General features: G+C 38.8%; 6 protein-coding genes and 1 long non-coding RNA gene across 17 annotated transcripts in view; 3 read left to right on the plus strand and 4 right to left on the minus strand.

Moving 5' to 3' along the window:
- Nucleotides 1-6,921: 6,921 nt before the first annotated feature.
- pid1 (phosphotyrosine interaction domain containing 1) lies at nt 6,922-37,076 on the minus strand. The gene is made up of 3 exons (XM_005803357.3): nt 36,904-37,076; nt 26,290-26,436; nt 6,922-10,290 (listed from the first exon to the last, which is right to left on the minus strand). The coding sequence occupies exons 1-3, from the start codon at nt 36,931-36,933 to the stop codon at nt 9,790-9,792; spliced, it is 678 nt and encodes a 225-aa protein (XP_005803414.1). The 5' UTR covers nt 36,934-37,076; the 3' UTR covers nt 6,922-9,789.
- A 1,540-nt stretch (nt 37,077-38,616) lies between these two features.
- On the minus strand, nt 38,617-85,971 carry dner (delta/notch like EGF repeat containing). Its single transcript, XM_005803358.2, has 13 exons — nt 85,437-85,971; nt 62,062-62,409; nt 60,788-60,885; nt 57,973-58,136; nt 56,395-56,543; nt 54,023-54,176; nt 52,776-52,889; nt 49,167-49,400; nt 45,468-45,590; nt 45,269-45,382; nt 42,147-42,278; nt 41,814-42,060; nt 38,617-41,043 (listed from the first exon to the last, which is right to left on the minus strand). The coding sequence occupies exons 1-13, from the start codon at nt 85,758-85,760 to the stop codon at nt 40,932-40,934; spliced, it is 2,313 nt and encodes a 770-aa protein (XP_005803415.1). The 5' UTR covers nt 85,761-85,971; the 3' UTR covers nt 38,617-40,931.
- A 3,076-nt stretch (nt 85,972-89,047) lies between these two features.
- On the minus strand, nt 89,048-114,633 carry trip12 (thyroid hormone receptor interactor 12). Of its 8 annotated transcripts, none has more exons than XM_023350851.1 (43): nt 114,548-114,633; nt 111,628-111,774; nt 111,074-111,199; nt 110,117-110,904; nt 106,005-106,110; nt 104,940-105,076; nt 104,689-104,772; nt 104,500-104,595; nt 104,281-104,432; nt 104,077-104,112; nt 103,892-103,987; nt 103,711-103,803; nt 103,450-103,611; nt 102,704-102,772; nt 102,445-102,610; nt 102,084-102,201; nt 101,599-101,755; nt 101,326-101,479; nt 100,442-100,670; nt 99,946-100,064; nt 99,514-99,721; nt 99,242-99,342; nt 98,965-99,139; nt 98,713-98,854; nt 97,321-97,512; nt 96,972-97,123; nt 96,729-96,886; nt 96,505-96,578; nt 96,194-96,393; nt 95,610-95,737; nt 95,350-95,397; nt 94,690-94,841; nt 94,399-94,541; nt 94,153-94,309; nt 93,359-93,457; nt 93,154-93,268; nt 92,794-92,948; nt 92,473-92,637; nt 92,101-92,265; nt 91,896-92,009; nt 91,406-91,500; nt 90,664-90,767; nt 89,048-90,568 (listed from the first exon to the last, which is right to left on the minus strand). In XM_023350851.1, the coding sequence occupies exons 2-43, from the start codon at nt 111,723-111,725 to the stop codon at nt 90,372-90,374; spliced, it is 6,225 nt and encodes a 2,074-aa protein (XP_023206619.1). In that variant the 5' UTR covers nt 111,726-111,774; nt 114,548-114,633; the 3' UTR covers nt 89,048-90,371. The 8 variants fall into 8 exon arrangements, with proteins under 8 accessions (XP_023206619.1, XP_023206616.1, XP_023206618.1 ...); XM_023350848.1 differs by having other exon boundaries at nt 98,965-99,151; XM_023350850.1 differs by lacking the exon at nt 114,548-114,633 and adding an exon at nt 114,085-114,363 and having other exon boundaries at nt 98,965-99,151.
- Nucleotides 113,239-117,695, plus strand: fbxo36 (F-box protein 36). Of its 2 annotated transcripts, none has more exons than XM_023350854.1 (5): nt 113,239-113,602; nt 115,203-115,311; nt 115,435-115,543; nt 117,052-117,224; nt 117,378-117,695. In XM_023350854.1, exons 2-5 carry the CDS (start codon nt 115,216-115,218, stop codon nt 117,588-117,590), a joined length of 591 nt encoding a protein of 196 aa, XP_023206622.1. In that variant the 5' UTR covers nt 113,239-113,602; nt 115,203-115,215; the 3' UTR covers nt 117,591-117,695. The 2 variants fall into 2 exon arrangements, with proteins under 2 accessions (XP_023206622.1, XP_023206623.1); XM_023350855.1 differs by lacking the exon at nt 113,239-113,602 and adding an exon at nt 114,730-114,834.
- A 145-nt stretch (nt 117,696-117,840) lies between these two features.
- zbtb38 (zinc finger and BTB domain containing 38) lies at nt 117,841-134,892 on the plus strand. Of its 3 annotated transcripts, XM_023350935.1 has the most exons (4): nt 117,841-118,251; nt 118,734-119,027; nt 119,107-119,199; nt 130,621-134,891. In XM_023350935.1, exon 4 carries the CDS (start codon nt 130,638-130,640, stop codon nt 134,283-134,285), a length of 3,648 nt encoding a protein of 1,215 aa, XP_023206703.1. In that variant the 5' UTR covers nt 117,841-118,251; nt 118,734-119,027; nt 119,107-119,199; nt 130,621-130,637; the 3' UTR covers nt 134,286-134,891. The 3 variants fall into 3 exon arrangements, with proteins under 3 accessions (XP_023206703.1, XP_023206704.1, XP_005803448.1); XM_023350936.1 differs by lacking the exons at nt 117,841-118,251; nt 118,734-119,027; nt 119,107-119,199 and adding an exon at nt 125,650-126,834 and having other exon boundaries at nt 130,621-134,892; XM_005803391.3 differs by lacking the exons at nt 117,841-118,251; nt 118,734-119,027; nt 119,107-119,199 and adding an exon at nt 125,651-127,805.
- Nucleotides 119,528-137,513, minus strand: LOC111611926. The gene is made up of 3 exons (XR_002754305.1): nt 137,424-137,513; nt 120,334-120,446; nt 119,528-120,246 (listed from the first exon to the last, which is right to left on the minus strand). It is a non-coding gene; the product is annotated as an uncharacterized LOC111611926 (long non-coding RNA).
- rasa2 (RAS p21 protein activator 2) overlaps nt 137,454-144,179 on the plus strand; it is a 29,955-nt gene continuing 23,229 nt past the window's right edge. The window contains exons 1-2 of the mRNA XM_005803361.2: nt 137,454-137,974; nt 140,549-140,672. Of these exons, the coding sequence (XP_005803418.1) occupies nt 137,917-137,974; nt 140,549-140,672 (182 nt within the window). The 5' untranslated portion in view covers nt 137,454-137,916. The remainder of the gene's footprint in view (nt 137,975-140,548; nt 140,673-144,179) is intronic.

The following is a 144,179-nucleotide window of genomic DNA, read 5'->3' on the forward strand; positions in this document are numbered from 1 at the left end:
CTAAATAATTCACACACACACATTATAATTCATGAGAACAGTCCATTTGGATCAAGTGCTACCTCTATGTTTCCTGTTATCGTCTGCTGCCTTAAAGCAACTTTCAAATCTCTCTCAGTCATGCGTGGAGCAAGCTGTGACACAAAGTTGAGTTCAAGGACGATGTCTCATTAAAAAGTCAAATTTGTCTGCAAAAACACGCACAGTCTGAAGATGCTAGTTGAAAACATCAAAACATATGTATCCGTTTATCTGTGGCTTCGGGGCAGGAGGAGAAAAGAGTTTGTTTATGGAGCAGCAAATATCAAGAAAGAACCTCTATTTAAAAAGGATAGTTCAAACATTTTAAAGTAAGGTTCTCTTATTATCAAAAGTAGTTTGGAAAGTGGAACAGATGATAATCTCTTTCGAGATCTCTTTAAATCCCTCACCAAACATTTAAGCTGTTTCCATCTTTTTTTTTTTTTTTCTGAAGGCCTTAAAGGGCTCTTTTGATCTCAACATAGTGTTTACTCTCATTTGATCAGTCAGGTAGCACGCCAAACCGAAACTGAATATCCAAGGAAAGAATGGGACAAATCTTCTTCAAAATGGTGAATATTCTCATCATGTGCAGCGAATGTGACAAGACTTTGTGTGATTTCAGCCATTTTAAGTAAGTATAAATGACGAGGTGTCCTAAGTTATTCATCACCAGATTTTTTTTTTCCACATTTTAAGAAGTCAGGGTTATTTCCATATGTATTTATTTCTAAAATATAAAATTTCAGCCTGGATCTTATTGCTCATTTTAATTGTACGCAGTCTTTTAAATGTCCTGTGAGTAAATATATTTGCCCATTTATCCATAACAACTGGAACGTCAACATCTAGCAAGTTATTTTTGCAGTTTACCGTCTCTTAAAAGAGTGCCCCTCAGATTAATTTCACTCCCTGCAACGGCAGGGTTGAAATTACCGCAATAACCCAAGATTGGCTGGAAAGCACAACGTCCAAACTTGTACATGTAACCCAAATAGTTTTAACTTGGTGGGAATATACAGGAACTTAGAATAAACATATAGCAATACAACTAGCAGGTGTAACCTAATTATAATTTTTCCACATCAATTATTTCTGCGAAGCTATATTGATGCTAAAATAAATAGTCATAACTGTCATCATACATTATGTGAAACAACAAAACACAGGCTTTCTTAGTGTGACATAATTTTTTCATGAGTGTAAGTTAGATTCCTTCTCATCTTTGTTTTTGGTGAGCTGGAGTCTGTTGCTGTAATGTTCCTAAAGGCTGCAGCTCGTCATTTCTCACAATAGCGTCTACATGTGAGGGAAGCTGGTGCTTTGTGTCACTTAAAATATGAGCTCTGACACCGTGTGGAGATTTAACAAGATCACCTGAGAAGAGTTTCAGCCAGGCACAGGACATGAATCAGAGTGAAAGACTGAAACAATATCTAGGGCTGCAGTTTTCTGCTGCTCTGTGATATATTATTATTTAGAGAATTGGTTTTACAGAGAATTTAATTTCCTTTTTTCCAAGGATATTGCAGTAACTGACCATAACTGAGGAAAAAGAGGTCTATAAGAAGACCTCTTTTTATAGACCATAATTTATATTAATTATGTACTCCATAATTAATATAAATTATGGAGCACAAGCCAATAAAACACTGCGAGCGTAATGTATGTATATAAAACAAGAGAAGTTGTACCAGCTAAAGGTGCCTATATGGTAAATGAAAGAGGCAGAAAATCACTGAGTCAGAGTGTAAGCTTACCATACATTACATTGTGCCGTTAATATTTAGAATCACTTTAACCTTATGGACCAAAATTGAAATTAGATCAGATTCAAAAAGTGGCTAAACAAGGCTGTTTATTTTTATCCGAGTCATATTCCACTGTGATCTTTTTCAGTAGATTAGGTGATTATTCTCCATAAGGACCTCTTGATAAGTTATGAACAGAGTTATTCCATCTGGCATTGCTTAGCTGTATGTTCCCAAAGTTGACAGTCTATACTAGCTTAGAAAATGATTTGATTGTGTTTTACACCAACCTGACCTGATGCACTTTGGAGATAAATCAGTGTTTGTTGGTTCAGTGGACCTCTTGGTAAAAAGCCACAGGGTTAAGGGTTACAAACAATTAAAATAGCATGGCCTTCTTTGTGTTACAAACCTTGATTTCTGATAAAACCTTGATAAAACCTTGATAAAAATCTGTGCACATTGTCACTTTGGTCCATGACGATCCATCGCAATTAATATGACTAATAAGGAAGAAATCCATTCAGTTAAAGTGTACAAACACTAGATTTAGTCACTTTTTTTAAAAGTCAAATGTTAATCGAAAACAAAAGCAATGTTTTTTTTTTATGTTACAAAAGCCAACCTGTAGGGTTTTATGGTCTGCGTTTGACTGTAGGTCTTACTGGCACTGGTGATTTATCTTTTTTGTACAAAAATGTTAAACATCTTAAATGCAAGCTAAACCTGACAAAAACTAAAACATCATTATAACAATGTTAACAATAAACGTAGTAACACCTTAGAACCCAAAGGAAATGTTGCTGCAAAGAGCTAAATCAATGCTAAGTGAACATTAGAACCTAACATTGAGAACAAAGGTTCACTCCATCCATTCTCATCCTGGAACGGTTTTCCAGAAAGTTTGCCGCCAAAGTCTGCTGCCAAAGAAGAGCAGGGTGCTGCTTAAGCAAAATCTCTGCAGGAAACAAGTTTAAGTAAATACATTCATGTTATGTTGTTTGAACACGACATCTATTGTCAGCACAGTCTGCTCTGCAAAAATATTGCATTAAATATGTTGAATGTTGAACAATATTTCTTGGATTTTAACTATTTCTATGCATATCCCCATTACAATGGCAGACAAAACAATACTAAGATGGTGTGGCGTTGAGGAAAGATTGGTTCTGTATTTAAGGATGAGCTCAAACTTCAACCTCCTCAACAGCCGATAGCTTACAGCTATCGGTGTGGTTTTTTTCTGGCTGCACTGTGCTTTTCTGCACAGCTGCAGAGGTTGGCACAACTGCCAGTAGCTCATGAAGAAAATATTCCATTAACAATAAGTTAAGATGACTAAATTGAATTAAAATATGAGGTTTCTAACTGTCCTGAAGCCCAAAGATTGTTGACATTGTCAAATATCAGGGAGTGCTGGCTGAACTCTGGATTAAAACAAGATCATGCACAGCAGCATGACCTGCCAGTATGATATGTCTTCAGTGCTCAGTGATCTTATCTGAACATTCCTTTGAAAGACTCTGGCACAAGAGGATGGGACAAATGTGAAGGGGCATCCTTCCATCATCTGTCCATCCATCTATCCATCCAGATGCAAACATGGCACTTGTGATGAAGAAGCCCTGCAGCGGCTGAAATAAGGCAGAGATGTGACAGATTTCTCTGTCACATCTCTGATGTTAATCCCCTGCAGAAGCATCTGAAATGAAAAAATCATGTGACTAATACTAAAATGTTCCTTTAATTTAAAAGTAAAAAAAATAGAGATGGAAATATTGAAATATAAAAAATTCAGCAGTTTTATTAAACTGCAAATACATTGTCTTATAATTTGTGTTCATCTTTAAGCTTTTTTTTGGTTTTGGTTATCACCTCACAACAGATTTGGACAAACTGACAGTTTGTTAATGCAAAGCAAGGCTGGCACCTTCTGGACAACAAAGGTAGCAAGCTCTTGTCTTGAAATGATTTAGTTTGCTTGGATTCAGTCTTTAAAGGTTCGCAAAAACATTCCTCCCTTTTCAGACAGTATTTGAAACCAGACACTTTGCTGTGTTTTTATTTATAGTGGTCTGACTTTGCTGCTGCAATGTGAAAGAGCTGGATAGGCCAACACTTCAGTGAACATCTGGACACAACATGACGACCCAAATGAGTCGTTTCTTCTGACCCGCCACCTACACATTCTTTTTTCTTATATTTCTCTCCACAAGCATTGTTTTCTATTCCTGTCACTATCCTTCGCATCCCCTCGTTGTCCTTTTTCAGAAACTGCACATTTTCAATTGGTCTGGTTGTAACGGCAGAATGCAGCAAAAAATGAGATCACATGTAATAGAAACTTACATTTAGGAAAATGATTTTGTGTTTTTAATGCTTTCAAATGCTCTTAGGTAACATAAAAGAATATTTATAAAGTTTTTCATTAGTACTGCATTTGTGTTCTCTTTTTGCCACTTCACAAAATGACTCAAATAATTTCTCACCAAAAAACCGAGATTACCAAGGATCAAGACAATTTCGTGTACACGGTTACTTTTATGTAAAACTGAAAAAAACCCTCTCTTACTTCAAGCAAAGGAAAGTCTGAACAGGAGAGGAAAGAATTTGAATTATGTAACGACAAACAGGGTTTGCAGACAGATCAACTGACTCTTCTCCAGGTTGTTGTTTTTTTCCCTACTTTTTATTCCTCTTTCAGACTCTCATCTCTTTCTCAGACCTGCTCTTTGTGGATCTCAGTCTAGACATTTCCTGTCCCCAAGGGATTCAGAGCAGCATTTTGTCTCTTGGACTTTTTTGTTGTGCTTTTCCAGCAGCGAGAGCTTTGGGCTGCGGATGACAGAGCGTCTGTCTCAGGTTGTAATAAGTAGGCAATGGCACCTCTCCTGTTAGTTCCAGTGCATATTTCATCATGGCAGGAATCTTAAATCGCACGAAGGCCTCAGGGAGCCATCCAACAGGAGGCAGGAGAGTATGTCTGAGGGAGATCACTTATCCTTTGGTATGGTGGAGATATTACTTTGTAGCATGTTTTTTTACACTAGATTTCTGGTGAATCCTTTTATTTATGTTCTTGGGCTTCAGGCAACAGTGCAATTTTTAATTTAAAGAAACATCAGCCTTAGTCAGAAAAAAAGAAAACTTTCTTAAGTAATTATTATTCTCACACAAATGCGACATTCAGATTACTTACTGACTTCTTGGGGTTTTGCAAGCTGAGCTTGTGTGAAACTATCGTCATCTAGTTGAGGGAAATATTTTTATTGATATAATCAATAAATCTGCTATGTAATTGGCCTGTTTTCTATCTTCAACAAAGCTCTTTAACAATTTGTTCTCTATTAATATCTATTGATTTTTAACGTCAATGACATAAAGTGGCATCTGTGAATGTCTACTGGACAACGGACAAGTCAGCCGTTTTCCCTATGATTATGTAGGTCACAGCATAACATTTCTGCACATAAATATATTGATTTTACTCTGTGTGAAATTACACAATATGAAAGTGTCACTGCTAAATTAGTGACATAAATGACCATTTCCATGATATTTCAATTGATGGAGATGGTTTTCTAATTAAACCAGTTTACAATGTACATTATATACAGTTGAAAAGTTTTTTTCTTGATATCTGAAATATCACCAAGTTGCGTTTTATTGTTTTAATTAAATATTTTTGTCTAATTTGAAAATTGCTCAATATTACAGTCTATCATGTTGTCATTGCTTTCTTTTTAACTAAGATGTGAAAGAATGATTTTTTCCCCCCACCATGTTTAACCACCAAACTTTGTATCTTGCAAAAAAAAAAAAAAAGTAATCTCAATCAAGCCACAGGCAGAAAGAATGTGTAAAGAATGCAGTTCACTTCACACATATGTTTATAGTACTTCACCATGCTTTTACTTCGAGGGGCCCAGCAAAGTGAAAGCGGAGGCTGAGACAGAAACTCAAAGAAGTCTGATCAGAAGCCATATTGGCACCACACGTTTCCCAAACTGACCTCAAGTGTGCAGGGCCTTGGCAGGGGGATAGACAGTCAACTGTGAGACTCAGGAAGAGAGGAGCAGCCAGTTGGAGTGGTAACAGAGCAGCATTGTGAACTGTGGCTGGCTCAGGCCTCCATGGAGCAGAGAGGCAACTGGCCGGGGGTGGCCTCCTTCCTGGGCCCCTGCAGGACCCCTCTGCACTGCAGCTTGGATGGAAGTGGGTCAGCCAAACACGAGGCCACAAATGAGCAAAATGGCAAGACATTTACACTCAGCAGTGACAAAGAGGCATAAACAGTGGAGCTTGTTTACCGTTAGCTGGAAGGACAATAATCACGCTCAAATGAAAAGCCCTCTAAGAGGTTTTTTTAAGAAAATTGTTTAAGTTTTCTAAATAGAAAACTTGAAAAGCAAAGGTAGTATCTGTACTTTCCAGAGGGGGGCAGTGTTCTCTTTCATGGCCCATTAGCATCCTTCTCAGCATCCATTTTGCATCTAATTCTTTGCAGCTCTTAGACTGCAAAATGATTGCCTGCTACACAAGCAGAAGGGAATCGGTTATCTTGTTACTGATGTGGGCACTTTAAGGAGAAAGCAGAGGACGACTACAGCAGCACAAATAAAAAGAACTGTTTGAGAAGGAATGCGAGGAATGGTGGCAGTAAAACTTCCCATCAAAACCGAAACATTTGGAAATGCCATCATGCTTGTGAGTTTGTTCTTGGCAGTGTGTGAACACACGCAGTTAAAACACAATCACAGTACCAGAAGTGGAAGATACTAAATCCATGTCATAGTTTGGTTTTGGAACTGGAGGATATGTCTCATTTACTAGAGCAGACAAAAAACGACTTTACAACCTGACCAAAGCCCAGGAAAATGTGGACAAGCGGACAGTGAGGTTATGCTTTACATCTGTGCTGGCACCTTGTCAGAACATCATGTGTCTGAGCCATTCTGCTCACTCTGAAGCTGAGAACGCCTGGTGTTTATCCTCCCACATGATGCCGCAGCAGGGAATCCATTCAGTTCAAATCCAGCAGAGTTTACAGAATAATAAAAAAAGAACCTCTTTTAGGCCAGATCTGATTTAGCCTGGGGAATAAATGGAGAGAGGACTGTGATGTGGAGACAAAACAGACCACACCATCTTGAGATCTTGGTAAATGCTTTATATGTAACTGTTTTGATCTTTGCACACACACACACCATATAGAAAACAGTTATGGTAACATTTTTTTCTCTTAACATTTGAAGCGAGTCTGAGCTGTAAGGCAGAGATGGCCCAGTAAACTACAGCTTTGCAATCATTCCCCTCACTTTACAACCTCTTCTTACACATTTCCCCATCACATTCAGTTCAAACACACACACACACACTCCCGCCCGCACACTTCCATCCAACACAATCAGTCTCTTCTTCTTCACAGTTCAGCTTAATTACACTATTTCAGCATATAAAGGTTCTCAATATGTGTTTTTTTTATTTAAAATAGCTATCACCATTTATGTTGTAATATTTGGAAAGTGATACATTTGTATTTACATAAGCTTATTAAGCAAGTTTCAAATACATTTTGTGTACATACAGTATGGATTCTTGTATCTAGGATTGCAGTTGAACAGTAACTTCCAAAAGTATTAAAATGCCTTGAATTGTACATTTTGTGAAACACTAATTTCAACATGTTTTTTTACAGTCCAACATAAAGTAGTGCATATTAGTGAAGAGGAGGAAAATTGACAGTTTTCAATTCATTTCTTTTGGAAAGAAAAAAAAGGCATGGCATGTATTTGTTTTGCTCTCTTTAGTTCAACGCCGCCGCTAAATAAAATTCACAATTTGCAAGAAAACCACCTTCAGAAGTCCTCTAATTAGTAGTTTGAGTCCAAGTCCGTGCAGTTAAATCTCAATATAAATACAGCTGTTCTGTGAAGGCCCCAGAGGTTTGTTTGAGAACATCAGTAAACAAACAGCATCATAAAGACAAAGGAAGACGACAGACAAGGCAGGGAGAAAGCTGTAGAGAAGTTTAAGACAGAGTTAATTTGACAATATCTTAATGTCTAAGCACAGCCCCATGGTTATCCACGTAATACATACAGGTCATGCAAGGAGAGCTTTATTCAGAGCCAAAACACCCAATATAACACTGGAAGAGCTGCAGAAAGCAACAGCTCAGGCCTTTCTGCTAACAGAACTATTAGATATCCATGCAACAGATCTGGACTTTAAGGAAGAATGGCAAAACAACTAAATTGTTGATGGACACCCAAACAAAGTCAAATTAGAAAATTACTATAAGTAGAGTGGAGGAAAATTAAAATTAAAACCTCTTTGCCCACATTAAAAAGAGGATATGTTATCGTATGGTTATCCAAAGTATTAACTTATGGGATCTGAATGAAAATGCATGTTTCACTATTTAGATATTTAGGGAAAAAATGCATCCTTTTACTTCACAAATATGCACTACCTTATTAAGGTCCATCATTAATAACACTCCAATGAAATACACAAACATTTCTGTTTAAGTGACAATAGGAGAAAAACTACAAGGGACAATGATACTTTTACAAGGCCCTGCATGTGCTGATTAGAGCCATGCGACTCGAGGCTGTTCAGTCGGTTCAGTGAAGTGCTGTCAGAGAAGAAAGTGCCTCAGTCTTGGAGTGGAGATGCAAAGCAGCAGAGACATACACCCCACTTACTGTCACTCCCTTCAAGATGTCGTGATTACATGAGGCGATTTGTGGAGTCTGAAGTGACTGGGCATGATACGACGTGCTCACAGTACGATGGACTCATACATTCAGCAGCGGCCAGGAGGTGTGAGCTGTTCACTTGGATGGCTGCGGCTTAGGGTCCGACCACGTCAGCGACTGGCCCGCTCTGACTCATGGTTTGCTAGGATAGTGTACGATAAAGAAATGTAGCAAATGGTCACAGTACCATGTCTGATTTTAGAAACTTCTTCAAACATAAAAAAAACATGATCCCCCACCATTTCATACACTTATTCCTCATTTCTGTCTACTCTCTCACACCCAGATGCTTGCATTTTCATGCATATACATACAGAAGAAAAATAAGCATCGACACCTACTGTACATACCAAGAAAAACATGAAAGCACACACGCACTGAGACAAGACAGGAAAGTGAGGCACATAATCTGAAAGGCAAAATGTTGCCTGGATTTTGGTATACATAAAACAAACGTCAGATGTAGACGATTAAGGTGTCTCAGACTGGTCCAGGCTTCTAGTCCAGTGAGAACTTCTAAAATATAATCTATTTCTCATTATGTCTTACAGATACTTTGTATCTGTCAGTACCAATAAAATGAAGACACATGCTGTAGCTCTCTCATTCAAGCTAAGTGACCACTTTTTGGGGATCACAAAAGGTAACCTTAGTGAAAGCTTTCCCCCCTCATCAGCATTTGCTGTTATGAAGGCTAAAATATTTCAAAAGATAATCACTTAACAGCTACAGAATCATCGCCAGCATCTAAACTCTGAGTGTGAACCTAAAATAGACCAACTATCAACTCTGCTTTGGTCCCTACATGGCAAGAAGAACAAAAAGGTTAGTATAGCATCGGGTAAAAAAATTGCTTTGTTGTGGTTAAAAAAAGCACCACAGACAGTCTTTGAGAGGTGCAGAATAACAGAAGCTGAACGAGAAATGATGAGTAGCATTTTTGTGGGTTATTACAGTGGGCCTTCAAACCTTGATGAGGGTCATGGAGGGGTCATATAGGGTCATTTATTGTCTGTAAGGTCTTTATTTAAACCGTTTCATCTACCTTTCCTTCACTCAATTTATAGGCTACTTCATCATCTTGGGCATGTTGGTTCATACAGTGGATATATATAGATATATAATTCTTTTTTTTAACCAAATTTAAAATAAAAAGAGGACAACAGGGGAAACGAATAAGAGTAGTTATTCTGTCCATCCAGTCATCCCTCAATTTGTCAGAACAGAAATCAAGAACATAAGCGCCTTCGACTTCAACCGTCATCTGGGGTTGAGTCGTCAGGCGTGGACGAGTCTTCGGCAAAGTCGTCTGTTGAGCCGCTCTTATGAATGCGCCCGTCGCTGCTCATACTTTGGAAAGTCTTTCGGAAGGCCTCCATCATGGAGTGTGCCAGCTTCTTGGCCTCCAGTTTGCTCTCGCACTCCACGGCGTGACAATCCATCTGGAAGGACAGGTCGTCGTTGATCTCCCGGTAGATCCACGCAAATATGTTGGGTCTTACACTGTGGTCGGCAGTGCAGTAAGCGATGCGCGCCACCTGGTAGGCGTCCACGGTTACAGAGACTTCGCCATGCTCATCCAGGTGGTGGAGGCGCACCTGGAAGGGGCGGATTTCCAGCAGGGAGTTGCTTGAGGGATTGGTGCCCTGCTGTTGGTCCAAGGCACGACGTTCCACCAGACTCACTACCGCTGACTCCGTACAGCCTGACAAGAACTGGGTCCCGGAGATTGTCATCTTGCCCAGGTAGGTCACCTGCAGCAATGAGACAAACAATACTCTTAAATTATTTCGTTCTTTAAAATATTTAATAAAAATGAAAGTATTCTTCAAATGTTCTGTGCCATTTAATTAACAAAAAGGGGGTCAAAGACTGGGCATTTGAGTAACATAACAAAAGAGAGTAAGTGCTTATATTTAATTGTTGGTTTCAATGAGTGCCTCTTGTAGTGAAAAGTGAAGGTTTGCTACTGGGCAAGGACTGGGCCAAGATCAAGACACCTTGAGAGAAACCCCAACAGTGGGTCTTGGAATGATATCTACATGAATCGAAGTTAAAAGTTAGCACAATTTCTACAAAACTCTTCAAGGAGATACAAAATGACAATCATAAACAGATGAAAATTGGACAAGAACTTTTGAAGTTATTGGTGTTGGCACAACTTCCTTATTCTTTTCGTTTGTTTGGCTTTTTAACAGTGCTTCAATACATCACGAGTGACAGGCAAGATCACTAGCACATGTATTTTGTGGGTCAGAAGCTCAATATTTGGAGTATGAATACTGATGATAAATAAGCACCTCCTGTGTCAGTCTGGAGGGAATTCAAATTCAAAGTGAAAAATTGCAGCAATAAAAGAATCTTCGGATCAACTAACTACAAAAACAAATTTCCAAGTATTTACCGTTGAAGGGCTCTACAAGGTCAGGTATTTCTAATAGCAATTGTATGTGTATTATTTGCTTAAATGCTAAGAAAAAAATAGTATGTTAAACAGAACACCATAGTAACACCACCATACAACAGACTGAGAAGATTGAGACGGATAAGAGGAAAGAGGAGGGAAAGAAAAGAACATTGCTGGAGATTTCTTTGGGAGCGAGGCCAATCTGAAGGCTGCAAAGGAATAATGGCTGACTTATGCACTCCTCTACATACTGTTCTTTATGGTTTTATAAAAATATACAGAGGAGGAGCCTCAAAACTCAAACTGTTTTTACCCCCGTCTGTGTTTATTCTAGGCCAGGGAGACACTCCTGAACTCTTTTGGAGTTCATTACAGTTGGCTTCCAGCCCACGTTTGACACATGGCTGCAGACAACATGAGTGCAGTATTAAATGTGAATTGCTAAGAAAAGATGTGTATCATTTTTATAAACATTTACAGAGTAAGTGGCCTGCACGGCTCAATGCACACCTGCAAAATGTAGCGAGTCTGATGTTGATGATAAAACTCTTGAGAGCTTTCTGTAAACCAGTGAAGTCCTTAAAACGTGTATATTGTGTTACTCAGATGATCAAATCTATAAAACAAAGCTCACTGAGAGAGGACAGTTTCAGACTAAAATGGAACCATAGCATGAGTTTGGAAGCCATCCTTCACTTTATTCACAGTCTCTGCTCAGATATTTGACTGAATACGACCTTTCACATTAACATCAAGCAGTCAGTCTTATCATCTCTACTCAAGGTTTGCCGTTGAGTGCAGCACAGTGCAACATTTCCCATCAGCCTCCAAAAATGTGCAAACGGTCAAGTTAAGCAAAATATACTTAGAAATATAATTCCTATGTAAAACAAGCTCTTTGTGATTTCAACAACATACAATATTAGCTAAATTATTGACTCTACCTGAAATTTCTTGCATTTTGTCGTGTTACTACTAAAAACTTTAATGTATATTGCGGGGATTTCATGTGATAGAAGTTAGCACTTAATTATCAAGTGGGAAAAATTAAGATGCATGTGTTGATTTTAATTTATTATTTTTACACGTAAAAGTTTGAAAAGTGTGGTATGCATGACTGTTTACTAGCCCCCTCACTACATTGCCCCAAAATAAAACACAGTGCAATAAGCTGGATAGTAATAAGAGTCCAGCTGCATGTACGTCAGTCCAGCTGCTCTGCAAAGATCTCAGATATTCTTTAAAAAAAATTGGTGGTCATGAATGAAACTGAATGTAAAGTTAGATAATAAAATGCTATCTACACCTGTAATCTTTATATGCTCTCCATGCTCTAAATCATTCTTGATAATTTCCCGTCTAAATGTAATCAGTGCACAAACGAATCCGCAGTCAAGAAGTTTTAACAAGTTCCTATATCTAGGAACCACAGGGAAGTTTCACTTCACTATTTTGCAGATCTGTATTATTTAAAGCATTACCGAGAAACAGGAAATGTGCTTTTGCAGTTTGACGGGGAAAAACATAAAAGAATGTTTCCTAAATGTTATTTTTTATCACGTCTACCAAATATAACAAAGAACAGCCTTATAATCCTTTTAACATGAGTCTCTTGGATTACCAGATTGCAGCACAACATCAGTAATTTCTATTTCACACAACATTGGGAGATCCAGACAGCACAGCTGTCAGTGCCTCATTTTCATTGGAGGCTGACGACTATTCAGTTCAGCCATTACGCCGAGTATCAGCTGTCAACAGCAGTACATTGTACAAAGAAAGTGCATCCCTTTAAATTCAAGGGTTTTAAAGAGATGCTCAACAGTGTAAACTCTTGAGCAAAAAATATACTTTAGTTATATTATTATTAACTTTAAATATCTACGGGTTTTTTAGGCACATTCAGTCTCTTTCACAAGCTTTTCAGTAATAGCCATATAAGGCAAACTTGTAATATTTTATACCTGGTTCAATCTAAGTGTGATTTTCCATTCTTGAGTTTAGAACTAAACAATTTTAGAACCTGTTAAAAACCTTTAGACAATAAAACCAAAGAATAGAAGGTAGATGCAGTTTTCAGTTCAGTTCAGTGTCACTATGTCCCAGAGCAACTGAGGCTACAATGTAGCTTAGCATCACCGGTGTGTGGGGGTGTGTATGAAAGGGTGAAAGACCGACTGCAGATTAAAGCGCTATGCAAGTAGAGGCCATTGCCATTTACCCTGACTGTAGCTTCAGGCTCTGCTGTTTGATATTTTATTGTGGTTAAAAAAATTTCTCCAAGAGAACTGTGGACAAGACAGTAAACATGGATTTGTTTGACCACTTATGGTTTCCAAGTCAAATAAATAGAGCGTTGTTGCTCTTCTAAGATCAGACCAAAGATAAACAGATGATTAATAGTTACTGAATTTTATTGTTTCACACCAAGATTTTTTATCTGACCACCCAAGAAGTGTTGAGAAAGGAGAACATTACAAAGGGGAAAGGAAAGTAGAGAAGTAGTCATGAGGAGGGAAAGAAGGAAGAGACAGATTAGGAAACAACTCATGCTGAGATGGAAAGCAATAAACAGAAATTTTAGTACCATCATTAAGATTCAACAACAAGTGGTCATAAGTCAAGTTAAACAAATCCATTAGCCTGTCTTGCTCTGGTGTGTAGTGTATATGTATAAATATTAATTTAAAGCAGAGCAGAGAGGTTTAACAGAGTTAACTTAAAAAAAATGTTCTAAACTAAAGTGAGAAGGAAAATTATACATGTCAGAAAAACAAAAGCTGAAGAAAACAAGGGGAAAAGCAATGCAATGTTCACAATTAAACATGCACTTGTAAGAGTTTTGTAGTTTACAGGACATGAGAGCAGATAATCAACCCTAAAATTATTTACATAGCATACAAGTATACGCAACACTGTTTGCAAAGTTAGATGTTTGTACGTTTATTTTATTTAAAACAAGAATAAAAAAAATAACACCCTGAATATACTGTAGATGACAATAGTTTACCCAAAAGATGCAAACAGCATAAACCTTCACATAAATTAAAATAACACCTCTTGTGACTAATTCAGGCTTTTAAAACAAGAACTCATCTTGAAACTAAAATTTCCAAACATAAAAAAACAAAAGAATACCCACTGCTTCAGTTTGTGAACATTCAAAAAAAAAAAAAAAAAAAAAACTCAGTTCTGGAAGGAATGCGCATGATCATTTTTCAAATAAAAACACGTTTTTTTCAGCATGTGACATTAGATGCAGAACTGGTGAAACCCTAACAGAGGCACTGAGTGGGTCTGTGCACAATCTGTCTGGAGGCAAGCTGAAGATGTGAATCTGAGACTAATTATGGTTTTGTTAACTCCTGCAGTGAATCTGAGGGAGTGTGTGAGCATCAGGTTGGTTTCTAAGAATCACGCCAAACATAGTAAGAGGCAATTCATTAATTCTTTCCTCTCCTTTTCATTTATGCTTTCATCACCAATGGACATTTACCATTTTGAGCCATGTCAATAGTGTTCGGTGTGAGACTGTCCAGCCAAATATTACATTAGCATAAAAAACACTGAAGTTCATAGGACTTGGGATATTTCGGCCAATAATTATTGCTATATAAATATTGCACACAATGACATTGTGATGACAATATATTCACGACATACTTTACAACCATATTCTTGACAATGAAGAACATTAAATAAGAACTTGTATTCTGATTTCTGCAGAGAGGGAAGAGAGATGATCCCAGTTATAGAGCAGAACTGATCTTATTTAATGATCTCAGGGCCTTAAACCAGATGCTCTGCTGAGAATAACTCATGAAGAAAAGCTGTCCAGCTCTGGCAGGAAATTCATCAGCCTTTAGATAAAAAAAATAAAAATAAAAATAAAAAAAATCCATACATCAATCCATCCATCCATCACCAGCAGGGACACATCTGCTCTCCTTGACTCTGTCAGTCTGTTCACCAGTTGTTTCTGTGCTGACAAGTCAGGCAGGCAGCTTAAATCAACGCACAGGACCGCAGAGCTCTCCCCTTGTTTTAAACTTTCCATCTGTTTCTGTTCCACTCCTGTGTCTCCCCCGTCTTAAAACACTTTCTTTTACTCATCTGTTTCTCTTTCCCCCCCATCACCCCCTCCTTTTTCTTTATATCCTCTGCTGTATTATACTTTTATCAATTACCTGCCTTATATAGCATTCCATCAAAACAAACATGTTGACTCGAAGTGAAACACTACGGGCCGAGAAATAAAGATCAGCGACAGAAGAGGAGCCCCTGAGGCCATCAACAAGAAAGAATGCTATAAAGAAAATTGACAGAAAAATAGACAGGATGAGGGGCAAAGAAAAAAGCAAAACAATGTCCCAGTAAATTTTGAATCATTCAATGGAATGCTGGTTTAGACGTGACACGAAACGGCCATACAGACCTGCTTTGTTGACGAGACACAAAAACAACAGAGAAAAGCAGCGAGAATGTTTGCGAGAGTAACAAAGGAGGAAGAAGAGGAGGAGGAGAGTTAAACATTTGCATGTGTGGTGAAACATGTGGGCACTATTACTGACTCTAGTTTTCCTTTTCTGTTCTCGCAACAGTAGGAAAATCTCAAAAGGCACCTGCAACACAAAACGTAGGTGAACATCAACATTCACAAAAATGTTTGTTGGAGAAAGTTAAGCCGATATTTTATCACACCTCAGAATAACTTGAATTTTACTAAAAGGTTTCTATCTCAAAGTAAAATTAATGTTTTAGAGTGGACCAGCCAGATTCCTGACTTGACTGGCCAAGAATCTGTTAAGGGAACTAAAGATACAAGTGATGGGAAGGCAGCCTTTCAAACATAAATACTATAAACTAATCACCAAGATAAATCATTAAAATATCAGTTCGATAATAAAAGTTTGGTGAAATGTAAAAAAAAAAAAAGAAGAAAAAATTCCAACAATTAATGAGAGGGGTATACACTTTCAACTTTAAATATTTAATTTTAGAATTTTTTTAATCTTTAAATTTGTTGCCTATCACACTTCTTTCAGAAAAAAATTTCTTGTATGAATATAAAATATTTTTTAAAAATTTAATCTGCCAGCTGTATGAATAACTCTGGGCCTATGATTATTTCAGTCATGTATGAATAAATTAAACAACATTTTAACACAATTCTAATGCTAAACAAAGTACACAACATTGTATGCCATTTTTTATATGGCTGGGACAATAATGATGACATTACTTGGGCTAAGTTACCCTATATACTGGATCATGGGAGCATAGAAAATTTATGTGTTTTCCAACAAAACTGTCTTAATAAATCTGGACCTACTTTGTTTGACTGTCACTTTGCTGCTGCTGTACAGGAATTTCCCCATTTTGGTTTAATACAGTGCATTTATCATCTATTCTATTCTAATTTCATAACATTTCTTGCACTATGTACCAAACTACTGAGACCTTTTCAGAAGAATTAGGATATTTTTAGCTATCAATTAGGGATGCATGATATATCTAGATTGACATTGGTATCAGCTGATGTTAGCCATTTTTAACATATGGTCATTGATCCTACAAGTAAAACTGGACTGGTATCAATAATCAATGGTTACTTCCATCTTGTTGTAGTATGTGTCTCAGTTGGGGAGAGGAGTGGGAGTTGGCCATGGGGCATGTGGCTGTGAAACCGATTAATCCCAGGACAGTGAGGCGATGAACTGAAGCGCAGAGGCAATTTCAGTGGTAATTTTTTCATGGTGTCTGAAGGGTGGGGAAATAAATATAATATTTTTCAATATTGGTTATCAGAAATATCATTAATGACATTAATATTGAATATCAATAGCCAAAATTTTTATACTGCCACATCCCAAGTAGCCACTGTGCAGTCATCTACCAAGCTTCAGCTAAAGAGAAAATATGTGGCCAACTGAATATTAATGTGTCATTCATTGCTGATTTGATTTTTGTTGTGAGGGATGGAGAAAGTGAGCACCGCCATAATCATGGAGGCCATCTGGTACAGCACTACATCACCTTGGCAGGGTCACCCATGGCAATTTGACCTCAGTTGTTGGCTCAGATAGTTTGGCCAGTTCTCTTTGTAGGAAGTTGTATTTTGTGAGATTCCAAATGGAAAAACAGCACTCAACAGGAAGAGACAGGAAGACTCTTTCGCATGGCCACCACCACCAGATGTGGGTGGAGGCATCTACATCCAGTGCCACGTGGACAAGGTGGGAGGCATCATAATCTGGTTTAAGGGACATGAAATGACTTCTAATTGCCAGGAAGGAAGGCCAAGCTGCTGTGCAAGTTCACACACAGCTTTGGCTCTGGAAAGTTAGAAGGTTGCCTCTTTGTAGCTTCAAGATGTAGGAGGAAAGGTTCTGACTATCTGTGTTTGGCCACCAAACAACAGTTGTTAGGGTTTCTAGAAAGGAGTGTCATTTGGGGATGCTGTCTTTAGTCTTGGGTACTCTAGTGACTATGGAGCCAATGAAGGAATTTGGACTCAGCAAACATTATTTTTGTAAATAATCAAATGCTGCCAATTACCCTATATTTGGGAGCTGTAATTTCCAAAGCAGCTGACATGCATAGTAACGTTGTGTGGGAAAGTTGTGGCAATATTGCAATATAAATGGAACAAAAGCAGCTATTTGCTTTAAACTGGAACTGCTGGCAGAGCAGGGAAATTTTTCAGTTTGGGGGTGGAGGGTGAGGTTGGGGTCACCCTTATGTTCACCATTAATTGAGTCTACTCTACATTAAACAATCACGTTTGCAGCTGCGCTCAGCCATGGGCGAAATATTTAAGAGTTGGCTCTCTTTGCAAAGTTCGGTTAAAATATAGCAAAAAGCAGTAAAACGAAAGAAGTTGTAGCATCTAAAGGGTGTAACCTCATAAAGCTAAATTAGACATTCTATAAAACTTTAGCAGAGCTGTATGTTCAAAGGACTGAGCAGAGAAACTAGATGTTTCAGACTCATTTGTCTGCATGCTAGATTATGTTGGAGACGGTGAGAGCTAAGCCCATCAGAGTGGTCTTCAAGTGTCAAAAGCAGCAATTTTAGTTAAGATACTAACAGTTTTGTACTTTTCACCATTTGGTGAAATCTACTGTTCAACTAGTCATGGCTTCTGTTTAAAACAGCATTCCTCAATCACAGTAGAGACAGGCAAGTAAGCCCGATATTCATTGATCCCAGGATAAATGCAGCAAATGATTCACTGCTATAATCCCACAATTTTGGTCACAAATCAGAAGAATGTCCTTTAAGTTTTCTGGTAAATGGAACAAGTAAATCTGGAATTTGCCTCTTTTGATGACTCACTGGATTAATATGCAACAATGAATGGAAACCACTACTTTTCCAAGTGGTTTAGGACAAACTGACTTACAAGGAGGTAGGAAGGGAAACTGTTTTGGAAACAGATGGGGAGAAACAAAGTGAGACACATATACAAGGGGAGACAGGATAAACATCCGCACCTTGGCCACTGAGCCGATGGGAAGAGACGGGAACATCCTGGCACACTCAGATATAGAGTGTCTGTCTAAGTTGGAATGAGGGCATACTTGTCTGTACAGAGATGTGCCTGCATGTGCATGAGAGGTGTAGCAGTTGGGCAGCTGCTGCCGCTGGAGCAACAGCTGGATCAGCTATTAACACAGAAAGGAAGCAAACAGACGGGAAGTAAGCAGGCGGTGGAGGAAGAAACACAAAGAGAGCTCAGTGAAAACATACCTGTCCCCATAGAGAGACTTTGGGGATGTGAAAGCAGATGCAGAAGATAAGATGAGGATGTAGCTGTTGAGAAAAGACTTCAGCCAAGCTTGATCTGGTCTGGGAACAGACCTTTGTGATGATTAAAGCAGCAACATGTTTCGGCTTCAGATAGTTTCTGGAGCTCAGGCCAACGGCAAACAGATGGTGGAGACAAAACACAGTCTGCACCCAATCCCACAACCTTCTGTACCATTTTGGCTAAAATGAACTTGGTGGGACGTTGTACAGTAAACAAAAGAACAAAGCAGCACAACTGACAAAAGACAGAAAAGAATGAGCAATTACTTCAGGCAGCAAGAGACCACCACTATAATGTCCAACTAAGTATATGTCTTTAAAAGTGAATTCATGTGTGTAATTTAATGCAACCAAAAAGTGTGAACCAAATTTGAAACACAAAGAGTGATATATTTTTGTCAATGCTGAATATGACTTACAGCTGAGAAAAACCCAAAATTTATTTCTCAAAGTTTGAATATTATATTTCAATTCAAAAAGGTTCCTAAAGACAGAAAGTTTCACATACTGAGCTCCATCTGTAAGTCTGGAGAATATGAACTTGTTTGGTCAGGATTTCTTAACCTTTTGTGTCTTCCTACTGGGGGTAAGACAGTGACGACCTGCTGGAGAACTGTCAAGTCACCAGTCTTCTCCAGGATTGTGTTGGATATATCACATTTTTGTATTTTAAAAAAATCCTTTCTTCATTAGTCTTGGGTCAATTAAAATTTTCAGAGAAACGAACATTTGAAAGCCACCATCAAAATTAGCACAAAAGCTATTGTCATTGTGTGTTAAACATGTATAAAAGTTTGAACACAATTTTAAATCATTCACATGTAACTATAAATATCACGCATATATTTAGTGACTTTGTATAAAACTCCAAATTCCTGTTCATTTTTAAACCTTCCAGCCACAGTTGTACACTAAAATGTAATCCAAGTATAATTTAACTGGGTTTAGACAAACTGGATCACGCATGCAGTCAGAACTGAAGATTACCTTAGCATGCTTCCTGAATTGGCCCCCTGTGCCTGGAACCTCTGACTGAGATTCCAGTGTTTGGAAATGCAACATTCCTCAGGAGCATGCTAACATTCCACTCAGACTTACTGAATCAGCAGACTGCATCTGGCTCTGCTTGTCATGACACGAAGTGATGGATGAGGTTCTCATTTCTTATTTTAAATAGAACAGTGTGCATTAACTGGTTTACTTTGGAACATGATGGCCAAAGTTCAACTTTCTGTGTTAGCACAGAGTTGAAATGTTCCTGTGTCCAAACAGGCTCCTGTTTTAGGTGTACATGAAAGGTGCTTTCACAGACAAACCACCTTCCTTAAAGACCTTTCAACAGCCATAGAAAGATGGTGAACTCTCCTTGAACGCACCACAAAAGAGTACCTTATAATAAGAAATTCGCCGTATTTTTAGATCTATGTAGATTTCAACAAGTACCAGGACAGACAAATGTGTTGGCACAAAGTACTTCTCCAAATATTTAGCACAAATAAGACTTTGCTTTGCTTTCTAATGGCATGGTCAACAAAGATGGCAACAATCAATCTACTTCACAATAAGATATCTGTAAGCAATACCTGGTATTGCTTTTCCCAAAAAGAAAATTGCTAAACTTGTGTAAGCTATAAAGAGTATTTCATGGATTTTCAAAAGACCATTGAAAAGTAGTTCAATTCTTTTCTTTTTCCATGTTAGGATCCAAGACCTGTGGTCAATGACTAATATGCTTTCTGACACTGGACAGCATATTTTATTCCAGTATGCCTCAATAGTCTTGAGAAATAATTGTGTTCTGCAGAGATTCATGACTTGCCACAGCAAAGCAACAAAAGCTAAAATGAATCCTCTACTTTGTTTCACAATATGTAAGGGGTTTCTTTTATTGAAGACCTAATTTTTCTCCTGTACAGATAGAGATGATTTAACTGGCTGGATATCCGGTTTTCTCTAAATAGTCCAAAAATTATTCTTCCAGTTTCTATGGGGGCTGTTAACACACGTTGGTGAATTCCAGACTGGTTTATGTTTGTTGTTTTTGGAGCCCACCTGAAGCCAGTTATATTCAAGAAGTAATAAAAACAAAAACGTTATGACCCTTGAACACGGAGTTTGGTTTGAATGGTTTTGGATGATTTTGTTGGTTCTTCATTTGCATTTCCTCCTGCGTCCATTTTTCTGTTACATGATTTCATAGCCCTTACCACTAGAATTATTTTTTACTTTCTGAGGTCCTCAGACAGCTTTCATTTGCTCTCTCAATCATGATATCAACCTACCCAAAAGCATGTTTGTTGCCTTAAAAGTGCTGACTAAAACCGTAAAGACGCCAACTGTCCTAATTAAATTATTTAACAAGAAGAACTGATGATTACTGGATTTTTGGTACTCTCACAATCTATACCAGGTTTCCAATGGACAAACGATTTTATGTGTAACAAGTTAATTTATTTCAAAATAGTTTCTCCATCCAGGTTGATCATAGCAAAACTTACTTTAAAAACAACATTGATCCTTTTCAATAATGTGGTATTATCCAAAACTTGACTACCTTCCATCCTTAACCAATATTTTTTTATTCATTTTAACAGAACTACTTGCTTGGTAACAATATAAATATTTATATTTTTGATCATCCTTTACATTTGTTCTCTTACTAATACAAATTGATCCTTGTGAGGCCCCATCAGCCTCTCATATCCATCACCACTACTAACTTTAAAAGGTGGAACAAGTGTGATCAAAACATAAACATCGCCAGCAGCCATCGTCTAATATCTAACTGATCTGAGAAATATGATGATCAGCAGGACCTGATGATGGGTATAACATGCACAGCAACTGATTGCATCTGGACAGTGGCATGACGATTGTGACACAGAGCTCAGCCTTGGGGAAATCCCTCAAAGTTGATCGCTGCAAGCTTCAAGCCCAGACTCCTTTTTCCATAATGGGAATCTACAAAAACCTTAAATCTGACGTGATCTACAAGCTCATACAGCTTTTGAGCTTGGTGGACTACCTAGTATTACGTTGAAGGACAAATTGATCTGTAATGAGAGGTTCCTAGTTAAACTCTTAAGGCAGAACCATGAAGTAAAAGGGGGTTTAAGAGTAAAGCAAGGAAGTTATTGAAATTCAAGACTGAATTTGGAAAGCCTCATGCTCTTTGTTTTAAACAGCTCTGTAAGAGAAGCTGTCAGTGAAAACAGTTTGGAAAAGAGCATGCACTTCCATAAAATACTTGGCAGGAACAATCTGTCTGTTAAAGTTTATCATTAGAAAACTTTAACTGACTGAAGTCGTTTTTAAGAAAGACCAACTCTTGGCGACGCAAGTCCATAAGAGAACAAAAATATGTTTCCCACTATGAAAAGCGTGGCATTGTTTTTGCCATTAGTCATCCAACTACTCATAGCTTGCAGGATCAGAACTGACTCATTCGGGACTTGAGAAATATCTGTAGTTGCCAAAATTGGATACTGAATAATCCAAAGTATCTTAGCAGCCACCAACCTATTAACGCCAACTCGGAAAAGGTACAATTTTATGCAGTTGGAATTTCCTGAATTTTACAAGAATTTATCCGTGTCAAAAGCTCAGGATTTGGTGTCATTAACTCAAACATACTGAGGCTGAGCCTCAGATTCAGTGTTTGGATTTCGGTACAGTCCTGAAATCCATCTCAGTCTGGCTCTGCTGCTGACAAGTTGCAGTACCAGCAATGAAAACAGAGTAATTATCGTGAGCAGGAGTCAGGACTCTTTTCTAATCATTTCAACACTCTAGTTTCCATACACACAAAGCGTTTTTGTTCTTTATACATTGCTTACCTTCTCTGTAGTCAAGATCAACTGATTTGGGCTCAGCTTTAAGGTGTGTAAACAAAATGTGTGCCTTCCTACCCACTGACAAAATAATCTGGAGAAGTCTGAACACTGTCAAACTTATAAAAGCCAGCTAACATATTAGTAATCTGTTCCATTTTTATCTTTTAGTAATGGAAAAGACAAGACCATTTGCAAGGAGAAAAGAAACACTCTCAACCTACAGGTCTACAAATCATCTAAATGTTGCAGCTGTGCACCCTGTTCCTCCTCACCGAATGAGAAGAGACAGGGTGTCCAGCATTCATCTGACATCAGAATACAAAGTACAGAAAGACGGAAAGTCTCAACGAATAGACAAAAGTGTGGCATATATTGTTTCTGCAGTATATACTTGGAGAAACAATTACACTTTCTCCCCAGTGGCTATTTAGAGTAAGGGCATAATGCTTGAACCCACATCCTTCATTATTATCTTATACTGGCAACTTTTTAAGCACCCTGACTTAATGTGTCAATTCAAAGTCTATTGGAGTGGAAAAGAAAATAATAAGGAGGTCAAAAATAAGAGGTGATCTTGGTAGGTAGACAGGACAGTAGACTATTCCTGCTATCCTGCCTTCCTGTGAACACAAAATACTAATTGGAGAAACAGGGAAGTGAAAGAAAGAAGATCTGAAACACTATTATGCTATAGCATATAAAAAAGCAACCAGAGAAGGCCAACAAGTATTTCAGAAAGGAACTAAATCTTTTTGTTTGTGCTGGTTTTCTGCCACAAAAGACAACCACGTCTCTTGAGTAGTAAAGCAGAGGAGCAGGTGGGCAGACAGACATTCAAACAGACAGGTAGAAACTCGGATGGGAACTTCCACAATACAACAGATCTAGACAACGAGGCACAAAGGCCGACATGCAAGGTAGTAGCACACAGCAGTCAGAAGAAGACTGTGTGTTTTGTTGTGAGTACGCGTGTGTGTTTGGCTGGTATTACACTGAAAATACGTAGTGGTATCCACAGCAACGTGGCTTTGGCATTTTCAGTGCTGTTGGAAAGAGCCCCGAGTCAGAAGAGGAGCAGCCAACGAGTGAATGCTGGGATTCACACTGTACAGAGAGACACCAAGTCTACCAGGGAATATTCACATGGGTCATAGACATTTTCCTCAGCCATAGAACAACATTTAACTTCTGATTTAAACTGTACATCATCACTCAAGCATTTAGGAGACTTGCGCCCATGTTTTTACTGCCTTATGGCTTTGAACTGAATATTTTATTATGAAAAACAAATCTTTCTTGTTGCACTTTAAAACAAGAATAAAATTTAAATAAAAAAAATTAATAAACAGGGACAAAATAAGATTGTAAAAAGTCATTGTCTATGGCAATTACAGATTTCCTGCAGGTCCTGACTGCAGGTGAGCTGTGTGAAGAGACTAAACTATATCTGCTCAGTTGTCATCCCAATCAGCACATGTAATCTGACAAAGATTCTAGAGTTCAGATTACAGATGAGCTCTAAACTCTGTTTTACTTGGCCAGGAGCTCAATATCACCTCAATCTGCTGTTTAAATGAAAGCATACTTGATTGTCTGTGGGAACACATCCTTACAGTATTCACCTTAAGGTTTTTCAGAGTTTGTCACATTAAAACCACAAACTAAAGTATTTATTGGGATTTTATACCCTAGACCAACTCAAGATTGTTGGTGTAGCAATAAAGATCTATAAAATGTGAGGTGCTTCTGTATTTATTCTCCAGTGATTCAATCCTTTGTAGAAACATACAGCTGCAAGTCATTCCTGCCATTTCTTCACCAGCTTTGCACATCTCATAATGGAACATTTGGACCATTCTTCTCCCGTAGCTCAAGTGTTGTAAGATTAAATGGAGAAACTTTGTGAACAATTGTTTTTATCTTGCCACAGATTCTCAACTGGATTTACGTCTAGACTTGAAATAGTCAATCTTTATCAAATAAATATGCTTTGATCTAAAACATCGGTCTACACCAGTCTGGCTGTAACGTTCAGGCTTATTGTTCGGCCTAAACAATTCCAGCATTCCAAGATAGTACACTGCAAAAGACTTTTGGTAGGTCTGTAGTTTTGCCATTACCTTTCCATTTTCTGGTAATTGACAGGATAATAACATATTCCTCCTATAAACGTCTCCACCGCTTCATTTCTCACATTTCTGCTGTGTTCTTAGGTCTTCATTATGCTTTTTGTTCACCAGTGTTCGCTGACAAATCTCAGAAGGCTCCCACATACTTCATCCGGTTGATACATCTCTGTGTGTTTCCATATTTTAATATGCTTGGACAGCAATGTTGACATTTTGCTTCAACTAGTTCCACTATCTGGTTTTTGTATCCGCAAGAGACGTGAATAGTTTTGAGGGGCGTTTATCTAACATGATGAGGAAATACCTATATTTGTATGACTTTTCATTAAATAACTACTATAATAAAAAGAACAATAAATGGCTAATAACTTATGGATGAAAGCTGGAACGGATGAAGCCTTGAAGGTTTCACAGAAATGCAGAATTTATACTAAGATTAAATTATACACATGTAGACCGACTACAGCTTCTTCAGTCAGTCGTTTAAACAGGCTGTCAAAGGCAGTCAGAGTAAAGGACGTTGAAATGTATCCTCTTCATAATCATTGACTACTTTGTTTTGGTCAGTCACACTAAATACCCAAAAGGTTGTGCTTATATCATAACAAACAGTTAAAAACATCAAGTGGTATTAATACTTTAGCAATGTACTACACACTGTGCATAGGTAATGCATCTGGTCCTGATCATTTCTCACATAAGAACTACAGCAGCAGAGTGAAACAAAAGGGGCCAGAAGGAAATTCTTGCCACTACTACTTGATCTTCAGCAGATAAAAATCCTGAAAACTGCACGCTGCCGGATGTCTCATGTGTCTCTGAGCTAGACTAGACTTCACTGCTCTGCAAACAGAAAGGTCGAGCTAAGGGTTACATTAAAACTTCAGGGTGTTTTTGTAAAGAGTCAAAAAGGCGCTTCTAGTCGTATCTTTTCCTTTTTGTTTCATAGTCATCCGTATGTGCTCAACTTCTTCTCTTGTACAGTGATCCAACAAACACAAACATCAACAAGCATAGGGACTGTGTGTTCCACATTTGTGTTTCCTGGCAATAATACCAGTGGGAGTTTATTTTGTCCTCTTAGAGAAGCTGCCAAATATAAAAAGGTTTATTTTAGTGAGGGGAGAAGTTGGGAAATACCTCCCTTTTCATCACGTTTACTAATGACACACCAGATTTCAATCAAAGAGTCACAGAAAACTAAATTCTCTCACTGAAGGAGCCTCTCAAAGGCAGGCAAGCACACAAAGACATTTGGTAATTTGTTAAGAAGTTTCATTTCAATCTGTACCGGTGTGCTTCCTGTTTTGAACCTGGAGAAAGAGAGGAGTTTAAATTACACAATGTATTAGATCTAACTCTACAGGGAAATTGAGCATCTAAAGGCTCACCCAGACTTCTAGCACACAGAGTCTTACAAAAGAGCACTGCAGAATCAACAATAGGGAAATTATTTAACTTCTGTGAGGAAAAAGGAAAAGAAAAACATTTGGATTATGGCTCTGTATTAATGCTATTATGCATTCTGGATCAGGGTTGGATTTGAGGATTATCAGGCTCATGTGATCCTACCTTGTATCCAGCGTGGGTCCTGCTCTTTGCATGCGGAGTGGCAGAGCACAGCTCAATGGCCTCGGGCTCATGAAAGATCACCGTGGGCAGAGGCTCCTTCCTCAGCGTCAGCACGTTTAGCTTCGTCTTCAGCATTGTCTGAAAGTGCTGATGGAGAGAGGAAGATGAAAGCAGTGAGCTGTAAGCCAACTTTCAGTAAACCTGCTACAAGCTGGATGAACGTCACAATACGGAGATTAAGGATGAATGCTCCTTCAGGCAGGCGAGCAAGTTTTACTAGTTTACTGCATGGCCACCGTCAAATCCAACAATATTCCTGACTTATAAACACTAGGATCTGGTGTTCATTGTAATGTTTGAAATCTACCCCTTACATTTTAATAAGTGAAAACTAAAGATGAAGTCCTGAAGTAGGATGGTGTGAGAAGTTTATTATGCCCCATGTGAAATGTGAGGAACAGATGAAGGGAGCGCTCCCCCCTCCCTTCCTCTCTCCATTAAAATAACAGAGGCTGTATAATCTAATACTGCACTTCAATGCCAATGCCGAGCAGAACCAAATGCTCCATGTAGTTCTGTGCACTGCAACACCGTCCAGTTCTGGGGCCTTCACGGAGCAGTCAAAAGTAAATCAAGTGTTTCCTGAAGGAACCCATGCTGAGACTGCTGGAAGCTGTCGCAGCTTGTCTGTAGCTGTGGAACATGCATGGCGCAGCTCAATCTGGTGGCTCCCCTGATCAACAGCACAAGAGTTATAGCAGCATGAGATTTATCCACAAAGAAACCTGCAGATAATCGTTAGTTACTACAAATGTATGCAACAAGTCAAGCTAACTGTGTGTGTTAAGATGTCCTAATAATTGGGGAGGAGTCACTGCTGTACAGTGCTGTGAAAGACTACTTAGTATTTTTTTTTTATTTAAAATTATACAAAGTAAACCAGAGAAAAAAAAGGAAAAAAAATAATTCTGATTTTTCCTTTATAAATACATAAAATTTATCCATTGATTACTTTTTTAGCTGTCAATTGATAGCTGTATTGATAACTTTGATGATGGCATTTGACAAAATGTAATGTCTATTACCCCCACTGGTACTTGTTTCACAATTGGTGTCTGTAACAGTTTTATGATGTAAAACATTTTGAACTGTCTTATGCTGAAATATGTTATAAAAACAAACTTAATAACTCAACTTTCCCAAGTGTGAAAAAGTATTTTTTTTTATAAAAAGGCAAATATCATGCATATTTAGTGACTCAGATTATAGTAGTCAAGATGTTAAGCTCTTGCAAAATGATAGAAATATGCTAACAGAAAAACAATGAAGGTAATAGGGGTTAACTACAATCTGTATTATTATTGCAATTTCTTTCAGAATGCTTTCCTAATATATTGCAACCCTAAAATAACTTTGTAAATGCTACACTGTTTCCTCATGTTGTCACATAACATCGAATCAGTAAACAAACCTTTTAACACTCATGTGCCTAATTAAAGCGCATCAGATTGTTTCCCCCTCAACTCATATACATTGATAAATTAAAGAGATAAATATTCATATAAAACCCTTAAATCCTAATAATAATAATATTATTATGTTATAATATGTAATTAGTTAATTATATAATTTCATGTACCCACATCTTTTCATTCATTATGGTTCTGATCCTTGTTTCGGACGTCTGTGTGCCACCATAATAAGCAATTAATACCCTTGGTCGCCCAAAAATGACCACACATGATTTATTGGAGTCATATAACATTATTTTACAGTAGAACATAGAAAATTAATGCAATACATCAGCTGACCAAGCAGATATGCAACACCACCAAGGGAGGCTCCAAATAACTCATGTTGAGTACAAAATTACAAAATGCCCAGTTAGAAAAACTCCTTTCCATAAACTGGACAAGAAAAAGAACAAGAGTGAAAAATAAAAAGCCTTAGCAGTAAACTGACTACCACTTCTTTTTTCTCTTCATTACTGATGTCTTTCAAGCCCATCTTTGTTCCTGGTAATGATGGACTTGGATGAGTCTCTGGCTAAAGCTTGAGTGAACCAATTGAAAAAGGGACCTGAGTGCATCACACTGTTATATTATATACCATTTATAAATCACTCCAGTTTGAAGTCATAAATCAAGCTTTATTACCCCTTAAAACTATCCAGAAAACATTAAACTAAGACATTGGGATGAACTTGAACACCTTCCACTGAAAGGCAACTCGCAGAGATAAATTACCTTTCAGCCTAAAGTTAATTTGAGAACAAATGACTCTTCCCAACATTTACTATACAAACAACCTCCATTTTTACAATGCATCCCACTGTATGTACTTTTCAGCAGGAGCAAAGGGGAAAGGGCCTTTCTGTACTAGAGTTGAACTCTAAAAGGAATAGTTTTATCCAACAGATGGTCAACATTCGGTGAAAACAGTCATTGCTGCCAAGGCTTTTATCAGCCCACAGTTTTGCCTTTGAAAGCCAAAAAGAAAACCCTGATCAAGATAAGGAAAAATATTTGATGGCCACTCCCATCAACACCAAAATACCCCCCTGCTTATCAACATCAGTTACAGTAAAAGTACTCAACTTAGAAAATATGGCACTATATTCATCTGCATTGTATTGGCTCTTTAATCAGATTTTAAAGGACAATGGCCTGCAGTGCGTCTCGCTACCTGAAAAGGAGTGAAAGAAAAAGCATGATGGACTTGTGAAAGTAAAGCCATATGTGTGGTAGGGCTCAAAGATCTCCGCGTCAGCACTTTACAGCTGCCCGGCAGTGGCTTGCATTCCTACACTTGGACCCGGTTCGAAGTTGGGGGCTAAAAGGGCAGTTTAGAGGGTGGTGCAGATAAATGGTCCACGTCTAGTGCTCCACTGGAATTCTATTCACAATATTTTCATTATTTAAAATGTTTTCTTAATTTTATTTATTTAGTCCCTGTAGTCTCCTCATCAAGTTACTGTGCAATTAATTGCATTTTTGACTTTTACTTGGCAAGTGCGCTCGTCTCTGACGAAAGACCAGCGAGGGTTAGGTTGGGTTGATTTGAACTGCTGTGGGACGAGACGCATGTTGACACATTAAACCCTCTGCTGTAAAACCACAACACATTTCCAAACAGAAGCCCTCGTTCAAAAATATAAATAAAGTATTGTGTCAATACTGTTACCCGAGCAATGATTAAATGGTAGGTTCAGCACATACCATTTAAATGTTGGGTTTCAGTGAAATCCACATACTTAAATAAAATTGTATAACTACAAATGAGAGCCCATTATATCTCAGTGTAGCTGTCTTAGCTCTTTGCAGAAAGTGACACTGGTTACTGATGGAAATAATATGTCACTGACAAACTTTTTTTTTTTCTCAGTTTAGCCAAAATAGTAAGTGACACAGTGACACAAAGCTTCGACACCTAGTTTCTTCTAAGCTTCAAGGTTTACAAGATGACATCTATAAATAAAACGTGCAGAGAAAAAAAACATAAAAAATTACTTTAAGTCTCATAGTGGAAACATGTATACTTTTAAAAAGCAATGGCTTCAAAACGTCACAGTAAAATTTCAACATACCACCTTTGTGATTCATTGTCGTTTCAATACAATGTCAAAGAATCTGCCTGTGTGATCAGAGGGACCCTTCCCCAACCTATTGCTGTACAGTTTTGCTTATCTAGCTTAAAGAAAAGCATCAAAACTTTCTCCTCAGTTACAACAAACAGAAAATCAAAGAAGTGCCATCAATCACTTAGTCTGAAAACAATTTCAAAATTACAGTGTGATGGCTTAATGCCTCTACCACAGGCTGCACCTGAACATAAAGTCCAACAAATTTATGAGCCATCAGCCGATTAAGACGTGGGTTGCCCTGCTAAGAGCTATGAGAAAATTTAAGGAAATGTACACAATTCAGTGCAGCGCGAATTCATTTTTGTTAGTATTAAGTTAATTTGATAATTATATAGGCTGGATATTATTGTTTCAATGTTTTGTGTAAACAGTTTGACAGTATTACACTATGGTGTTTTTGCTGAACGTTATACAGTAAGAATTTTATAAGCAGCCAATTTCTAATATGCAGAAACAGTAATGTACAGAGTTTGATTTAAGGCTCTGATAAAGCATAAATATGATGCTGAGTTGAAGGAAAGCTTGAGTAAAAAGAAAGTTGGAAAACAGCCAGAACAGTGATCTGTCAGGGACGCTTTACAGCAAGTCAGTTATTTTACGACTAAGTGCTCACTTAATGAGCATTTACCTTAAGGCATTCGTCCAGTTATACAATATTAGCAAAACAAATATATAAAAAATCCTGCTTGGCCAAACGTACATCCAACACTGTCGATTTATTTCTCACTCTAATCTCTAGCAATCTTATTATTGCTGAAAATCCCAAGTGTCAGACATAATGCAGTGTGCATTTTTTCTGCCAAAGTCTCTTAAGCAAAACCAACTGTAAATCTGAAAACAAATGTAACAATAAGAAATCAAACTCAGAGTTTTATTTTGACATTAGCCTCCTGTTGTGACGAGTTTAACAGTTCACAGATCTCAAATTAAAGTCAAAGTCCTCCCAGGCTATGCCTGGACAAAAAGAGGTTCTCAGGTCAATATGATGGGAAGGTATTCAATAAGAGGGTGAAAAACAGCCACTTAGCCTTACAGAGTTACGGTTAAAGAGATGGGATCGTGACAAAAGTTTAGGAAACAGCTGGAAATGATGTTAAGTCAGCAAGACAGATGTGTGTCTTTGAAAGCATGAAATTAGGGGAACAAAATAGCCCCTCTTGATGCACAAACAGCTACTGGTTAATCCCAAAACCAAAAGAGCAATAAGTCATGTTCCACAGATTTGAAGATCAAAACTGTGGATAAACTGTAATATCAGGCTGTGTCGCATGCTTTAGCAAAAAGTCTAAACATGTGAAAACGGTTAGAAAGAACCAAGAAAAATGAGTCAACTGTTGAAATTTTGTGGCCTGTTAGAATGCATCAAGGCAATACAATGTGACTGTTTAGAACATGCTCAGAAAACGTGAGCATGTTTTCATTCTCACATGTTAGCATGCATTTAGGATTTAGGAAGGTGTACGACTAAACTCATTTTAATATCCCATGCCAAAAAAAAGGTGCACAGCAGTGATTTCTCCGGATGCCTGTGAAGTGCTTTGATAAAACCATCAGTAATCTGATGCTAGATGAAAAGGAGACATTATGTTTTGTCAAAATGAATAGGTGGGTACACACTTGAAGATTAACAAAAACGATAAAAGCAGGCATGGGTCGGTAAGCAATTCTCAAAATAAAATACCATAATCTGACAGTATTTCCAGACAGTAGCTCTTTTTTCTGACAAAAATATTTCTAAGGAGCAAAGTTTGCCCGTTTTGCAAGCAGGTGAAAAGTATAGCAGCCCTCTTTCAGCCACCTGACTGGCAGTGTGCAGCAACAAGTAGAGGGAGCTTGGTGTTTTGAATTTGCCTTATTCAAAACACAAGGAAATTCCAGTTATTTAGTCACTGTCTTTGACATCTCAGAAAAATGACTTTAAATTGTAAGAATAGTATGATGGAAAATGTTGGTAACCATTTTAAATCTCAGTATACCTCAACGCTGCCTGGATCCACTACTGCTTGTTAAAGTTTCTCAGTGTTGTTCTTTTTGCTGAGACATTGCAACATATCTATTCACGAAAACACCAGTTGTTGATCAAGGGAAAAACATAAACCCCATGGCAGGAATGTAACCAGTCAGCCATGTTATGCAACATAGATTAAAACCTTCCCCAAATGTGCCACAAGGAGCCACACTGTTCACAAAATTGTTTTAAGGAATGAGGATGAAATATATTTTTGTCACAAAGTGGCTTTGCCTCTTGGGTAAACAGGATGAGAGCTAAAAGTAATACTTGAAATGGATCATTCATGAAGTTGCTCCTCAACACGGGGTCAGTGAAGCCACCACACCTCATATTTCCAAACAATAACTTCACTTTACTTTGAGGCTTTAACCTTACATTACTGCAGACTGGTGTTTACAACCTTCCCCTGTGATCCTTTGACAGTTTATGAGGAGAAATGCAACTGATTAAGCTCGACTCTGTGTGGTACTGTGGGAGGGGGGGGGGGGGGGGGGGGTTCCTACAAAGAACTACAAAGTGAAGGAGGAAGAAGGGCCGTGATTGGATGCTGCGTTTGCTGGGGTAGCTCTGTGGGAAAAAGCAGGTATTAAAGCACCGCAACCATAGACCCTGAGGGTGGTAATCTCCGGCTAGTGGTAAAAACATTGGCAACTCTTTGACTTAAACAATGAACAAAAGCTGCTTGAATAGAGTGAAGGCCTCGTATGGAATAAACCAGGTCACATACGCAAGAAACTGAGTTATTTGAATTTGCGACTTGTTCATCTGCTCTCATAGAAATCTCTTCAAAGTCTCTTCAAGCCAAAAATAAATTTTTGTAGACTTGATCCATTATTTTGAACTTTATATGTCTAAGAAGTAGAATTACCTTTAAATCCATATGTGAGTAAATTCTCCTTTTTTGTCTCACTAATACAACTCTGAACAGTTTAGCTATTTTTTAGTAGTGTCACATTAAGAAAGTAGTGTAGATCAACTAATAAATTGTCTTTTTTAGGTATATTTTACTCGTTTGGTAATTCTTCAATATAAATTTATATGCATTATAATTCATATACATAAATAATAAAATAAAATTTATGTAAAGTTGTAATTGTAGGCAGGCTGTAAAATATAATTTTGAAGAATGAAGGCCAATGAAAGGAATGAGAAAGTAGATATCACTAGCTTTTAACCCGCATCCCAATTAGCTACACCAGAATATTTATTGCTTAAAATAAACAATGTTTTATGAATGTCAAAGTCCACCTTGCAGTAAATAACTCAATTTGAGGTTTTGTTGCAATAGCTTAGTTTTTTTCAACAAAGATATAATTCAAAAATAATGTAATGTTGGAATTTAGAAATAAACAAATACATAAATAAATAAATGAGGAACAAAAGGATAAATGTCCATCTGAGACAGAGGCATTTTTAATAAAAAGATGAACCATATCCCTTACAAACTGATTTACCAAAAAGCATCTAATATTCACAATCAGGATAATGGATACAAAAAGTCAAAAGTCACCTGAGTAAAAAGGAAGAAATCATGTGCTGGCTGAAAATAAAATGAGATGAGGGAAGTGTGCCCGTCTGCTTGTGGATTCCTTCACTCACCGAGACCACACTCAGCCTAGCTGTGCCTACAAACAAACCCCAGACAGACAGAAACAAAGACAAATAAAGATGGCCACTGACAGAAGCTGCTTTTGACCGTGTTTGACCTCAAACAGCCATTTCTGCACCATCAGGTCACATCTTTTCATCTGCCCCATATGTCACATTTAGGTGTTAAAAGTTCAGGCCATGGCTGCTGAGACAGGAAGAGAGCACATCTGGTACCTCAAAAAGGAAGCATGCTCACATGTCTGCATGCACATGTAGCTTTTAGCTGAGGTACGGGCACACAAGTGCATCCTTCTCAGACCGCTCGTGTATGTTGTGCAATTTGTTGGTGAACTTAAATGGACTCTGTGTAGGAGAGGAAGGGCCCCCTGAAACTGACCGAAGGATGTGGTCAGCGGAGAAAGAGCGCGCAGACAGACGGAGAGAAAAACAGGGAGGCATGATGCAGCACCAGCACAAAGGCGCAATAATTCTCTGCACTCCATAGCCTGGATCTCCTGACCCCCCAGCATATCCATCTAGCTCTTTTTACCCTCCTTTCTTTACCCGCCAGAGTGTGAGACAAAAATGCAGTGAGACATCAGGTGTTGCTATGGCAACAGAAAGAGAGAATATCATGGATTGTGTAATATGCGGACAAAGACAAATACATACTGAGCAATTCTGGTTTGATTCTACTGTAAAGCTACCTTTGAGTGCATGTTGCTGGGATTTACAGACTTTCTAAATTAAAATCAGTTTAAAGACGTCATATGAATGATTTAAATTAACAAGAACAAGAGAGAAACAAACAAAATGTATAACTAAATGTTTTGTAAGGTTCCAGCCACAGCTGGCCCTTCAGGAGGTGAACTGGTGGGACTGCTTATCACATTTTTTTAAACATTCCTATCTCTTTTTCAAGGTTTCCCCACAGCCCCAAGTCACAATTACAGCTCAGCTGTTAAACACAAAGTCAAAATCACTCCAGCATGGCTTCTGCTCGAGAGTTTACAGATTCCTGATCTGCAAGGTTATCTTTCAGTCTTCAGAAAGCTTTCCAGATGGACTTCTTAGCCTCTCTCAGGTTCAGGAAGAAAGCCAAGAAAATTAGTTTGAGTTTACCTTTAAAATGTACTTTAGTTGAAGTTCAAATATGCAAAGCATTTGAAAAGCTAGTACTGTTGAAATGTACAAAAGTCTACATAAACTTCTCATAGTGAACTTATGCATGTGTTACTCTGTTTTCTCTTTGAAGCTGTAAGCAAGTCAAAGAAAGTAACAAAATGTAATAGTTCACATTTCTACCCAGTTTGACTAATTATCTATTTATATGACTAGCTGCCATGTGTCACTGATTCAGAATGTATGAGATAAAATACAGCTTTGGATTATATTGCAGGTCTAGAATTACAGAGTGAAATTTTAAGAGAAATTTTGTTTTTGTTTTATTGCTTCATTGGATAAAGATGGGCGTTAGTAAGGCTTAGATAATGTTCAACATTTCTATTTCTGACTATGAAGGGCAAAATGGATTCTGAATTTTCTCACAATATTTTTTGGATGTTTACAACAACATATTACTATAAAAAGTACCTCATATTTATTAAAGCCGTTTAGATGTGCATCTGTTCCTGCATACAGTCAGAGGTTCACAAATATTGCTCTAACAATATCATGCCTTTTGCAAACAGCATAACATGAAGAAATGATACTAAATAGTACCAAGCAATCATTTGACTTTATCAGAATTTCCCTTTTCATTTTTTCTTTATTTGGAGCCACTCTCCCGGAACCAACAGTGGAAAAAGTATGTCAATTAAAAGAAACAATTGTACTGTCAATTTTTCTAGTTTGTAACCAAACTACATATTTTTGTATCATAATAACAATTGAAAGTTATTTTAAATATGTTCATTTGCATCTGTTTTAAATGCTTTCCCTTTCTATTACTCTGTTTATTTTATATATATATATATATATATATATATATATATAAATCAGTTTACTGACAGATAAATAAAGTGTGCTTGACTGTACAGCTGCTGTTTTACCAACATGTGAATTTTTTTGGAAGACATAGTCTTACTTTGTGCCAGTTCCTTTTATTATTGGCAAAGTTTAACATTTTTACAATAAAATACTTGCAGATTAAATTACTATTAGAACTGAGTTGAGTTATTTAATACATATTCCAACCACATAAAAATGTAGAATGGCTATATCTTAAAACACGTAGAAATTGCAGACACTTTTCTTTCAAAGAATATTCTCGTTTATTATAGGTCACTGAATGTACTCAAATATAAATAAATATGTCATATAAAATAATGTGGAAGAGTCAAACAAGAATGATTGGGTGGCGCTCTGCGGCAATATGTTGTTGCAATGACGGCCTGGTTAAATATGGCATGACTTACTTGCTCATATGAAGCTGTAACAAGAAGCCAAGGATACACAATTAAACACAGAGAGAGGTAAATAAACGCTGTCCAGAATCCCCGGACTAGAAACATTTTTAAACGATGGACTTCTGGAACGCGGTTGCTAGGCGACGCGTTAGCCTATCCTAGCGGCTCCAACCTGCACGTTTTACCTGGAAGCGCAGATTTCTGTTTACAGGGGTCTACTGTAGCTTCACGTCCGAGGGGAAGAGAAACAAGCGGAACTAATTGGTCCATCCTCCTGACGCCTGGGCAGGAGACGGAATTGTGCAAGTTCACTTGGCAGGCACTTCGCAGGCCGACATCTGGAGAGCATTACGTGTGCAACGGAGACGTGAAGCCATGGGGTCGGTGCACAGATTTTACCCCTGGGTAACAAACTACGTGTCATCAGTGGATCTTTTTTACTTCGCTTTTTTTTTTCCTTTAGCTTTCAGCAATTTGACACTAAAATTAAAATGCTCAAACTAGAGTTTAAGCATCCCGGTGTGAGCAACATGAGGAGAAGGCCCTAAGTTCAGCTACAAAGAGATGGATGAAAGCAGCGAAGAAGGTCAAAACGGCGTCTTAGACATAACTTTAAAATCCACGCGTTTTGACGTTATGAGTTGAAATAACCTCCAGCTGTGGATTAGCAGAGGAATCCAGAGGAAACGATAGTTTGATGCACTCCTGCTTGCGTAACGTGGATAGGTGCCTTCAGACCCGCTAAGCCCTCCGGAGAGACCCAGATGTTTCATTTAAACGCGAACTTTGAGACAGGGATGTGGATTAAAAAATTTGCGCTGACGACCATCTGTAGCCGTTGAGACGACGTAGCTTCAGGTCTGAGCCACGCACAGCACAGCGGGGCTGAGTAGCTGTTACCACGGCTCCATTTACTCCTGCCCTGCCGATGAGAGGTGCCCCACCAAAATGTCTGTTCCTACCTGCAGCCGCTCCGACGCAGGTTGCCACATATTAGCAGAGTCGCTGGTTCTCTGTCTTCACTTCTGGGTATTCTCCTCCCGCGGTCCAGTTCACATCTGTTGGCTTTAGCAGCTTCCCTCTCTGTCCCCCTTCGCTGTGGTCGGCTCGGTAATGAAGGATGTGTTGCTCCGCCTGGATGTAGTTAACACATTTGCCAGCAGGTGGAGGTACCTGCTGTCCTTGTTGGGTTGGTGCTGCCTTCAGGTGATGTAGAAAATCCAGCTCCCACACAGTGTGTGCCTTACTACTACTACTAGTTAAAACAATACAATACAGTTTATTTACACATGGCTAATTTATAATAAACGTTTTCTCAAAAAAAAAGTTGTCTTTATTTAAATGGAATCCAGTTTGGTACAAAGTAAATTCACAGCAGTTCAATTTATTCCAGTACAATACAATTGTACAGTCAGATTAAGGTTATTTAATTTAAAAAAAAAAAAAACAAGGTTGCAAATAAGTCACATGCCCATTGCTGTGATTCAAAGTTAGTCGTAAAGTAGAGAGAACGAATCATTTTCAATTGGTTTTCTGTGTGACATAGCTGTGTGACTCTCCTCTTGCTGTTTAATTCTCAAGGAACCTCTGTGATCATATCTCAGAAAAAACTCGAGATTTTTTTTCTCTGCACAGTATCTCTTTGAAGTGGTTGGTTTAAGGCAATCCTGCTCCTCGAGGGCCAGTGTCCTGCAACTCTTATATGTCTCCCTGGTCCAACACCCTTGAATCCAACAGCTGAATCACCTCCTAAGTGCAGTCAAGTTCTCCAGAGTCCTGCTAATGACCTCATTATTTGACCCAGGTGTGTTGAAGTAGAGATACATCTAAAAGTTGCAGGAGACCGGCCCTCGAGGCCTGGAGTTGCTCACCCCTGATTTAAGGCCTGGTTTGATCAATCACCCCCCTCAAGTTTAGAATCTGGTGCAATAATTCAGCTAAATTAACCTGTTTACATAACAATAGCATAAGCATAATGCTAGCAGCAGTATTTGAAGGCCTTAATTCTTTAATTCTCTGAAAGTTGTTTGGGAACAATGAAGGTTATGTTCACAGATTTTAATCACTTAAGCTCTTAAAAATCCTTTTCACCTGATTGTTTGCAATAGGGATGGATATCATGAACTAAAAGTGAAACTTGTCTGCCTTTGTAAAAAAAATAACAATAATAAAGAAGATTACTGAAAAAATGTTTAAGCTAAATACAATACAAAGTGTCACTGTGTATTTCTTCTGATGTAGAAATCTGGTGCAGGAACCCATACAGCTGACCGTGCTTAAAGCCAAACAATCTAACCCTCTGCAGCATTCAGAGGGCAAAGGTCAAGCGCAGTTCTCCAAAACAGACCATAAGTAAAGGTGAGAGCGAGGAACATCTGTTCCTCCTAGAACGAGTGTCTACGTGTCTCCATACAAAAAATACCTAGGAGTTCACAGAGACACAACAGTCACAGTCTGTATTTAGCCATGTTTACACGCGGGAACATCTGGACAAGGCCTGGGGTCAGCCAGGGCGTTCCTATCACTGACACTCTATAAAAGGCCTTTCCCATGGCTCGCCCTCCAGTTTGATGGCTTCAACTCTGGAGTAAGAAAATGAATGCTGGAGAGTAATACGGAATAGATCCTAGTTCCACACATGCAATAAAATTAAATTCACTCAGGACACAATGAGATAAGATTATGAGCACTTTATTGTTTACATAATTCAACATAGATAATAGGTAATCATGTCTTAAGTGTGTCTGAAATGAGAAAAATAAATAGTGAGATTTGCTGCACTCGATAGTACGCTGTCCGACCGTGAGGGGAATGACACAGCTGCACAGACAGAAAGTTGTCCACTGGCAGAAACACACAAGCACAAACAGTATATTCTAGAATAGAGACCATCATTTTCAGTCTCCTCTTTCTCTTTGCTGTCCTCACCAGTGGTTTTAGAGAGCCCAATCTCATAAAGAAACATACATACAGAAACTATTCAGCACTGCCGGTATGAGAGGTGAATTTGTACACTGGGATTAGCAGGTACACTGTGTGAAACCATCTATTTTTCTGTGCAGTGAGAAATATATCCACCTATTATCCTATATATCACTGAAATACATAGAGTAGGTTTGTAGGGTAGTTCTAGTAGACCCATTTAATTTACTATTCATACACCACTGAGAAACTTGTATAGAACAGGACGAATATAAAAAGAAAACCCAGTGACTAGTATTTTATTTATACACGTTCCGATTTTGTCAACTAACCACAGCATACCTAAAGAAAACATTTGGCACAGTTTCGACAGAGAATAATACATCTGCATTTACAGAGCCATCCACAGTTATTGACCCTCCTCTTAAAGATGTTAGAAAGCCTTAAAGAATTTTTATTTTTTATTGCAGTAGCATAATTCAATACTGAAAGATTAAAAATGGGAAAGACAGGATAACATGTCATTGAGGTGGAGGAGACGTGGGTAGACCTTTATAAGTAAGAAATGGCAAACAGATAATACTTGGTAAAGCTTGCCAATTATTAATCAGAGTAACAATTTCAAAGTTTCAAACTACTGGAACTGTATCAAAATGACTCGTTGAGGACTTAATATGCCACTTGGAACAGTGAGCAGAATGATATGGGATGAGAAAAAATATCTATAGCTCCCTGTTAGAGAAATGTTGCAAAGAGTAGCATCTCGTGGTCCCCTGGTTTCCATAATAACTATTTAACACAATTTGAATACTTATTGGTTGTTTGAGAGGGATGACAGGAAAACCCTTTTTCTGTGTAACCGCCACAAACAAACACTGGGATTAACGCCACTGACTTGAACTGGAATAGTTTGCTTTGAACAGATTAGACGAAGGTTTACCGTACCTCTATAAAGATAAAGAAAAATAAAGACATATGAAAATGTCCCTCATGTCCACCCCTGAATGGTGGCGGCTCTATGCCTCTTTCTCTTCCAAAGACCTTATTAGTGAACATGGCATTTTGAACTATTTTAAATATGAGATTTAAATAAAAATCTGGGCCTCTCCTAGAAAAATTAAGCCAGGTCATGACTGAATCTTTCAACTGCAAAATATTCTGAAACCTAAAGCCAAATCAACCCAGAAAGGGTTTACCAGACACAAAACCCACCTTCTTCTACTCTTCTGACCTCAAACATAAAACTCATAGAAAAGCTATGGTGAAGTGAGGAAGAGAGGGCATGGCAGGTGACCTAAGACTCCACGCAATCTAGAGAAAACCTGCAGAGTAATTCCCAAAGTCAATTATTTTTCTGTGCTTCAACCTTGTGAAATATTACAGAAGATTAAGTCCTGTTCTCTGGGAAAAAAAAAAGGAGGATTTGAAAAGTTTCACCACAAAATGGAACAAAAAATAAACTTTCAATGTGCAATAAAACATGAATTTCTTTTAAGGCATTGAGTAACTTTTTAATGGTGGTGCAAATAACTGTGGGAGGCTGCATAAAAATCAGAGCAACAACCAGTTACAAAGGGTTTAAAAATGTTGAAAGGAGAACATCATATTTAATCATGCACAACGTAAGGCAACCTACTGCAGGTGTTTACATTTTTTGATACTGAAAAGAAATTGAAGTGTGGCTAATTCTAAAATACTTCAAAGGACTGTCGTTAATGCTGTCTACTGCTTTTATTTGCTGGACCTCTCCTACAGATCGTCTGGTTCAGACTAAAATCAACTATTTATTAAGCAGTAGAGGTTACTGGAAATGCTGCTCAGCATCTGTAACTTAAAAGTATTGCAAAGTATGCTACTACAAAGCCTTATCCTCAGGAAAATAGATATGGTATCAAACTCCAGATTTGCTTCTTTTTAGCTACACCGTGTTTCTTTTATTTCTTTACATTCAAATGTGATTTTGCTGTTATGTTTGTTTTAAGAAATACTTTCATTTTAATAGACATGTGAGTTTGTATCTGTGTATGCTCTATACATACGGCTTGCTATGGTTTGAGTTTGCGGACTTTTACAAATCCTTTGTCTTAATGAGGGTAACCAGAGGTTTGTCATCTGGACTGTAGTCCTCGTAAGCGATGGGGGTGGCATCATACATGGCAGGCCGAGACTTCTTTCCAAATCTAATGAGAAAGCATAAATTGGTTAGAGGTTAGAGGACATGTTGGCAAAAATGGTTTGACTGTAAAACAGTCCTTGTGTAATTCACTGATTAAGGTTTCGTGAGTAAAACAAATATTAGTAATTGTTGAAAGTGTCCAAAAGAAAATTTGTCTTCAAAATTGAAGTTTGACACTGTCTACGGGTTTTAGTGTTTCGTTTATGGGGAGAATTGAACAATCTTCAAACACATTTATGAGGTCAGACAATGATGTTGGACGAGAAACCAGGCTCACAGTCGCCGCCTTAAATCTTCTCAAAGATGTTCTGTTGGTTTATGGTCATGGCTCTGTGTAGACCAGACAAGGTTTTCTAAACCAAACTCAACTGTTCATGTCCTAATAGATTTTTCTTTATGTATAAGTATTCAGGCACATTTTGTATACTTTGTAAAGTATGATCTTGAATAAAAACATAGAAAATCTAAAACCCTATCCTACTCAGTTGCACATTTCTTTGAATGTGAGTATGCTATTTTTACACTAGCTCATCACGAGTTCAAATTTTTTATAACCAAAATAATCAACGGGTGGAAGTGAGAGGATTAATTTAAAAAAACAACATTCTTCTGAAATTAGTCAGGTACTGAAATAAAAGGTAATCATTCTCCTAAATAATCAGTACCTTTTAAATAAATCAATTACAAAAGGCAAAAGTAACATAAAATCTGAAAGGGGATTTGATTGAACCCTTTTAACTCTCCCTCATGTTAGTCACTGTAGTTTCCTCATACCTGGCATGGCGGATGGAGGCGATAGCGTTGCTGAACTCGCTGTCAATGCTCCGGCAGTTGTAGAACTCCTGGTATGTGTGGCGTGATGATCCCTGGTACTCGATGCGGCTGATGCGGCAGATGCCCACTATGAGGATGATGAGCATGAGGACAAATGCCACACACAGCGCTCCGATGATAATGTACAGCGAGTGGCGAGGCATGTTGGTCAGGGTGTCCTCAGTGTGCGCTGGTTTCCACTGCAGGTCTGAAGCACACAGAGGTAGGTCTGCAAGTCTCTCCATGAAGTTTTGATCGATAGCTTAAAAGACTTTTTTTGACAAGCTGACTTACGGATTTCACAGCTGGGGCCAACCCACCCAAGCGGGCAGTGGCAGGTGTATCCGTTTGATTGGTCGATGCAGGTGCCACCATGGTGACATGGGTTGCTCTCGCACTCATTGATGTCAACCTCACATTCCTCCCCTGAACAGACAGTTTAGGTTACAGTCAGAAGTGAGTGGCACTATATAACCAAGAAGGGAAAGTGGATGTTAAGCTGCTGCCCTGCCTATCAATATTCATTGTCTTCCAGACATTTTCTCTTTTCTCAGTCTTGAAAGGATTAATTGTCATATTTCAAATTAAAGTAAAATATTTTTTGCCATCTGGATATGTGGAGCTAGTTCAGTGATTTACAGAATGATCATGTTTGAAGAAAGCCTTCCCACTGATTCTCTAGACACCAAGAAACCCAGTAAAAACCATTAAGTGGTAATTAATGGTTTTAATTACAAAGAGTGGAGTAAGTTACTCAGAGTTCTCTGATGACCTCACCTGACAGAAAAACACCACTGGGATCATAATACAGGCCCAGCAATGACTGTACTTACAGACAAAACTAAAACAACTAGTTTTAGTTTTGACTAAAACTAGTTGAATATTCACAATCCTCTACACAGCTGATGTTTAGAGTGAACTGTATCTCAGCTAAGGAGGTCATGCAGAGGATAGTGAGAGGAGTTGAAAAGATCAGTGGAGGGCCTCTATGACCTCCGTCCAGGATCTGTTTCAGAGCTGAATGAGGAACATATCACTAAGAATTACTAGACTCCTCACATTACCTGAACTTCCTTAGCTGCTGTAATCTAGAAAATTGTGCCACAATATTAAAGGAAACCCAATTTTACGAATTTTAACATCAGTTTGTTAAAATTCTCCAAACTGATGAAAGGGCTGTTAACCTTACTTTATTGTTACAGCTTTCTTTGCTTCTTTTCAATCATGCCTTTAATTTTTTGCCCTACTGGGGCTGCCACCTTATCATGGTGGAGGGATTTGAGTGTCCCAATGATCCCAGGATCTAAGTTGTTAGGGGCTTTACACCCCTGGTTGTGCCACCCATATCAACAAGTCCTAGGTGAGGGATCAGAAAAAGCACACCCTAAACATCCCTTATGATAAATACTACCGATAGAAGCAGTCTTCCCTAACCATGATGGTGGTCACTAGGGCCCTACTCTGGAGCCAGCCTGTAGGTGGGGCATGTTGGTGAGCTCCTGATGGCCAGGCATTTGCCCTTTTGTGAACTTTGGATCTCCTCCTTTCCAAGGATTCCCCACCATGGGAAGTGCCTACGGTGTCATGTGGAATGGGCAGTGGCCAAAGACGAGTCCCTGCCATGATGGCAAAATGGAGCTAAAGATTGATGCAGGATCTCCAGGTGTTAAAGTACTAGTCATGGTGACTCGAGGGCTGAGCCTCAGTTGATCTACTACCCTGACCTCTGGTCGCGAGCTCTGGGTAGTGACAGAAAGACAGAGATCGAAGATGCCCAGACAGCTCAGTAGGGTGTCTGGGCTCTTCCTTAGAGATACAGTGAGAAGTTTAGTCATCCATGACAGACTCAGAGTAGAGCTGCTGCTTCTCCACACTGAGAGGAGCCAATTAAGGTGGCTCAGGGGTCTAGTCAGGAGACCCAGAGTAAGACCCAGAAGATGCCTGTTGACCTTGATATTCCCCTGGAGGAGCCAGCCCAAGTAGCTGGGGAGAGGGAAGTCTGCTTAGATTATGCGGAAGATAGGAAGATAGGTTGATGCATTGATTGATTCTTATTGAAAATCAATGAATGAAGTTTATTTGTATAGCACAGTTCAGCAGCTTTACATAATAAAAGCACACATACAAAGTCATAAAAGATGCCTTGCAGTCACAATTGCGAACACCAGTAACAAACATTACATTTTGATGAGTGCAATCATCAAAATCCTCAATACGCATGAAATATCTTGTTTAACTTTTCATTTGTTGTGGTTCAAAGCACAAACAGCTCAGTTTATGCTGTTCTTCCTGAAAGGTTTTTCCTTTTAGTCGTCTCACCAGATTCAAAGTGTGACTCTTTTTCGGCTTAGCTCCCAGCGAGCTCCAGGGTGAACTGCCTGGTAAGGTGAATGCAACCTCACCACTGTTTTGAAGAAAAGCTATTTCATTTCTAGAACCAGTATTTATCTTGATATTAACCTCCACTCGCTGAATCTTCATTTGTACTGGCTGAAATCTCTGTATCATGCAGAATTGGTCATTGTTTTAAGTCATTAATAGAGGTAAACCTGGGTTGATCTTGGTATTCCTCTCCAGAGTATAAATCTATTTCTACCAATTGAAGTCTTTACTGCTGATGTCCCCGATGTTGGCATCTTGCTCTGGTTCAGCTTGGAAATGTAAAAAATAAAGTAAAGTAAAACATCCCATGTTTCTTAGATCTTCGTATATAAAAACTGGGTATGTAAAATAACTTTAATAGGCAGAGCCATCAGCAAATGATCAGATGAGAGAGATCAGGATAAGTTGTATCCAAAATGGATTTTAGATACAGCTGTCAGTATCTAAAATCCATTTGATGGTCATTTCTGGTTTATTAACTCCTTTTCTTGTCATTTATAGACTAATCTTGAAAGTTGTAGATCTCTTTGAGTTCAGTGTGTGATCTAGTTAAACCGGTTTGGATTTTTGTTCTTTTAAGTTTATGATTTTTTCATTTAGTCTTTTTATTTTCCTTTCAATAATATGGTTAGATCACAAGGTGGGTTTTTTTTTAATCTGAATTAAAAAGATTTTAGCTATTCCATTTCTTCTGATGATTTTGGCTATTTTACATTTCTTTGGGTTTGTTCAATTCCCCTGAGGTTTACACTTATGTCTTTAACATTTTTCTGCATTTTATTTACTGTAATGTAGTATTTATCTTATGTTGTAATTTTGCTCTTTCTGTGCAGTCTGATTTTTATTACATTTTTTACTTTAGAGTGAATGTGAATGTCCCTACATACCTTTGACTTGATGCTGTGACACCTGGATTTCAGGATTTTTACATTCTTTATTATTCTATTCTATTCACTATATTCTGTATCTCTCTTTCCAACATCCATAGGCTTCATGAAGTCATTCTGTATCCCATCCAGGACATTATTGCGTACCTACATATCCGGATTGACACGCACAAGAAGCATTAAGTCCACTACTCTCACATCGACCTCCGTTCTGGCAGCGTACATTCACGCAGGGATCCTTGTAGATCTCGCAATGCTTTCCTGAAAATACACACATGAAGTGAACTTGCACCAATCCATTATGCAGGTTGTGAAAATGTAGAAGTTGATGTATGGGTGTATGTACCTTCAAACTGTGGTGTACAGACACACTCGTAGGCATTAATGAGATCCCTACAGGTGGCGTAGTTCTGGCAGGGCGCAGACAGACACTCGTTGTACTCCTCCTCACAGTACAATCCATGGTAGCCTGGAAAAGGCATCCAGTGGTGCTGTTAGAGTCTTAAAAATCATACAATACTGCCATGTTGATATTTTTTCCAGAGCAGAATATGTGAAGTGAAAATTCTTTTTTGCTTCATTGAAAGTGTTTGTAAATGAATCTCGCTGAAAGCAGCTTGTCTACTGTCATTTACAATTCACACCAGGAGTTTCCCGGAAGTGTCATAGCATTCATCTGCAGGAGAAAACATCTCATGGCCTCACATTAACAGCCTTTCTCCTTCATAATTAATTTCCCTCAAGACTATTTTTCTTTATTCAGTCTAGCCAGGACACCATTAATGACTTTATGAGCCATCTCATTGTACGAAAAATGTAGATAACAGGCAGGTGGCAAATTATTCTGCCACACTGTTTGATCAGAATTTAGGTGACAGGACGCGTATCGCCGATTTATATGCAGTTCACCGCATATCCATAGGATGGCAGTTATGTGCTGAGGCAGTATGAGCCTGCAACAGCTACAAATAGCAATGAAAACAATCAGAGCCTATAATGTTTTTTTGTTTTAATATCAAAAAGTGTGACATGAGCAAAGCCTATTGTTCTCAGGCACAGCTGAGTGTGTCTTTTTGTTTGAATGAGTTAAAAATGTGGAAAGAATTATTGAAATCTGTGGAGAGGAAGAATAAAGAGAAAGAAAACTGTGATTCATATAGTTCTTTACAAAAGTATTCATATCTCTGCAACATTTCAACACTGTCACATTACAGCTAAGAACTGTATTTTATTGGAATTTCATAGGACTAACCAACACAAAGAAACACATTCACTGCCTGTCCAAAGAAATAGTTGCAACCACCTTTAACCCTGAATGTAGCTCACATTCACTGTGGCATTGTCTTGATAAGCTTCTGTAATGTCACAAGATTTATTTCCACCCAGTGTTGCATTAATTTTTCACCAAGATCTTGTATTGATGGTGGCAGAGTCCAACCACCCTGCAAAACCAACTCATAGTTTGACTTTGACCCAGTCAAGATGTAAATCCAGTGGAGAATCTGCAAAGCTTGTAAAGACATCCCCAAAGGACTTGTAGCTGTAATTACATTGAAGTTGGTTCTTCAAATCCACACTCCAAATTTTAGTTTTATACTCATAAAAAAAAGAAATCAAAGCTTTCTTTTTCCAACTACTTCATATCTTTACATTGTTTTGTATTGGTCTATGGCCTAAAATTCCCTAAAACTAAGTTCAAGTTTTTATTTGCAGCATGACAAAATTAAATAGTTCAAGGTTCTTTTGCATTGCACTGTAGCAACCTATTTCCATCATGTCCCGTTCCTCAACTGTGTCCCATTGTCTGACTGAAGGTTCAGCAATCTCTCCTTGGGCCCCAACTAATGTGTGTTTGAGGGAAGGAAGAAACACGGACTTAATGAGAAGCACAGCTAGAGCCTCTCGGGTCTCCTCTGTGAAATGCCAGTGAAATGTCAAGAGCCTTTCCAGGACTCGGTCTGTTGTCTGTGAGCAGGCTGGTGGTTGCAGCAGCCTCTCATGTCGACTGGATTACATGAACTGGAAGAAGGCTCCTTCTACATTATCAGCTCCCCGGCAGCTCTCTCTCAAACAGCCAAATTAACAGAACTCAACACACACGAAGGCTCACAGACAGACGCACTCGCATCCTCACACACCAGCTGATGTTCTTGTGAGCTGGAGAGACAATTTTACCTCATGTTGTGTGTGTTCATTGGAGAGACCGGGACGATAATTACAAACCATCAATTTCTCCAGTCTCATTAAAGAGGCCCTTGATTGGACGGCAGCATCTTCACATTCAAAGCCGCATATGCACACACAAGGACACAGATATAAAGTCAGGCACCTCACCATGGCAACCAGACAAAAGAGGATGAGAGGGAAATGAGGTGAGGTAAACAGAGGGAAGACGAAGAAGAGAAAGGACAAAAGGACAAACAGAACAGAAAAATTAAGGAATGGAAAAATGACACAAAATAAATAAAACATAGAGGGGAGACATCAGAACAGTTGGAAAGCAGCAGATGGAAAGATCCTGATGTGCTGAATTTAATGAAATCATTCAAAGTTTTTGTTTTTTTATAAATGAAAATGGAAACAATCCACGTTGCCAGGATAATTACCAAAACATTTAAAGGACAACTTTAAGTCTAATTTATCATACATTACCACTATTTGTACATCTTTTTTAGCCATAGAAACAACAAAAGAAGCATCTGTATTTCTGATGAGTGTAAATATGAGTCAGAGAGGGAAAGTCTGACTGCTGTATACGCTCCACTGGCAGCTTGTACAAACTGAGAGCACTCAGGGCAAAGTGTCAAATTATGTTTATAGGCCACTGAGAAAGCCATCCATCTCACCATCCCAGCAAGGTAATTGCAAGACGGGGGATAATGATAAGTCATCATTCCGCCCAATTTATTTGATCACAGAGGCATCGGCTTCACAAATCATGCCAGCTAAAAATACCTCATCTCTGAGCCAGGCACTATTTCCTTCTACCAAGGCTGAGCCGCTGCTACCAACCAACATCTTTTCAGATACAGTAAGTCTTTGTCAGCTGTTTTAGGCTATATTTAATTTATACTATATCATACTCATGCTACGAAGATGGAGACCAACCTAAAGATTTAGAATGTATTGTGAATAAGAAGATGAATTTCTGAAAGAAAGTGTCATACAAATGGCTAATAATTGCCTTGACACCAAGTTACAGAAAAATAAGCTGATAGCAATAAGATGTTAAAAATACTTCACATAGTAAGTTGGAGAAACTACATAAATATTTCACGTATATCTGTTAATCGTCAATATCAAACTTTGAGAGCAATAATGGTGATATCATCTTTACAGAGCTGCGTTTCAAGGGTTTTGCACAGCATCATGTTACAACTTTATGATGCCTATTTTGTAGGTTTCTGAATAATAATAAAAATGCAATATTCAGAACCGTTAATTTGATCTTTTCTATGGACATCTTCTGATCAAAATCCTTTTATTTCTTGAAATCACCCAAATACTTCAAACCAGGTTCAAACTTAGAAGAAAAGCCCCTGCTGTTTTGGTTTAGTTTGATCATGCAAAATTTGATTTAATATTTTGGATGAAAGTTTTTGACCACTATGTGGTTTGCATTTCTTAAATAAATATGTTTCAGCTAGAAATTAAGCCATAATTTGCCTCCAAACACTGCTGTTGCATGTTCTCTCTAGTTCTTGTTCAACTAAAACATAAAAATGGCATACAGCTGTTTGAAAATGTCTTATATTTCAGAGTTGAAAGAGCACAGCTTAACTGGTGAAAACGTGGCTGTAATTGTGACAAATAAAAGCTTTGTACTGTAGAAAAAAATAAGAAAAAAAATAGTGAGACACACCAACGTCACAACCAACATACACTTTGAGATGTAAGGGGTTGAAGGATTAAATAAAATTTGCAAAGTCACATATTCACTTTTAGAGCTTAGGTCAGTGTCTTCATTTATCAACACTAATTGTGTCACCTTTGACTTTAGCTGATTATGCTTACAGCTATGTTGATGTTCATCTGTGCAGCTTACCTGGAACACACAGACACCTGTAGCTGTTGGCCACGCTGCGGCACACACCGTGGGCGCAGGGGTTCAGGGCACAGAAGTCCACCAGCTGGGCACATGTGGGGCCGGTGAAACCTGCTGTGCAGCTACAGCCAAATCCCAGAGGTCCGGGGCCCTGGCCATAGCATGTGCCATTGTTATGACACGGGCTGGAACCACACGGATCCACCTTCTGCTCACATGTAGCTCCTTGGTACCCTGAGATGTTAGATGGGTGAATGAAAGACACAAGTGGTTTCTTGTGCACAGCTGAAAAATTGCTCAACTCCTCGCAAAACGGAACTAGCAGGGCTGACGCTATGAGCTTAGAGATGCCTAAACTTTTATCTGATCATTTACAGCAGGAGTCTCCAACACTAATCTTAGTACAGGTTGAAATTAAACCAAATAAATAGCATTTTTATTATGGGCTTCTTGCAAAACAGTACATAAAGATACAGTTCAGTGGCTCCACATTAAGTAGTCTGTGTTTGTTTTTAAGCATCATAAACATAAGATAACAGAAAGCCTCATAAAACTGGCTAAGTGGTTTCCTGAGAGACAAAAATTGGATTTTTGGAAGCAACATAAAAACATTGGGATGATTTGAAACATTTGCACGGTTCAGTATTTTCAGTCCAGCCAACATAATGACAGGGCAGAGGGTTAGCTAATGTCTTCATCATCTTGTGCATGATTATGTTTTATGGCATTAAACTGTTCTCATGTGTTTTTCAAACAGGCCATTAATTTCTTAAGGCTCCAATACTTTGCTGCACATCAATGCACAGTGTGTGCAACTGATTTTTGACATAGCATAAGGGACTGAGAAAACATTTAACGCAGTTTGATTAAAGTCTCATCTTTGTTCAAATTTGTAAGGTTCATTATTCAGATTTCTGATTTGTTGTTGCCATTTTGGTTTTCGCTGTTTTTCATCTCATTTTTGAAATTATATTCTTGTTACTTATGATGCCTGTTTAAAGTATAATTTCCAAACAAATACTTTCATTCATCTACACTAAATCCACATTGAAAGTGTTTTTTTTTTAAATCATCCATAGTCTTTAGTTTCTCATAGAAACAGTTTCATGATTGCGAGACTATTTGTTGGAGAGGGTCTCCTCTGTGAAGACCCCTTCTCTCAATTCGATAAAATCTGCAGACCTTTTCTCATTATCATCCGAGTCACCTCTTCTCTGCTTCTAAAAATAACCTCTCCTCCTCGCTTCTCCTCCTTATCTGTTTTCACCTCTGTTTCAGGAGCCGCCACTGTAGTGCAGAAATGCTCAAACAGTGTGATGGAGTGTGTGGGGGTCCTCTGATTTAAAGAAACCCAGCAGTAAATCCCCTGTGCTGAGTGCCGAGACCATGCTCCATTGAGCTAATGAAGAGATTTCTCACAAGCACCCATTGATCCGGATCGTGATATTTCACTTTGTGTGGAGAACGTTTGTCATTAAGTCTGTCTCTTTTTTTCTCCTAATGTCAATGACAAGATTTTACTTTTATATTCTCCCTCTGTGATGCCAAATAATGAATTAATAAGTTGCCCACCAGGGTTTGTTCTCTTGGTTTGCTTCTGCTTTGTTACTGAACTTCTGCTAATCTGGCAAAGACAAAAATATTGCTTTTTTCTTTCTTCTCAGCTTGACTCACACATACACATACACCCCCCCCCCCCCCCCCCCCCCACACACACACACACACACACACACTCCACACACTCCCAGTTAACAGAAGGAAGCCTATTTATTCTTGCTTCTGGCTCTAAAACCTACCACAATGTTACATTTTAAATTTAGCCATGCAGCTCACTCCTCAGAATATCTGTTTCTGACTTCAGGCAAACTACTAATACAATACTCACACTTTCATGGAAAAAGTGGCTGATAAGAACATTGTGGAGTCCGCTGAGTTTTAAATAAACCGGTCCACATCCCAGTGAATCATATAAATGACAATTAAAAAGGTTAATCAATTACTACCCCTGAACTGGTGGTCTCAGTTTAACTACTGAACAAATCAAAGGACTACACACATCACAGTGGCACAGCTACATGTTCCAGATGTACCGCTAGCGTAGCTCCCCTGATTTAGGCTGTAAAGATGATAGTTTTTGAATTTGTTCAGCAGACTAAAGTATTTAGTCGACTCTCCCTAAATTAAAAAGAAAAGAAGGGAGAGGTGATATTATTGCAACATGTTCAGACCTGAACTGTCTGAGTGCAAGTTGAACAAAAAATGGCCCGCACCATGAATGCTACGAACATGTAGCGCTGTCCATGGTACTTAAAGCTGGAAGCCAATTTGTGTTGATCATCTGTCCAGACATCACCATCTTCAACAACTCTTTGAGGAATCTGTTGTTTTTATTTATCAGAAAGTATGAAAAAAAAAACATACTTTCTGAAGCTTTTATTGGCAATGACAGTAGTAATTTTCCTTGGTGTCTTCTCAGCTTTTAGTGCCAGGAGTTATAAAAAAATCAGTGTTTGTTTATGGTTAAAAAAAAAAACTCTAGCAGATGTTTTTTTTCATAAAAAGAATGAAAATATGAACGCTGCGGGGCGATTCAACTGCAGGAGATAAAAATGCGGCTCCTGCTGGCATCGCTGGCGAAGTGATCACAGAGCTGATGCATCTCTGATGACAGCTATTATGGAGTTGTCATGACTTTATTGCTCATGTGTGCTTGTGTGCAGAAACACCGAAGCATCATTTGCAGATGATTCACAGGCATTGGAGGAGAGCAGTCATACTGGCACCGATGGAAAACATTTCAACATTCATTCATTTGGTTGAAGGTCCATATGTTTTTCCACAAGTGGATGACTAAAGTATTTAGTTCTCTTGGATTTTATTATTGTTATTACTAACCAGTTATCTAACAAAGTTATATTTTCTTTAAAAAAAACTTACGGAGATGTGGCACTGCTATTGCTGCTTCTTTTATCCCAGCTGAATAGATTCACAAATAGTGGATCAGAGCTTCTATACCTCATTGGGGACATTGGTTTCTGGCTGCTTTAGTCCAATAACATGGTCAGGTGTTCCAGTTCAGCCAGCACAATACTGGACTGACTATTGGGAATTTCAACTTGTACGGCTCGTCCAACGATGGCACTTTTCCACTTCTGCTGTTTCTTATTTATGTGCCTCCTTCCATTGTTATCTGCTGCATTTTCATGCAAACACAGTCACATGCACATGGCTGAAACTAATTGCAAACCCATGTGTTCTAGTTGGGGGGGGATGCATAAGTTTTGCGGTCACAGATTTCCCCAGAGTGGCTGATGCAGGTCGCTCAGCCTACGAAGACTAATTAGAAAGGAGGAGGAAGGTTTAAATTAAGCATCGGAGTGACATAGATACTCTAAAACATGCAGCAGATACTCAACCTGGCAAAAATACAGATGCTGTTTAAGAATGCACAAACATACAGTGTCTAGACGTCTTTTCCTGCTTAACTGTTAAAAAAGATTCATATCGAAGCACACAAACTGCATTTTTCTGGCAGAGACTCCAATGCATCCTAATTTATTTACTTCATACCCACACCAAACATCAGTTGCAGAATAATTGGCTTTTTACCTTCGGGACAGTAGCACCTCGGTCCAGCCAAGCTGCTGAAGCAGGTGGCTCCATTCTTACAAGGCTGAGAGAGGCAGTGGTCAACCAGCAATTGGCAGCGCTCGCCTTCATAACCTGGCAAACAAAAGCAGTCTCACAAGATTGCTTGATGTTTTTAAGCAAAAAAGACGACTGACTTTATTTTACTTTGTTTATTTATTGTATATTATTGGTGCTTGAAGGCCACCAATATCATCCAATGTTTTTTTAGTGATTTGACTTCCTGTCTCACAAAAATCCAATTTAAGATGGTACAGTTAATTATTTGTTCGTGGGTTTTTTTTTCATTTAGGTCTGTAAACATGTCTTTGTAAGAGAGATAACCTAAATTCATCATATAATCTCTATTAGTGGAGGTGCACCACAAATGTGAAACACAAAAATGAGCAAAATACAACAACAACAACAACAACAATAATAATAATAATAATAATAATAATAATAATATATCTTATTTATAACACCCTTACATAACAATATACCGTAACTCATGTTTTGATGATTTATCATGGTGCCAACATTTATGTAATGAGGCTCATAAAAAAAGGGGCATAATGAAAATGATGTGTAATCTTTTTTCATTTCCAAAATGTAAGTCATCCCAGTGTAATGTGCATTTGTATTCTAACACAAAGAGAGAAATGTAATATTAATAAATATTCTAAAGCTTCAGAAAATGCTTTCTCATGAGCCACAATTTAAAAAAATATACTTTTGTGCTGTCAGAGAATAATCTTGTACATCTAAAATCAGTAGGTTCCTCCGCATACGTTCTGAGTCGTCATTGAAAATTTTAATTGTTGCATTTTAGCATCTTGGGATTACTAAATTTGCAATCCTCAATTACATGAATAATGCATAGATGCTATTTTTGATATAACCTGAAATCTTTTCTGCAGGTTATTAAAACTACGTGTGATGTCTGGGGATATTTTATCAACTTTTCAAAGTGGGCTTGTTAGCACCTTTAGCGGTTACCTTTGACATTTACTACCCTGTCAGAAGACATTGTTTTGAAGTCCATAACACCCAAACCCACACGTAAAAATTACTTTCAGGATGAAAAGTTCACCGTCCTCACTGATCTCATGAGAGATTTTCTGAAAGCCAAGGAAGAGGTTAGAATAAACACAAACCACGGAGTCGCACTTGGAACAATCACCTGAAGATAAACCTATTAAACACATGTGAAATGCATCAAAGCGTACCTGGTTGGCAGGTACATGTGAAGTTTTGCCCCTCGCCACCTTGTCTGATGTCAGTGCAGGTGCTGTTGTTCCGACAGGGCCGGTGGTGGCAGGCGTCGAGCTCCTCACAAAAAATGCCAGTGTAGCCGTCCTCACACTCACAGAAGAAAGTGCTCTGCAGGTAGAAATCACACGAAGATTGAATGAGTTAAAGGGAAGAGTCTAAAGGCTGTAAAACGATTCAGTGACAAAACACTTCAATCAGCAGGGAGGCAGTTTGACTTTCTCAGCCAGATATAAAAAGAGGCTGAATCTGTTTAGATGACGCTGGTGAGGTAGCAGGGTGAGCTTCAAGATTATTTTTGCTTCTTTTAATTGAGATAAAATTATCTGTGTACTTTCAAGAGCATCTGACTAAATTATAACTTTCTTGCTTTTCACACTTTGTCTCATTACAACCACAGCATTCACTGTATTTTATTCTGTATTTTATGTGGCTGACAAATTACCTCATAACTGTGGAGTGAATAGAAAAGGGCACCTATTTTTTTTTTTATTACTTTTTAAAAATAATCTAAAAAGTTTGGTACGTATATGAATTCATCACGTCCAAGTCACTACTTTGTGGAACCGATCTTCACAAGCATTTTGGAGTGTGTCTCTACCTGCTCAGCACATACAAAAGCTGAAACATTTGCCTCATACTCTTTTCAGAATAGCTCAGGCTCAGTCAGAGCAGACAGAAAGCTTCTGTGCATAGAAATGTCCAAATCTTGTCACAGACTTTCAATTGGATTTAAAAATTTCCTGGGGTTTCCAACTCTAATCCTCGGAGTTTGTCCCTACTGCAACACCTGAATCAAATGACTGAATTACTTCCTCAGCACATCATCAATTTCTGCAGAAGTACGCTGTAAAACAAGGATGTGTGTACATGTTGTAGGACAGGACAAGGACGAAGACACGAGGACATCCTGTGATTGAAACTGTTCTATTGTATCATGCATAGAGGTTGTTATCCTGCAGTCTCAGTCTCGTGTTTGTCAGACACTAGCAAGTCCTCTTCAGTGACTGTTCTGTATTTCTTTATCAACTTTGACCTACTTCCTTGTCCCTGCTTAAGAAAAGTATTACCACAGCATTATGCTGCCACCACCGTCTTTCAAGGAGAACGGTGATGTGCAGCCACTTATAGCTAATAGGGAAAAAAGTTACATTTATATATGATCTAACCAAAGCGCCTTCTGTATCCCCATTTTTTTTCAATAATGACTCTTTGATGGTCCAGAAGTTGAAACTGGAACAGGATGGAACAAAAGTAAGGCACACAACTTTTCCACAACTTAATTCCTGATTTGTTTGTGCTGTTCCTTGGTTTTCATGACGCTGTTGGTTCTCCATCGTTCTCTAACAAATCTCTGCGGCCTTCGCAGAACATCTGGATTTATATTCAGACTAAATTTCAGAAAGTTGGACTTAGTTTACTTATTGACTGGACTAGTGGGTTATGAAGGCAAAATGAGCATTCAAGACGGCCTAAAAATTTTAAATGCAACAAAACTGAACAAAAACACATTGTTTATTAATTCAGCTCAAGTAAAATCACATTTCTATAAATTGTGCTCATTTTACAGCTCTGGATGAAAGTGAGGCATACAGTTAAACCATTAAATTAAAACATTAATATTGTAACCTCTGTTGAGGGCTCAATGAAAACACACACAGGGTCGGATAGCCAGAACATTCACCACTTTAATGGTGGAACACACAGGTCTTTTCATTCGGACAGATAGCCTTTTCGCTCACGGTTCGCTCTCTTCTCTGCCGCTAAGCCTCATGAGAAAAACACATAACAACATAACAGCACCCTTTAACCGCTACAATATATTGCTGTTTTATCACTGCATATACTTTAATTGTTCTTGGCCTGCAGGAATTATTGTCCAAGCAAAGTTGGTGATTTTGCAGAATTTCTTCCCACTAGTTTGCATTTTACCATGCAAAATGAAAACATGGACCTGACCATATTTACAAAGTAAATTTATAAAGTGGAATCCATGATAAACACTTGACAAGCTCCCTAAATGCTTGATAAGCATATTTTAGTGTTTACTCCATAGCCATCACATATGGCAAATGATCCCGTCTAAAAAAAAGGCAACATTTTCCCACAGTCGCTTGTGGCATTAACAGGGCTTCTTACTGATTTTTTCATAAAATAGCATAAATAGTAAGAACATTATGTGCTTTAAGTCATCCAACAAGAGCAGGGAGAGCTGCTGACTGCTGAGAGAACAAAGTGATTCTCCTTGTGCGATGTAATAAAATGATCAGGCCAGGGAATGAGCACTTAGATTGTAGCAGTGACCTTTGCTGTTTCTGGAAATTCTCACCTCTGACGGCTGCGTGACGCATTTTCCTTTCCCAGAACACTGAGGGTCACTGAAGCTGCTGCCGGGCTCCACGCAGCTGCTGGCCTTCACCGTCAGGTTGAGACGCAGGGTGACCTCCGGGGCTGTGGGAGCACCAACACGGATCACACCTACGGGGAAACAAACGTGTTGTGCTTAAATGTTTTAAAGAGTTGCTTCACTTAGATATTTATGTGAAAACAAGTCAGTTTACCTCAACACAACAAAGAATTTAATACCTTAAAAATAGCTTCCTTTCAAGTTGCATTTATTCCCGTGTTGTCGTGTTGCAGCTGTTAAGTGTAATGTAATTTGTCGGCATCTTTTTGGGGCTGAATACAAAAGGCCACACATTTCTGGTCTTTCTTCCAATCCTCTGTAAACATCTAAAAATACACTTTCTGGTTTCCAGCTTTAGAAGTGTATTTTGCTCCTTTTAACACATTGAGAAACTCCACTGTCATGACAAAGCATCAGGATGCCTTTACAGTTTCACAGAGTTACTACAGCTACCCTATAGACGAGTCAAAAGACAAACAGATGCAGGCAGATCTTTAACATGTTCTCCTGTAAAGCCTCTCTCTTCATCTGTAAACGTCAAACGTCTCTTTTATTATGTGCTCAATCAAGCCTGGCAGCTTTGCTGCTGCTTGGATAAAAATAGCTCCGTAGTAAATATCAGGTGCTGTTTTACAGAATCTGACCTGAACCAATGAGCGGGACATCCGCCGCTGATGGAAGCAGTCACGTCAGCTGGCCTGACCAATGAGAACGCTGACAGCTCTGTGCACGTTCCCCTGTCATCCTCTGACTTGATGATCATTAACCCCAATGACAATGAAATTTGGACCTGCGGAGTCATTGCGGCTTTAAACTGTGAAAGCTCAGGCCCTGAATTGTTTTCATCTAAGGTGTAGTCATTGTCTCATCCTTCTCACGTGTGCAAAGCCCCCAACTAAGGCACCAAAAATGAGTGTGGATGATTATGTTGTGAACATTAGTCACACACGATTAAGCCTGGCATATGAAAGGACAAAATTCATTGAAGCCGATTGTTTCTCACAGTTTGACCTTTCGTCTGTCCTGGTGCATCCTTTGTCTCCCCGTCCTTCCCTATAATCCCTTTCTGCCTTGCTGTCTCTTCTTTGCTCCCCTTCTATGTCTGAATCCCTCTTTCCCGCCCTCCATTTCCTTCTGATTTAACTCCATCATTTTCTTCTCTCTGTGAAGCAGAAGAGGCGACTGCCACAGAGGTAGCAGACATGAAGGTCAGATGTTTGAGAGGAAGTGCGTGGAAGTGAAAAATACAAGCATTTTTTGATCTACATTCAAAGATTATTGACTTATTTGTCTTACTAAAAAGGTTTTGTTATGTTATTTTGTCTTATTTCAGGTGTACTAAGATATTTTCACTACAAAAAATACCGTATTTTGTAAAATACAGTAATTTTGTATTTTTGCTGTGCAAAGTTCTGAATACTCAATGACCAAACACAATGACCAACAGATGTGGGGGTCTTTCACGTTGTTCTTTGCGATTTCCAGTGAGGAGAGACTCACTGAGGAAGTAGTTCTGTCCCAGGGGCAGCAAACGGTCTGGTACCACCAGGCCATCCGGGGCCTGCAGAAACCATGTGGTGGTGCCGTTCAGAATAGACGAGCGGAGAAAACCCTCTTCACTCACACGCCACAGCACTGGAGCTCCACTAGCATTCACCAGCACCCTGGTGGCAGAGGACAGGCAAGTAAATAAGGGAAGCAAAAGCATGAGGGAAATTAACAAGCAACTGGAAGCAGGACAGTTCAGTGATTATTGACTCTATCAACTTGTTCCAAAATGCAACTTTTCAGCCTTTTGATAGCGAAATATTGTTTTAGTCTAGATCCTTTTTTTGCAAAAGATGTGTGACAAATCAAAACTTCTAAAAAAAAAACCTAAAGTTGTGTAAAGGATATATACAGAAAACCTCAAGGGTTAGCATTCTGCCAACAGGCTCTTCGGTGTGAGGATGAAGCCTCAGATGCAACCAAAGACTAAACTGATCCAGCTGTTTGTTGAAGAGGGAGAAAAGAGTCGAGCAAAGCTGAACTAAGCTGGATCTTCTTTTGAGAAAGCCCTTGTGAGAGACAGACAGGGGAGTAGAACGTAATCTGTCAGCTGCAGTTGCAAGAAAGATGCTCAAAAAGCTCGAGTGAAGCTGCTCACAACTAAACGGCATCGAGAGCCTCTCTAGACTCCCTCCTACACTGAATTAATCTTTCCCATATTAACCAAAACAAATAAAACAATATGTGATTATCCTCTTAGCCCTCCATGTTGTGCACTTGGTATAATGAGTGTTTACAGCTGATAAGAGCTGTGAACATTATCACCGCTACGCTGATTTTCCGACGACGTGATGAAGGGCGGAAAGTGCAGCGCAGAGAAGAAGGAGGATCGGAAATCTGAGATGTGTGATGTGCTAAACGAAAGACCAAATCTGACATCAGGAAGGGAATAATTTATGTTACTTTATTATTGACTAATTGGAAAAGCAAGCCTGAAAGCTGTGGTTCAGAATATATTACAACACACATTTAACTTTCAAATTAAAGAAAGAAGACCACATGTGGACTGATGCAATAGTTGCCCAAAGTGGCACAGAAGAGATGGAGCAAACTAAAACTGAGGCAATGTGACTGAAATAATAATACTGTAGTTTGGTCACTTGAAGGTGAAGTTTTCTTTTTTTTCCATAGCTGTAAGAACACCATCTGTAACTCAGACTGGCTGAAGATCTACGGCTACTTAAGGTTCACAGGAGTTATAATTTATGGAGGAATAGCTCTCTACTAAGTTACAGTTAAATCTAAAAGTAATAATAATAAAGGCCTGACAAAAAAATAACAAAACAAACAGACAACATTTCAAGCTTTGATACTTGTCAGTATGATTGTCATCATACTGACAATCCAACATGGTGGTGGTAGTTTAAAGCTTCATGGCTGCTTCACTGCTTCCTGAAAACTTTCTGTAATTGCTGGACCCATGAATTTTACTCTCTATCAGTTTGTGTTCAAAGGGACAATGACCCCAAGTCCAACAGTATGTCCATCTATGGATAGCTCTAAAATAAGTCTGTAGGTAAATCTGACTGAGATGACTTGACATGGCATAAGATCTTCCACAGTAGTCAGCATTTTGCTCATTGGGAATGAACAAAAGGCTCCACCCCAATCCCCACAGTTTTTTATGGCACCACCGGTGGAAACACACCGTTAGTATGAGTTAGGGAGAAATTACTTGTTTGATTCCCAGCCTGGGCTATTTACTGCATGTCTTCCCCTTTTCTCTCTGCTCTTCATCCTGTCAAACTACTAATGAATAAAAGCCACAAAAGCCTTTCAGAAATGTGTGAGTTCAAGTAAAGCAACAACAGAAGTAATCTTGATTTTCTCACAGGACTTCAACTACTACCCCCTTTTCGCTGAACGTGTATCACACTGTGTGTGATATACCTATCAAATATACTTATCTGCTTTTCTAATTAAATGCCACTCGGTGGTCATTGCAGCTCTGGACGGTGCTAGATGTTAGTTTGAAAAAGTCTCCTCAAAACCAGCATCATGGTACATCATTCAGGTATTTTGTGTAATCAAAAAGCAGGAAAACAGGGCAGCGGAGGTTGATTACCTCCCAATTCGCAGCCTTTTGTCTGGGATCATCAGCAGAGCCCTGCGCCGTGCCTCTCATGTGTAATGAGAACATCAAGGGCATCCAGCAATCACCTTGACCACTCCTTCTGCATAATTCATTGAACTCCTGTTTACAGGGCAGCTATAACACTGTTTTTGGACAATCACACTCCTAATAAATTGAGCGCACCTGTGCTGGCATGACACAGTTGGGTCGTAGGGTTTCAAATGAAAGGGTATTAGTGACGCAACCTTCAAGCTGAAAAATGTTTCCTGAGAAAGTTACTGCATGGTAAGTATGTACATAAAATAATGTACACAGCAGGCTCTATTTTTATTTCTTCTGTGAAATAATTATGCAGACTCTGTATTTTTAAAAGGTACATTTTGGTCAGAACTACCTATTCTCAGGTTGCAGCAGAATTTACAGATTTATAGATGACATGGGGCTGGCCAGCGACTTCCTTTGTATGCACCTGAATGTAGTTCATTTTTAAAAGTAAGAGCAATCAGTTTTTGAGGAACTTTTGCAGCCACAGATTAATTAGGAGGTCATCTCCAGGCTGGAGTGTAAACTGCAGCTGATGTGAACTTTAAAGCAAGAGGAGAACAGACTTTCTCGACTTTTTCTGAATGTAAAGTAATCCTGCATTTAGAAGGGAGCTGCCAGTTTTTAAAAACTTCATGATATTCCTCTTACTTTACGGCGGTTTCTTCAGGCACCTCCAGAGACAGAGTCAGGGTCCCTGATGTCAGCTCACAGAGCTCAGGGCTCACACAGTGCAGACCCTCTGTGACCTGAAGCACAAACCATCACATTTTCAATATTCAGTCCTACACACATTCCTTTAAATGTTTCAAATCATTATAAGAATTCCAAATCAGACAAAGATAACTTCAGGATGAAAAAAATATCTAAACCAACCTGTCAATTTGTGAAAAAGTTATTGTCCCCCTTTATTAACACCACAAGTTGCCTGTGGTGTAAAATCAGATAAGTGTCAGGCAACATAAAGTAGAATAAAAGATCTAAAAAACAGCATGTCAAATGCATCAGTCTAAACAATTTCAAAACAGCTGAGAAAAAGTTGTATATATTTTAGTCTTTTAAGTGTTTCAAGCTACTTCTAAGGCTTTGGGATTCCAGAAAACCAAAATAAAATAATGACAACAATAACCTTTCCCAGGAGAGATCAGTCTAGCAGAATTACTGCAAGAGTGAATTGACAACACACCCAGGAAGAACAGCATTGAGGGTCCCAAAACATTTCCAGTTTTAAAATTCCCTTTTCCGGACTGAAATTTCTTTACTTTTCGGAGCAACTTTTAATAGCTGCAATTGCTTATTATGAACATTTGCTATCTGTGTGGTATGGATGACCACAGGTGTTGGCTTTCAGCCTCAATTCTAAGTTTGGAATTGAGGCAAACATAGACCGGCTTTTTGTCAACATTTGTAACACTTAGACTTAAAATATACTGCGTAGGCTGGATTATTCTACACTGAAAACAGGATCTAGTGTAAAACCAATATCTTAGAATAAGAGTATGATGTGATGTGAAAGTGTGATTGTCTTAGACTGCTTTGTTGCTTTTAAGATCAGGATGACTTCAAATCGATAAAACTGTGAATTTTACTCTAACAAAATGATACAAAAACGCTGAAAATATCTAACCATCAGCTGAATGGATAACAAAGGAAGGTTTAGGAGTGGGCTAGTCAAAGTCTGATTGATTAAATCTGATTGATAAGCTGTGATGTAACCTTAAACTGACCTTAGCAACAATTTTGCAAATAAGAGTGGGCCAAAATTCCCCCAGAGTAATGTAAAAGAGTCATTATCAGCTTATGAAAACTCTTTTGGATGCAATAAATTTTTCATAATGAGCCAGGTTGGTTTGGATGACTTTTTCCCAGGGCGAGGGGAAAACTGTAAATCTTCTGGAGCTGAGGATTAGTGGAAACGTTCTCACCCTGTCTGCATCCCACTGCACAACCAGCAGCCTCTGCCCGGACTTGGGCTGCCACGGCTGCAGGGTGGGAGGTGCCGGTGTGGTGGTGGCTGGGACTGTGGTTGGCTGCTGGGGCGGAGTCGTAGCCGTTGTGGTGGAGGTCACCGGTGTGGCCAGCTCGGGAGCGGAGGGGGTGGCCGGGCCCCAGTCGGCGGCGGGTGGCAGGTCCAGCAAGATCTGATCGCACCTTTCTCCCTCGTAGCCTTCTGTGCACTCGCACGAGTAGGCCGGCTCGCCCTCCTCCCCGCCTTCGCTCCGGCTGCAGTTTCCATGGAGACAAGGGCTGCTGGCACAGGGGTCTGTGAAAAACTGAGATAATGGAGAAAATAAACAACAAAAACACATAACAGAGAACACAGTGGAGTCAAAGTCAGAGGAGGAAACGGGAGGAAAACACAGTTATCTTGCTACGCTCATCACTGCTGTTCTCAGCTCTGCGTCGTCGCCTTGTTTGAAAGGTTTTTACTGCGAAGGCAGAAAATATAAAATCGGGTTTCACATCAGAGATGTTACTAATAGCTAAAACTGCACACCAGTATCTTCTTATGTGTACTTCTAAAATTACCAGTGTTTACCATCTTGATGGAGTCCATACTGTATATAGGAGTTGTTTTTAATCTTCTTTTGAATTAGTTATTTCTCAGAATATCTCATCTGTTTCTGGAACAAAGCTCCTTGTAGTGCACATTTAATCATATATTGGGACAAAACCAAAGCAGATAGGTTTATTTTTTGATGCTGTTATTATTTAGAGGGTCTTTAGAGATATGTGCATTAAAAAAGAAAGATGTCAGAGAACAAGGATGGACTTCTAGAAAAATCCTGTATGATGGAGACGTTGGTGAGCATCGAGGCACTTAGTTGAAGAGGCTGGATTTCTCCACACCCACAAAAAAAGCAATTGGAGTGTAGGATTGGAATGGAAACAGCTATACCCAAGGAAAAACGAAGAAACACTGTTTATGCCACGGCCACTACAGATAGCTTAAGAATGAAGAAAATACTAACAACACCAAGATAACCGCAGCTGAAAGAAATGTTTTCTTTTACTGCAGGTTTTACATATTATGTCTCCCCTGTGTGTAAAAGTTGGAATTGTTTGGCTGCTGCAGGCATTTGGATTTAAATATCAGTTCTTTCTCTTTTCTTCTGTCCACCACATGTGTTGCATTAGCTTAAGTTCACTTTTAGGGCCAAAGGACATGTTGCTGCTAAAAAAATTAGTTATAGACTCTGGACTAAAAGAGTTCAACCTCAATTACAAAGAAACACAAAATGATTATGTGGAGAAAAGTGAGACTTCACAATCACTTCGTGGTTTAATGCAAGGTAACCCGGTGGTACAGGTCTGAAAGGAAGTACAGCTGAGACCGGAGTGGAGCGGGACATCTATCTGAGTGCTCCCAAAATGTTTGTTTTGAATTAAAACAATTTTCACAAGGCAGTAATTTGTACCACTGGTAGACTGGATTTGAAATAAAGCTTAGAAATCTCTCTACAGGGTGCCAGTTTGTCAAGTCTCCAAGCTATTGCTCTCAGACAACATTCCAGACCTGACTTCTTCCTTTTCACACTCACTGTGTTATTGCTACTTTAGTCTTGAGTAGCCTGTTACACCAGTGTTTCTCCTTCAAGAACAAAATAACAAATTCAGAACAATAAACCCTTGAAAAATACCACAGAATACATAATATTATGTATTCCTGCTTTAGTGTTCCTACAAAGTAATAATCAAAGGAATACCACTATCATAACTGTAATTATATAATTTTACCTCCATAGAAATAATAATAATCTGTTTTCTACATAACCTTTTTTACTGTATAAATACCATCATATTGTGACATTGTGCTATTTGTATTTATAAGTTATCATTCAATGAGAATCTAATGCTGGATTATCCTTAATCTATACACTTACGTTTTCTTCTAAATTGAAATTTCGTCCACCATGGAGCACTGAGGAAAATGCTCCCTGACAGCCTCCTCCATGCTGGTTTCATCCATAAATAATGAATCACACTTAGAGAAAACCTTCTGGTTCTTATGCTGAAAATGAGACATGACAAAACTCACTGCTTGAAACCGTTGTCTGCTGTTTGGCTTAAGAATGTGTGTAATCCTGTTCTTGTTATTTGATGCATTTTTTATTGGAGCAGTAGAGCCTCCAAGTATATGAAGCTCCAGTGGCCAAAATAAAATTTGAATAAAGTGGGAAAACAAACAAAAAGTCTAGAATGCAGAGAGAGAAGAACAGAGATGTTGCAGTGATTCAGACAGCGAATGCTCCCCCCCCTGCTACGTACAGATGCGAGCTCGTGAACACGCTTGTGAGAGAAACTGAGTGGCAGAGCAACAAAGACTCATTAACAGTCTGTTCCCTCTACGGCCAAAGTCACAGCTCATTAGTGCTAATCTCTCTGAAAAGCTTCCCCTCTTTGCTACTCTGACAAACTTTTTTTATGTTTTGACAGTCCGCTCTCCCTCCACACAGTTCGATGCTCCTACCTGTCTAAATTCGTCAACCTTTAGACCACAACAACACAGTATTTTCTAGGTTACAGCGAGTCCTGGAGTCTGACTTGTGACCTTTTTTCTTGCGTCTCTCCAGATTGGTCTCTAAACCACAGTCCATGTCGATGTAGAGCCACACGAAAAGGTTAATACCAGGAAAAGTAAAATGTTTTTTGAAACTTATATTTCAGCATCTTTACAACTTGAGTAAAGTTGTATTATTTTCAGAGTAATTTTACTGGAGCACACTCATCGGAGTAAAACCTCTGCCCAGGAAAATTAGCAATTCAGTCTCAATCCTAAACCACTATAGCTATCGAACAACAAATTCCCTGAATATCCACTATAGAAGATTACTGATGAACATGCAACCAGGAAGGGTCACCACTCATATCGACTGGTAACACATAGACAACAACCATGCATGCATACACTCAGGCATCAGGACGTTTTACACTACATAAAAACCTGAACCTGCCACAAACCAGCTGCAGAGAGCTGCTGTTAACATGATGAAAGCAACTAATCAGGGTAATCAGGCTGCTTTGAAACAGCACAAACTATTTAGAATAATGTAGAACCCAGAATTTTCACACAGAATCTGACAACGTGCAGTGGGGAGGATTAATTGCAGACATTCTCTTTTGAATAAAGTGAAAACCAGACGTAAAATGAATTTCTCTTTATGCTCAAAATCCCTGGCATAGGTAATATCCTATTTTGACAGACATTTGAAAATAAAAATATTACTTTAATTCTAAATTTGCCAGGGGTGTGAATAACTTTGGGATTAACTGTATATTTAGCAACATGTGTGATGCAATGAGTGTACAACTACAGAATACACAACATACATTTCCCCCTGCATGCATTGTGTTTTTTGTTGGTATTAGAATTCATGCATTCAGACCTGTTTATGCATCATTCTATATTTTTATTTATTTGCCCCAGGCTCTGGCAAAACATGTGAATCAATTCCGTCTAAGCAGCTGATAATACCCCCTTTATTTATATCCCCACAAACATGAACAAACACAACAAAGAGATTTTCTAAGGCCAAATTAATTGCTTCGCAAGGTGCTGTGATCCCCTCTCTAATTTGAGATGGCTGCCCCCGAAGAGGAGGAATCGATACAGCCAGGCAGAGGAAAACAGCAGCACTACTTACTCACAGACTTCATGGGCTGGTTGTAAAGAGGGGAGGTTATTATTTCTGTACATTTACCAGACACATAGTCATATATTCCAGTGGCGAGGCACATTTGCACATACACACATCTTTTATGCAGTTTTTCTTCACATTGGGATTTAATTAGACCATATTTACAGACGATAAATGCTGTTGCTTTGTTTCAGCAAACTGCCTGGTACAGATACTCACAAATGGCTGGCTAAATATGGTGATAAAAACTTCTGAAAGTTTTGCTTCTTTTTTTAGTTATTAATCTAAATTTAAAATGTTGTCCAAAAGAATGATGCTGTTTCTGAGTTGCTCATTATTGCATCCTATAACAAGCAAAGGTGAGCAGATGATAAAACAGAACGTAATGTTATATTTTTCTTCTGTCCAGTGCATCTTTGTTTTTCTGATATGGAGTCAGTCTGCTCTGGTCTTACCTTCATAGTGTGCATCTGGAACAGGCTCCAGTGATTCTGAGAAGTGCGTCAACACTGTCCGATCTCTAAACTTTTGGTACCAAATCATATAAAAGTTCTAAATAGCAGAGTCAATGTGAAGATGGATGGAGATAAATAAAGGGCAATCATGTGTAAAAACCACTGAAAGACTGCAAAGACCCCAAACACAGTGCCAAGGCTAAAATGAAATTGTTTTTATTGAAGTATATTTATCTGTTAAAATCAAAGTAGAGAAACTCTGTGGCAAACGTGCAAGCTGCTATTTAGACACTCACAAACCAAACTGACTGAGCTTGAGTTGTTTTACTAAAATATGGAAAAGATTTTTCTCTTTCTGGATGTACAAATCTAAGAGGAACGCACCTTAAATATCTACATCTGTGTGTGTAGTGAAAGCTGTTCCTACAAAGTATGTAGCATTAGACTTAGGGGAACTATACATTCATGCTACGATTTTCCGGTTTTTATCTGCAAAAACAAAATTAAACTGAGCATCATTCTCTTTCGTAAGTCACTTTGTGTTGGTGCATCCATAACCGTCAGTGTTTACTGAGAGGCTGTCAGTGTCAATAAAAGTAATGAAACACACACATTTAGTGAGAAGTTGAAAATATGGACACAAAATGTCCTTCAGAACATCATTACAGTGTAAAGCATTATTTGACCACTTTGTGAAATCATCTTCTTGGAACAAATTTCCAGATTCTTGAACAAAATTTTAAAACCAGTTGAAAAATGGCAAAAATTCACATTTTTCACTGTTGGATTTTAAGGAGGTTCCAAGTTGAGATTCAAAATCCAAAAAGAAGAAATGGGAGAGAAGCCAGACAAGAAAAAGTGAGTAAGCAAATTAATGCAAACAACAATTAAACTGAAATAGGCCGTTCATTATCTGACCAGAATCAAAACAATGAAATATTGCTGTAGACAAAAATATCACAGCAGTAATATATTGTAATATGAGGATAATTAAATGAAATGCTGCATCTCATTGCAGAGGAGGAACCTGCTGCAGAAAGTGAATCATTTTGTAGATCTATCATTGACATATGTTGTCTTTTAAATGTTGCTTTTATGGGTATAAATGTGAAATTTTAATTTAATCAAACATCAATGAGCCCATCAGCCTCAAACTTTGTGACCTTTGGGAATTATCGTGACTGCTCCATTTCACCGCTTTAGCTGTCGTCTTCCTGCTGCAAGTGCGACTCATTTGAGCAAGATAAGACAGCGGGGGGGTTGCTCTAATGGCCAGATCGTTCAGCTAATTACATGCAGACTCAACTGAGACATGCATCTAAAACAAGCCGTGCAAAAATCTGATGGTGAAAAAAGAGGCAGAAGTTAAACTATCTTAGTTTTCTTTGGGGAGGGGGAACCTAAAAACTCATGATCTTAAAAGCCTTTTATAATAGTTAGCGATAATCATTACTAACATATACTATGACTTGAACATGTTCTGACGCACTTTCCTTAACAGTACAGAAGCATTTCCATTTATATGTTTCCTGATATTGAGAGGATCTGCTTTCAGGTGGTAAACCCGATTCAAGTCACGGCAATCCGACTCAAAGGATCCTGAGCGGTTGTGCCATGTGACGAGTCTACACGAGTCTTGTCTTTCATGTTTTACTGATGAGAAGTGTGGTTAAATATTGATGGGGCCTGATCTAGATCCGTCTTCTTTTTCAGGCTGGACGAGTTATTTTTTGTTTTGTTTTGCTTTTCGAGGCAGTTGCCTCTTGCCGAATTCAGAAAGCAGAAACTGGAGCACCACTGCGCATTGTGGGATCTCAGAGGAGCAGAGCAAATATCAGGAAACATGAAGCAGAGGAAGAAAATACAACCACGCAGCGTACAAGTTATGTACCCTACACACACACACACACGCACACGCAACACTGAAATGACAACTGGGAATAGCACCACACTGCCACATTCAGGGAATTACAACCTCCACCGTGTGAGTAGAACATCCAGGGAACAAATACAGAGTAATTATATAATCAATCACACAGCAATTAGCTGAATGAAGCAAATTAAACTTTTATATAGCCAGCAGAGATCCTCATCTCAAAATGTGCGGTGCATAATGAGCAGCAGCAATTCAGCTCAAACAAAATATTTAATTCATGACGGGTGACAAAATAATGCTTGGAAATCATTCTTCAAAAGAGTCATTTTTCCCTTTTTATTTTTAAAATTTTCACTCATGAAGTTTGATCCCCTGGAGTTGACGTGATAATCTTCACTGTGAGAAGATCCCCACACTCGAGCACTTAACATTGCTGCCAGCATGTAATTAATTAATTTGTGTTGTATGTAAAGCACAACGCCCGTTGTTTGCGCTCGTGTTTTGCTGAGACAATGAATGCAGAAACGTGGAAAAGAAGAACCAGCAAAGTAATGTAGATCAAACACGACGCAAAAGCTTTGAAGACAAGTGAAAATCTTCCACCTTGGACCCTCCCTGGGCTTAGAAACATTCCTCTGAAGAAATAACTGAGTGCTACAAACAAGTGAGTCATACCTCGATGTACAGAAAAGAAATAAGACACTAAGTGATGCATTTGGAGATTTTTAAATGTGTTTTCTATGATTGCAGGCTGAATTAAGTCTTTGTATGAAATGTCTTGCGTCACAATGGGACTTTATCATTTTCACTGTTGGCAAAGCAGTGGAAGATTAGTTTATGGTCTTTGGTAGCAAGATAATTGTTTTTGTTTTTTGTTTTTAACATAAGGACAAGTCCAAGACTCTGAATACTCTGCTGCCTTCCTGCCTGAATTTGGGTGGTCAAACTACACAAACAAGGTGCTACAATCACAAGATGAGTTGATGAATTTTAGATCATATATTTTTGGAATCAAGTATTTTTGAGAGAGTGAAAGTGAAAGCAAGCAAGAGAGAATCATCGTCTCTCTTCTTGCTTGCATGAGCACATCACAGAGATTCAAGAGAGTCAGGCTTACTTAATATCTGGAGGGTTTTTTTTTTTCTTTTAGTGCAACAGACTGATTATGTGCTCTATTTTCATGTTTGTATTTCTGACCATATGAAGACATTGTGTTGACTTCCATTTATTTTATCCCAAGACCAATACTTTCCCAGCCCCAAACCTTAGAAATCGGGGGCCAGGTCCTGAACAAGTCTAAAAAGGGACAATAAAAAGAGTGGTCCTAAATCAGCAATTGAAATATGTACACACTGTGTTTGACCTAACTGTTCAACAGAATAAAGGAAACAAAATGTGAAATGCAGTGATTCGAGCCTCCAGTTTAAAACAGCAATGATTTGTCAGTAAGTGATAGATGTGCTACGGTTTCACTCACCCATCAGTCAAAAAGCAATTCAGCATGAAACTCCCCCATGAGCCAGATTATCACTCGGCTGTCTGTCTTCCTGGATGCCGTCTCAATGATCACAAGGATAATTTTACTCACTATTTAACTGTCGTCATAACTAAAACCATAATTTTTTTATTCATTAATTTATTTATTTTTTTGTTAAAAGCTTCCTTATTTTGACTATATTTCTTTTACGGTCTAAAATAACTGAAGCACAGACACACCTTCCTACATTTTAAACAGCACGATGTGGAAAACAAGTCACTGCTCCTGCTGATGGTGCCTGTTTTAAAAAGATAAAGCTTTTTTTTTTTTTTTTTTTTTTTTTAAGAAATTACTTCACCAGTATCAGTTCCATTGATACATAAACAGAACCTATACGGACTCGGTTCCTCGGCTTCAGCAACAAGAACTGTCAATGCAGCAATTTAGCAGCATCGATCTCCTTACGTAAACACCGCTTTCCTCTTCTTAGCAGAATGGGCTGTGCAGCAGTGCACATCTTCATTTATATGTGTTTAAACTGGCTGAGATGGCAAGACTCTGCAGTCTCAGCCAGTCAAGTTCATCCTGTACCTAATTAGATTTCAGCTTGCGCGCCATTTCGGCTCTGACGTTAGACTCAGGTTTAGAGTACGTGGTGTCAGCTCTGCTCTGTGAAATGACTAAAATCATAAACATCATCGGCAGACAAGACGAATGTGATTTTTTTCTTTTTTTTCCCCCAGGGTTCCCTCTTGCTCCTTTACAAACTTTGCCTCAAAGTGTGCCCTATATTGAGAAATTAGCTTTGAATTAGTGCATGGTTTATTTATTTATTTTATGCATACCTACATAACTGTATTGAGTCACGTGTAAATAGAAAGCAATGATTACTAAAAGCGTATTTGCTTCATGCAGTAGTGATGACTGTCAGCTGGATCAGCTGCAAAGAAGTAAAATCAAAGTTATTAAAAGAGTCATCCCAATAAAAACAGTCCAGAAAAATAAAACTTATATAAATAGCCTCCCTGCACTTTCACCAATCCAAAACGTTCCCATATTCATCCAAGCTGTTTCGCCATCAATAACTAGAGATGACGTTTATGCTGAGGCCAGAGTGTTTGGGGTTTTTTTTTCCCTCTCTCCCAGTCGCTCTTTAATGTTATCTATTTCTGCACATCAAAGTGTCCGCCATCCCTCCCTGTCTCACTGACTTCCCCGTGGTTTTCTGGCCCCGTGGCTTCAAAGAGCAGCTCGTATTTTAAAATCCGGATCCATGAGGTTCACAGGAACACGGTCAAGCACCTCGACACATTTCAATCTCGCCTTAAGCAGATGCAAATGCAGCGGCGGCGGAGTAGAGATGGAAAGGAGACACGCTAACGAGGTAAAGCTGTCCTCCATGCTCATGAATTTTAATTTAAAGAGTATATTTTACATCACAACAAATCTTTCTCTTCACGTTGGCCGCCGTAAGTCACTCTCTTCTGCCATTCGGAAGGCAACTGACAGCTGGATGATGCTGACTGCTGGTCCACCAGGTTCTCTATGTAAATTATGTTCAATGAGCTGCCATAATAAACTGACATCAGCCCTCAAAAGTTAATCTCCCCTCAACTTTGCCGTCTGCCAAAACAGACAGAGTGAGTGATGAGGATTAATACAACAAAATGAGACCAATCGGGCTGCGAGGGGAAACGGGGAATACTAAGTGGCAGTAATGCTGCAAGGCTCTTCTTCCACCAAGGCAGTGGAGGGACTCTGGCGTCTCATCTTTAGGCCTGAGTCTGGCTCTTTATTCAATCAAGCAAGGAATAAAATGGATCAAGAGCTGTCATGCTTTCTGTGAAATCATCTAAAGCCGTTCAGATGCACCAACAGATAGAGGAGGATTTTTGCTTGGGATTCCATTCCCCGCATGCAGGCAGCTTTTTCACGCCACACTTGGCGTGGCGTCTGCATGCAAGAGCAACCCTCCAGTGGAAACACTCCTCAGCTACTCTTCATTAGCTGTGACTTTAAAATCAGCTTTATGTCAGTTTGAGTCTGCCGCGTGTTTTTCAGAGGAACAAAACTGGATCAGTCTTCAATCAGGCGCTAATACAAAGTGAAATACGTTTTTTTTCTGCTTTGAGATTAGGCCTCCTCAAACTTTTATGCACAAGAATTCAAAGCAACTGAATTGCTAAAACCTTACAAAACTCTCTGCTTGTTCTGCTCGAAGCAAAATGTTGGAGACGGCTCATTACAAATTTGGGTTAAAAATGTCATAATTCAACTGTGATACGCTAAAACCTGCCTATGTTTAATCTTGAGGTCTTTATTTGCCCCTTTGAAAAGCAGCAGCTGCAGGTTTAATCTATGTTCTGGTTAACTTTAACTGTTTTATAAGAGCTGATTTAGAGATTGTTTGGTTAGACGTGTTTGCATTCTCTCCTGGTACTCTGGCAACCTGTTCAGGGTTTACCTGCCTCTCACCTTTAGGACACAATGAATATACAGGTACAGGTAATGGATGGATGCTCTGTTTTATGAGAGAAAGTCAGATTGTGTGACAGTTTTAGTAGATGCTTTCTTGGGAGCTCTGATGTACCTAGTGTTTTTTTTTATTCCCTCTTTCTTATTTTCCTTCATTAAATTTCACTTTGCCTATGAATAGTGCAACGAGTTTGCTTCCATTCTGACTCAACTGCAAAAGGATTTTGTCTTTAGAGGAAGAAACTTGAAAGACTGCATCTCCCTGCACATCCACAGCAAGTTGCTCACTAACCGTGGAAGCATTTTACTTTTGAACCGTGCATTACCAGCTGCTTCCACAGCATTTTTTCCCCCCTCATTTCGCTACCTGTCCTGTACTCCCAAACCAGATTCCATCTTCTTTACAGCACGCATGTCTTGAATGTGAATAGAAACACAACTCCTGCTTTTTAGGCAGCCTTTTTGGATGACACATTGTTTCATCATCAGCCACAGAACAAACCGTCATTACTGGCTATGGTTAAGAGGTGCTACATGCCACGATATGAGCATTTTAGATCTGAATTGAAATGTGCCCAGTTTTTGAAATGCACAACATAAAACTGCTCCTCTATCTGGCCACAGCTGCTCCAGATGAATGTCATTTCATGCTGCGATCTACAAATTCACTTCTCACCCTGACCTACATACACAGAGCTCAGTATTAAAAAAAAGTGACACCTACCGCTGACATGATTAAACCGGTGCTGGCTTGAAAAACCATATTTTTCTGGAGCTGAATCAAACCAAGAGAGGCTTCAGGCGTTTGTTGTTCTGATTTTCAGGTCACTTTTTTATTTATTTATTTATTTATTGGTTTTGTTTTAAGCAGGTTTGCAGTGTGCATTAAAATAACTAAAATCCCCTTCCTTTCAAGTCGGGCTAAAACTGGATCCGGAGCTCATCCTGGCGCCAAAAAGGGAATGAGTCATTTGGGAATTGAATGAGGAATGTTCTGATCTTTTTGTCCTGATTTAAACCTGAACGATCAGCAGTCGCTTTTCCGGACTTTTAACAGCAGTGATGTTAGATAAAAGAAAAAGAAAAAAAAAACATGTTACGTCCGTCTCCACCTGTTGATCTTTTCATGCTCCTTTCATCGTTGCCTGTTGCCATAGAAACCCACACTGCGTAACAGAGGAAACGACAGTGTAGAAAGTGGGCCTCGCGGTAGGAGGCCACCCCGGACATGTATCATCACTCTGTGCCCCCACCAGCCCCGTCACCAAGGAGGAAGGAAATGTTTTGGAGCATCTGACAGGAATCTGAAAAACACGCCTACAAGACGTGTTCAAATGGTGACAGGAAGGAAGCTGTGAGCTGACAGCACTTATAAAGGTTTTTCATTATTATTATTAAATGGAGCCAGGTCTAGATAAGAGCGGACAGGATGCGGCTAATAGGCAGGGTGAAGTTATTTGAGCTGAAACACTAAGCAAGGCTGACATTATTTCCCAAACTGTGTTTCTGCTACTGAGATGACTAGTCTCATCTAGTCTATATATATATATATAAAATAGCATCTAAGTGGTAATCAATGATACCAGATGAGAGTCAGTGGAAAAGCAGATAAACCGATTCCAACGCTGTGGCAGTGAGCTTAAAGCATGTAATTACAGGCTCAGTGCTAAGTTAAGAGTCTGGGGAAAGTGGAAGTAGGAGTTTAGTTCAAAGAGAAATTTACATAATAGGTATGTCTTCGAATGCAACTATTATGACTTGTACTAAAAGCAACATATAGCACCATTCAATAAAGTTAACAACATCACGGCTACGAAACAACCCAACAATTTGGGAAAATTACATATTTAAATGTTTAAGTATAAAAAAAACCTGGATGTAGCACAACGTTCACTGAAGGCAACAAATCTGAAAAATAGAGCAGAATAGATCAAAATGTTGAAGGATGTTCATTATCAGTCATCAGATTTGGCTCATCTCTTCAGATCCTGATAACTTTTGCTGAATAGTCAGTGAAGGTTGGTTTGTAATTTCACTATAATACACATGCTTAAATATGTGAAGCACGCAGGAAACCACTGGAAATCTGACCATAGCCACAAGTGATCACAAGGCATCGCCTTCGCCTTTGGAGAAGTTACAGTTACTTAATATCAACAATGACATCAGAGAAAGGCAGAAAACAATCAGAATTTCACCCTATTCTTGTCAATTCATTCAATGCTGGCTCATTCTGGTACATTTTGGGTTTCAAAAAGCAATCAGCGATCCATCTATAGAAACTTTCCAGCTTGAAGACCAACCCAGCTGTTCATGGGAGCTTATTTCAGTGTGCAACACCGGGCTGGTTAATGCCCTTCATGCTGTTTGCCTGCAGGATTTCTTTGGATTAATCTGTTAGTTATTATCAGCAACCGCGACGTGATGTTTATGATGCGCACAAGGACATGCATACATCACGCCACGCTGGCTTGCATCCCAGCTGGTCTCTATTAAGGAGCATATTGTCAAATAAAGCTGGCTACTGAGTTACGAGTGTCTGGTAGGAGGACAATCGTGCATCTGTTACCGAGTCGATGTCCTTAAGAAGGACCAGGAGAGGGCGATTTGACTCAGCTCTCACGATCTACGCCAGCACATCATTATGAATCAGAGCTCTGAACTGTGAGTGTTTTTCTGTGTATAATACATTACCTATTGAAGAGTCATCTTTACACATGTTGGACCGACTGTTTCGAAGCTGCGCACTCAAAGTAATGTTATTGGTTTGCTTTAAAGAAAAACCTAAGGCAAGAAAGAAGTGGGCTGACACCCCTCATTGTCAAATTATTTATTCTCCTTGACACTGTGCTCATCTCGGTCGGGTTCTCAGGAGGAATGATGCTATTTTCCGTCTGTTTTGCCCGAGCTGAGACAGAGCTGAGTGACATATCTGTCAAACTCTCACCATCTTCAGCTGACAGTTGCCAGAAGCTGTTAACTTATTGTTGTTGTGTTTGTTTTTTTCTTTTCTCTTTTTTTTTCCCACAATGATCGAATCAGACAGCAGCACTGATCTCAAACCGCCATACACTTAAATTCAGACATTCACGTGACGATGACACCAATCGTCATAAGGTGCTGCAAGAAGATTAGGCATCAGAAGTTATCGCTACAATCATCAGCTGTGGAGTTAATGATGAACCAACTTGCTTCATACATTAAACATGTAATGAGAGCGGACAGGTCACTCTCAGTGACTGTAAATAAGCCACTGGGAGAAATAAAAAGAGTTATTTCAGGCTGATTTCTCCTCGACTTCAGACTTCATGAAAGAGTCTGTGGCAGAGAGGTTGGAGCTGTTTGCTCTCAAAGCTGCAGATCTGTCAACAGCAAATTATCGGTCTGTTAAAAGCAGAAAATGAAACATGGTGGTAGTCTAACTGATTTGTTGAGTTTTTGTGGTAAAAAACGGCTTTGGTGAATAAGTTACATAAAACTGGGAGGTGTTTTTAGGTGATTTATTAATGTTGTTAAGTGAACAGTGAGATCTGTCCCGATTCCTGGGATTTTACGTTGTATGTGTTTCATCCTCTGCCCAGATTTTGTTTGTTTCTACAGGCAGGTATTGATTTCATTATTGCCTCTGTGCTGTTTCTGTCCAGTCTCAAGGGATTTTTTATTTTTTTTATTTTTTTTGCTTGTTGGAGAACTAGCTGCTTCTTTTGTGCATTTTACTGGTTTTGTTTCCTGTTACTCCTTGGTTAAGTTGTTCATATTTTACTTTGTGGCTCTTTTATCTGTGTTAAAATCTAGGCTTGATGTATTTCTAGCTCTAGCTCAGATTATAACAAGTAATAATACTGTATTACAGAGGTTTAGGCTTCCTAGGATTGAAAGCAATAGATGGAAGAACTCATTTGTACCCACAGCAATCTTGTGAGTTTAAAATTTCATCTTATATATTTATGAATTGCTGCTTGTGTGTTTTTAACATTGTCTATGTATTTGATGTTGTTTTTGTAAGTTTGAAATGCCTGGCTGCATAACAAATTCCTCCTCTTACTGGACAATAAAGATACTGAACTGAACTGAGTTACTATAATAATGCACATGATACATAATTTTACATTATAATATCAGCAGGCGACTATGAATCCATTCAAGCACTGTGCAGAAGCACAGAACAAATTAACGTGTCATTCACACATTGATTTGTTCTGTGCTTCTGCTCAGCCATAACTTTCCCCAGATGAATAGAAACAAAACTGAAGAAAATTTTGGACGAGAGCGATCAAGACTCAACGCTCAGCTTCGGTAATCACAGATAGAAACAAGCAAACAAGCGATCAGGCCCGAAAACTGGGTGTCATGATGGACTCAGACCTGAACCTACTGACTCGTATAAAGACAGTCATAAAGTCAGACTTCTATCTCCTGAAGAACATTTCCAGGATTAAAGGACTAATGTCAGAAGAGAAACTCATTCATGTGTTTATCTTTAGTCGCATTGATTACTGTCTTCACGTGTTTGCCTAAAAATATCAAACAGCTGCAGCTGACCCAGAACGTTGCTGCTAGGGTTCTCACTAAAACCAGGAAGATGGAGCACATAACCCCAGTTTTAAAGTCTTTAGACTCGCTCCCTGTAGCTCAGAAAATAGACTTCAGTATACTTCTGTTAGTTTATAAATCACTAAATGTGCTGTGTTTTTATCTTGTAAAACACTTTGCCTTGCTGTGCTGTGTGCTATACAAATAAGCTTGATGATGATGATTAATTCTGCCAACCTAGTTTTAGTTCGTACCAGTTTATATTGACAATAAGAACAATGAGATAAATCTGTTTCTGTCTTCAATAATCACATTAGAAAACTATTTCCTGTAATATTTGACTCTTGAAGTTTATTTGTATAAATAACAGTGTCATTGGGTGCAATGCCCAGGGTTTCTGTGCCTCTCGCCCTATGACACCACCCTCCCTGTACAGGGTTACAGGGAGGGTTATAGGTTATAGGATAAGCTTAAGATCATGGATGAATGGTCTCATTAGGGATTAAATAAGAGACAAGCACGACATCCATCACGGCAAGTATTGCAGCACTGCGATATCACTCATTTTTACACTGAACTACATACAAACCTATGGTTCTATCAGAAAAGCTGCACTGTCACAATCTGAAAAGGTCTTAAAAAACAGTAAAAACAACTCAAATCCATTCAAAGATTTGTTGGTCTGAATATAAAGCTTGAAAAAATATAATATAGGCTAAAGAGGAACAGACAGATTTCTATGAGTGTTTTCAATTTCAAAGGAATACACTAAAAGTAGAAATCAAAACGAGCAGCTGCTGCCTTTCAAGCCGGCGTTTGCTGTTTCTAACCCCACATCATCTGCCGTTCTTCCTCCCCTGATCAAAGGCCCAGGTGATGTGTGAAATGGAAATGACCAGCGAGTTTGGCCAAAAACTCACCTGTTCAAAGACAACAAAGTCCCTTTAACACAGGGAGACATTAACATGACCGGCAGTGATAACAGCTCAAAGCAGGTTCACTCTGCTGGCCGATAGCTGCTAAATTAAAGCCATCGGCAGGGGTTATAAACAGAGCTGTAATATTGCCGCATTTATCAAACCATCTGCTCCAGGTGGAGGAGTGCGTTTTCCTTTGTGATTTGTGCTGCTGTTTATCAGCTTTGTATGCATTGATTTTAGGAGGAAAATCTTCGCCTTTCACACATTTTCTCAGTTTTTCTCACTTTATGGCTAAAGCCAGCGATGTGTACAAGAAATCTTCAGGAATTGACCTTAATATGTATCGTAACCTAGCTGCCTCCAAGACACCCAATAAACACCTTTAAATTTTATCATTTTGAAAACAAAAACTTGTGTTTTGTTCACATTTCATGTGGTAAAGAAGCACAAATTAGAACACAATTATTAAGAAGAAAGAAAACGGTTTTCTACATTTTTAGAAAGGGGGAATCTGAGCGTAACATGTTCAAGTATTCAGTCTCCTTGATATGTTTCCGTATAGATTTAACTAAAACCACATGCCCCTGGGCTTCTGACTCACAGGCTTTGTATATCAAACAGAGCAAAGACTTGGATGAGCTCTGAGCTCTGCTTAATTGGATGTAGCTCAGGCTGCATCTGCTGCCGAGGAGAAGATGGTCGTGGGAGAAACAAAAAACAAAAAGCTGACCACCAAACACACAAGCACACGTTTTCTGACAACCACAATGGGCTTCAGGACACGACTTTGTTTATTCTCTGAGTGCTGTCAGCAGAGGGACTTTCTTTAATGGGATGTGTGTACTGGAGCCTCATTACACACTTTCTCTCTTTGGGAGAGAAAGTCTTCATGTCACTGCGGTCTAATTAACACTTCTTTTTCAAAACAGTTACAGTGTGAGTAAAATAATCTCTGGTGAAAAGTTTCTCACTGCATTATAACTCTCACACTTGTGAAAACTGAACAAAAAAACAACAATTCTGAAATGTGAACTTCATAATTTGTTCCAAATCAAAAACACTCCGCAACTGAATCTGATTCTTTGATACTGTTGAGGCAGCTATTATTACAGTACACTTTAGCAAAATTTAAAAGACCTAACTTTTAGTTTTAACCAATGACAGATCCCATGTGTCATGCACCAAAGAACAAAATCCAACCACTTTGTAATCTTTTGAAAACTGGAATAGAAGCACCTAGAAATGTCATAGAATAGATGGAAGGTTATAAGAAAAGTAATAATTTACTCCAATGGAGAGGAAGGTAACTATCTCAAGATCATCATCATCTTTATGAGACTCTCGATGCTCAACAGTGCTTTCAGTCAGAGGCTTCTTCAGACTCTGTCACAACCCTTCGGTGTTTGGTTTCCTGTCTATTTATGTTAGACAGGTCTTACTATATTCTGTTACTTTCTCCGTGTTCATAATGGTGCTGCCATATCAGTTCATTCCTTTGCGTTTAGCTTCTTATTTTATTCTTGTGTTCCTTGCACATTTGAATCTATTTTTTTAGATTATTGTCAGGCCTATTCTCTATTGGTTTGTGGATCTGTAGATCTGTATCAAGTGTTAGTCTCCTCCTTCAGTGTTCCTGCCTTCTTCCTGCCGTGACTGTGCCACATTTCCTTTCGTTAGGTCAGCTGGATCCTTTGTCACTTTTCTCCCTTGCCTCAGTATTTAAGCTCTGTTTTTCATTATTCATTGCTGGATTCTTCCGTTCCACTGCCTGTTTCCACATCCATGTTCATGCTGTCTTAACCATGGTTCAAGCTCTGCACGTTTTCTTTGTTACTAAGCCTTCACAATGTCTTTTGCAAGTGACTTCCTGCATCTTTGTCCTGCTTGCAACTGCACACAGAAGATCCACTAACATACTGGCCGCTATTGACCTATCATTCCTGCCACTCTCTACAACAACTCTTTGAAGAAACATGGATAATATAGATTTAATTTGTCTTTTGGGTTAATAAAATATTTCTGAACTGATCTGGATTGAATTTGAAGTTATAACTTAACCTTGCAATATCAGCAGATTTGAATATTTAGATATATTTTACTACAAATCCAGTTTTACAGATAATTACAACCAAAACCAAAAACCAAAAAGATGACTTTGATAAAGAAGCAAACTTTTTTTTTTTTTATTGGGCAGCTCTTTGTAATTCAGGACACTTTTAAAGGTTACATCCTCCAGCACCATTGACTCAAAGAAGGAGGGTGGCAGCCTCCAAAACACATCGAGGCATCGTGGAAGTGTTGCTCTTTACCTTCACACTCACACACATCTGGCATAGATAGGAGTGTGACACTGCTGAGCTGCTTTATCTGTAGCTGTGTGGATATTTTGAGCCCTCAATGAAACCCTCTAGTGGCAAAAACAACAGAACAGAAAACGTCTATGCATAGTCCAAACAACGCGGAGGGGGGGAAAAAAAGCTTTTTGTTATGCAGCGTATAATATAGGCAGTGGATTTGTCACATCATCCCACTCATGGTTTGTAAGACTTCTGTGAAAGAGAGAAGAAACAGACTTAAGCATTAGCTGCATAGCAACATAAAAGTGCTGAAAAATGCACATCAGATGTTGCATTAAAAGATTAATGATTGAAGCACCGGAGTCTCACGGTGGGATCACGACTGCTTAAATCTGTTCTACCCAAGCAATATTGTATTCAGTGGTATGTCATTGAGTGTTAATTAACTCCAGGAACATGGTGATTAAGACAGAGACATTACGCAGCACAAAACTAAAGCAAAACTTTTGCTTTTGGCTTTTATTTAGAGCAGCTCAGCATTATAAAATGTGCTAAAGACCTTTAGCTTTAATGAATTCAAAGTAGAGACTCCACAGTAATTGGTGAGTGTGTAAGAAACTGGTAGGCAGATTTTGTTACCTTGGGAAAAAGCCAAGCAAGCATTTTATGTTTGAGTCTTTTTCTTCTCTTTTATTAATTCTAAGTTTATCCAACCATATGCACACTGTAGCTTTCACTGAGAGAGAGAACAAATCTGTTTTTACACAAAACTGCAAAAGGTAAAAACAAAAGAAACATCCAAAAATCAAAGCAAGAAGCATTATGGCTTATTAAAGATTCATCAACACTTCAAAATCAGTTAAGCTCTGGCTAAATTTAGTTGGTCGCCTGTAGATCAAATCATAATTTAATATGGATGACGTTATTTTGACTATCTTTATTCGTACATCTCATGTTTTGTCTGTTTTTTCAAAGGTTAATCAAACTCCTGCTTTAAGCGTGTTCAGCTGAATATAGCTGTTAAAAAATATTTGGGCAAACTGCAAAATTTCAACAACAAAAAAGATTTTTATAAAAACATATGGAGGAGGCTTGTGAAGAGGAGCAGGGTTGAGAGAAATGGCCTGACTTCATAATAAAAGACCTTTAATGATCATTTTGAGCCAAGTTGTTATAAGACCCTTACGGTCCGGTTTATGCCTCCCATAAAGACCATTTTCAGCTTCCAACGATGTTTCCTGCTGCTTCGCTCACTTCTGCTGAAAGCAAGGCAGACAGATCTATAATCAGCCCAATTCGGCCTATTAAGTTCACCATGCGTGCACCTGGAGCACAGCCCATACCATCACCATCATCCCAAACAACAGCAAAGGGAAGAGGAAAGACAAATTTACATTCTTTGGAAGTCAGAAAGACAGAAAATGTTGGCCTGGTATAGTATGAGTTTAGACTTCATGCGCTGCCACTGTACTGGTGAATCAGTAGCTATTTAAGCTTATACAAACTGAATTCGCTTCTTGAATCATCTAGTGAAAAGCAATCAAACCAGTTAAAGTTCTGAAGATGATCATCATCTGGTTCAGCTTCTTATAGCATCTGTCATTGCTTTAGGGTTATTAGAGTTGAAAAACAGCAGGATCTTTGTGAAAGCCCATTAATTTCCTTGCTGTGTTTTCATAGTCAGTGTAATTTCTTTTTAGCCAAAAACATAAAATAACTGGTCAGTAAAATTAAGTAGTTCTTATGAGGCTGATTCAGTGAAACAAGGTAATGGAAAAGAAAATTAGCCTTAAAAGTCTGTTAAGATCATCATAAACCTTCCAACTCATCAGAGCGCTGATGTGTTCAGGAAGGATTATCCTCCTGCAGCCAAAGTACCATTTTCAGTGCATTCAGTCAGAACAGAAAATATGTTTCCCTAAATGTAGATTCAGTTCTTCTGCCAAGATCTGCTGCTTATATAAACCTGAGTGGCTAAACCCAGCAAGACCTTTTTGTTGTAGAACAAATTGCTGTTTCGTACAGCAACAACTTCACTGTGCAGCAGAATGAAACAACCAAATCCGTCAGGGGAGCACAACAGGCCCTTCAATAATGAATAACCGAGAGGCTGAGGAGCTAATAATGCAAAGAAAGGCCAGTGGCAGTGAATTCCAACTGGACAACTCAGGGGATGCCGTCCAGAAAACGGTGCCGGCGGTTATTAAAAAGCAGCAAATTTAACAAGGAGAGTGGGTTTGTTCTCCCTCCTGGTGCTCAGCGGCGAGGTCTGCATGTGGCTGCTTTGATGATTTCTGCAGCATGAAGCCCAGCCAAGGAGGGAAGTCACAAAGCCGGGACAGCAGCCAGAAAAGTTTAATAATGCTGCAAACTTTCCTGAAATCTGCAGACTTTTTCATCTTCATTTTCAATATTTGTTCAGGATCAAATGCTCCTGTTTGACACAAATCAGCACATAAACCCCAACAATTTCTCCTTCGCTCATGGAGCAAATGTGTTTCTGGTGAGAGCAAAATGATTCAAACTCAGGTCGGCTACTAAAACCCAACTGACTGCCGCTCCAGTTTCCATGGTGAAGAGATGGACCGAAAAGTGGAGCGAGACAAAAATCGATGAATCCCCTAAGTCCCAACTCAGTGCTTGTGCCAGACCTGAGCTTCAGTGGCGCATGAGGGAGCATTAAGCTAGAGTGGTGTTGTTATTTATGCAGCAGAATAGAAATGTTCGTGTCCAGCTCGAGCATCGATGGCTGCTCTCTGTTGAGGCTCTCTTTAAAGTATTCCCATGGTGCACACGACGTCCAATATGACCTCAGGACGTCACTGTCACCATCCTCAGTAGTTTTATTAAAGCAGGCTGCAGAGGTAACAGCTCTATTCTGAGAAGCGGTAAGACACAAAGACCCTCCAGCAACCTGCTTTAGTTCTACAAGCGAACCACACACAAAACACACACATGCATTGCTGCTAACATGTCGCCATTCACTCATCACTGGTAAAAATATTCATATTGTTTTTATGTTCTAAAGAAGCGTTTGGAACATTTTATCAGTGAGTGGAATGATTATGAAACAAACTAATTTAATGACTTTTATAAACATTATTTGAATGCACAATTTTTTGATTATTGTGGATTTTCTTCGTTCCACACTGGATCAAAATTACACATTCAGGCTCAAATATGTGTATATGCCTCCATTAATATTTACTAAATTTCCCAGGACACGCTAAGCTTGAAGAGGACCAGACAGCAACCAGAAGGGTAACGATGATAATAACTTAGTGAAAAAAAAAATACTTTCACAACTGGAGGCACAGAGGGAGAACCAAAGAGAGTGAAATGAAGACAGAAGGAAAATAACTGGTATGGCAGGAGGACTTGAGAACAAGAGGATCTGACAAGGGATGACTGAGACAGAGAGGCTTATAAATCCTGACAAGGAAGACAAGTGCTTTAAAAAAAAGTAAAATTTACTGACACAAGCTTCTGGCCATTAAGGTCTCAGCATAGTTCTGTGTCTTTTTATTTACCATCTTTTTAAGCATAATCAACAGACTTTCAATGAGGTCAAGATCAGTCAAGAAGCCTAATATTGATGTTTCAGCCTATTCCAAACTTTTATTTTATTTTATGTGTGGTTCTGTTAGAAAACCCAAATCCAGCTCACCCACAGAGGGAAGAAAATTGGTAAGCATTTTAATGACCAGCTCAAAAAAAGCTAAAGTATTGACCTGCCACGCTGCGGAAACCACAAAAATACAAAAGCTGCTGTCGACACTGAACTTAGTGTAAGATTAACAGAGGCAGAGGGGTGCTGACCAAAAATAATCCGTTGCTTTACAACTGATGCAGCCAAGCTCGAGTAAAATTTACATCTGCACATATGGACAGATCACATGTCTTATTTTATGGAGATTGTACTTCAGGGATACAATTATAGCAAATTTGCTACGACAGTGGTCTGTAACTTGCAGCTCGGGAGTTTCTACAATGACTCGTAATAAGTTTGGCTAAAAATTTAAAAGAACCAGACAATGATTTTAAATATAGATATAACAACTAACGCGGGTTTTTAACTTTTTTCACAAAGAAAAAAAATGCTTTTAGATTTGTTTTTCTTTTACTTTCTTTTCTTTTGCATTTTTCATACCACAGAAAAAATAAAATCCTTTTTTTAACTTTCATTTTAAATCCTGAAAGCAGAAATAAAAGTTCTTTAAGTACATATTTGTCTAAATTTATAAGATGTATTTTTTCAAAAACGTCATGTGACATTTGTGACTCTAAATTTCTTTTATTTGACTGTCCTGAGAGCAAAATGGCAGGTGCCAAGCCTTTCAAAACTAAGAACATCTTATGAACCGTTAAGCATGGTGATGGTAGCATCATGCTGAGGGGTTTTGTTAGTTTGTTTGTTTGTTTGTTTTTGCCAGAGGTAGAAAGAAAAACTAAGCTCTTAAATTTTAGCAGAGACCAACAGATTGATGACCGAAACTTTGACACAGTGTCCCAACAGGACAGTGAGGTATTTTAGTTAGTGGAAGTAAATCATATTTGAGTCAATCTGTAAAATTTTGATCAGAAAAAAAAACCCACAAAGAAATCAAACTTCACACAGCCTGTGTATGCAAACGTAAAGAAGAGAGCTCAAGCAGAGGAGGGGAAGCGTTTCATCTGCCACCTGTTGGATGATTGTGCTAAAATCCAGTCACCTTGCCTTCTCCCTCCCCTCTGCTGCAGCAGCCTCATTTATTCCCTTCCTTGCTGCTGGCGGATGCTCTCGCTCACCCCAGCTCAGCATGACTCAGATGCCCGGTGCTGTAGTGACGTTCAGCCAAACTGACTCTCTAAGAGCCTCAAGTAAAGCTCACGCAGTCGCGGAGCGATGGAGAGGGTTTATGAGAACGTCGATGAGGTGCTAAATCAGAATGAAAGAGGTCTGCATCAGAGCTTGTAGCGCCTTTGAACACATAGGAAAGCTAAGAAAAATAAGAGTCTCTACAAATGACATGTGATTCAAGCTGTCACTGGTCAACAGAGTAACAGAGCCTCATTTGAAGGTGTTTTGATGAAAAATTGAAGACCATTATCAAAATAAATGCACTATTTATTTTTGATTAACACCAATAAGATCTAGTCAGTCTGGCATTCCTGATCTTTTTCTAGCAGGGCAGTATTTAATCTAAATCATGACTGTCCAGCTGGAAATCAATAGATGCACTTCAGAGTCGGCCCTTTGGCCTCGATATCTGCTCCTCGAAGAGTTAATAAATTCTTGCATGCATGATTTATCTGATGTAACTTTGTGCAACTATAAACATAAAGCCTCTAAAAGAAGGCATTGACTCCTCAATAGGTTCTAGTTTGCCAAACATTCTGTAATATTTTCTCTCTGAAACACACACACACATACACAGTTTCCCTTTTGCATCTTTCTGCTGCTGCTCTTCCTCCCTGTTTCCACAGCAACGCGGCACTCGACTCCATGTCTCAATGACCACACATGCTCCCATGAAAAAAAAAAGAAAGGAAAAAAACACTTGCAAACAGCAGGACGTGTGTAACAATCTATACTTCATGGCACATATGCAGCTCAAAGCAGAGATGAAGAGCTTAGCGGCTTCATACCTCACAGTTGCGTCCAGTGAAGCCCTGGCTGCAGGTGCATGTGTACTCCCAGCTGCTCTCCAGCCTGAGCGGAGGTGGGAGGGCAAGACAGAGCCCCCCGTTGAGGCAGGGCAGGCCTTCGCAGGGGTCCGGGCGAGGTGTGGGTTGGGTCGGGCTGGGCTCGGCCGGCGAGGGGGTGTCCGGAGCCAGCTGGAAAAGAGAGGGGACACTCTGGACACCTCTGCCCGGCAGCAGCAGGAGAAGCAGGGGGAAGGTGAGCTTCCAAGCAGCCTGGACGTGACGGCAGGAGGCAACCGCCGGCACGATGGAAACACTCTTCCGCATCCTGATCCTCTTACTGTTTTCTTTGTGTGTGTGTGTGTTTGTGTTCTTGAGAGGTTCTGTTAGTGCTCAGCTGCAACTGTGAGAGAGAGAGGGAGAGAGAGGAGAGTGAGGAAGAGGAGGAGGAGAAGGAGGAGGTGGCTGCTGTTGATCCTCAGCTGTGTGCAGGAAGAATGACCTGCTGCTGGTGCCAGGGCTGAGGAAGGAGAAAGTAGGGATGCGGGAGGAGAAGGAAAAATAGGCTATTGGCTCTTGTCTCTGTGTGAGTCACAGTGACGATGATCACTGACGACACTCAAGCACCCTCCTACCCCCTCCCTACAATCACCTTCATGCACACTCCTCCCTCTCTTGTCTTTCACACACTCTTTGCGCCGAGTACAGCCTCCTCATTTGGAGTCTGATCATTCATGACTTCTAAAAGGCTGGGTTTTTAAAAAGAAAAAAAAAAAGTCGGAGAAAGCCAGGAAAACAGAGACGGCAGAGATAAACTTCAGCTGGTTTCCAGCTTATTGGCTTTAATTAGAAGGTACTCAGTACTGAAAGACAAAAAAAACAAAACATTTACAATCAACCTTTTCTTATTTCAATTTCACTAGCTGCACCTATGCCTGGTGACTGCCAGAGATGTTGAACCACAGAACCTGACAAGAGGAAGAAGGCCAAAACCTCTAATAGAGAAAAACATCGAGCTCTGATCGCGTTCAAGACCAGAGTAGAAACAATTCATTGGCATCTATCTACAGTATCTGTAAAGGATTTTTTAAAAAAGCCCATAAACAGCTAAAATTATTCCAGCAAAACACCAGTGACTCAACTCAGAGGTCACAAAAGAACCCAACATGACATCGAAAGATCTCAATTAAGGTCAGAGGTTATGTTTCAAAAATAACAAAGACACTCAACAGAAACGACATCCAAGGGAAAGTTCGAAGGTGAAAACTCTGCTGACCAAAAAGAGCACAAAGTGCTGTCCAAATAAGACATCTTGATGCTCCACAAGAAGATTCAGAAGACGTAAAAGTGAAACTTCCTGAAAGTGCCAGGAATAACAATAATGTTAAGAATAAATTCCAAAATATTCTCCACAAAGACAATGCCAAAACAATTTCAGAACATTTTTTACTGACCTAAAATTAAAAGTCAGTAAATGTACCTGTGAATCATCGTAGGTCTGAAACAAAAATAGTATTTTGCCAGGTTTAATAAATCTGTGAGACTCAGACTGCTTCTGAATGAGTAATCTAGAAATTTGTGGCCGTGTTTACTATTAAATTTAAAATAAATATTTTTATTTTAAGCATTTAAATATGCTGGAAGCTTATGTAATAAAAGATAAATACTGTATGTTGTACTGAACTTACTTTAATTTTGTTTTCTTTAACATCTTCATATGAACCAATCACCAGAGTTGTCACCCAAATGGAGACTATTTTTGAATTGTTATTAGGAGGTGCAACATAACAACATAATAGGGGGAAGAAATTGACCTTGGGTTTCACTTTGGACAACTCTGCTCTAAAAGAACTGGATAAAATGTTCAGTATTTCTCAGTGTCTGCCCAGTCACAGGGGATTGGATATTTTCCTTTTGTGAATTTGCCCAGTAGGTGGCGGTATGTAGTCAATCAAAGCCAATGAAATCTGTATGGCGACAGGAATAAAATCAACATCCAAAGCTATACAAGACAACAGTTATATATATATATATATATATATATATATATATATATTCCCTGCAGTGACCATTAAACACAACAGCTTCACAGCAGGAGTAACTTGGCAACGGATGTAGAAATCAGTTTTTTTCCATTGTCCTCATTCAGACATTCAGGCTCCGTCAGGGTGGATGGAGAGAGTCAGTGTGAAGCTATTATTAGCTCCCTCCTGAGATGCTTCACCCTGTTCAGGACCAAACTCCAACTGGGACAGTTTCACTCTTACTGGTGCAGCTCTGTTTACATTCTGACATCAGAAGACACAAATCTTAACCTTCCAGTTGACTCGTATCAAACCGTAGGAACGTCTGAATGAATAAAAGGAGAGGATCCAGGGATTCAGGTGTGAGTGAGTATGGAGTTTTGTATTAAAGTTGATTCATATATATATTTTAAATAAAACATTATGGCGCAATATGGAGGTGCTCAAAAAGAACCTGTAGGTCAAAAACAAACCATGTTGAGCATTTTTTATTTTCTTTTTGAATGCTGCAAGTCAATGTCTTGATGCAATCTGCTAGATTAAAAACGTTTAGAGCCAGTTTGAATAATGAGCAGAGATCCTTCAGGATGTGGTGGAACAAGAGTTTGCACCATGAATGATCAGAGCCTGTATGATGCCTGTATGAGGAATGTTTCCAACAAATTATTAAATCTATGTCACAAATACTTAAGGCAGTTCACAGAGTTAAAAAAAAAGAAAAGTAAAATCCAACAACATGGAGTGCCTTGTAAAGTTACAGTAATTGTAAAATTATATATGTGAGCTTTTTTCCTCAAGTGTCACACAGGTTTTGCAGCTCATACATTTAGTTGAAGCTGAAGGAAAAAATGTTTGGCTTGTCCAAGGTTGCCGACTCCCAGGTTAGGACAGTACAAAGCTTGTGGTCTAAGAAAACAGACAAAAGTAAGCCTACAAGTAAAATAATTAAGCTGATAAAAAAATACCCAGGGAATAAGGACTTATGGTTTAATATTGCTTATTTCAACACCCACACACATATTGTGTAAGATTTAATCACAGTCTAAGCCTTTTGTTTGAGCAAAGGGTTTTAGGACACAGCGGTAGGAAAAAGTCCAAACCTGTAACAAGAAGCTGTTATTAAACCCTGCCAACACATAAAACTAACAAACGGATAAATCTCAGAAAAATCACAAGATTAAGAAGATTGAAAGGTTTAATATTTGCCATTTTTAAAAGTGAAACTTGTGTCATAAAGATTGATATGAATATTTCAAGCCTTTAGTTCTTGTAATGCTCAGAAAACCTTTGCAGGTGTTTTGAGTTTATAGTCTCCACTTCATGACGGTTAAATTCTTAGCATTTTCTGAGACACATTTTGGTTTTTCATTATCTGTAAACCATCATCAAATTCATATGGTGCAATTACATGTACAACATGAGTTTCACTTTCTGAAATGCATGGCAAAAATTACTGAACCTTATGATTTTTCTTTTTTAAGATGCACCTGCCAGACAAACAAATGAGGTAAAGAAATGAATTTGAGTAATAACTATTTAGTAAAACAAGCAGGGTAGATAAATGAATAAATAAAAATCAAAACTATAAGCCAATGAGTCAAACAGTTACTTTATTTATGTTCAGGTAAAAACATGAACCTGATGCAAGTAAATTATTGCAGATCTTAGAAACCAGCACATGAACGATTGGGCCAGGAGAGCATACAGTGGCGCCCTCCCCTGGCCACAGACTGCAAGTGCACACCACGGTTTGTTCCAAGCCAGCAGTGCAAAGAAAAAAAAAAATATATAATCAACTACAGCAAGAAAAAAAAAAAAGACAATATAGAAAATTAAAAAAAAAAAAAAAGGTAAAGCAGACATTCCCACCTCAAACATGGTGTGAAACTGCATATATACTTTATTCCATAAATGAACTTGAAATGCTATCTGGCCAAGAAACGATAAAATGAGACCAGCCAATTATTTTTGTGCCCAGCTACATTTTATGTGTTGAAGGTTGCTCAGAGCTTGGTCTACCAACATCACCCTACACGTCCTGTAGGGCCAAACAGAAAGACACTAACTCTATCAAAATAAGAGCAAAACAAATTTACCTGGTCAACACATAGGTTACAACTCTTCATTTAAGCTGAAGCTCTCTATAATAAAAAGGAGGCCAGAACACAGTCCCAACTTGGGTAGATGGTGTTTGGGGGGGGGAGAAAAAAAATTAAAAGGATAATATGATCTTATCACTACCTGCATTCAACCAACGGCAACTCTCGTTTTCAACACTGGAAGCAAAGACACACAGAGGGGGAGGAAGCCGAACCAAAATGCAACACACAGACTGGGGGCCGATATAATACAGAACAAAATGCCAACATATGAACTGAGGGGGAGACATGAAAACAAAGAACTATTCTATCAAATGTGTAGAATGAGCAAAGTCTGCAAATTTGTCTGTACAAATGATCTTTGGAGCTAAAGTAAACCTAGCCTGCTCAATGAAATCGCCCTCCCCTTCTTCCCCAAACACCCAGTAAGCTGTCCGCCACGCTGGAGAGGAGACATCCCTTTTTTTTTCTTTTTTTTTTTTTAAATATCACATAGCAATGCAATTTAGAATGTCACCCAGATGTTTTCATTTTTTTTAACACTACTGATATAGGTTTTATTCTCTCTTTTTATATCTTATGTTCTGAGTCGTGGAAACACTTCCACATTTTTGTTTTAATAATTTTTTCCTTTTTTCGGAGAGACAAGGGGCAGCAAATATATATTTAAAGTCTTAACTTTTTCTGCAAGCTGCTTTCTCCAACAACAAGGCCATCCCCATAGCCTCAGTGTGTGAGATTACAAAACAAAACTTAAGGAAGTAATGATTTTATCAGTTGCTGAAGAAGGCATTTGTATTTGAGAGGTGGTGAGATCAGGAAAGGTGGAACGACTGCTGGCCCTCGCGAGCAGCAATCAAAAGTTTTTCTCGCATGATCTCTATGCTGGAGTAGTCAGGCAGCTTCAGGTAGTTGACGCAGGTCATGACCGAGGGCAGGAAGTCGTCGGGATTCTCCGTTGACTCGAATGTCTTCCTCACAATTGTCAGAGGGGGGTTGAGGCTCCGGAAACCTGCCGATGACGACATCCACGTTAATGTGAGGAAAATTACAGCGCAGGCTTGTTTAGCTGATACTCTTTTTTTTTTGTTTGTTTGTTTTATTCACCTCCGACAGGCAGCCTCGGGCTTCCAGTAACAAACTGGAGAAAGAGCCGCTGCTGCTCGGCATCGAAGCTGCTCAACACCTCGAAAAGGAACCGGATGGCCCGGCTGGAACAAGAACAAAGAATGTGAACATCGAAGAAGAGAATTATACATATGCCTCCGTAAATTGTAGCTTAAATCAGGCGGAATGTGATGTTGTACTAAATATCATCAGGCTGATTAGTGTGCTCTGCTCATGTATTCATATCCAATCAACTTTTCCAAAGTTTGTCACAGTAAAAACTTGCACAGCGGGATGGACCTCTTCCTGATTTCCTATTTTTTGCATGTTTGACATTTAAATGTTTCAGAAAATCTAAACAATTTAAAGTCAGACAATAGAAGTAAACACAAAATGCAGCTTTTAAATGAAGTCCAGATGTCCTTCAACGCTGGAGTCTGATAAGCATGCAAATAATCAGAAATCAGGAAGCGGCAAAAAATGTTTCGCACCTCTAGTTTATTGTGTGATTGTTGTTCTAAAACAAAGTGCATAATTGTAAAGAGAGAAAGAAAGAGAACTTAGTACAGATTACACAATATGCTTTAATCTAAGCATATTTGACTGCATTGTAGCTCTAGCTGCATGTTTAGGGCTAGTAAAGCTGAAACGCACAAACACTTAATAATTTAAAGCCAAATTAATGAGTTGGGGTAAGAGCTGAACGGAGCTGTCATCAAACTGCATCATAAATGAATCCTACCTGTCATGCGTGTAGCCGTGGTCCGGTCGACAGCACTCCATCAGCGTCTTCACATCCCATGTCTCTGATTTACTTCCACACAGCAACTGGTCCAGCTAAAACAAATATGGAAGAAAATTAAAAAATGCAATTTTAGATACAATTTTTTTTCCTATTACTGAACAAAAAGACAAATTCATTTATTTAGCAGTTCACAAGGGAAAAAACTTGCAACATTTAGCAATACATGTACACTGCATTTTGTAACCAGTGGGAAAACGTCACTTTTTTTGTTTCTGAAGCAACAACTGCATCAGGTAACATTTATAACAAAATAGGTGTTTTTTAAAATACATCTCATCATCATAACTAAAACAGCAAAAACTTTGGGATATCATTTCACGTAAATTGTTCCCTCTAATATAGCAGATTTAAATATCCTCAAACAAACATTGCTTAGAGGACAGAAAAATCCAATAAGTCAAAAGTGGGAAATGGTGACGTTTCTTACCTCTTCAGGGTAGAAATACTGCAGGTGATGCAAAGGGAAGACTGACTCAAACCCTTCCCTGAATGAGTCAAACTGTCTTGATACTCCTTCATTTAAGGTCCAGTACACCACCAACTAAAACGATGCAAAACTCAAAGTAAGAATAAAATCATAAACCTCAAGAAAACTAAAAAAAATAAAACTGTGAGACACAGCAGTGCTGTACCCTGAGGTACTCCTCGAGGTTGTAGATTGTGACTGGCACGTCTTTTCCGCCCTTTTTCAGTTCAATGTTTGGGAAGCCAGGCAGAGTGAAGTCCAAGCCCAGGTCCTCCACCGAGCAGCCGTTCATGTTCAGGCTCTCTAGGGCCTGCTGGAGGGTTTCTCTGGTCTGGAAACACAAACACAGACAAACTCTTGTAAACATGTGAAAAAGGGAGGGGAAAAAAAACAAACAAAAAAAAAAAAAAACATACAAGTTCATGTGAATGTGAGGCTACGTTGAGTGGGTTTTAGGAATCTGGAAACACAGCATCCCAACGTTCCTTTGCAGTGTAACGAACTAACAAAAAGGAAATCCTCCAGGCTGTGACTTTACCTGTGATCGGTCCTGTTCCAACCTCTTCTTCTGACGAATGATATCCTCCAGGTGCTGGATGGACTTGGCCACACTTGGATCAATGTTCATCAAGTCGTGAGAGCTTATAGACGTCTCGTGTCGCAGCATCCACTTATAAAACGGAAGCCCCAACGGCAGATCCAGCTACAGTAAGGAACATTTGTGAAACGGTTCAGGGACGCTCATTTAGACAAAAACTTGAGGTGTGAAACACAAAGCAAGTTTGAAAACAAGTCTATATGCACTCAAGGAGTTCAAAGACTGATTCTACAGACAAAGATAGAAAACAGAGTTTAGTACCAGTCTAAAGTCCATAATTGCTTTGGCCATCAACTTCCCTAAGAAACGGAACTTCATTTTAATTTTGGCTATGTGTGCTGGTTTTGTTGTTCTGCCAAAGGGAACAGCAAACAATCCTCTGGAGTTGAACATGTACTTAGTGCCCTCTTGGTTTCCTGAGGAGAAACATGGACAAAGACAGGCACTGTTACCATAGAGACCAGATAACTAAAACTACAATAAGTATTTTTTTTAATCAACTACAAAAACACTTTTTTTTTTAAACTTTGTAATCTGATCATCTCTGGCACTTTGCTCGGTAACAGAATCGCATATCTGATGTCTATTAAGAAAAGGTTAAATGTTCCAGAGGGTTGGCACCTTTAGGATTGGCCAGAGTAATCTCTTCGCCTCTCCAAAGACCAAGATCCGCTCTCTGAAGCTCCTGAGACACCAGAGCGTAGAACTCCTGCGTGGGACCGAGACCCGTGCCCACCTGGAACAAAACATCACCTCAGTTCTGCTTCAAAGAGATACAAGACGGGACACATGTTCCAGTTAACAGAGAAAAAAAGAAATAAAATACCTCATTCTCATACTGAATCTCCAGCATTGCCCTGGAGCTGCCAAGGTCCTGCATCACAGACTCTGCCTGTTTTAATAGATCCTCACGGTTTATAGTTCTCTGGAATGAGACACAAAAGTAAATGACCCAAAAAAAAAAAAAAAAAACACTACAACAAGAGGACTGACATTACAGAAATTTGAACAGTTTGATGTAATGGCACATTTTCTGTGTCGAGGCGCACCAATCAGGCTTTTACAGGAAGATGAATGATAAATGGCTGGTCTGATCATTTAGAAAGAGTTAGGGCTCTCTCTACCAAAGACCACCCACCACAAATATCAAGCAAGGTCAAAAATGTTCTCTGAAAGTCATGCAGTGTAACTGCAGCTGAGAGCGTCGCCTGACTTTTTTGTCCTCTTTTATCAAGTAAACCGTCTGCTTTCATGCTCCATTCAGGATTCAACTAATAATAACGGCATTTACAGTCAGGTTGACCATATCTAGTTACCCACTGCGAAATGTTGTGTCTGGTTAAACACAATGCAGTTTCAAAAATTTCACAGGATTTGGAGGCAGCAGTTTTGAATTCAATTACAAGAATATATCATTTATGCATCAATGGATGGGTCCCAAATCTTTGTTTGATTAAACTTTAACATGAATCATAGTGCAAGATGTGGATTGAAGATTTGATCAGATTTATTGGTGTTTGATCATTAAATCACTGATTATAGAGGATCAAGTGAAATTTAGGATTTCTCCTCTCTGATCGATGCATCTCTAGGTTACTGGTTCAGTGATGCAAACCGCACCTTTTTCCTATCCAGACGTGGTGCGACTCTGCTGTCCTGAGAATCTGATTGGTTGATCTCGGGGTTTGTGTCCAGCAGGCGCTGCATGGCTCTGTCTCGATCGAAGGCGGTTACATAAAACAACATCTGCCGAGTGTCGAAGGGGAAGAAGAAGGGGCTGTAGAGGCGGAGAGAACAAGAGGCGGTGAGAACCAATTGTTACTTCATACTGTCATATCGCTGTGTTCAGCACTGAGAAGTACATACCAGGTCTTTCCCAGCTCGATAAGCCAGGTGGGGATGTTCCCTGTCATGATGACCAGTGGATCTTGTAGCTGACGATTGGCTTTGGCAGTCAGTTTACTATTAATGAACTCAGAGGTTGGAATAATTTCCTTGCACGCAGCATTCTAAAAACAAGGAAACATACATGTAGTCTTTTTATTTTATACATCAACTTATACTAAATTACAAATTTTCACCACAGTTCCTTTGAGAATCTACAATAATAAAGGCTTCCTAAACATTTATTATCCCGGCTGATGGAAGGTGACCTACGTCATACAAATAGAACCAGAATCGACTGATGGAGTGAAGGATCCTCAGCAGCAGGGTGACCTCTAAAGAGGGGTCGTCAAAGGTTATGGTCTCTGGTGGCTCTGTAGCGAGGTATGTTTCCAAAGGATTGGCGACGCTGGGACACACGCCATCTGAGACGACAAAGAGAATGAGACTCAAGCCCGCTCTTCAGGTTCTGATAAAGTTATTTGGTAATTTTACCACACATTACCAAGAACATTCTAAAGTCACAACAATACACAAGGTAAATAATAAGAGCAGAATCAGCCAGTTAGCAACACCAACAATATTGCTACTTTGTAATAGGGATGCAAACAGTTACTATTTTGGAAGCCAATAATATTTTACAAATAAGTCAATGATTATTTTTACCCATTTCAGATTTTTGGGGGTTCACTTTTTGCTTCAAGAATCAGTATCTGTCCAACTCCACCTACAAGTCTCCACATCTGTGAATTTCACCCTATGACCTCTGCATCATTGTCATTTCACAGTAATAAGCTGACCCATGAATGGAATGATCGTTAGATCAGTTACAAAACAAAAAATTACTAAAGGTACGTTATATCTGAACTGGAACTGCTCTGCATAAAATTAGTCTCTGCGGTGATCCTGGTGCCTTAGTTTAATATAACGTACCCGACCAAGTGTTGCCACATAGCTCTGTATTGCTTTCGCTTTGGATGCCTACCATGGAAGAAAAAGTTTTGCTATTAGCAATCTGCATTTACCTTTCTTTTGAACAACTTCTTGCTGTGCTTTACAATTCTAAAAACACTGAAATATTTCAATGTAGCTTGCCAAAAGTAAAATTACGTCAATTAAGCATCACAGCCTAGCAAGCATTACTGAAACTACCAATAAGAAACTGTAGAAGTGAGGACATTTTTCAGTCTCACCATGCCACAGCTCATCCTGTTTCTTGGCGTTGCGCGGTGAGGTTTTAGTGGGAGCAGTCTGGGCTCTGCCTCGCTTTCCACCCACCGAGTCCTTACTGCCTTCCTCGTCTTCTCTCACAGGCTTATACCTGCCAAAGGACAAAAGGAAACATTTGGTCACTAAAGGCTTTGATGAAGACACTTCTAGGATCTCACTTATTTTAAACACAACCTCAAAATTGACAATAAAAGCTTGTAGATGATGATTACGTAGAGAAATCTGAACTGAGTCATGTGATTACTTGTGATGACTCGTGCAATAAAATTCCCAAAAAGTTGGGTTAGCATTCTGACACTACAAGTATGAATGACTATATTTATTAGCAACATAAAAACCAACATTATAAAAATGCAAACAGCCTTTTCTTTTTCAGAAAATCAAATATGATATAAAAAATAACTGAATAAAAACAAAAAAAGTCTTAAAATTCAAACTATTTGCTGCTCAGCTTCCATTTTTCATACTTATGCAGGCTTGGAAAATTACATAAAGATCTACAATGAGAAGGAACTCCATGTATTCCTGCAAGTCACCGGGATTTTACCATATTGTGTGCGTTTTGGTCCAGATTCCAGCTCTCCCCAGTGGATTTGCTTCGTCATCTGTCGACTCCCGCTCTTCTTCTGCCTGAAGACTGTATTGTCGAACTGCCTGGTACACCGTCATGTTGTATGGCAGCAGGTGGTCACCAATGTAGAACTGTAGTCTGTGACGCACGCTGCCAGAATTTAGGAACTGTGCCGCCTGAGTGGAAAATAATTGTTCAAGTATTAATAGCAGATGTGGTTAAAGGAAAATTCAGAAGAGTAAATAGAAAAAAATAGCTTCTTTATAAAGCAAAATGTAATAAAATACCAATGATTCATCTATTTCATCATCTGAACCGTCATCGTCGCTGTCCTCATCTTCTTCCCTGATTCTACCATAACCTAGAGAGAAAAAAATAAATTTAAAATGCAAATGAACCATCAGAGATTCAAACATACACATCCCTAGAAGATTCTGTTCTTTAGTATTTCAGTTACATGCAGCTGTCTAAAAAATCCAAGGACGAAAAAAAAAAAAAAGACAGCTCTCACCTCTGACCACAAGATATCTCTCGATCGCTTGCACGAGGGCCAGCGGGTCAATCTTAACAGGGCCGCCTTTCCACTGTTTAACATTAGTGCAGTCTGGGTGCCTTTGCAGCTGACACTTGAGCTGATGTGTGTTGAAGAACTTCAGTGCCTGAGATCCCCTGATGAATCAAATATATTTGATTTAATAAAGTAGACCAGACAAAGCAAATTCTTCCTCTTAAGACCAGATGTTTGCACACAGACCTGCTGCCGTTCCCATTGCCACTGGGAAAGTCGTGCACCTTGACTGGGAACTGCTCCATTTGGCTCAGACAGCTGTTCATCTTGTGCACGAGTGCCAGGTACGCCGAATTATTTGTGGGATCCAGACGACCTATAGGATCAACGCCTGGCAGCTGTAAAGCAAAGAAAACATGATAAAACATACAGACAGAGCATGAGAGCAAACATGACGCAGATCACAAACCCTCCAATGTCTATTCACAGCTCCCACCTTCTTCAAATACTATTTAGAACAAATTTAGGAGAGGAAACCGGTCATCGTACATAAAATGAATATCTAGATTTTGGAATGACCCAATAGGCTTCTCACCGGACAACCAGCGAAGATGTTAAGGAACCTCTTGAGCCGCACGTCACGACTGAGCAGGTCTCTGTCCGCGTTGGAGGTAAGGTAGATCAGAAGCTGCTTCACCAGACCGCTGTGCTGGATCTCAAACGATGACACGTCAGATTCTGACACGATGTTGGAGATTTCCACCAGGCACTCCAACCCACCATCCACCTGGAAAACATGGGAAATGTTTCATTCCTGGTGTGAAATATTAAATGTATGCTCTAGATCAGAGATGTTTACAAGTATTTTTTTTCCTGAGTCAGAGTTAAGTCTCAAGTCTAATGACAAATCCAAAACATCTGGTACTCCAGCAACACTGTACACTAGCAATCCAAACCTGTAATGTTTCTTCTTTGTACTAAACCACTATATTAATGTTCATTCCCTAAATTATCTGAAGCATAGATTTCCACTTCCAGCCTTAGTGGATGAAGAGATGGTGAGCACTCCTGTCAAAGCTGCTCTTTATGGGCTTTAATCTGGTCAGGTTTGTGTTTTGCAGTATTTTAAATCACAAGCAAGTTTTTGTCTAAACTGATTTTAAGTGTTGAAGATACAAGCCCAGAGTTGCCTGTGTGGTTAAAGCTGCTGTGGAAATAACTGCACTTGCTTTGATAATAAAAAAAATTAAAAAAAATCAAATCTGCAATTGTTACAATTTTCCTCTGATTTTGAATTTCAATAGTGTGAAAGGCATAAAAGGCTAATTTCGCTGCATTTCTAAATTAGAAAGGAGGAGGGCTGACTCTTTTAGCTTTAGCAGACCTAATTGTCAGACAATACTCTTTTTGTACCAAATGGCAGAAATTCTCAAAAGAAATTGCAGTTTGAGGAATTTAAGTAAAACGGCAAAATGGGGCCATTTTCCATACTTTCATCTGTTTGAACAGAAGCTAAAAATTGGATGATGTATATTTATGTTCTCACATGTCATAAAACTAAAGAATTATTTCCATTTTTCATTGCCCATGTTATTTTCACCTTTCCAAAACATTATCCTTATCCATCAAAACCTGGAGAACTATTGTCTATCCATCAATTTAAACATCCTGTTCCATCGCTGGAGCATGATGACCGTGAGCTGTAAACCAGCTCTTAATGTCATAAGTTGTGAAAACAGACTGTGATCATAATGTTTGAATATAACTGTGTTGGTTTCAATGTTCAGCAATAGTTTACATTACAGTGTCATGTACAAAATGGTTTGAAATTAAAAATATGTTGCTAATCAAGTTTTAAAACCCTTTCCATCAGAATTTATCCAAGACATCAAGTTATGTCCCAGGCATTTTTCATCCGTTGCCCATTTGTTACTTTCTGGTTCTTGTTCAACAACGTGCATGTTTTCACAAAGAGTGGATGTTGTACCTGCAGGTTCAGCTGCTCGGTGGCTGTGCAAAGTCTCTGGAGAACATTCAGAGCGGGGTTGCTGCCGTCCACATTCTCAGAGTTGAAGTAGCGCTCCACAAACTTACTTGCCTGCTCTTTAATCCAGGCCTTAATTTTATCTCTACAAAGTAAAATCATTTAAAGCAAAACTATAAAATCAAGCAAAAATATTGAGCAAATACATCAACGAGATCAATCCGAATATAAATTGCCATTAAGTCATCAAAGTACCTGTTATTTGAAATAGAGTCTTTGGGAGGCGCTCTTGCCAGACCACTCACTCCAGCTGTGCGTGATGGCTCGGAGTTGGCATTGTTAGTTTGAGCTCCCAGCTTCCCCCAGGTCTTGGGGTTTAGGCTGGCCAAGAACGACGACTTGGGTGACTGAGTACTGGTGGGGCTCTTGGCTGCAAAGAAGACTGGCAGTTATGCAAATATCATCAAATGTGCTTTCCTTTCCAAAGGTTGAGCATTTCAAACACTCCACACAGTAGTGCTTTGACACTTACCCTGATTGTCTACTTTATCATCGTCTCTTGGCGGAGAGTACTTAGGCCTTCTGGGTCCTCTTTTTGGAAGGCGTTTTCTCTTTAGGACATCACTTAACCGCCTTAGTAAGAAACAAGAGAAAGAGGCTTAAAATAACCATTTAATTTAAAAAAATTGCACAGCCAAATGCCAAGAAATGCATCTCCAATTTGGCAAGGACAGCAGATTCCCTTCAAGTTTTTTTAATTCTCTGTAGAGTCACTAAGTGTGTGTCGTGAGTGTTTAGCCTCACCCCTGGGGACTGAGGTCCAGCGAGTCGTCCATGCTATGCTGAAAACTGGGGGAGCCCAGGTCAGGAGTTGCAATGTTAGCCGATGTCGTGGATACACTGGTGATTGTTGTGGTACAGAGGCTGGCAGTACCACTGGAGCAGGCCTTTGGGGGACTAGTGACAAGAAAGCTCTCAGACTCTGCAAGGTTCTTTACTTGATGCATTACACCTGGAAGAACAAAGATAAATGGTGTCATAAAAACAAGCAAGAAAAGCACCCACATAAATTTAACAAACTGATTTTTAATTCTAAAAAACAAAATGAAAGCGGTCTGTAATATTCATTATGTCCTCTGCATAGGAGTTCAGTGATTTCTACTGTTTACTTTTAGTTAAAAACATTTTTTTCAAAAATTAATTTTCAGTTCCAAGTCCATAAGTTTGTGCACAAACCTTCTCTTCTAAAATAGACACTGAAGATATCAGGCAGCTTCTGCATGAGGATCTCTGCCATCTGCAGAGATCCAACCACAATCTTCAGGTCCTGGCTGGACAGCATGGAGGCAATGTGACTGCAGAAGGAAACAAGTCGGATTATTCTCAATTCAAATCAATTTAAAATTGTCAATTGTTTGTTGCTTTGTTAGAAAAGCTTCAAGTATTTTCAATAAAACTTTCTAATCCTTCTTTATCATCCATTCAGTTTATTTATATAGAGACAATTCACAGCATTTCACCTCTAGGCACTTTACCAAAAAAGTCATTTTAAAAGATCCATTCCAATTGATCCTAATTATTATTCATTTTATTATTCAAACCAATTAAAAAAAAGGTTTTCTAAGGAAACCCAGTAGATTACACCGAGTTACTGATTTGCAGCATTCACTCCTCCTGAATGTTTATGTAGAGACAGTAGATGATCGCTTTCATCGTGTTGCTGAGTAGTTACCTGGACACAGCATGGTTCCTCAGCACATCCTTCAGCAGCTCGGCGTCAGCGAAGTAGATGATCCTGAGGATGGCTCTAAGGCACTTGTGTCGGACAGCAGGGCCAGCTGATGAGCTGTAGACCTCATACAAGACCCCAAACAGTGTTTTAATAAAGCACTTCGCCAGCTCAGGGTCCTCCTTCATCAGCTGGGCTCTTGCATCTTCCCGACGAACCTCTTGGTGACTCCCTAAGGTTTTTTTTATGACAAGATGAATCATGTTAGGTCAGAATGTTTTGCCTCCATCAAGCAAGGTCATCACAGAGTCCCTGCCTCCTGGTCAAGGATGTGCTTCAGATTTACTGCAGTAAACACTGAGACACAAATCCGTCAGGTAAAGAGCACTTTCACATTAGAAGCAGAACCACCGGTGTTTAAATGCAAAGGTTATGCACCTTACATTACTGCTCTTCATATTTTCTGTTATAAATTGACTGTGTTTAATTTTCAGTTGTTTTTTGTTTTTAATCTAAAAGATCTATGTTTAACTTTGTTGTATACATTTAAATGTCAGCATATTAAAGCTAAGTTGAAAAGGACAGGTTTAGCAACAACTGTCAATATATGAGGAGTAAAAAGGTTTCACAAAGAATATAATTTCATCTCAAGACTGCTTTAAAAATTTCTAAGATTAACTTATTCAGTGGTGATTAAAAAGCAAAGAAAATAGACAATACTATACGTTTCATTCTTTCCTTGTTCAAATACTAGATGCATGATGCTTTGAGAGTTCTTTGCCCATTGAAGCCATCAATTAATGAGCATACAAAATATCTAGCGTTTCTCATAATCTAATAAAATCCTCATTGTCAAACAAATCTAGGAAAAAAACAAATGTTAGAACCTGTGTTAGGATTGGCAAGAGGATTAGGCTTCCTCTGGATACCACGTGCTGTTCCTGTGTCTTCATTTATCTGCTGCATAGAGTTGAAGTCAATTGTGTATACACGGCCCAGCGTTGACAAGCTGATCTCATCTTCTCCGTTCTGGTGGGCCGTCTGAGGAAAACACAAATAATCAGCATCACAGACAGATGAGCCTCACATTGTTGCACAAGCAAATATCCACTGATACTGCAATTCTGTAAGGAACCGTAGAGTCTAAAGGGCTTTTTTACCTCAATGATGCGGCTGTCGATGCGGTTGTAAGGATGCCACAAGCCCCGGTCATCCCTCCACTGCCAGATTGCACCTTCTGTTGTTTGAGCACTGCCTTTCTTCAGCATAGCATCAACTGCAAATATGCCCTCTCTGGGGAGGCAGGGCATCAATTCACTGGATGGGAATATGAAAAAAGAAAATATTTTAGTTTGTTCCACTCCACACGTCAGGTTCAGCCCTGCAGTGATTGTGGCTGCAGAAGCCAAATTAAAAAAATATATATGCATTTTAAACTCAGGAGGAAGGAAAATGAACATGTGTGGAACATGTAGTTGACATGTTAAGTAGATGGGTCTTGTAAGGTTTGCAACAATAACAAATAAAATATTATAAGATATTTTTATTCAATTTATATTTTATTTAATCAGTTGCTTTATTGCATGCCATTCCCTGTATTTAAAGGGTTGGCACCATCACATACAACAAAAACAAAAGACATTACCAAATGAGGGAGGTCAGTTCATAGAGTTCCTGGGGGCTTCGCGGTACGAGCTCAATTTGTTCCTGGCAGCTTCCATTTGATGCACCGCACAAGAGGAAACGCAGAGTTTCTGCTATGTCTATTCAGAAGGAGAGACACATTTTCTTGTTTTAATCTCTCGTTTGCAGTTTATTTTCACACACACATCAAGCTAAACAATGAATTCATGCCAACCTAGCACAAAAGTAAAATTCTACAATTATTTAAGACTGTTTAGATTTGAGACATGAAAAATGATCCAATTTTTATGCTACTGTAGGCTAATAGTTTAGTGAGAAAACAAATCAAAGCAGTAACACCCGCTGAGGTGTGAGTTACTCACTTTGTTTCATAAGCTGGACTGCCAGACTTGGGCAGTTGGAGCACATCAGGGAGAGCATGCGCACAACCATAATAAACATCCCCGAGCTGAGAACGGGAGGCGTCACAACTAGCAACTGCTGGATGTTGGTCAACAGGTCCCTTGATGCCACCTGCTGCAGCAGGTTCTGCCAAATAAAATAGATGGAGAAAAACAACAAACTGTTAACCAAAAACATCAGACACAACAAACCAGTTTCAGAAACACTGAAAGTACACACCTCTTCGTGTTGAAAGTTGTCCACTAGTCTGGCAAAACAGAGACAAGTGCTTTCAACGGACTTCTTATCCTGAAAGACAAAGGAAACACCATTATACTTTACTGAAAGTGCTTTCTGAGTATTATTTTAAGCACCGGCCAAGTGATAAGGTAAAAGTTGAAAATGTGAAATATTAAAGTGTAAAAATAGGATTACATTTTATACTCAGTATCTCCACAGTTTAAATACCTTCTGATTTTTTGCCTACAGCATCAAAGAAGTTGTTGCTGCTAAGCAAATATAGCAAAAAGTGCAAACCTTACTCCACAAATTAAACTTTATTTAATTTCTCTGCTGCTGTTCTTCTCAATGCTTTTCTAGCTAGTCACATATACATATGTTTAGATTACAACTTATTAGATACTGCCACTTTTGTGAAGTTGCAACGTGCAACTTCTGCATTTAAAGATTTGTTACAATCTCAAAATAATTTAGAAGACGGTCAAAGACAAAAGACGCTTCACATCCAACAAAACCTACACTATTAAAGATATTTCAAAATTTGAGTTTGGTCAGAAATATTTGAGATATTTAAATGCAAAAACTATTCAAATAAAACATGTTATCCTGTTTCCTTCTATATAATCTTTAGGTATTTAAATATGTAAAGTCAAAATATAAACTTCAAAATCTCAAATTGCGTAACAAAATTTATTCCAGGCTCCCAATCACATTGATTATCTTTATCTCGAGTTGATCGCACGCACCTGATGTGTAAGTCTCTGAGTCAACAGTGAGAGTGAATCATCAACAAAGTGAAACTCGTCTGGTGTAATGCTCTGGCAGCAGTTGGCTGCTATGGCCAACGCATTCCTCTGGGCATTGATGCTGAAGAACTCCAGGTAAAGGAGGCAGTGAGCCAGGCCTCTCTGTGAGGGAAAACATGTTTGTAACAGATTAGAGTAATGCTAGAGAATAAAGTAATTTGGAAGTAAATAGGGTAAAACTAAAGTGGGTGCAATACGTACAGCCTGTAAAATTGCTTTGCTGTGTCGCCTTGACAACATTTCCAAGGCTGTGAGGGCTTGTTCTGCTACGTCTATGAACTGGATCACCTGAAGCTGCGAAGAAGAAAGAGAAAAACTATTAGCTTTTAAAATATTTTTAAAAAACAGGGGAGTGACTGCAGAAGGAGTATAATGAATTTACTTTCTCCAGGAAGACAGGAATAGCGTCAACCACGACAGCAGAAGAACGAGGAAGTGCCTCCATCATGTAAGTGAGCGCACGCGACGCGTGATTCATCTTTATGCAACAAGCAACAAAGAAGTCAGTTTTTACAGAAAAACAACAAACTAACTTCACTTACAACCAAACAACTCAATCATACTTACAATTTCAAAATTATGCTCCATCTGTAACAGTGTAATCTGTAAAAGAAAGTGGAAGATACTTGGCTTCAATAAACTGTCAGCAGATCCATAATACATGCCAAGATAAAAATTCAACTACAATACAGAATTTTTCCTTAGAAAAATAAAAACAATCAGTCTACTCTTGTCATCCTTCATCCAGCTTGAAAAGTCAATGGGACTTACCAAAGCAGGCACCACACTCTTGACAGGAAATCCACCAAGAGTTTCCTCATTGCCCATCACCAGCAGCTGGCACATCTCAATGGCAGCTTGGAGCTGTTGAGACTCGTCCCCTGTGGCCTGAAGGCCCTGCAGCAGCTGCTGGGCCTTGGAACCTAAAGCACAAAGATTTGGTTGGTAAAATTGATGGAACCCTGTTGGTGGTAGAGAGATTGTACTCACTGGCTCCACTGCCTATGGTCCTGTGAAACAGCTGCGACATGCGGGGCCCCAGGGGTCCAAAAAGATGTGGTGGGAGACCTCTGGCTTCCAGAAGCGCTATGGTGAGGAGGAATCATCAATGTACATGGAATGAGGATGTTTATCTGTTTTTATTGCCATTACATGATAAGACCTGTGAGTTTAACAAACCTTGAAGCCTTCCCATTTCTGAATCATCAGACTCACTCTCTCCAGAAGTGGTCATGCCCACTGCTCCGGCAACTGAGCTTGAAGCTGAAAAGAAATTCAGCATAAAAACTCAATGATGTCACCTTAAAAGTGGCAACCTGTTTACAACAACTCTCAGAAATTTGTTTGTGTTTTGTGATCACGTTTTGCTCTACAAATGGAGTCTAGTCAAAGTCACAAACTAAATTGTGGTTTAGGACAGTAATTTTTACCTGAAGCTCCTTGTGACGCCTCATCAGTGCGAGCAGCTGATGAATTGGCCCCATCTTGGTTGTTGTCGGAGTCAGCCATTTTCTCCTGTCGGCGAGCGTCGGCTGCCCCGCGCTTGCCCAGGCCTGAGCCCCGCCGACTACAACATGAGAAGAAACCGAATTAAAAGGTCAGAATAGCAGGGAACGTAGTGCAAACAAAAACACAATATGCTTCCTGAATGATCTGATCTTCCCCAGACAGAACTAAATACAGGAGTGAACGCACAAGATCGTTTTTCTCGGATGGTGGACTACAAAAATATAAAACATTCTGCCAACTAACGACGTGGCATGCATCACCAATTAAGCAGCAAGTTAACTGGAATATTGTCAATGGAAGATTAAAGACTCAGTGTTTGAAATCCTCATCAGCAGAAAAAAAATAAATAAATAAAAAATAGTATCTACACCAGTCAACCTTTTTTGAGTGGATTTTTCTGATACATCATTTATGTTTCAGCATTTTTGGTGCCGACTGAATCCGCCATGGTCACCATGTTATAAACGTATTCCTCCAAAGCTGTACTGGGGATTTTAGGGGAATCTCTGGCATGTTGACACCTAAAATTTAGGAAAAATGCCATAAGAATATTCCTGCTGTATCATTCTGAATTATTCTAACATGGCAAATTTTGTTTGTAGGATAACTTGGAAAGAATGTAGAATCCCAAGTTATTTGCCCACACTAATGCCTAGAATTTAAGCACCATTTTATAGCAAAATCAGGCTACTATATTATCTTAGTAATAAAAAATCTGTTGTATATCAAACATGACTTAAATGAAACAAGTCTTAAACATTTGACTTTGCAATTTGTGGAAATCGGTGGCATTTTGTAAGAGCCCCAAATGGCTGCCATGGGAAATTAACAGGTTTCTCAAACATGCATGAAAAATTTAAAGCAACACTCCAGGTATGTTTTTGATGAGGGAACACAATTAAACATAATATAAAGCTCAAAAACTCAATTTTATGTAAACACTTGCCACTTTAACAATGAATCAAAGTCATGAAAGGAGTTCCTACCTGGTGCTGGCACAGGAGCCCGTGGTCTTCTGGCGTGTGCTCCGCCGAAAACTGGGGAGCTCTGCTGGAGGAGACTCGCTGCGCTTCTTTGTGGATTTCCTCAAACCTAAGGGAAAACAAAAATGAGCATCAATTGCTTCGATGGATCTTATTCTTAAACTAGTCTAAGAATACTGTTTCCCTTACAATTTAAGGAAACATTTTAACAATAGTTTATAGATTATCCATGTGGGAAAATCTAATAAACCAAATGGGAGTTCCCCCTCCCCTTCTGGTTCCATATGAAGTACATAGGACAAAGTTAGATGCAGAATACTGTCTCTTTTTTTTTCTTTTTAATACAGCACAGAACCTGTGCTGCCCATTTAGACCCCTATACCACCAGCCAAATGGGTTATTAATAGCAACACGACCATGGCCCTACAACAGAACAACCTTCATGCTAGCTCTGCGACTCATAACTCAGTGGTACAAATCTAAACACTAAAATGTTTCAGCGCAAATAAACTGCACACAGGATGGTTTTGTACTTTACTTGGCTTGATATTCAATCTTGTGTTCTTTAGAATTGCTCAATCTTGAATGTTTTCAAATTTCAGAAAATCTAAAGATTTTAAACCAGTTCTACTTAATCAACTACACCTCCATTTAGTCTAGAAGCAAAAACATTTCAATTTGATCGTCATGTTAAACATTTTTTTGCTCATGCATTAAAAAGTAATAAGTAAAATAATTATAAAGCCCACTCACCATCATATAAGTGTATATTAAAATTTAAAGAGTGAATAATTTATTCCAAATGTGATGAAGCTTTTTCCCTTCTGAGAGAAGCAGGTTGTTAGTCCACTCCTTCCCTACCCTCAAACATACTTCATGTCAGCTGGTGGGCCAACATGTGAGAGCCAACTTAGGAGGGGTCTCACCATTTGGGTCAGAGCCCATGACACAGAGTCCACTTGAGTTACTTTCCTTTTACTCACCTAGAACAGCCTGAGCCCATGCTAACCTGAGAAGCCTCTGCCTCCTTCTCAATGTACACAATTTTGTTCAGATTAATTATACTTCTATATGCAGGTTGACTTTTTTCCTCTCTTACATCTAAGAATAATAGTGGAAGGAGCTAGAAAAAAGATAGAGGCTTTACATGGCTCTCCAACAGTACAATGTTGGCAACAAAAAAAATATACTTAGAAATAAATTCCTCATTTTGAACAACAGTATTCACTATTACTTAAAAAAATACAACATATTCCGGTTAATGGATCATGTGACCATGACTATAACTGAACTGGCGTGGCTGTCAAGGTATCAGTGGTCTGTCTCGGGACACTACGCTTGATTTAGTTTCAGATGAAAGGTTGAAGAACAGAAACAGAAGGAGAAAGGTTACGTTTCTAAAGACATGATAATGTGTTCTGGGCTCGCCTCTCCTGAACCAGGTATTCCTGTTATGCACTAGTTCCACAAAAGAGGAATGCAGCATTTGTGCTGATTCTGAGGTTTAAATATTCTTAAATCACAGAGAAATTATATACCATCTTAAGCTTCACCTCAATAAAACGTTAAGGTATTTGAAACACAAAGTTATAACTTCATTGTGGTTTACCTGATGGTATGGAAGCTTTACCTGTAAAATATGGCCTGCTGGAGGCAGGGTATTGGTTTAAATTATTGTTTTTCTACATTGTTTTACCATTTTTCTGTATTTTGACAGCAAATACCATTTTCTTTCTAACAAAGATATTTTTGCTCGACAAGCATAAGCATAGCTTCACATAACATGTAATAATCATAAGTCAATTACTTTAGAGACACCTCTAGACTCACTGCAAAGGTTTAAGTGGCTGAAGGCAGAGCTCATACACAAACCTTGAAAAGGCAGCTGTTGCACTGATACAATAAGTCCTTGTGCTATTGGCACATTCCCACCACCTGCTCAGCTTCAAGATACTGAATGGAAGTGATAATTATCTCCAGGTTGCTCCTGGGTTCAGAGCAGTTATAGATCACCTGACGTCATTACTAACCTATTCTGTGTGGTGACGCACATATCAGAGGTACACAACCACCACAAACGATGGATTTTATGACAGGCCAACATAAAAATACAGCATCATTTTCAAGATTAAAACACACACACATATATATATATATATATATATATATATATATGGACTATGAAAATTGTTTAGAAAAAAAAAATTGGATGGCATGCTTTGTATTTAAACCACTGAACTCTGATACCCTTAAATAAATATCCAAGGCAATAAAATGTCTTGACTCTGAGTGGCCATTGTTTTGTCTTTTGTGTGTTTTAGATTTCCTCCTGTGTTTTTATCACCTTGCTTTCTGATTGGCTACAAGTCACAACAAACAGGCTGCAATCTGTTTGTTGCAGCCTCAAAAAAAAAAATCATAGACACTGTGATATTAGGCCAAGACAACCCAACATGTTGAATATGGTTAGTCATACGGTTGGCAACCTCCCAGCATGAAGCTCCATCTTTAGGTCAGGGTTAATCCCAAATGTCCTGCCTTTCCACAGGGTCCTTCTTAAAGTGCATTTATATTTCTATTGTCTGATTTGGCACTGGTTCCAGCAGTGGAAACACAGGGGGTCAACAGACCATAACAGACTCTCCAACACAGCTCAGTCACCATGAATGTGAGCATAACGTCTGTACTGACAGGTTGTTAGTAAAATAAAGATCCAAGGCTATTGCACAGTTTCAGTGGGTTGTTTACTTTATTGGTTCTGTTTCTTCTGACTGTAAGATAAACATTTTGAAGGTGTCCAGCCTTAACCTGAATCTAAGAATATATGGGGAGAGCTAAATATTAAGGTGAGGGCATGGAGGCCTTCCTTCAAACACCAAAGAAATTATCAAAGTATTGTTGGAAACAGAAAAGCAAGTCATGAATTTTTTGATTGCTATAATGTTAGTAAAGACACTTATATTCATTATTGAAATCGGTATGAACTGCCATGCTATTGGCAATAAGATATATTTGTTTTAATCAGAAATGGCATTCATTTTATGTTACTGTAAGCAATTCCTACCTTTTCACTATCAGAAAAAAGTTTTTTGTTTCAACAAAAAATAAATTTAACCTTAAATCTGCCAGGGGTATGAATAATATTGTGCTGGACAGTAAATACGGAAGTAGTAGTTAAAAAGCTTCAGTTCCCAAATGAGTCAAAACTAAATGTTGTGAAACCAGACTTTTGCTGCTGCCAATTATATTTTTCTTCTCCACTGTAAAAACATTTAGGGTTTTCCATGGAGAGATACAGTTTTCACTCAGGTTTGCAGCTGTAAAACAGTTTTCTATTTTTCCATTAACAGGTAGCCTAGCAGTCAAGAATTATATTACATTTCAATAATTTGCAGCAGAATAATTCTGTTAAACTTCAGAACAAATGGTGCATTAGTGGTAAAGGGGAAAAACTAATAAAATCTTTTTTTTTTAATAGCTGGTCCTTCCTAAATGTTATTGACTTGTACTTGATGGCAGCTACTGTTTTAAACAAACACATCCAGAGTCAGACAACCTGGGCTGAAGTCCATTATCAGTCTGCCAAGTCATATCATCTAAACATGTCTTGTACAACCTGCTTAATAATCCAAGCCAATGAAGCATGAAGAAAGCATTTAAATGTGCAAAATACAAGTACGTGTAAATACAACATACTAGTCAAAGCATTTTTTTTTTGCATGCGAGCAAGATTATTAGTTGCCAGCTGTTTTTTTAAACATAAAAAAAGCAAAGCAACTGGAATAATAGAGAGTAGGACATTTGTGAAATCTGAGATGGGTCACACTAAGAATACTTTATCTGAATTTACAGTTTGGTCCGTATCCGTTTTTGCCTTGTGGTGTAGATGAGTTTTAGCACATTTAATCATCGGAACCATTATAAACACATGACTCTAGTGGTTTGGGTGGACGTTTATAAGGGAGACTGTGATGGTAGTTTGCACAGAAATCATGGCACATTAATGTACTATCCAGGTCCATAATAATGAACTAATCATCAACTAGCCAATCAAAAAGTATTATACATCTACATCTTGCTATACACAAACACAAATTCATTTTCACACAACTTACTTGCTAGTTTAGCTTGTAGTCCAGATGGCCCAGGTTTGGAGGTTTCAGTTTTGGAAGTTCCAGGTAAGGAAAGTTTGGGTTTTGGCAGGTTTACTTTGGGGTTGAAGCGTGTTGCCCAGTCAAACTTGGAAGAGCTGGCAGTTTTGGCCTGCTCCTTGTCTCGTGTACTGCGACGCGGAGAGGGACTAGATGCTGATCTGGAACGACGAGCTTTTGTCTGATCTTTTCCCTGTTTTAAACGAGCGCCCTGTGTAGCAGCACTGTTGGTGCCTGTGGTAGAGGAAGAAGAAGAGGAGGAGGCAGAGGAGGATGAGTCTGTCACGTTGCTACACCCAGCTTTGGCTGAGGCGGCCGATTTAGACGCCAGCTTGGTTGGTTTTGCAGTTCTGCCTTCGGTACAATTGGGTAGAGACCCAGCGGTACTACTTAGACCTGGGAAAGAGTCTGATTTTTTCCGTTTCTGGACTGGAGAGGCCGAGCTGGCCGCACTCTTCTTGCTCTGATTTCGACCTGTCGATGCAGGTGCCTCTGAAGAAGCCTGTCTCTTCTTGGACTTAGCTGGGCCTTTCTTGGTCTCTGAGGTATTACTTTTGGGTGGTGGGACCGATTTGGGCTTCTTGGAAGGGGTGGGCCCAAGGACGCTGATTTGGTCAGGAGCGTCACTTCGTTTAAGCCCTCTGGTGCCCTCACTCTTTGACTGGTGGCCTGGTCGTTCCTGTTCGGATGTTCCCGCAGCCTGCGAGTCGTCTTGCAGAACTAATGAAGCCACTGATAGGTTAAGACCGCTTCTGTAAGGTAGCAAAAAATAAAAGAAAATTATCTGGCAGAATTCTTTAAATCAGAAAAAGAAATTAAAGAGACTATTCCTAAAAGCACAAATGTGCAAAATACAAGTTGAAAAGAAGGATGCAGTTCAAGACACATATACACTAAGCACCAAGTAGAAAATAGGGGTACCTTCTTGAGCTGTGCCCTCTGGACTGGCCAGTGGCTGAGCTGGCAGTGGCTTTGGGAGCCTTAGAATTAGGTCTTCTACTTTCAGGTGGGGAATTTGGTTTATGTTTTACCTGCTCTGACTGCAACCTGTAAGGTTGGACATTAAAAGAGCAAGGAACAGTGTGGGTTTCTGGAAAAAGGCCACATAAAAAGAATTTATGAATCCCTAATCTGTCTTAAGACAAAAATGCCAATTCTTTTCGTCACCAGCACCTCGGGAGTAACAAGTAAAGAGAAAAAAGAAAAAAAAAGCTAAAATAAGAGTGAACCACATCTGACTAGGAAAAGAAAGAAACGTACATCTCTTTTTGTAAAGGCACATACATAGCCATTTAAATCAGAAAAAGAAATTAAAGAGATTATTCCTAAAAGTACAAATGTGTAAAATTTGTACTTTTTACAAATTTACTGTAGGAAACTTTACAATCAGTAAAGTTTCCTACAGTGCTACAAGAAAAGCAGACAGGGATTTTATTGATTGAGAAAGTATAAAGTAAACATGCAGACAGACTCACCTTCCAGCTGCTGTGTGGTCTTGTGGCTGGGCCGCAGCAGTGTTCCTCTGTGAACGGCGCAGTGACCCCCCTGGATTGGAATTAGGCCGGTTGGACATTGGCACCTCTCTCCTGAAGGGACATACCCTTTCTAGACACTACCATTCACTAAAATAAAAGAAAGCGAGCAGACATGAGCATATAAAAAATCATAATGAAAAATAAACAAGTGGCAGCATGTTTATAGCATTAGGCTCCCTCTTTGTGGTGATTTCAGATGTCCCATTTCACAAAAAGGACCTTGATCAACATTTAGAAACTCCATTAAAAAAACTAAAGAAACACTAATCTAATTAGTGGTCCTGGGACCTGTATTGGCTAATAAACAAACCGCATGTATGCAATCTCAAAATCACAGGTAATGTCAAAATTTTTGATCCAAGTCTACAACTGACTTCATTAATTGTATGTAATCTATATACCTTTCATCCAAAAGTTAATTCAATTAAATGAATTTCTTCAAATAGAAACGCAATTAAGGCATGTTTTTAATAGCCAAGCATTATTTTTACAACCATGCATTAAATCACTGAATCCAATGTTTACACTCTTGTTACAGCCTGTGTGTTTTCACAGTTTCTATCAACATATTGTTCACACCATATAACAAACCAGATTTTCTTTATATCTCTACCTCTGGGAAAAATGGCTTTGAGGTATTCTTGTGACAAAATATTACCCAGCATTATTATAACAGCTGGGTATTTTTCTAAGCTTCAGTAATACAGGACACATGCATGTCAAAATACACCTACATAGATCATAGATATTTTTTAATAAATTAAGTTTAAAACAGAAATAAAATGGTATTAACATTCCATAATAAATAATATTTATCTGTCTTGAATATTAGAAACAACAAGGACAGCTTGCTGTAGAAAAACGCCAGTTTTAAAAATAATTATAGAGAATTTTATATTGCATCAGAACAATTTGCATATAACCTTAATTCACATGAGACAATTGATGAGGCTGAACATGAACATAACCAGGTGGATTTGATATTTGCAAAATAATGCTAACTTACCACCTAAGTACTTTTGGCATACAAAAAAATTACCACCAAGAAATAGCAAATTAACTGACGATTTATCCATGATATAATGAATTCTGATGACAAAATACGCCACATTCCCGGAGCTCATAGGGCCACGTTAGGCCTACACTGACAGTGCATCCAGTCTTTGTTATTCGAGCACTCTGACAACTGGCACGAGACTCGCCAGTAATGTGATTAGATTTACACAGCAAGTGGCTGACAATTTTAATCGCCATCTCGTTTGGTTCGCTTTCACAACATAACCAAGACACCAACCGCGTCCAGTTTAGTACCTATGATTTCCAGAGGCCTGTATTTCTGACGTAGTTGTTTAGCATCACCGAGCAACGTTAGCATGTTGAGCCAGTCATTCCCTTCCAATCTCATACGTTTTGACAGCAGCGAGTTCACACTGAATGTTCTGCGGTCAAAAGTTACCACCCTAAACACAAAAACCACAATACGAATGATATCTCAACGAGAATATAACACATTTAAAAGCTTAAACAGTTAAGCGCTACGCTGGCTAATTTAGCACTGGTTGCATTGAACTGCGTAGTTTGAGTACCGGTGTGTCAACCTATTTAGACACTTAACCAATAGGTAGGTTTAAACTACTCTCTCGTTTGTAAGTTGTTTCGTACACGAAAAAGGATATGGTCTTAAATAAACTACAAAGACAGCCTCCCAAAATAAAAATGCAACTACTTCAGATGAGCTAGGCACCGAAAATGGCAGCATCGGATGGACCGACAGCGGTTTGATGTAATAAAGCTGTGGGGCTAGCTAGGTTGGTATTCGGGCTATTATGACACGCAAGTATGGCTGACAAGTTTTAAGAAAACGAAAAGAGACGTGCTGGCCCAAAATACGTTGGTCCACGTTTTATAGTGATTGGTAGGGGAATCAAATTCAAAATACACGACTGTCATACAACAAATACAATGACTAATTCTTAGCCTCGGTGTCAACCTAGTTGTTCCGTACAAGCTAGCAAACCTTTACAAATATGAGAACTGAACCGATGTTTTCTTAGCCTATAAAAGGCCAAGGGCTTCCTTTCACTGCACCAATGTCTGGGGCTTTAGCTAATGCTAGCCTAGAGAAAATAAGTTGTCTAACAAAGTGTAAACGAAACGCATAGTTTTGTCGTTACAGTTGGGCAAACAGAACCAAATAAAGCTAAAATCTTAATACCGTGGCTAAACTGACAAGCGTCGAAGCTAGTTAATTATTAGCAAGCTAATATGAGCTTAGCCATGCAACATAGCTTGTTTAATGGCCGTTCAGTAGTAACCTGACGAAATAGAAAAAAAATACATTCACAAGCAGCTGGTTGCTATTAAAAATGATAGTTCTCCGGTTTATGGAATACCAACCTTATCAAAACAGAATTAGCCACCGCAGGGCAGTCACGTAGGTTACGTTAAGCGACGTTAAATCATCCAAGAGCGTTGTAGCTAACCTTGGCATGCTAATCAATAAGAGCTTTCCTTGTTGTCACTGGCTAGCGCTTTGCCATCTCGACAGAATGGGGTTCACAAATAAGAGCTTAAATACACCTCACAAACACGTGAGTTAGTTCCTGATTAAATACAATAAACTCCAACTCAATTAACTAGTCAGACAACTAAAAGGTAGCACGACCTCGCTAGGTTGCAAAAAAAGAAATGGCCACTGATACATTTTAGACACAAAAAACAGGAAAGCAGGAAGGGAGTTCGGGATGACTCTACGACACAGAATCAAAATCCTATTGATACAAATCGATAATAAATCATTTCTAAAGACTGATGACTGAGATGTCACTGAAAATGTAAATATTTCACATATTGTTGTTACCTATTTGTTCCAGTGTTGTAGTTGTAACAGACTGTGCACTGCTCCTCTTTTCTCTCTCTACCCCTGCTAGCTTCGTATCAGCTGAGCGGCCTACAACTGCAATATGCATCCGCGTTATTCATCCGCTGTGGAACTAGATACCCGTGATTTTCGACATCAGCTTACTGCAACTCGGCAGAGACGCTTCGCCTACAAACAGCGATTTTTAGTCTAAAATATCAATACAGCGCTGCTGAAAAAGAGGGAGTTTTATCTGAAAATGTTCAGCTGTGATCAGTTAAACACAGGTGATACTAGTGATACTAGCTTGTCACAAATATTAAGTATAAATCCGCTGGGTCGCGGACCCCCCTCACCTCCTCCCACTTTCGTCTCTGTTTCTCTCTCTTTCTCTCTCTGAATGTGTAAAAATATAACTCTGTTAATAATTTAAGTCATCATAATTATTTTTTTCTGTTGCTCAAACGTACGTCCACTAATCGTATTCCTCTGCCGTTGATATTTTTTATATACTGTTATATTTATTGTTATATTTTAAATGTGCGCCCTGAATTGTTGGCTTTGAATCTTTCAGTGTAAATGTGACAATGAACGAATTCTATTCTATTGAAATATTTAAGACAGAGTTGTTTTCTTGTTGTTGTCATGGTTACAGTGCTGCGTCCAAAATGGCGTCGTTGCTTGGGGAGAAGCTGTTTGAAATTTCTGGCCAGGGCCCAGCGCCCTCTAAGGATTTTTACCATTTTGTGATTGCCAGAAATGAGGTAGGGTATGTCTTGAGTGAGTTCTCGCACGTTTTTACAAATCTGGAATTCAGATGTTACTGAGGTAACGATTTTCTTACTTTGATTGTCCCGTTGTCTGTCCGTTTATTTGTTTAATTTAAGGTAATGTTGAATATGTGGACCATCTCTTTGCGACGTGAAAATAAGTATCATCCTCCAAAACAGCTGAAGTCAACTTTTTCTGATTTTCTACTGGACAAACAACTTCAGTGTAAGATGTATTTATGCCCTTAATCTATTTTTATGTTTAATGTATAAGCTTGACTGATTCACCTTTGCTATGCAGAACTCTGTCTGGTATAATTGTTGTCCCTAAAAGCAAATATTCAGTTGACTGAGGAATATATCTTTCCTTACAGGGAAAATTGTCATTCCTGTTACATTAAGAATGAAGCCACAAATCAGTAGGAAAAAAAGTATTCTACAAATCTGGATCCACCTTCAATTTCTTAGTAATTTATTTCAGGGAAGCCAGACTATTAACACTATTACGGAAAATTAATATTAACTTGCTAACCGCATCTTAAAAATTTGGTGCCCCATTTGGAAGGTTTTATTTTGTGTCAACGTGTAAAACTGGTTGACACAACGAATGCAACTGCAGCAAAGACCCAGATTAAAACCACTATGAAATTTGAAGCAGCACAAACAACTTTGATCTCATAGTTTTTTGATTAAAAAAAAACTTAGTTTTCAAGCATGTACTGTGCCATTCCTATGTGTATTGACACCCCTTGCAAAAATCAGGAAAACAACAAACTTTGGTTTGTGTAAATTTATTCACCAAATGAAAAAGAAAATCACATGCAGATATAATTACAATTGTACAATGTAACCACAATAGTAGCATCGCCAATAAGTGGGGCAATAATGGCGAGAGAGGTAGGAATTTGTCCTATAATCAGTTGGTTGTTGGTTGCTCTGTCCATCTCTGTCATTGTTTCCTTGGGCAAGACACTTGTACTTCACCCACCTTGCCTGCTGGTGGTAGTTAGAAGGGTAGATGGTGCCAGTATAGCAGCCTCACTTCTGTCAGACTACTGTGGCTACAGTCAAGTAGCTTGCCAATATCAGCATCTGAATGTGTGTGATTGAGAATGATTGATTTCATTATAAAGTGTCTTTGAGTGTAATAGGCACTTTAGTTATGGACAGTGGAAGTGGTCATGGGGGACCAGATTGTGTTGAAGCATAACTTTTTGTGTACTCAGGAGGGACGTACATTTTGACACACTGTAGTCCATTTTCTCACTAAAGCTAACAAACATCAGTTCAGATGACAACATTTCTGAGCTCTGATGTCCTTTAGGAGCCAAGGTTGATAAGTAGTCTTGGCTTCTGGTAGTAAAAAGAGACATCATTGGGAAATATAAGCACTACCTATAAAAGGTGTGCATGATTTCTTAAAGTCCTGGTCTTAGATCAATCTGTAATTTAAGAAATGCAGTTTCTTTCAGCTGATCAGTGTTGTACGCAAAGAAGCTCGGCTAATTGTCTTTTAAAATACATTCTTGGTTCAAAAACATGTATTTATACCTTTCAAATAGTGGGATGTTTCACTTGTTCTGGAGATTTACCAAGCAAAGCTGTACCATTAACAAAAGACAGTCATTAACAAAGTGTGGTATAATTTAGCATAGTTGTTTGCTAAGTTGTCAATAACAATATTTATGTGAGTTTTCAAGAAATTACCATTGCCACAATACATGTCCTCCATAGATGATATTAGCAATATTTTTGGTGAGAAGATCCTGGACTACTCGCTGTCACTGTGTCAGGGAAAGTACGACTATCTTGATCGCATACCGGATGAGATACTGCTCAGAATCATCTCCTTCCTACAGCTAAAAGAAAGATTTGTGTTGGCACAGGTTTCCAAAAGATTCAGAATGGTAAGACCTTTACAGAACATCAAATTTACAACAATGAGGTTGCTTGATTTGCTTTATTTTTAATCATTTGCATGATTGTACATTAACTGTCACACCTTCTAAAAAATTTTAACAATCCTCGTTTTCCTGTCATGGGGTCTAACTGGACCATAGCTCTGCAACTCTGAAAAGTTTTGGGAACTGCTTGTGAAGAACGACTGTCCTGATTACCACAGTGACATGGAGGACTTAGGAAAAGCCATGGGATGGAAGATGACCTATTTTACCTTCTTTCACAGTGATGACACCAACAATAATGGCATCAACAACCATTTCAACTTCAACAGCAATCGCAGAAATAGTGCCAGCGTCAATGGCACTCAATAGCAGTAAAAAATAAACAGCAACACAACTGATTTTTGTTGTTATTTTTCAGTGAACAAAGTGAAAAAAAATGTGCAAAAGCATTCTTTAAACAAGTTAGTACTTTCATATTGCCAACAGTTGCATTTTTGAAAAAAATGTTTTAATATTATGCAAAATTACAGGCAACTCAAATTATGCTACATAAAAAATTAATATAACATATATATTTTAAATTAGATCAAAACACAAGGTAATAAAATATAATCAAAAGATCTTAAATGCTTGAATCCTGCTGACATCAGATCAGAGGACAACGTCGGGTTACATACTTCCTGTTTACATTTGAGCAAATTATTGTAGTGCCCTCTGGTGGTGGTCCTCACGACTAGATGTTGTCTTCGCCTCCCTCATTCCACTTCAGTGTGTTTCCACTGTGATGTGTTCTTTCAATGAGCCAGCAGAGGGAGCAGCACAGCAGTGAAGCAGTGAAAGCAGGATGATGATGTAGGGAGGAGGAGGAGAATCAAGAAAAACAAACCCTAGGGTGGCGTGTGCAAAACAAGTGCTGTAGTTCTGGTTACCATTTCCAGGCCTAAGTGATCATGCCTTGAAATTTTGGGCAAATCTCCTTTCATGAGCATCTGCTTCTGTCCCAAGAAAGCTACTGTAACATTAGATGAAGGTATGAACTTTTTCCAGTTTTAAAATAGCTGTATTGTGTCACAGAATATTTAATAAGTTGTAATTTGACTTGTTATTTTTTGTTTTAAAAGAAAGGCAATAAGACAAGAACTATCTCTTATTAACAATGAAACAGACAATTTAGATTTTTTTTAATGATACATTAAACACTAGCTCTCCCTCTATGATTTGACATGGCCACACGCAGGCCTCACTGAGGTATTATGGCCTATTATTAGCCTCTAGCACAGACTTCTCAGCTGAGACTGTTCAGGGAGAAAAAAAAAAGTTCATTACATAACAATAAAGGATCTGTCTCCTAGACTCACTTCCTGAATGCCAGAGCAGCAACCGGGCCTCAAACTAAGGGAGAACGGAAGCCCCATCCATTTGTTTGTTGGAGCTAGGCTTGTTGTTTTCTGCTTATCCCTTTTCCTTTTTTTTTCTGCTCCACACATTCGCTTCACGACCCCTCCTTTTCAGAAACTCTTTGTAGGTCAGTGATGCAGCCGGAGTGACGCAGCACTGGCAGCTGTCTCCACAAGGCAACTTTGCACAGCAGGACCAGGAAAATCTCTGCCAGAAGCAAAGTCCACACCGCCAGCAGCTATGACAGGAGATGGGAAAGGCCTAAGATGGGCCAAGGCAACAACGGAGGCCGGGTAGTCGCTCTACCCTCCTGCGCCTAAAAAAACAGCAGAGAGACTTCCACTGCGCCAGAGACGGGCCCAAAGCAAGACCTTCCACACAGAAACGTTTTTTAATACGCGACTACAGGTATGGGTGCTTATTACAACAGCAAGATGAATTCTCCTGTGCATAAACCTCTTTGTTAACTGGGATTACTTTATATAAGGCCTACTCAGATTGGTGCGGCGGTGTTTGCCTTCCAGCCGATGAGTGTTCCCACAGGCCACAGCTGGGATCACTGAGCCACAGAAGCATAAAGGCCAGTATATTTTTCCTGTTGTTTTAAATATTTCCTGGCTGTGATGTTAGGGCTCGATGGTAAGATTCCTCTTATATAATACATAACTTAATCCAACATATAGAGCATATAAGGATTTAAAGTATAAACTGATTTTTTAAATACCCAGCTGCCATTTTGTTTCCAGTTTAGATGTACACTGTAAAAAAAAAAAAAAAACGGCTCTAATTTAAGGTAAAATACTGGCAGCTGAGGTTGCCAAAACTTTACCGTCTTTATACGGTAAAATTCTGGCAACCAAAACTGCCAGTATTTTACCGTATTTGCTAAAATACGGTTAATATCTGGCAACTGCAGCTGCCGGTATTTTAGTGTATTTCCCAATATATGGTAAAATAAAGTGAAAATGAAAATGTGGTTTTTCCATAGTAAATACGGTCATACTGCATGAGGCATAATATCTTGGCAACCGTGACTTAGCAGTTCAGAACTTAAACTTTTCTATGCAACTTACTATAAAAACACATATACCATATAGGTTAGTCTACGTAAGTGAAAAACACGGCAGGACTGTATGATATATTGACATTTTATTGTAAAAAATTTGAAAATAAAAACTTTATGATAAATTACCGGTAGCTGTTGTTACCAGAATTTTACCATAAAAATTACAGTACAACTCACAAAGAAGTGTAATTTGTCCGCATTTCAATATGGAAAGTTATAAAGAAAATAAGTCCAAATGAAACAAAAATACAGATTACGAGTAATCCACTTAAAGAAACAATTTCTATTTAAAAATTCTGTTAAAAAAAGAACCAATTCTGTTTCCTGTCCAGTTTCCTCATGGTATTACTAAGATCTGAAAAAAACCCCAGCTTGTGTCCATATAAGGGGTAACCGGTGATAAAAGGATAAATGGTGATAAAAGGACTCTCGCTCTAGGTTGAGAGCAACAAGTCATTGAGTTCAGACTTTGCTCAGGATGGTGTGCATCATGGATATGGTTTTCCCAGTCACAGGTTGAGCTTGAGACTCATACCTTGTCAATCAGGTGTTTCCTCTCTGCTGGAAAGTAGAAACAAAGCAAAAGTTAGAATGATGCACTACATGAACATCATATAAACGCAGCATTTGCTTAAATGTTTGTTTCACCTTTGTTGACTTGCACATGGAGACTGGTACTTCAACCAGGCGTTGTGATCATTTCTGACTGAAAATTCAGAAGTTCTTAAACCTTTGTTTGTTGTCGACAGGTTTAATCCTCTCTGCAACCAGACAAAAAACACAAACAAAAAAACCTCAGATGAAGACCTGTTGTTTCAGGGAATTTTCTATCTTCATCCTTCCTTTTGGGAGAAACATGTTTCTCTTTACAATTTTTTACTTTTCGACCAGTAATTCAGGATAGATGACACAAGATAAACTCAATGCAGAAAGTCAAACAGAAAAAAATCCCCAAAAATTCAAAAACAAAAGGTTGATCATTTAAAAAGTGAACAGCCCTTATTTGGTGTGTATATCACCATCTACTGATGACTCATAAGATGCACCTTCAATCTGTTTCTGAAAATCGGTTGATCGTTGGTTGAGCTAATGGTTCATACATTGACCTGTTAGAGAAAGTCAGGACTCACTTGGGAGCAATTTACCAATTCAAGACAAATTTAGAAAAATATCTAATATAAATAAATTAAAATATGATTGACATTATGACAACTTCAAGACTTATGCATGTTAAGACTTACACAATGAACTTGTGCTGTTTTGGAAGTTGAGACAATTCAACAGAGACACGTTTAACACATTTTGATCAACATGATTAAAGCAAATTAAAATGGGGCAAAAGCAGAGAAGTGCACATAATAAGTTGCATGATCTACTTTCGTAGATCATGCAACAAGTTGCAAACGCTTTTGCAACTTGCTCAAAAGAATGAGAAACTCCTTTATTGATGTGCAGAAGTGACACAATAATTTGAAGATTGAACAAGTGGTTTTAAGAATTTAAATTCTGTTCTGAGAAATGTACCCAAACTGAGAAAAACTGTAAAATATTTAAATTTCCTTATCTTAAAACCCTTTAACTGTCATGGACCCAATGACTTTAATGTAAGTATTTTGAGGGTGACAGTCAAGATTCAAAGGAAAATATTAAATATTAGCTCTGATGCCAAGCTTTATACTTCCAAGTATTACCAAAGTATTGAAACAAAAGCTAAAGTGTTCTTCACAGTTTTAACTTGCATACATGAACATTGCACACTCAAAGTAATTCAAATGAATTACTGAACCAAACTTTAAAAAGTTGCTTCTGCCATTTACCATACGCAGTATAAAGTAGACCTGAAATAAATATATCTATACAGTCGTTCCTACAGAAACACTAATGGAAGTGTTGCGTCTAGCAGCTTTAGCTAGTGCACTGGGACTACCCCATTCTTCCGTGAGTGGGACTGTCTATACAATATGTGTGTATTATTTGTGTGTGCGTGTCGATGTGTGTCTCTGTGTGTGTGTGTCTTTTTCACCAACAAGGGAAAATGGAGCGGGAGATTGACAGGCAAATTGATGCAGCGAAGCGGGCAATGTACCAGTCTGTCGTGGTGAAGAGAGAGCTGAGACAAAAAGTGAAGTTCTTGATTTACCGGTCGATCTACGTTCTTACCCTCATCTATGGTCATGAGCTTTGGGTCATGTCCTCTGGGCTCTCCCTCAGAGATAGGGTGAGAAGCTCAGATATCCAGGAGGGACTCAGAGTAGAGCAGCTGCTCCTTCATGTCGAGAGGAGCCAGTTGAGGTGGCTCGGGCATCTAGTTAGGATGCCTCCTAGACGCCTCTCTGGTGAGATGTTCCGGGCACGACCCACAGGGAGGGGACCCAGGGGAAGACCCAGGACACGCTGGAGGGACTATGTTTCCCAGGTGGCCTGGAAACGCCTTGGGATTCCCCCAGAGGAGCTGGAACAAGTGGCTGGGGAGAGCAAAGTCTGGGCCACCCTACTTAGGCTGCTAACCCCGCGACCCGACCCCGGATAAGCGTAAAAAGATGGATGGATGGATGGATGGATGGATGGATGGATGGATGGATGGATGGATGGATGGATGGATGGATGGATGGAAGGATGGATGAATAAATACACACACATACATACACTCAAATGCGTGATACACATAGCATAATAGAATACAGACAGTAATGTTAGCTAGCTTGGTTAGCTAGCAAGTTTCAAGAAATGTGCTCTTTCGCACCGCCCCCCCATGCCCAAACACACACCTACACACACACACACACAATGGATGTTGACATTGTCCATTATTGACATTTCATCAATGCTGTTGTAAAATTGCTGTTGTCATTTTGTTTTAAAAAATTTTCTACAAATTGTTCTAAAACCTTTTTAAAAAGTGAAAAATGTAAATATTTCAAACATGAAATAATTCTTGTGTGAAATAAAACACAGTAGAAAGTATTATGCAAAACATTATTTTGAATCAAAATGTCAAAAATAGCATAAAAACACATTGAATGTAACCCAGGTCAAAGAAGACACACTCACGGAAGACTCTATAGTCAGTCACTCACGCGTCAGAGGGTTAATGTATGGCAAATCTATGGTTGGCATAAAATTAAATAATCCCAAATACATTATTTCATAAAAGTCTCTCAGAAATGATGGTGGCGTCAGCTGTAGGAGTTAGCCTTGCAATCGGTGGATTGCCAGCTCGATCCCTGGTCTACCTTTGTGATTTCAGTTTGGTATATAAAAGGCATTATTAAAAAAGAAACCAAAATATCCCACCAGCAATCTATTCTTTGTAAAAATTACTTTTAAAGTCTGATGTATGGTTTTATATTGTAGATATAAATATCAGCAAAATTAGTAATTAACTGCTGGCAATATTACAATATTTTTCTATGAATTTTACAATTACTTATATTTTTACAATATATTTCTGTGTTTTCTACATTTCGTGACCATCAAAATTACTTGAAATACTGTATATGTTTATCGAGTTATTGTAATTCTATGTATTTCTACGGTAATATAATGCTTTGGATATTACAGTCAGTAACTGTTGGTATTTCACCATCTTTTACCGTAAATTTACGGCGTTTTTTTACAGTGTAGATCTTGCATGTGTACAGAGTGATTCTTCCTAAAGCCGTCAACAGCAAACAGAAATGTTCGCTAAAAGACAAATATCATGGCACAATGGCTGAAAAAGTCCACAGGTGAAATATTTTGTAGTTTGACGTAATTTACTTAACTTATGGAGGAAAGTGGTGGCAATGGTGGTGACATAGGTCAGAATTCGTCCTGTAATCAGTGGGTCACTGGTCCAAGTCCCTGTCCTACCCGTATATGTCTTTGTGTTCTTGGGCAAGACCCTTCACCCATCTTGCCAGCTGGTGGTAGACAGAAGGGCCAATGTCGCAATATACCTCTGTCAGACGAGAGTGCAAGAATGGGAATGACTGATTTCACTTAAGAGTGTCTTTGAGTATCCTAATGAAGCACTACATATGTCTGATATCACAAAATGGCACACATCAGAAAACATTTCAAATGGCAGACCAACACAAAGTAGAACATGACTGTGAAGGGAAAGTAAATAACATCTATGTTAGAAATGTGTTATTCCTATGTGTTTTAATACATGTGCTGCTTTTATCAATGATTTACCTCTTGGCAACCCATAGTGGCAGCAGCACACAGGTTAGTTTGACCTGTAGTGAACAGAGTTATCTTATCCTGACCTGTGAGAAGTTCTTATCTTTTTGTTCTCACAAAGCAACTTTGGGGAAAATGACATTTGGCTTAACAGACAAAACAGAAAACACAAATGTCAAAGAGCACTTTGTGTTTTTGAATATAGAGCAATTCAGTAAATGTTACATTTATTTTTTTTTTCCAGAAGATTTTTTTTGGATCTTTCAGCCTTAGATTCATTAACACAATTTTATATTTTAGTTTGTTTAGATTTTGTTCAGATATTTTAGTTTTCCTGTTCTAATTTTTGCTGTCGGGTATAAACGTTAGAAGTACATTTAGATTATTACCCAGATATTATCATATATCATCATACACGTTTATCTCATTGGGGTAATGTTTGGTGCAGGTGCCTATCTACAGCTGTCAACAGGCGAGAGACCAAGTACACCTGGACAGGTCACCAGTCCCATTTATAATGTTTCAAAAGCAATTCTAAGCAGGTGGGTTTTTAGTCTAGATTTAAAAACACTCAGTGTTTCAGCTGTTTTGCAGTTTTCTGGAAGTTTATTCCACATTTGTGGTACATAGAAGCTGAATGCTGCTTCTCTATGTTTGGTTCTGGCTCTGGGGATGCAGAGCAGACCAGAACCAGAAGACCTGAGGGGTCTGGAAGGTTGATACAGCAACAGCATATCTTTAATTTATTGTGGTGCTAAACCGTTCAGTGATTTATAAACTAACAACAGTATTTTAAAGTCTACTCTGAGCTACGGGGAGTCAGTGTAGGGACTTTAGTACTGGGGTGATGTACTCTATCATGCTGGTTTTAGTGAGACCTCAAGCAGCAGGGTTCTGGATCAGCTGCAGGTGTCTGTTTTTTTAGGCAGACCTGTAAAGACATTGTTGCAGTAATTAGTGCGACTAAAGATAAACGCACGGATGAGTTTCTCTAGAACTTGCTGGGAGTCGGACATTAGTCTTCTAATCTTGGCAATATTCTTCAGGTGATAGAAGGCCGACTTTGTAACTGTCCTTATGTGGCTCTGAAGCTTCAGGTCAGAGTCCATCACTACTCCCACGTTTTGGGCCTGATCGCTGGTTTTTAGTTGTAATAACAGAAGCTGTGCGTTGACTCTAGATTGTTCCTCTTTAGGTCCAAAGATAATGACTTCAGTTTTGTTTCTGTCCAGCTAGAGAACGTTTTGGCACAGCCACATGTTTATCTGTTCTAAGCATCTGTTCAGTGCTTGGATGGGTTCAGAGTCGCCTATTGACATCGTAATGTAGAGCTGTGTATCATCTGCCTAGTTATGGTAGCTAATCTTATTTCCTGTTATAACCTGAGCTAGTGGGAGAATATAGATGTTAAATACTGTAAGTCCCAGAATTGAATCTTGGGTTACCCGAATTTGCTTTGTTTTGAAAATAAGAAATGGCTCTGCAGATAGTGGTTAAAGCTGCACAGAGGACTGTGGGGAGCAGTTGTCCATCCACCTCGGACCTCTATACATCATGATGAAAGGGGAGGGTGGTCCATATCATGAAGGACTTCACCCATCCTGCACACAAACTGTTCCAGCCACTCACCTCAGGCAAGCAGCTGAGGAGCATTCAGTGCAAAACCTCCAGGCTCAAAAACAGTTTCTACCGTGCAGCTGTCAGGCCGCTGAACTATAGCCACTCTTGATACTCACTTTTTAAAAATATATATTTACATACTATTATTTATACTTTATATATTTACTAATTATATATTTATATACTTATCTATTACTTATATTCATTTATTAGGCTTCTTAAACTGAGATCTAAGTCTTAATTTCATATTACAGACAAAATATGAGAGCTGGTATGACAATAAAATCCTTGAATTCTTGAAATTTATGGTGGTTATCATATTATGCTGTGACAATATATCGTTTATGCAGGAATAGTGAAGTTGGTCAGAGTTGATGGGAAGATGGATGGAGCTAAATACAGAAGTATCCTATAAGAAAACCTGTCAAAGGCTGTAAAGGTTCACCTTCTAATAGGACAAATACCCTAAAACAGAGTTAAAGCAACAACAGAATAGTTCAGAAAGCACATTCATTGGTTTGTATGTCCCTGTCAAATTTCAGACTCAAGTACAATTTAGAATCTATGACAAGAATAAAAAAAGACTGTGTTCACAGATACTCTTCATTCAATTTGAGGGGCAGCTTTTAGAAATTATAATAAGAAAAAAATAGCCAAAAGTTTCAGATTCCAGATTCACAAACCTGATGGAGACATATCCCCAAAGACCAGAAGCTGTAACAGCAGTGACAGGAAGCTCTACAAAATACTGACTGATCTGAATACAAATACAAGCTACACATTTCAGACATTTTAAAAACTACAAATCAGTTTCCTTTCACTTTAAAACAATTCCCTTACTTGTGTCTATTTATCTCTGAACAAAATCAGTAACATACACTAAGTTTATATTTATTTGTTGCAGTTAACAAATGTCTTTAAAGGATCCGTACTACTTTCTTAAATAGGTCTCCAAACCTAGAAGAGACTGACTTTGGAAGAAAGTCAGTTTTGCATAATTTTCTACCGGCATCAAAAATAGTTTATAGCTTTGCATTCATATTTGCTACGATACAAATAATAAAAATGGAAAAACAACTGATCAATAGTTTATCATATTTAAAAAAGAACATGCACATAAAGTGAGATGTGTCTTCTTTGCATTTAGATGCAACAAGTAAGCTAATTCTTACAGATACTGCACCTTGTCTGGTTAAATGTAAGTGCTAATCAGGATGGGAGGGCCTAAGCAGTTGCTTCTGCCTTTAGAGGCTAGTGGAGAGGCTACCGAGCCACGTCGTGTGTTTGGCTTCCTCCCCTCCCCCCTCGTCTGCAGTGCTGACGCATCTGCTGCTTTCGCATCAATCAGCAGCCTCTATATAGGTATACCCCAGGTCGCTGCAGAGAGCAAGGTCTGCTTTTATCTCAGCCAGAAAAAGCATCGCTAAACATCTGGGCTGTGATTGCTGCTTTGCACAACAGGGCGGCAGTGTGTGTCATCTCCTCTTTGCTTCAGCTTTATCTATTCTAGCCACAGTGACTGTCAAAGCATGGGCGAAAGGCAGCGGTGTGATATGCTGCTGTACAGACAGAGACTGTGTACACCAACAGATGGTGTGCTGTTATGCATTTAAGGTGCATATTAGAGGGCTCATGATGATTTATATTTCATGCAAGGCATTGTCCTGTAAAAGCACGCATCAGGCTCCACTTGGATCTAGTTTACGGTGCTGGGGAGATTTAATACGGCATCCGTTATTCGGCTCAGGACCACTCGCTATGAGCGCTCACAGTAATGCAGCTTAGCGTGTTTTCTGGCTGTGGGATGAAGAACAGAGCTGATGTGTGATGCAGAGCCCTGCATTTCTCCGCTCTCCCTACAGCTCTCTGCAATGCTAAATAAAAGTTGCCGCTTCCTGCTTAGTGGCTCCAGAACGAAAGCGTCAGTTGCCCAGCTAATACATGGGACAGACCTATGCTCCGATTTAGCTACATTCTGCAAAAAAAAAAAAAAAAAATTGTGAGTTATTCCATTCGCTGTAGTGCTGTAGGACATAGGAGGGTAGGGCAGCTCTAGCCCAGGACCCGGGCTGCATGGATAGAAGCGATAGATGCTGGAGCTGAAGTCATCTGCACACTGATGAGAGGGAGGGAGAGGAAGAAAGACGTCAGAAAAAGCTCGGCTTCAGACACCACCACTGTTCAGCGACCATCATAGGGGAAAAAGTACTTTCGCCTATCTCTTATGAAACTGTTTTTCGTGTATCACTGTGTGTATGCCAGGCCGTAGAGAAAGGGATACTGAGCAGTATTGTTTCCTGTTCGTTGTGCATCATTTTCTCTGATTCACTAAGGTACGTTTTGCATGCTTACCATCAAAATCTAACCTGCTTGTGTGTGTATGTGTGCGGAAGTATGCCTTGCAGAGCTGAAGAGGGGTTTTTTGCCTCGACAGTTTGTTTTTCATTTTATAATACTTTCTGTATCTTGCTTTGTCATTTCTCAGTTTGTGGTTTGACCTCAGGGGATTTCTATTTTTCAGAAAAAAAATATAAAAGCAAATTATGTCTTTGAAGGTAAACTAAGTCGGGGTGTGGCAAATTCAAAAACAGCAGTGATAAGTTAAGAAATTCCGCTCAGCATGTGGCTGCAAGAAACCACAACAACTGATGCAAACTGTAAAAAATGAATGTGGTGGATTGAAGAAGCTTCCTGGAGGGAGAGGGCGATGTTGATCCACAAATAGCGCAAAAAGATGAACACTTCTATATGTTCGGAACATACTTCTCCATCAGATAACGCTGAAATATCTGAAAGTCCATTTTGTGCTGCAGACACAAAGACTCTCAGACCTCGGCAAGCAAAAGACAAAGTATAGTCAGCTGGAGACAAAGGCAAACCTCCATTGCTTTGTGCATTTCTGCTTGCAGCAGGGTTCCCAAAGAGGGCACAGTGTTTTGTTTTTATTTAACAAGAGGTAAACTGAAACCTCTGATGGCAGTTACAGTCGATTGCCGTCCTGCTGAATTCCAATAAGTGCTGCGCCATAGCATGTTGCCATGACAACGGAGGCCCGTCTGCGATAGAAGGCAGGAGGTTAGTTGTGTTTTCAGTCGTCTGAAAGGCTTTACAGACACTGGCGGCCATATTGTATTTGGTACACATCACAACATTAGAATTAAAGAAACCTCTCTGATAATTACCAGCGTCTTCCTTAGAGGAAACAGTGTTCTGCGTTTAAAAACAATTAGCAAAACATGACAGTGTTAAAGACATCAGCGTGAATGTTATTTACAATTTATAAAACTAGAGATAATAAGCATAACTTGAGACAAAATATGTTGATGAAGAGATATAATACTTTGATGTTTTATCATTAGGTTTCAAGAGTTTTAACAGAAATGCGTTGTTGTTTGGCACATTAAGTCTCAAGAAATATTTAATACATCAGTTGTAATTATGCCTCTGACAAAATTAAAGCGCTAAGTGAAGCTGTAAATAGCAGCAACACAGGTGGATGCATGATTCATCATTTACAAGTAACGGAGTGTGTCTTACCATGTACAGAGAGCATGATATGCAAAACAAAAATGACTCAGATTGCACTACCCCATGAGAGGCTCACGGTGTTAAGATAATACTCATACATTCAAATAAATGAATGTGTGGTTAGCTCAGTTCAATGTAATTTATAAATCTAACTGTTCTCATTTAGTTTGTCATCACAGCATTTTCTTTTCAGTTTTTATTCTGTCCTAATGCACACCAACAGGATGAAGCAAAGAAAGTCTCCGAATCTAAAACATGCAAGATGTGCTTCATTTTATCATACTGTTAGCTATGATTTCTATCATCAACTATTAAATGATTGTTTAGCAGAATGAAATACTAGCAGCGATTATTTTCGAGGCATGTGAAAGGAAGCCATCAACTGTGAAGATAGGACAATATGACTCATCATCACATAAGTATCTACTTCAAAAAAAGAAAAAAAGTAAAAAAGAAATCCCTACTGAAATATACTTGTTACTGAGAGAACATCAATTATAAACAAAAATATTGTGATACTTCCATAAGACAGGAATTTTAGAATGGCAGTCAACAAGCATGAACTCTCTGTGAGATTTCCAAGTCGATGCAGAGCACAAGCATGAAAGAAATAAGCAAAGCCAAACATTTCACTAGACCTGCACAATATCTGAGAAATATTTAACTGTGGTGGTCTTGATTGTATTAATTATGATTAATCCACATTTTCTGACTCTTTTTGTACTTTTCTTCATCACATGGTACCACTCTTTGTGAGCTTTAGCATTGTTGCCATTAAAAACATATGCCAATGGTGGACATGAAAGGCAGTGCAAGTCTATCCAAGAGGCCAAATATATTATTGACATGCAGAATATGCATGCAATGCACTATGTGGAAATATAAAATGATGCAAAATATTGCATCATTGCAATAATTGAAATTATAAGATAAGATAAGATTATCATCAATATTTGCAATTATTGATGATAATTGCAATTAGATGTGATGCCCAGCTCTACATTTTGTTGTCTCAATTTGGGTACTGTAGTCTTTATTTCGATACATTTACTTAATAATCTTTAAGCATTATTGAATAAATAACTTTATGTAAAAAATTATTCTCCTCCAGATCTGTAGCACTCTAAAGTGGTTTAGTTGATCAATTAAGGTGGTTGAAATTAAACGAAAACTCACATATCCAGAAACATAATATAGATCCTTCGTTCAGTTATCATCGATCTTAGTTGTGACTGAAAAATGGTTCAGAGAACATGTATCACTAGCTACACCTTATGTCATTGGCTATACTTTTACTCAAACAGGTAAGAGTAAGATGAATCATTTTACTCTTAAGTGTGTTCTCATGCCTTCTTTAAAATCCTAAAGACTGAATTCAAGTCAGGCAAACTTGGAGGCAAGCTACATTCTTTATGCATAAAATGGTTTGGAGGTCATCAGGTTTAAATTCAGCAACTGTTGATAAAAACCAGCACTCCATGTCAGAATGTTGCTGCCATCTAGTGTTAAAACAGAAAAAGTGCTGAAAGGCTTTCAAAAGGAAATAATCACATTTAATAATTTTACAGTTATCTACTTTACTACATGTGGCGTAATAATGTCTTATTTTTTCTTTTTTAGATGACTGCAGTGAGCCTATGCATCCAAACCTGATGGACAGCACACACCCTTCTACTGTGCTGAGCAAGCTCAATGAGCAGCGGTCACAAGGCCTCTTCTGTGACGTTACCATCGTAGTAGAGGATGTGAAGTTTCGGGCCCACAAAAATATCTTGGCTGCATGCAGCGGATACTTCAGAAGCACTCTGACAACCACAGATACATGCAGCTCCAGCCAAGTCCTAGAGCTTATGGACCTAAAGTCTGAAGTGTTTGCCTGTATCCTCAACTTCATATACTCCTCAAAGTTAACATTGCTTGGTGAAGAGAACAGAGGGGGACTCGCAGCAGCTGGAAGAAGACTTGGAATTCCTTTTTTGGAAAAGCTTGCAGATGAAGAGCAGCAGGATGAATGTGTTAGTTCTAGAGACTCGTGTGCAAACACAAAATCTTTAACAACAAAGGAAGCTTCCAGGCATGAGGAGACAGACAGTGCAAGAGGACCTCGCATTACCAATGCCTTCTCTATCACTGAAATGTGTCCTGGTAACAATCCCTTCACTCCTTTGGTTCAAACAGACAAGCAGAGGCAATCGCCAGATGTGGGACAGCTACCCTCAAGTTTCCCTACAATATCCAGCATCAATGGGAACAATGAGACAACCCACACCCTGTCTGAACACTCATATGCAGTAAACAATTCCACCGAAGGCAAAGATACCAGTCAGTGGGACTACAGGAACGTCTGTAAACCAGCAATATTGCACTCAAAACCACTCATGTATCGGAATACAGGCCCACTAAAAAAGCGCCACAGGCTGAGAGGCATTTTGGGCAAAAGTATGCTTCCAGCACCAGCAGATCAACAAACAGATGAAGCAAACACAGTTACACCAGTGTTATCTGATGGTGATATTGCTGCTCCTGTCACTGTTATGACACCGCCTGCACTTTTTTCAGAAGCAGAGACAGAGAAGATAACAGAGACAGATCTCTGTGGAGCCACTGATAATGCTAACACAGAGCTAGGTCCACCAGCTCTTTCCCCTCACCCAGAGGACAGCATTTCAGTCTACAGCTGTGAGCACTGTCCAGAGATATTCTCAAATAAAGCTCTTCTCACCATTCACTCAGAGGTACATAAAAAGCATTTTGATACTCGTTTGTTTTGTAAATTTTGTCACAGAAAATTCATACACCTCAAACGACTGCACAACCATGAGAGATTATGTCCAAAGTCTGGAAGAGGCCCACCTAAGCTTGATGCCAGGGAAATATCAGCCAAAGAGGTGGAGCACCCCTCAGATGACAGATTAAACATGGAGAGCTCTGCAACACAGCCTCCTCCTGCAGATCTTCCCAGCCCGAAGATGCCAGAGCTCACTGAAGTTAACCTAACAGAGCGCCTACATGAAGAGAAGACAGTAAGGCAGAGGCGATACAACTGCAGTGTGTGCAAACGAGTCTATGTCACCTTGTCCAGCCTGAGGCGGCATGAGAACGTGCACTCATGGCAGAGGGCTTATCCCTGTCATTATTGCAATAAAGTGTTTGCCTTGGCAGAGTACCGCACCAAGCATGAAATCTGGCATACAGGTGAACGCCGCTATCAGTGTATTTTCTGTCTGGAGACATTTATGACATATTATATCTTGAAGAACCATCAAAAGTCCTTCCATGGCATTGAACCCAACCTCGCTGTCAGAAAAAAATCTGCCAATGGTGGGCTGAAAGCCAGCGTTTATCCAATCAAACTCTACAGACTTCTGCCCATGAAGTTTAGAAAAAGGCAATACAAGACATACAGCCAGACATACTCAGAAAGTGGTGAAAAAGGTGACTCATCCTGTTTAGACAACAGTTCTCTTATTCCTCCATTTGAAGAAAACAGTCTCCTCAGCCACCCTGACACAACTTCATTCCCGCTAACCTTTATGGCCACAACAAAGATGGTCTCCCCTGTCATGCCTCGCATCTGCTTCGACAAACCTTGTAATCAGGTTATTGATCAAAATCTTAATAGTGAACAGGGGAAGCAGAAAAGCATAGAGAAAGAGGCTGGAGACAGAGGTTCACCTTTTAATAACTGTGACAGCATCTTCTCGTCCAAACTAACTCTGCCCAATCCTGAGCCTCAAGCAGAAAAACCACCTGTGCTGATGAACTCAGAGCACATTACTCACAGTGTGCCGTTCTTCAACTCCATAAGCACTGTTAAAAAGTTAGGAGAGTTATCAGCTTCAGCAAAAAGGGTTGAAGAGATGACCAAGGAGATACTTCAATCCAGCACAAAGGATTTGATGCGAGACAAAGTAATGGGGACAAAAACAGAGACTTACATCGCCAAACCTGCTTGCCAGGGCCCGTCTCTGGACACCGACACCAAGCCACTATGTCAGATAACAGTGAAAATAGGTAATGAAGCCATCATCCGCCGCAAAATTAAAGGCTCTAAGCTTTTCCCCAGGAAGAAGAGAAAAACTAAAGAACTAAATGAGGAACAGACCCCAAGTCAGTGCAGTCCACTGAGGGAAAATTCAGAGAGTCCGAGGCTTCGACTCAGACCGGAAGCCGTTGCTTCCACTGAGACATACGATGAAACCAATGACTGTGATACAGCTGATCAGCTTTGGCGTCCCTACTATTCTTACAAGGCTAAAAAGAAGAGAAAGAAGTTCAGATACAAACACAGAAATGCTTTGTTTCACCCCTGTCCTGAACTTTCTATAGACAGAACAGGTTTCACTGAACCCCACTTTGACAGAACACATTTTCCAACAGAGGAGAGCAGCTCAGGAGCTAGCATTGGGCTGAAACATATTCTTAGCAGAAACTACAGTCCTAGGCCCACCTACAACTGTGACATCTGTGACAGCTCTTTTATCACAGAGACCGGACTGAAAGCTCATGTGATCGGTTCCCATCCTTACTTCTGTCAGACCTGCGGAAAACAAGGTCCCCCTGGTGAGGCACCGTCTTGTGGGGATTACATCTGCAACAGCTGCATGGAAAATGGCTCTTGCTTTGACAACACACCCCGAAGCCCCAACCAAGAGAAGAAATATCGCTGTTCATTCTGTCCCCAGCGTTTTGTGTATCTCGCCACAAAGAGAAGCCATGAGAAAAAACACCAGGAGACAAATGATGAGAGTCCCAAATATGACACAGTCACATCATGTTCTACATACTCAGCACAGCCAAGGGAATGCAGCAAACAAGACACCACCAAAAGAGAGGACAGTGGCAATCAAGAAGATGTTGACATAAAATGTGAAAACATGGATGAAGCACATTTTACAACAAATGAAAATAAGCCAAAAATCAAGGATATGTCTGACTTAATGTCGTCGACTCCCTATCAAGATGTGTCAGATTTAAGTATGAAAAATCCACCATCATCATATACGGACTGTCTGCCTACACTGACATCCTCAAAAATGAAACAAAAAGTTGTGAAAAAGAGGATCAAAGTTCATCATTCTATGCATCATACTGCAAAAAGGCAAGCATATGACAGGGACAGTGATCCCAACAAGAAATCATCGACAGGACCAAGAATGAACAATCTCACTAATTATGAGAAATCAAGCAAACCAATTCAGAAGACTGATTCTGAATCTATCGGTGCATATATTTCTTTACACAAGCCGGAAAAATGGGTGTGCAAAGAGGAACCGTTCTTTTAAAAGCCTTCAACGAATGCAACTAATGCAAATGTCAATTGAGATATTGTTGACTTATAAAATCTGCAATGTTTTGCATCAGAATAGTTTTCGACAGGGCAAGGCAAACTATGATAATCTTGTATTAGCAGACTGATATTTCTTCCACCTTAAATCCAATAACTCGGTGATTATTTTTTCACTGTTTTTCACCGCTATCAAGGATATTTTTGTCCTGTGTCTATGCATGCAAGTCAGAGTCAGTGACTCATTGTAATGTTTTTTTAAATGCAGTGCAATAACAGTTCAGCTTCTGCATTGTGTGGGGTGGCAGAATTGTTACCTATTGTGGTATCAGCTTCACCTTTTTTAAAGCGTGTCCGAGCAAAACAATAGGGATTCTCTGTTTTCACCTTTCTGGACCTCTTGCTTAAATAACTGGAACTGGTGAGTTGCACTTTATGGTTAGACTATGCTGACTTGTAGTTTAATACTTTGATAATTGCCATTTTTATTCCAAGCTTTGTTGATGTAATTTGAATTTCTACTAAATACAAAGGACCACTGAGATTAAGATTACTCCTTTTTCTGTGTTTAGTATGTATAAAACATGTAAAACTATTTAAATAAATATTGTTACTATGAACAGTTCTTCTCTGTCCTTGCTTAACAAACATGATTTAAAAAAAAAACATGTCGTGACATGTCAAATTCACTTTTTGAGCTAAGCAGCTACATTATCCAGACAAGACTTTTAGTTACATTAGTTACATTTATCAGATCATTTTATAAGTTGTGTTTCATACTTGACATATTATAAAAGACTATAAAGCCACATGATGGTTATCTGCTCGTTTGGAAGCAGATAACCAGCAAAGCAACTTATAAACAACTTTTATAAGTTATGTTTCATACTTGACATATTATAAAAGACTATAAAGCCACATGATGGTTATCTGCTCGTTTGGAACCTGCAGCCCATCTGAAAAGTTCATTCTCTTTTTCCACTCAAAGTGCATCTGTGTTAGGCCTTCAAACACAATTTCCAGACGTTTTTCAGTTCCTTCCTTCATTCAAAATTTGGTTTCTTTTGCATTTAAGCAGATCATATGCTTTATAACTACAGACCTTCATATTACATAATCATAAAACAATACAGTAGTTATACTAAAACTATTTACTATAACTATTAATGTTGATTCTTTCTTAATTAGCATGCATAAGAAATCATTTTTTATTTATACTGCCAAGAAGTAGCATCCCACTTTAAGATGAATAGAAAGCATTAATTTGAAGCCTGTAAAATCCTGACTTTTACTTGCAATATTTCAACTGAAGAGGGCACACTTAGTACATCTCTACAATTTGTTTATGATTTGTTAAAGTCAGTAGCTGCTTTGTTTCATTTTGTCCCTCTCAGCTGCTTGAGGCAAAATTTGTATTTCAACTCCCCCTTGGACATGATCCCTGGCAGAAGCTTCAAGTATGGTTATACTTGAAGCTTCAAGTATTTTCTTACATAAGATAAATCTTATACAAAAATAGAAAAAATAATATCTTTGAATATCCCATGGAAGCCATTCAGGGGTGCCTATACAACTGCACTAACAAAGCACCGCCTATTTCCACAAAGATGTAGATTCTGGCCGAGCTTCCGACTCACATATATAGCACCTTTTTAACATTTGAAGGCGACATAACTACTTTATTGTGCTATAAAATGCCATAATGTGGCTGGAAAATACATAATATCACCCCTGTAAAGAATACAGTGTAAGTATGCTTTGCTCTCTACATTTTTAAGTCTTAAGTTGAATAAGTGAACAAACATATTCTAAGCATAAGTTGTAATAAAATAAAAATATTTACTTGCTCATCAAACTATTTATTCAACTTTCTTTAGTTTGCATTTGCTACAGTATTTGGAAGTACAAAATGCTGGTTTACAGTATAGTTTCTTGCAAATTTTTACCTTGGACTCTATGATCAGTTTTGGAACCATGGGTCAATGTAAAACACTCAGATAACTGTAAAAAAGCAGAAGGTATTTTCAAATAAATCATCCTAAAAGTATGAGTCTACATATCATCCATTGTATTAAGTACATCTTGTTGGTGATTGGATGGAAAGCATCAGCAGCAATCCTCAGGTTTAATTTATTTGGCACAATTAAAATGCAGCTCAACAAAATTAAAAAGAAAATGATCATGAAAATAATAATATATAAATCCTTCACTCAAACAAACAGTATGGAAAAAATAAAATAAAAACCAACAATACAATCTTTCATCAGTTTATCATAAATTTATAAAATATAATAATATAGAAAAATAAGAACATAAAAACAGATCTATAAAGTATTAGTGGGAATTTAAAGAGAATATGTAATCATGAAAAAAGTGACAATCACAACTCTAAGTAAAGTTTTAAATAATCTTCAAACTTCAAAGGCTGCTCAATGAGTATTTTCTATTTTTTCTGATCATTCTCTGTAAATATGAGAGATGGTTGGAAATGAAAATTCCAGAAGATGAGCAGTTTCTAAGCTACTCTTACCAGTTCAGCCCGTCTGGCACCATCTTATATACAACACTGATGATCACTATTTTCATCTCTCTTCTGATGCTCAGTTTGAACTTGAGTCGTCCACACCAGACTACAGGCCTGCATAGGATATTGATTTGCTGCCATTTGTGTTAACAAGCACAGAACAGGTGTACCTAATAAAACCACCTACGCAATGAAAATCAAATAGGAAAAAATTGAAAAGTATGTAACTTACTTTGGTTATTTACTACTAATTTGGGAAATGAATAATAGTACTAGTTAAGCTTTTTGTTGTTTTGTTTTTACATATCTTAACACAAGTAACCACTGAAAGTACCACACGTGTTGCAATCGTACGCTAGCAGAGCACTTCATTTGTTGCAGTTTGAAAAAAAAAAGTCTCTTGTTATGTTTTTTAAATACTAAAAATAAAAGCTTTACACTTGCACACGGGAACTAGAACAAAAACAAAAGTGAAGATGTGTTTAAAGTTAGCAGATGGGTTTCATTGTTTGAATTTTTTTTTTTTTTACAAAAAGTCTCTCGAATCTAATTTCTAATGTTTTGAAAATGTGCTACGCCTTTTTCTTGTGCAATTTAATCCATTTTACTCACCTTGTGGTAACTTTCCGCCTCCCTCCCTTATCCGTTCAGTAATCTGTCTATGGGCGGTTGTCAACTCATTCATAACTAGTGACACATTTACACGGCGCGCTCTCGAGAGGTTCACTTGAGCAGTGGTATGGTATCCGCGATTAGTTAGTTAGTTAGTTAGTTAGTTAGCTCCACAAGTCCAAGTCTGCGTTCTCCGAAAGCGTTATTGCACAACGAGCCAGAGCGCTGAGATACCTTCACTCCCTCTCAAAAGGACTCAGCTGCACATTGCAGTAGAAAGTCACACCGACTTCCGGGGAAGTGTTATATTTTTGCCAAATGTTTTTTTAGACCCCAGTGTTTTGGGGGTTTTTTTTCCCCCTTTTTTTCTAAGGGGGTTGACGTGACGCCACGGTGGGACTGGCTTTCCTCCACTCTGCTTGCATTCATAAACGGATATGATAGAACAGCACTGAATGCACCGGAGCAGCGGCAACAACACTCGGCGCTGACCATGGCGGAAGAGGACGACGCTAGGATTCGGATTTTACAGAGTCTGCGGGGTAAAATATGTAAGTGTGACTCTCGGCCGGGTGGTCGCTCCGGCTTGAGGGTTGTGGGGGGGGGGGGGGGGGGGGGGGGGAGAGTCGGTAGAGGAGCTGAGCAGCCGAAGCAGGCAACGGGGAGGGGCGCGGCGTGCTCTCAGCAGCCGCCAGTGTGAAGGCAGAGACGGGCACTCTGCCTGCTGCCTGCTGGTGCTTAACGTCAAGTTAACCTAGCATGCTAGCTGAAGCTACTAGCTTGTTGTAAATGATCAAATTCACCGGACACAGGAACCACTATCAGGTCATTTAAATAATTGAGAACAGAACGTTTTAGTGACAGAATGAGCCCATTTTGAAAAGAAGAGCTGCTTTGTGAGCCCAGTTAACGTTGGTGACAAAGTGCTGCTAGCTAATATGTACCACTGCACTGCATCGTCTGTAAGCTAACCCATTCAGCTTTAACGTTGCCCTGTGCAGGTGTACAACAAAGTATTGTGATCCCCCATCAATTTGTGACCCAACTACTGTATGAGTTTCAGCTCTATTCCCATACCTTTGCTTCTTTATTCATTTTTCCCCTTATTTATTTATTTTTTTACCAATGTGTGTGTCATCTTGTCATCATACAGTACAACCCTCTGTCTTTAATGCTGCACATTATTATTTTGACATGATCACACGTATTGTTTGGGGATAATGTAAATATACATTAATGCTGCAATACATATACTTTAACGGAAAATCATTAAAGCGCACACAATTCGATGATGGATTTAGATTTGCATGCAACTGCTGCAATTTCTGCTAAATATTTTTGAATGGATCTGCAGAATCTCCTGTTGTTTACTCTATTTTCTTGGTTTAAATTGGACTTCACCATTATTTGTCATGATTTAAGCATAAACAAAATACTTATTTTTACATTAAATTTGTCATTAAAGTGCAACAAAAAAAATCATGTTTAAAATCAAAAACTCACTCACTAAACTAATGAGTAAACTTAAGCGGGTCCGATTCCCTCTCATGTCACCATGTGTATGAATATTATTTATTTATTTGTATCTAAATAGTCTATTTTTCTTTACTGCTAAAGCTTTGGAGCCTAGACACTTTTTGAGATTGAGATTGTACTGGTTCTTTATGATGCGATTGATTAAAAAAAAAAAATTCCTGCTGATTTGATGGACCTCATCAATCAGATTATATGCAAATTGCCATTAGCCGTTTTATATCAGTGTTTACGATTATTTATTATAATTAAGTCAAAAGCACAGTGCCGTCAGTAAATAAAAGAAATCATAGTTTAAACTACGTTTTGAAGACATTTTGCTTTATAAGTAAATGTCCTTAAATGGTAGACTCCTCAGACATTTGAAAATGTTCTTGTGCTGAAAGGTAAAAAGGTGCAAGCGTCTAATGCATAGGCCTTCAATAGAAAGGCAAATGTCAGTTTCACTACTATGAATTAATGAGAAAACACTAAGCAGAACAAAATTGAGGAACTATCATGGCATGTAACTCACTGCTGTCTTGCGAAACTGCATTCTTCCTTGTTCACATTTGGTCCTTTTTCCTTTAAGCATGTATACATCAATGGAGATGGTACTCTATGAAGATGGGTGCTTATTCATTTTCACACTTAAGCAGATGGAGAGACCTGTTATGCCATAGTTTTCAGGCTTCCTTTCTGCCCCTCAGATCAGAGATTTCAGTTTGTGAAAATGTTGTCACAGAAAGGAGATGACTGCAGAGTTTTTGCACCACACTGCTTCTTACGTAGCTGTGTGCATAGTTACTTTTCACCCTCTGGGGCATCCTGATATAAACTCATTGACCGTTTTTACTCACTATTCCTAAGGTTAGCCTTGTTCTGTTATTATTAGTCTGCTAAAAGCTGATCTCATCTGTGGCTTTTCTTAACACGGTCTATACCTGGGCTTAGGATACCTTTTCAAAGCCAAAGGACTAATTTAGAGTCTCACTACCTTTAATCCTGCTGTCTAAATCTGTCATGTCTCAGAATGGGAGCATTCTGACAGCACAAATTCAGCTTGTCCAGCCCTGGTTCTGTGTATTTGCGTGTTGTTTCCTACCCCTAGGCATTTAATCTGTGTCTGTCTGCAAAGTTATGGAAGTGGTGCGTATTACAAAGGTGTTTGTCATTTGTGAATCAGCGCTGTTCTGTCGCCATTGGTTATGCTGAGGAAGTCAATGTTTCGTGTTTTTAACCACATATGAGCGTCGAGTCTACTTCAGCTACATCCGCTCTGCAGTTTGCCCTAACATTTGCCAGGGGCTCCTGGCCCCGAATGAACATGAGGATGTCTAACATCAAAGTAGCGTTTTTAAAGTGGTATGGTTGTGAAGAGAGGGATCCAGATAAAAATCAGCCACCTCTTTTTTTTCAGTGTCAGAACATGTTCTTTGTACCTTTTATTTAGAAAAGACTAGAATCAAATCTTTATTTTGCCTTGCTTCAGGATCACCACTAATCCACTACAATAAAAAAAATCTTGTTGAAAGTTCTCAGATGGTCTCAGACATGTTGTTTATGTTTCCCGTTGCTTGTATGATAAAGGTTCTCTCCCGTTTGTTTCGCAGGTGAAGCCAAGAACCTAGGTCCAGTTTCAGGTCCAAATCGACTAAAGGATCTCTGTACATTTTGCACCATAAGCCTGGACCAGGAGGAAGTGTTTCGCACCAAGGTGTTTGACAAAAGCATCACGTAAGCACAATTACAGAAATTTCTTGCGTTTATGTTGAACTACAAATGCAGACCTTGTCTTATTGTCATTATGTCCAAAATGAAAAAGGGGGGCATGGGCTGGTATAAAGTTGTGATGACAATCAGAAATTAAAATAAAACTTATTTATAGGATTTAAACAAAAATGTAAAACCTGATGTATTTACTTTAATTTTAAAACAAAAAGCTAACAATTATACCTACTAATCATGTTGAACGCTGGGACAGGTTGGCATTTTTTGCAAAGAGAGCCACACTGAACTGCTAAGATTGCTCTTTTAAGGCAATCTTAGCTCGTTGCTTACAAAAAGGCCATCATAGTATTGCGCCTTTTTGTTTATCATTCAGGTCTTTCTAATAACATGTTTTTTAATTGTCTATATATGCAGAAAAAAAATGAAATTGACCATTACATTCATGTTTTTCATGTAACATTTATTATTTGGATAAACCTAAATAACCATATAGAATACTTCCATAATAAACTTTAGTTTATTTTTATGTGCTCACAATATTGAATCTTTTTGTTTATCATTCAGGTCTTTCTAATAACATAAGTCTAACGAGCTGATTTTAGCAGCTTAATTAGTTCAGCTTCCTGCTCTGGGAGCCAGCCTGCATTTAGCTGCTTAACAGATACGCCGCTTATAGTTTGCAGTCTGTAGCTTTAAAATGTTGTTGACTTACTTTTCTTTAGTTTCCTCTCCATGACTGTGTAGCTTTTGATGACCTGAAAATCTTTCTTGTTAAAGAAATAGTGTAGTAGCCTCCTCTCAGTGAGTAGCAACATTTAGAGGAGGTGGGATTTTACAATCCATACACCTGAAAAAAATCTTCTCTTGCGTTGGCATTTTGTATTTCATCTCAATTAAAGATGTTAAGTTGTAGAAACAAAATATTTGAGCAGTTTTTACATTTAAACTTATTAAAATCTCTGTACTTTGATCCCTCTAACTGGCTCAGGCCTAGAAAACATACGCACAAAAAAATATATTAGCCTTTGCTGACTTTAATAAATGCTAATTATTTATCATGTATTGGGTAATTGCAGTAATTGGGAGTTGTGCAGGCGTGTTCTTTGTATGTATTTTTATTGTGATGATTTGCACACAATTTATTCTTTCTTGAGGTTTTTTCACTTTATTCATATGTTTTATGATCTTGTTCCTTCTATTTGCTAATAACTGCTGAAAGTACAGAATCATAACACACTAATTAAAACTCTCGCAAATTTAAATTAAAAAGTTGTGAGCCACAGTAAGTAAGTGTGGATTATTTTGAAACGTAAAAATGTTTTGCAATATGTGAGACAAACCCACTGTGGGGTAATTGAAAGTGAAACACCAACACATTGCTCTTTACAGCTCATTTATCTGAAGTGATGCTGGCTAAAAAATCCAAACATCTACTTGTTTGTACTGAGGCAAAAGATCTGAGTCCATGGTGTTTGTGTCATTTTCTCCTGAAGAGTAATTCTCTGAAATGAGTTGTGAATCATTTGTATGGTTGAGACTGCTTGGTGTAAACACTAGTTAGTTAAGGTGTCATATATATACCTTAAAAAAAGAGGGGATGATTGTGTGTGTGTGTGTTTTTTCACACCATTGAATCAGTTTTGTTTTTGATAGTATAAGGATTTTGGTAAACCGTCAATTTATTAAAATTAACTTTAATAACTCCTAATGTTTACATTTGATCCCTGTATCCATTGGTGCTATAATATCAGGCTAAGTAAAAATACATATCAAAAAAGCAAAAGCATAAAAGATTCCTATAAATCTTAAGAATATTTGTTGTACCGACTTTATTTATTTTTTTAAATAAACATACACGGGCTCCTAGTCAAGTTCAGAAAATCCAAAAGGTCTTGAAAGAATTGTTTTTGTTTCTTTTAAATCAGGCGTTCTTTTTTTTTTTCTTAGCTCGTTTGTATGTTTGAGAAGTAGTTTTATTTAGTTAGACTGACATAACCTTATCCAATAGTGACATATTCACAAGACGTTCAGTGCAAGGTGTGGAAAACTGTGATGAGGTGTGAATTAAGACTTCCTTAATTCACACATCATCTCATTAAGGTTTCCTTAATTCATCATGCATCACTGTGTCAACATTAGCCCATCTTTCATGGTATTTCACAACACTCCTTTCTCCACGCATTGTTTTTCAATTTTTTATTGGTCCTGTTTTGGTACCGTTCAGAATGATTTTACCGTCTCTGAGGAAGTGCGTCCTCCCACGCTCTTCTCTGTCCTTCTCTCTGTGACACACTCTTCTACCCTAGCTACTGTTAAGCAGAATTAGATAATCAACCATGTTTTGGCCTTATCTTCTTGAATTTTGCTTGACTCATTTCAGTTTTATGTGCTCCTTGTGTCTGATCCAAAGGTTATCTGGAAGCTTGAAAATGAGCTAATCCTGAGGATAAAGCAGGCATGTTTAAACAGCCATCAACGGAGGCCTGTAGGTAGAGTTTTTACACCGTTTAGAGACTAGGATGACAACAGAGGAAAATGTAGTTTAGTGGGTGTATTTTTGAGTGTGTGCAGAGCGGGAAGGGGGTGGGTCACAGGTGCATATTTCTGTGTGATATTTGAGGAGGATGCGTGGGTGTACGCTGGATGTGCCGGCCAAGCCCGCTGTGGAAGTGTCAGGCAAGATATTTCTCTCTGTGCAACATGTTTAAATTGTGAAGGAAAATTATGAAGAGCACCAATGAGCTATATTCTGCTTTACCCGTCCTTTTTTTTTTTTTTAACCTGAGTACATTTCTCTTTATAAAAAGGAAATTTGAAGTAAGTTTAGGTATCCATAAATACTAGTCTGTAGGATATTTAATTTCATTTTTTGGACAAAACTGTTATTTAATTGCAGTCATTTTATTTTTTTGGACATCTTTTGCCAGTCAGTTCTGAACAAAGCAGAGATTGTCTTTACCTGCCTGCTACAAGAAAAAAAAAAGGATTTTGTGTTTTATTAATAATGGGGTTTTTTTTTCTTTCTTGCCTTCCAGCATTTTTCTTTGTATTAAATTCCATTTATTAGTTCATTCTTTTAACTTCAACTGAAGTAAAGTTTTCTTTACTTCATTTGATAAAAGAGCAACTATAACGGCTCAATGAGCATCTTTAGTATAAAATATTCTACATTAACACACAGGATCAAAGTGCTGCATAAACATTAAAAATATACCGTCTGTCATTTATGTCTGTGAAATTATGAATTTTAAATGTTAGTTTTAGTTTATTTTAGTTTTTACACCAGAACACCACTAAAATAACTTGAGATACCAAAATACTTTAAAAACACACACAACCAGCCATGCAGCAAGCTGCTAAAGTAAACTACTAAAATAACTAAACTAAAATAAACTAACCTCTAAAATGGTAAGAAGACAAAGATGGATGAAGACAGAAGTTTTAAGAATTGCAAGAAGTTGATACAAAAACTTTCTTTTTTTTGTTGAAAGTCTTTTTTATTATTATTTTAGG

Source organism: Xiphophorus maculatus, chromosome 18, assembly GCF_002775205.1.
Source record: "Xiphophorus maculatus strain JP 163 A chromosome 18, X_maculatus-5.0-male, whole genome shotgun sequence".
In the NCBI taxonomy this organism is placed as follows: Eukaryota; Metazoa; Chordata; class Actinopteri; order Cyprinodontiformes; family Poeciliidae; genus Xiphophorus; species Xiphophorus maculatus.

Excerpts from the sequence above, each read along its gene's own strand:
- pid1 (XM_005803357.3), bottom strand. The coding sequence starts at position 36,933 with ATGTGGCAACCTGCGTCGGAGCGGCTGCAG. Across the intron at positions 26,437-36,903 it reads CTGCGTCGGAGCGGCTGCAG|CACTTTCAGACAATGCTGAA; the intron begins GTAGGAACAGAC and ends TCTCTCCATCAG. Across the intron at positions 10,291-26,289 it reads GGACCCACGCTGGATACAAG|GTGACCTACCTGGGCAAGAT; the intron begins GTAGGATCACAT and ends TCATTGCTGCAG.
- dner (XM_005803358.2), bottom strand. The coding sequence starts at position 85,760 with ATGCGGAAGAGTGTTTCCATCGTGCCGGCGGTTGCCTCCTGCCGTCAC. Across the intron at positions 49,401-52,775 it reads GAGGTGCTACTGTCCCGAAG|GGTACCAAGGAGCTACATGT; the intron begins GTAAAAAGCCAA and ends CTAACATCTCAG. Across the intron at positions 45,383-45,467 it reads CTGTACACCACAGTTTGAAG|GAAAGCATTGCGAGATCTAC; the intron begins GTACATACACCC and ends GTGTATTTTCAG.
- trip12 (XM_023350848.1), bottom strand. The coding sequence starts at position 111,725 with ATGTCCAACCGGCCTAATTCCAATCCAGGGGGGTCACTGCGCCGTTCA. Across the intron at positions 106,111-110,116 it reads ACTACAAGCTAAACTAGCAA|GTTTGAGGAAATCCACAAAG; the intron begins GTAAGTTGTGTG and ends GTTTTCCCTTAG. Across the intron at positions 96,579-96,728 it reads GAGATATCTTGTGGTCAGAG|GTTATGGTAGAATCAGGGAA; the intron begins GTGAGAGCTGTC and ends TTTTCTCTCTAG.
- fbxo36 (XM_023350854.1), top strand. The coding sequence starts at position 115,216 with ATGGCGTCGTTGCTTGGGGAGAAGCTGTTTGAAATTTCTGGCCAGGGC. Across the intron at positions 115,544-117,051 it reads ACTGGACAAACAACTTCAGT|ATGATATTAGCAATATTTTT; the intron begins GTAAGATGTATT and ends TGTCCTCCATAG. Across the intron at positions 117,225-117,377 it reads TTTCCAAAAGATTCAGAATG|CTCTGCAACTCTGAAAAGTT; the intron begins GTAAGACCTTTA and ends ACTGGACCATAG.
- zbtb38 (XM_023350936.1), top strand. The coding sequence starts at position 126,687 with ATGGGAGGGCCTAAGCAGTTGCTTCTGCCTTTAGAGGCTAGTGGAGAG. Across the intron at positions 126,835-130,620 it reads AATCAGCAGCCTCTATATAG|ATGACTGCAGTGAGCCTATG; the intron begins GTATACCCCAGG and ends TTTCTTTTTTAG.